Source organism: Manis pentadactyla, chromosome 7, assembly GCF_030020395.1.
Source record: "Manis pentadactyla isolate mManPen7 chromosome 7, mManPen7.hap1, whole genome shotgun sequence".
NCBI classification, from domain to species: Eukaryota; Metazoa; Chordata; class Mammalia; order Pholidota; family Manidae; genus Manis; species Manis pentadactyla.
This window is the reverse complement of record NC_080025.1, coordinates 107,097,064-107,213,235: the sequence shown is the minus strand read 5'-3', so window position 1 is coordinate 107,213,235 and position 116,172 is coordinate 107,097,064. Positions and strand designations below refer to the sequence as shown.

General features: G+C 34.9%; 1 protein-coding gene across 1 annotated transcript; it reads left to right on the top strand.

The window, feature by feature from the left end:
- The first annotated feature begins 10,444 nt into the window (after window positions 1-10,444).
- DPY19L2 (dpy-19 like 2) lies at window positions 10,445-114,983 on the top strand. The gene is given in 23 exon segments (XM_036897494.2): window positions 10,445-10,876; window positions 10,879-11,007; window positions 15,017-15,041; window positions 22,427-22,514; window positions 24,800-24,937; window positions 42,520-42,640; window positions 45,256-45,349; window positions 49,776-49,833; window positions 57,731-57,822; window positions 59,925-60,024; window positions 72,432-72,509; window positions 73,285-73,371; window positions 78,602-78,661; window positions 81,952-82,032; window positions 84,741-84,842; window positions 85,902-85,973; window positions 88,511-88,557; window positions 89,490-89,514; window positions 96,401-96,520; window positions 97,464-97,638; window positions 105,743-105,842; window positions 107,116-107,241; window positions 111,654-114,983. Coding segments are annotated over 23 exon segments (2,316 nt in total). The 5' UTR covers window positions 10,445-10,629; the 3' UTR covers window positions 111,805-114,983.
- The last annotated feature ends 1,189 nt before the right edge of the window (window positions 114,984-116,172 follow it).

The following is a 116,172-nucleotide window of genomic DNA, read 5'->3' as shown; positions in this document are numbered from 1 at the left end:
TTCTGGCCCTTCTTTCTCTGTCTCACTTTCAATTCCAAGCCCCTCCCCTGATAATAAGAAAATAAAAATATTTTGGTGAAATAATACATCTGGACAAAAAATACAACTTCTGTATTTTACTTCTGGTACCTTAAAATCCTGTATTTAGTTGTTGTTTTTTTCCCTTATTTTAGAAACTGAAAAGTCTTTTATTCCCTAAAGGATAAAATTGGATATAGCCTCTTTAGTAGACCCTATCACAGTTCTGTTGTTTGCTGTGTTCATTTGCTTAATGAATTGTGTGAGAACAGTCACTGTAATGAAGTGTGTGTGTTGGGGGGTGGGGGAAGGACATGGGAAATGTTTTATGAAAAAAGTTATAAGCCTAATACTATGAAGTAACATCTAATGACATTCTTTTTAAGTGCAATATATTTATTTCTGCTAGAAATGTATTATCAACATTATGTAATATTTGAAGCATTACATGTTATTTGTAAACAGCTTAAAATTATATATTACTCAAAACTGTACAGAAGTAGAAATGTGTACTTTCATTTCTTTCATTAAAAATGGTGTGTTTTTGATACATATACACACATTTACACCTTTCATTATCTTACACACTTTGCTTCATGATTTCTGGTACCTGTTTCCTCCCCTGAAGAAAAAGAGGATTAGGCAAAATTTTGGGTCACACTGACTACTCCAGGGATGACACAGGCCAGTGGATTACTACACAGGGTTTTGGTTTGTCTTTAATTGCATTTGAACGCCTTTTGAGAAGACAAGGCTCTCAAGTCCCCACCAGTTCCCATTTTCCTACACCCAGCCCCCTTCACTTATTTATTCTACCCGATAAACCCTTAGAATCGTGGGACTTTGCACCTCTCCGTACTGAGCGTACTGAAGACTCCATAAAGCTTAGAGAACTGCTGCCTCTCCTTCCAGTCATGAGCTCTTGGATGTACTGTAATGATATTACAAAAAGCAGGCTGACACAAAATAAGATTAGCCAAATGCAAAGTCTTAATCCTTCTTCCACATGACAGTCCTTCAAAATATTTGATGTTATCATACCTTCTGCTTTCAGAAGTCTGCTCTATTACCCTTAATTTTTTGTGCATGCCAAACACCAACCTTTTAAAAATACTTTATTTGGAATAATTCCAAGCTTAGAAAAAAGTTGCAAAAATAGTATGAATACTCTTTACCCCAAATCACCAACTGTTAGCTTTTTGCCCCGTTTGTCATTTACAATCACACTGAGTAGTGCATGAATACACACTCACATAATATATACAGATTGTTTTTTCTGAACCATTTGAGAGTAAGCTTCACATATCATGTCTTACTAACTTAAAGTAATTCAAAGTCTATTTCCTAAAACCAAAAAGATTCCATTAAATATCCACAGCAGTTACAACTTCAGGAAATTTAACAGTGGTGTGATATGGTGATCTACCACCTGTACTCCCAATTTTGTCAAATGACCCAGTAATATCCTTTGTAGCATATTTTTCTTTCATAAAGATCCAGTTCAAGGTCACATATTGCATTTAATTATGTTTGCTTTTCTAAGTCTCCTTTAATTTGGTATAGTTCCTCAGCCTTTCTTTGCCTTTCATGACAAAAGAATTCCTATTTTTCAATGGTTTATAATTGATTACTATCCTTAGTTATCTTTATGCTGAAATCAACCCAGATTTGGTTTGTTGGGAGCCCCTTAAAGTGGCTCCTGTGTCCTTTTGACATGCTCTAATTTATTTATTTTTTAGCACCTTCTTCAATTTATTGTATAACATATGCTCCAGGATCATCTTGTACCTTTCCTGCTCCAGCCCTGAACAAGCCATTCCTACAAGAAGCCCAGATTCCTTTTGGTGGGAGAACTGTATTGGAAACAAAAGATACGGGTGCCAGATGCACTCATTGGGGTATGTTTGTTTCTAGGTCCTTTCAACTGACAAATAAACAAACAAACAAATAAATAAATAAATGTTTAGGCCCTTTCAACCGACAGGAATACATATATATTACACACACACACACTCCATACACATATATACACACACACATATTTATTCTACAATGAAAACTACAATAAATGTATATATATAGTATATATATATATATATATACACACACACGTTTATAAGCACACACATATAAATACATGTATGCATGTGTGATATAAGCTGTATTAGAAATCATAAGTGGATGATTATATTTCCAATTCCAATGCACCCCAGTATTTTCCTACTTTGTCACATTCCATCTGTATTTGCCTTCTTCCACAGTGAGAACCCTGGCTCTCAATAACATCAACAAATTTGTTTACTCAATTCTACCATACACCCCCCCCAAAACTTAATATTGCTTCACTCATAGAACTATAAAAAACAAATGTTCTATAAAGAGTTCAGGATATATATGCAGTTGTTTATCCCCCTACCTAAGGGTATATTGTCAAATGACATGTTTAGCAGTTACTTAGATTAATTCCTATTTTGTTATCCTGTATCAATACAACTGGGTTTATTTGTTCAGCTTGCTTATAGTTTTAAGAGCATTTTCCTCCCTTCTCATTCTTACTAATTTTTATAAAACCATAAAACATTCACATGTGTCCAAAAAAACCTCATAGAACTAATAAGTAATTATAGCATGGTTGTAGGATACAAAGTTTATATAAATAGGTCAATTGCTTTCCTATATACCAGCAATAAACAATTGGAATTTGAAATTAAAAACTCAACACCATTTATATCAGCACCAAAAAGGGTAAAAGAAATACTTATGCATAAATATAATAAAATATGTACTAGATCTATATGAAGAAAACTACAGAACTGATGGAAGAAATCAAAGAAGAGTTAAATAAATGAAAAGATATTCCATGTGTGTGGATTGTAGACTGAGTATTATTAAGATGTCAGTTTGTCTCCACTTGATCTATATCTATATAGATTCAACAGAATCCCAATCAAAATCCCAGGTAGCCTTGTGACTCTCAACAAACTGATTCTGAAGTTTATATGGAAAACAGAAAACTCAGCATATCCAACAATATATTGAAGAACAATGTTGGAGGATTGACAGTAGTGAACTACAAAACTTACTATAAAACTACAGCAATAAAGACAGTACAATTGGTGAAAGAATAGACAAATCAAGAAAACAGAATAAAGCCCCCAAAATAAAACCACATGAATGTAGCCAATTGATCATTGAAAAAGGAGAAAATGCAATTCAGCTGGAGAAAAAAATATTTTCAAAAAAGGCGCTGGAACAACTGAGCATCCTAAGTGAAAGAAACCAGACACAAATGACTACGTATTGTATGATTCCATTTATATGAAATTCCAGAATAGGGATATTCATAGAGACAGGAAGCAGATTAGGTATTGCCAGGGGCTGGAAGGAAGGAGGAATGGGAATTACTGCTAATGAGTATGGGGGTTTCTCTTTGGGTAAAGAAAATATGGAATTAGTGGTGATGGTTGTACAACTTTGTGAATATACTGAAGTCATTGAATCCTACACTTTAAAAGAACACATTTTATGGTACATGAATTACATCTCACTAAAGCTGTTATTTTAAAAAGTAAAACAAAAAAATAGCTATCCAGCATATCTTTTATTTTCATTCTTTAGGGCCCAACTTGTCAACTTTGAGAATCTCCAGGGGAATAAATCTTGTGTACTTGTGAGTTAATAGCAGGTGGTCTAGAATCTTCTCCCTGCCTCAAATTTTTGTTAACTATAAAAAGAAGATAATTTTGTCTATTAGATAGCATTGTGTAGCCTTAGGCTCTCAATTTATATTAGTTTATTTTTATCCCCTCCTTTTTTATCCTAGGAAGAATTGTAGCTGGTTCTTTGGACTCCCTGAAAAAGGATGATAAAAATAATTCCTTCACTATCCTGAGCCTTGACATGGTAGTAATTACTACCTTTTATAGAATATTTACTATATCTATGCACTGTGTGTACATTATCTTACTTAATCTTTGCAACAAGTCTATGAGGTTGGGAAAATTATTCCTATTTGAGGCATGAAAGAACCGAGGCTGAGAGAGTTAGTGTTCAGAGACCTACGGTGAGATGGCTGGGATTTAAATCCTGTTTGTATTCATAACTAAGATGCTGTGCTAACTCCTCAAACATACATTTCTAAGTTTTAAGAAAACTCTTCTATAAAGTCTACATTGCATTTACTGAACCCAGGTACATAGCCTCAATTAAGAAACATAAAAGCTACCTAACTCAACAAGTTTCATCTGGATGGTCTATATAGTCACTGGCATCTCAAGAAGAGTCTCAGATTGCAGCAAAGACCAGAAAGGAATTTTAAATTCCATATTTATCTTTTGGAGTTGGGTCAGATATCTCTGTGAAAGCAGGCATCTACAGCCCAAAGTGAGAGTCTGGTAGTCTTAATGTAAAAACTTCTATTTATTTAGGGACATTCTTCCGACTTATATTCTAGTTGCCATTTAGGGCTGCTAGAGGATAGAAGTAATTAGAAAACAGGAACAATGAAGCTGAAGCCCACTGCACTTAGAGACTGGACAGCAAGTGGTCAGAGAGCAACCTAAAGAGCAGATCAGGGACTGAGGGGAGGCCAGGCTTGGGCTAGGTTGAGTAAACTGGAGAGAGGTGGACTTAGGCTCATTTGGGTTGGCAGTGAGAGGTGGAGCAAGAGGAAGACAGGGTGAGGGGTGAAGGTGGGGTGGATCGTAGAGTGAGGCCCTCAGGGGAATCAGAACACATAGCTGGAGACAGATGAGGAAAGGAGGGAAGCACTGGTAAGATGGGAGCTGGGAATAGGGCAGTGGATCCCTCAACAGGTGTTATCTTTCCAACTACCCAAATACATGTACAGATACTCATTAGAATCAAATCAGTTTAAAAGACTTTAATAAGGCCATGTGGCCCCAAGTCTTCATTTCAGAGTTGAGTAAATCAGAGATAAAGAAGTAAATTGCCCAAAACATACTGGGTCCAGTCCAATGATGTTTCTAGACCACTGTGTCATAATCAAATATGAAATCATCCTAAAATATTATGTGATATAAAACATAGTATATAGATGCCTTATGTATCATTGCTGGTTTTGCAATGTTTTGCACTTAATCTACCCATACATATTCCACAATTTATTCATTAGTACTTCTGGCACTTTTGCTTATCAATATTGAAGGTAGTAATTTTTGTATTAGTTACTTTGGTGGTAAATAGAAATAATCTCAATATGTTGGAGTTTGTGCATGGAACTAACATGGGTTCATGGAAAAATTGATTTTGGGGTGTGGTATATGTATGTATGTATGTAGTTGTGTATACATTGGTTAAGTCATTTTACAATGGTTACTGAGTTCCCCTCTGCTCAAATCAGTGTGCATATACTATGCAATTGGGCAGTCTCCCTATTTGGAGAGAGAGAGAGAGAGAGAGAGAGAGAGAGAGTGTGTGTGTGTGTGAAGGAATATTCCCAACTAATTCATGGATTATCTCCCTTTCTTTGAATGAAATATGCCTATACAAGGGTGTTTAAGGTCAAGAGGGTCTCATTCCATTCTGATATAGGTAGGCCTAAGGAACTAAAATGACCAGATAATGGGTGGCCGAGACAGCTCCAGTTTTAAAAGGAGCACAAGGCCCTCATGGACACATAAAGTAGACTAGAACTCCTAGAAATTCTAACTTCTCAAAGATACCTTTTCTCCTTGGCCAAAAAGGTGGTGTTATGCAAAGCAATAGATACAGATGCATCTATATTCAAGCTGCATGCTTCATTGCAACTTAGTTATTTTTCATTTTCTCCCATGAAGAAGCACCTGCATACAGCTAGAATGTAAACAGCATGTCTAAAGTAATTTAATAGCAGCAAATGTACTATTTAAAAATGAATGAATCCAAGATATGTAATAATTTTAGACTGAAGCAGTTGTTTTATAAAATACACACGTGCAAAGACATTTATTTTAGTAGAGGCTACTTGGCGAAGAAGAATCTGAAAGGACCTTTTAACATAAAAACAGACCAATTAGAAAATAAACAGTTGCCAAGAAGCACATACCTATAATTATCCTAATTTTTGAGACAAAATTAGAGATACATGTTTAAACAGAAATATTTTTTCACCTATGTGAATTTATAGGAAGTCTTACAAAAGAATAAAAAAATGAAACCCATTTGGTTCACCTTTTTTAAAACTTCTTAACTGAATAAAATTACCAAGTCAAATTGGTCTGAAGAATCTTGGATATGTGGTTCAATTATAGTTAACATGAATATGAGATCCTAAGAATTTTGCTTCCATCTTTGGGGCTAATGATGGTAGACTAGAGATAAAATACTTTGATGCCAATTCCACCTCCCTGCACTATAAAAGTGAAAAAAATAGTGTATAAGCAACTGAAACAGTATGAATAAAACCCCACATTTATACAGCAGAGTATCAATTAAAGTGACATTAGTATTTTGAATTATCAAGTTATAAGTAGAAAATTTAATATTTTTTAAATGATATTCACTGAATGTTATCTTTCCTGGTCCATAAAACCAGGTGATAGATGTAATTTATCTACTTACTTTGTATCTATATATCTGTGTAAAGTTAAAACATTTAAATTTGATTTAAAAAATCTGACTCAATTAAAGCAAAGTCATTATTTGGAAAACCAAACATTGGCTTGATGAATGTCTTAATTATTTTGATATATGAAACAGGCAATGTAATTATTTGTATGCAGGGTTACACTTGGAATTTCCTTACATTTCATATTTAGTAAACTGATTTATTACAAGAACACTAATTTTTTTCTTTTTAAAAATGAATTTTAAAACTACCTAAATTTTTAAAATTCTGATTTACAAGTCATCATTGCCATCTGCTGGTTACAGAGTTTCATTGCATTTTTTGTTTTGGTAAAAACAGACAAAACAGAGGCAAGTTTTAGATATAGATGACTGGATTAGAAATCTCTATGTAAGAGAAATAATTTTCTAAATCACAAGATATCTTGATTTTAAAGAGAATAAGATAATATAAGAATAGTTATATTAAATTACAATCTTTCAGTTTTTCATAGAATAAGTATCAGGCATACTGGTTTAAGTTAATTGCAATTAATAAGTTTAAGTTAATTGTAATTAATAAACAACTCTTCAAAATAACTAGATCAAAATAAGTGACAACTGTCAGAGAAGATATAAAAAGATCAAAACATGCCATGATTCTATTCAACTGAATAAACTAAGTGCCATCTTTTCTCTCACATCCACAAATCTATTCCTCTCCTTAGTAAGAAAATGCACAATTATTTAGGCAACTATCTCTCAGTTTTCTAAGTTAATTAATGAGAACTGAAACTCACATTACTATTTAATAGTCAAATAAGCATATAACTGAATAACAAAAAATCCAGGTGGGCAAAATATTAATTGGAAGTAAAACTTGCCAGTATACTCTGAATATGAATGTAGAGAAAGATATAGGAACATTTTTTAAATTAAGTGCATACTATACATTTTCAAGTGTTTTACATTGTTTTAGGTGCTTTAGCATTTTTCAGATGAGGAAAAAATATTTTTTAGAGTGGCTAACTTACTAGCTCAAGGTCACACACTGGTAATCTTCCATATATCGGTCCTCTGTGTTAAAGATTTACAATGGAGCTTGGCACATAGTTAATACCATGTGCTTAGTATTTCTCTGAATCATATATATTCTGCTTCTTATACCTTTAACACTATATCATGAGTATTTTCCTATATCGTTAAGTACTGATTCAAAATGCTTCACTGTATGTGTTCTATGATTTATTTTTTCACATTGAGGTTATTTCTGATTTTCATTGATATAAATAATAGTACAATGAACATACTTATAAAAATTATTTTTTAAATGATAAAGATGACCAGATTTTACTTTCAAGGGCTAGACTAAGGGTAAGAATATGCTTTATTCTGTTAGGACATTGAGTGATTCAAAAGGCTATTGGAAACTACAGGAAACAAACCAACAAATAGATCAAAAAGGGAAACATGGGAAATAGGCCGAAAAGATTGAACGGAGGGAAGCCAAAATTAGAAAGTTCAGTCCAGAGCTGTATAAGAAAATGTCACTGAAAATAACATCTGGGCAACATTCTAGTAGCAGCTACTCCTTGTTTCCCACAAAAATATATATTCCTCAGGAAAAAAAAGACATAAAACTTACAAAATTATTTAAATGAATAATCAGTAACAAGGACCCTCAGATTATCTTTTAAAATATTCAACTATAGCTTAAAATAAACACATCTATTAAAATTAGAGAGTTGGAGGATAAACAGATTCATTGAGTAAATGTTAATTTTAAAAAAGCATAGATGGTCATATTAACTTCAGGTGTAGTAGGGTGTATAATACGGGCCACTCAAAATGTCTATGGGAAAATATAAATTTCCCAAATTGACACCAGAAGTAGACCATGTATATAGATCAATAATAATGAAGGAAAGTGAAATATTAAAGAAAAAAAAAAGGCTCCCAAACCAGATGTTCTAATATAGACAAAAAGGTACAAATTCACCCAATTTGTTTTATGAATATAACTCTAATAAAAGAAGGAAGCAAAATCAGAGCACTCCACTTACTGCTCCAAAAGCATTATTAAAATATTTATATGAAAAAATAAGGTACTTTATTTTGAGTGTGCATATTCATTCAGTAACATCTTTATCAACCACCCATAAATATCTTGTTTTTAAGACTCAGTATTAGATAATTCAATAGCTGTTAAAATTGGGCAAATTAATACATCCTTGATCCTTATTTTCCTACCTTGTACAAAATTATTTTATGAATTAAATGAGAAAACATTTTAAGCACCAAACATGGTGCCAGGAAGGTAGAGAGGTGCTCCTTGAAAAACCTTACAAAACAGCACATTAGTAACAGCACTTAGTGAATTTAAATAAGTGGCAAGATGAATAGATAGTACTGTCAGTAGTTACTTTAGACTTTCAGAGAAGGGGAAATTAATCAGGGCTAGAGAAATGGGCTGGAGCTTGGGGGAGATAGACTTCAGATGGGCAGGGAGAAACAGATGAAAAGCTACAGGGTGGCTTTTTGGTAGGAGTAAAGGGGTAATTACACTACAGACCTCACTCCAAATGAATGGAATGAAAGATCTGTGTCCAGGGAAGTGGAAAGTTGAAAGGCAAATTGAGGCAGATGATTGAAGGCACTGATGAGCAAGCTAAGGAATTTAGATTCTGTTTGTGGGCTAGTGACAGCCACAGACATTTTTGAGTAGTGTTGAATCAGGAAAATTACTCTGGTCACAGTGAGCCACAGGTTAGACAGGGGAGAAGGATATTAGGGAGTTCAGTCTTACCCATCATAAAATAGATGGGAGGTGAAGCATTGTGGGCCCCAACAGTATGGTCTGTGACGGAAGACATGGAAAATTCCATCTTTGCCCACCACTGCGACATCATGTATGACTATGTACTGACTGGGGAGCTAAGAGTTCCCTTCTCAAATGGTCCCGGGTGGTGCCTGACTTAGAAAGGTGAGAGTGCTAAGCACAGTGGTTCTAGGGCTGAGGAATTGTGAGTAACCTTGTTGGGACACAATTCTTGTGAAAATAAACGGAAAACTCATATTAAATGGAGCAGGGAGGCCAGAAGGGGGAGCATTTACACCATACGACTTGAGGTCAATTATAGACCCCAACAGAAAAGAATCATTAATTACAGATTCCAACAGGGAAAGATGTACATTGCGTCTCTTACAAGAAATTGACTTACCCCAGCCAATGAGAACCCATCAACCTGAACTCTTGCTTTTCTCTAACAGACTTTCAAAACATGACCTCCAAACATCCTCCTTTTCCATAAAACAATGCTTTTCTTCTTTGTTTGTTGGACTTGCCTATGGCTTTGCAATAGCTTACATGTCCTAAATTACAATGCTCTGCTATTTCCAAATGAACTCAATTTTACTGGTAAAATAACCTTTTATTTTCAAGGTCAACATGCTTTAAGAATGGATTAGTAAATGCTGTCTTCAAAAGGATAACCTCAGTGTTACTGAACTGTCAACTTGGGGCTCGGGGTTAGACTCACTGAGATCACAGGCTTTGCCACATGTTGCGTCCCCGGAGCTGACGGGACACTGAATGCCCAGTGCTACCTGTTTCTAGGTGAGGAGAGATGCTCCTAAAGGGCCCGGGACACCACAGGCGCTTACTTCCGTTGGTTATTTTCTTCAGCTAAGAGCTTCTGCTTTAACATCCTCCAGACATGCAAACTTTTGGTAAAAAGAACAAAACTGAACTGCAAGAAAGGAACGCAAGCGCGGGGAGCTCGGGCTTGGCTGCCCTCAGCATTGGCTGCAGACGCGGCGAACAGGCTAGGGGCGGCGCCCCGGGGAGGACGCGCACGTGGGCTGCGCGCGGTGGCGGCGCGCGAGCCGGGGGGCCGCGTCCTTACGCCCCCCTTCCGGGTTTCGCGGTCTCCTTGACGACCCGGCGGCCCGCAACGGCGGCGGGGACCAGTCGTTGAGCCTGTGAGCTGAGCCGGGCCTCTAAGGACCTCGCCCAACTGGGCCTGGCCAGCGCCGGAGAGACTCGGCTCCGTACGCGCAGGGACTATGAGAAAATGGTCGGGAAAAAAAGGAAAAAGCCCAAAAGAGGCGACTCCAGAGCCGTTACACTCTCTCCGCTCCATGCAGTCTGGGCGCCGGCGCAAGGCCACCGGAGCCCGGGAGCCCGAGACGGAGGAGAAGCCGCAGGGGAAGGTGGAAAAGCCCAAGAAAACTTCGCCCGTAGGCAGGGGCAGCCTGCCCCGGGGCGCCCGGCAGTGCCCTCCGCAGAGGTCCCAAAACCTGAAGGCGCAGAATGTGCGACTGAAGTGGTCACGAGGACCCTGCTCGGCCGCTTCCACTTCGTCAGCAGTTTACTGTATCACCTCCGCGACAAGGTGCATCTATTAAGACATCAGTTCTTGAGCAGGACCTACTTCGCCATAGGTGAGCGGAATAGGCCGGGAGAGTCCCTGCCAAGGCCGGATGCCCATCTGCCAGGTCCCCTGGGGTCTATGGTTGGACCCACGGGCCAGATGAGCCTCGGGTTTGAAGTGGTTTTGGTGAGTCAGTTCTGAAGATCATTTTGACAAGTTAGTCTAGCAGCAATGACAAGGTCCAAGCTCTGGAAAATCGCTGACAAGAATTCCCAGCTCCCTTTGTTCTTGTTTTAAAACATTTTCCAGGGTTTTCAGGCACAGTGATAACCCCCCTGGCACCAATGAAATGTCATTTTATAATCAGGGCAGCCATTTGTTACAGGTTGTAAAATGATAGGCTGGCTCTTGGGGAGCAGATCTTATGTTCCTCTGGATTTAAATTTTTAAAAAGTGCTGGTTTTTAAAATTGCTTGAAACCTTTAGTAGTGGAAATAGGAATAGGATCAAATTACACAATTTAATTGCTCCATGTTGGTACTCATTTGCTTTCATCCTGCTGTGGAGCTTCAATGCCCTAATTTGGGGAATTTTCTTTTTCTACAAGAGGAAAGATTTTTCTTTACATTCATTATTTTCTATAGCTTAAGAGGTAACTTAAATCTTGCTGTTTCAATAAAATAAATTTGAGCCCAGTTCTTGGTCAGACTGATTACGGATTTAAGTTGAAACACAGATAAATGTTCCCTATCATAAGTTGTGATTTCTTTTCTACCATAAATTGACTGCTGATGTTGAAAGTAGAATGGCCTCCATATTTGGGGTGTTCACAATACTTAAGGGATAATAGATGAGACTTCATAGAGCTTATGTATAATTATGGCAATAGATATATCCCACATCCAGAATCAACTTCGTCTGGGTTTGCTGCCCCAAACAAGCTCCTGTGCACCCATGGCTGAGACACTGAAAGAATTCGAATTGGATGAAATAATGGTTGAATATATTATGTGCTTTAAGAGTTGGGAAGAGTGAGCTAATTCTGTTGGGACCAGCCACGGAGAGTCTAGATCAAGACTAGGTTTAAGGCATTTGAACTGAATTCTTTGGGAGGACACTGACTGATTCTTTTACTTTAAGAAAGGAAACATTTAGTGAGGTGAAATGCACATAACAAAATTAAGCATTTTAAAGGGAACAATTCTGTGGCATTTAGTCTATTCACAATGTTGGCAATGAATGATTTTTAAATAGAAGGTGACATGACTAAGTGTGCTTCAGAGGTATTAATTTGACAGCAGTGTGTAAAATGGACTGGAGATGAACTGAGAAAAGAAGCTGAAAAAATAATTGAAATACCAGAATCCAGGCAGTGGTGGTCTTGGGGAGGGAAGTAACAGCAGGAATGGAAAAGAGAGGATGGAAGTAACAGTCAATGGAAGCACGGAGAACACTGGGCAGAGGGGGCAGAGGGAGAGAGAAAGTTCAAGAATAAGGAATATAGATTTGAGAATACCCATGTAGGAGTGAGCTGAAGCTTTAAGATTGAGATTAAGTGAGATTGCCATGTAAGAAAAGAGGGCCAAGCACAGTGAGTTGGGAAACCCCTTATACTTAGTTTCAAAGATGAGAGGAAAAGGAAAAGGCAGATAAGCATATAAAAACAGAGTGGTCAGAAAAGTAGAAGAACTGGGAGAGTTGGTGTGAGGGACAATAACAGGAAGAAATCTAAGAATCTGGACAAATGCTACAGAAAGGCTGAAAAGCATAAGAATTGAAGGAGGCCACGGATATTGATAACTAAGAGTTGCAGGAATTCAGAAGCAAGAAGTTGGCCAAGAATCTTCCCAGTGATTAGGGGTAGAAGTGGGGGGGAGAACATTTCATAGTGTGAAAGGCTGTGAGAACAAGAAGGGAAGTGTTTTAAGGCCTAGGAGAATTGAAGACTGAAGGGAAGGATCAAGGGAGAGAGTATGAGATGGTGATTCTAAGAGAGGGAATAGCCAATGGAACAAAGTCTTGGAATGTATTTGCCAAGGGTGAAATTAAAGGCACACATCTAAGCAGCTAACGATGGAAGACAGTAGAGATAGTCATCTTCTGAGATGATAGGGTTCTTGCTTCTGAGAAGCAAGGATTGCTATGTAGAGAAACATTAAGTACGTTAAGTGGATATAAGAGAAGTTGGAATGCTTATGTCAGATAATCTTTGTTTCAGTAAAGTATAAGGCTGGATCACTTTAAGAGGTGAGATTGATGGACACAGAATATAGGGGCCCAGGAGACATTATTGCAACGTTGGAAGGAACTGTGATAAACACTTCATGCATTTTAGAATATTGGCATAATTACACCTTAATCATTTTATCAAGTGTGGAATGTGGGGTGAGAGGAACACAAGTGAGAAACACAAGAATATTCTGAGGATTTTTGGAAAAGTAGATGGATTTAGTAGGCTATTTGATCTTTTCCTTTTCCTTAAGTATCATTGTTAAGAGCTTTTGCTAGTGTATGTAATTGGAGAATAAGAAAGAGGATACAAATATAGTTGAATAGGGCAGTCTCTGTACCTCAGAAAGTTAATGAGGCCTTATCAGAGGGGTATCAGTGTCAAGAAGAGATAGAAAGAATAGGTTTAATTTCACAGTAGTTCAGAGTATATGATATATTAGATAGAATTAACATGTGTAGCAAATATATCCCTTTTTTAAAAGAGCCAGGTAGTAAATATTTTAAGCTTCATAGGCCATGTACTGTCTCCCTTGTCTGTTCTTCCTCACTTTCCTTTTAAAAAAGTAAAATCATGTTTAGCTTGTGGACTGTACAAAAAAACAGACCACTACCCATAGTTTGCTGATCATGGTATAAAACTAGTAAATCTGAGAGGTATTGAAGAGTGGTAGGAATGAGCCCAGGATGTTAGGAATATAGGAAAAAAAGCTGGGGAAGCATGATTGGGAGTTTTCAACATTGCAGTTTTTTTCAAATTAATTTTTTATGGATTAATTTGCATTTATTTGATAGCCAGGTTAAGTTTATGAATTTTCAGGAGGTTGATTTTGGTGGGTTGTAAATTGACTTGCCAAGTATATTTGGGACAACCATGAGAAATAACATTATAAAATGTGGGAAGGGAGGCAGGACATTAGGAATAGCTAGTAAATTCACACCGTTGACAGTAGCAAAAATCCTTGGAAAATGATGAGTTTTCTAAAACTTTGGAAATTCACCAAAGGTTAACAACTTAAAGAGCATTTATTGAAGAAAAACTATAGTACTGAAGCTGTAAGAACAGCATGGTTGTTGCATTTTCACTTGGCCTCCTCACATTCCCTCTCCCCAGCTACATGATGCCCTTGAAAACAAGCAGTGTCCCAGCCACCAAAAGGGACAGGAAGTGTTTGGAGCTTCTCAAAGAGCTCCAGACCCACAGCAGTGGCGCTGTTTCACATGTCTGGCAGCCCCCATAAAGCCTCATTCACAGGGCAACCCTGGCGCTCCAGATGAGTCTCCCAGGCTAGTAGTGTTGGAGCTCTCACAGCTCTATAAAGGTTTGAATTACCCACAGGGATATTCAGATGTGCTGCTGAGGAAGTAACTTCCTACATTGAACCACCTTCTGATGAGCATGAGGGCAATGGTCTAAAGTGGCTCCTGTTGCCTACAGTCACTTCTGAGAGGATGGAACTGAAAATAGTGTATATATGTGCTTCTTTTAAAAATACTTTATAAAAGAGAATAGGAAAGTTAAGAGTGAATAATACTGAAAATCATAAAAAAGGTCTAAGTCACTGACAATTTCTTCACTCTTCTGTAAATGGCATAAATGAGACATAGAGTCTTCCATGTCGCTCCCTTTGCTCCTCAAATCCCCTCTACAACAGTACCTACTATACACAATTTGTTGTATGTCCTTTTGGAATTTTCCTTCTGCTATATAGACAGAATTAGGTAGCTATTCTGCTTGTATGTGCTCTCTCTCTAGACATAGAAGGAAATGCACTTGAAATAATTGCTTTAAAGGAATATCATCATAAAGCAACTCTTAATGACATTTTCTTTTTTTTTCTTTTTTCCAGCTGCCTTTTGGGGAATTTTGCACTGGTAAGATTAGCTTCAGTTTGAAATTTTAAAAAATGTGGATTAGAAATTGCCATTGCTGTTTGCAAACAACTAGAATAATAGCTTGCTACGTGAATAGAATATCTGTACGTGTACAGTTTACATATAATATGTGACTACTTAAAAAACCCTTATATTTGAAGCAGCACATATAAAATAGTTACATTAAGGGAATAGTAACCAATGAATTAAAACATTTTTATCAAAGGATTCTTAAATTCTTAAAACTATATTTCTTAAATATCTAGCTTTTCTAGTGTGCTTTGCATATTTATTTCACCTTCAATGTTCCCTTATGTTATAATTGTGTGTTGTTTGTGACATAAACTTGGAGATCAAGTTTTAATAACACCTGTCAATTGGAAATCAGATAGAGAAGAATATAACGGCTGCAGTGGTAATGCAGAATATAATGAACCTTCCAGTGTGCACACATTTGCACCTGATTTTACACAAGTGATCTATTTGTGAAAATCATATGTAAAGCAATAATACTTTTCCTCTGATGTATTTTCATTTCTACCTGGGCTCAGGGATTTCTACTCTTGGGAAGAACAGGATCTGCCTCACTTCCTGTTGGGACAGTGCTGTTCTGGCTGTTTAGTCTGCAGGGAGATTTTTTTTTTTTGGTATCATTAATCTACAGTTACATGAAGAACATTACGTTTACTAGGCTCCCGCCTTCACCAAGTGCCCCCCACATACCCCTTCACAGTCACTGTCCATCAGCATAGTAAGATGCTGTAAAATTCTACTTGTCTTCTCTGTGTTGTAGAGCCTGCCCCGTACCCCCCCCACATTATACATGCTAATTGTAATGCTACCTATCTTTCTCCTGCCCTTATCCCTCCCTTCCCACCCATCCTCCCCAGTTCCTTTCCCTTTGGTAACTGTTAGTCCATTTCTGGGTTCTGTGATTCTGCTGCTGTTTTGTTCCTTCAGTTTTTCTTTGCTCTTATACTCCACATATGAGTGAAATCATTTGGTACTTCTCTCTCTCCACCTGGCTTATTTCACTGAGCATAATACCCTCTAGCTCCATCCATGTTGTTGCAAATGGTAGGATTTGTTTTCTTCTTATGGCTGAATAATATTCCATTGTGTATATGTACCACATCTTCTTTATCCATTCATCTACTGATGGACACATAGGTTGCTTCCATTTCTTGGCTATTGTAAATAGTGCTGTGATAAACATAGGGGTGCATCTGTCTTTTTCAAACTGGGCTGCTGCATTCTTAGGGTAAATTCCTAGAAGTGGGATTCCTGGGTCAAATGGTATTTCTATTTTGAGCTTTTTGAGGAACCTCCATACTGCTTTCCACAATGGTTGAACTAATTTACATTCCCACCAACAGTGTAGGAGGGTTCCCCTTTCTCCACAACCTTGCCAACATTTGTTGTTGTTTTCTTTTGGATGGTGCCGATCCTTACTGGTGTGAGGTGATATCTCATTGTGGTTTTAATTTGCATTTCTCTGATGACAAGTGATGTGGAGCATCTTTTCATGTGTCTGTTGACCATCTGAATTTCTTCTTTAGAGAACTGTCTATTCAGCTCCTCTGCCCATTTTTTAATTGGATTATTTGTTTGTTTGTTGAGGTGTGTGAGCTCTTTATATATTTTGGATGTCAACCCTTTATCGAATCTGTCATTTATGAATATATTCTCCCATACTGTAGGATACCTTTTAGTTCTATTGATGGTGTCCTTTGCTGTACAGAAGCTTTTCAGCTTGATATAGTCCCACCTGTTCATTTTTGCTTTTGTTTCCCGTGTGCGGGGAGATATGTTCATGAAGAAGTCACTCATGTTTATGTCCAAGATGTTTTTTCCTACGTTTTTTTCTAAGAGTTTTATGGTTTCATGACTTACATTCAGGTCTTTGATCCATTTCGAATTTACTTTTGTGTATGGGGTTAGACAGTGATCCAGTTACATTCTCTTACATGTAGCTGTCCAGTTTAACCAGCACCATCTGTTGAAGAGACTGTCATTTCCCCGTTGTATGTCCATGGCTCCTTTATCGTATATTAATTGACCATATATGTTTGGGTTAATTTTTGGAGTCTCTATTCTGTTGCACTGATCTGTGGCTCTGTTCTTGTGTCAGTACCAAATTGTCTTGATTACTGTGGCTTTGTAGAAGAGCTTGAAGTTGGGGAGTGAGATCCCCCCCACTTTATTCTTCCTTCTCAGGATTGCTTTGGCTATTCAGAGTCTTTGGTGTTTCCATATGAATTTTTGAACTATCTGTTCCAGTTCATTGAAGAATGCTGTTGGTAATTTGATAGGGATTGCATCGAATCTGTATATTGCTTTGGGCAGGATGGCCATTTTGACGATATTAATTCTTCCTAGCCAAGAGCATGGGATGAGTTTCCATTTGTTAGTGACCTCTTTAATTTCTATTAAGAGTGTCTTGTAGTTTTCAGGGTATAAGTCTTTCACTTCCTTGGTTAGGTTTATTCCTAGGTATTTTATTCTTTTTGATGCTATTATGAATGGAATTGTTTTCCTGATTTCTCTTTCTATTAGTTCATTGTTAGTGTATAGGAAAATCACAGATTTCTGTGTGTTAATTTTGTATCCTGCAACTTTGCTGAATTCCAATATTAGTTCTAGTAATTTTGGAGTGGAGTCTTTAGGGTTTTTTATGTACAATATCGTGTCATCTGCAAATAGTGACAGTTTGACTTCTTCCTCACCAATCTGGATTCCTTGTATTTCTTTGTTTTGTCTAATTGCCATGGCTAGGACCTCTGGTACTATGTTGAATAACAGTGGGGAGAGTGGGCATCCCTGTCTTGTTCCCAATGTCAGAGGAAAAGCTTTCAGCCTCTCACTGTTCAGTATGATGTTAGCTATGGGTTTATCATATATGGCCTTTATTATGTTGAGGTACTTTCCCTCTATGCCCATTTTGTTGAGAGTTTTTATCATGAATGGATGCTGAATTTTGTCAAATGCTTTTTCAGCATCTATGGAGATGATGATCATGTGGTTTTTGTCCTTCTTTTTTGTTGATGTGGTGAATGATGTTGATGGATTTTCGAATGTTGTACCATCCTTGCATCCCTGGGATGAATCCCACTTGGTCATGGTGTATGATCCTTTTGATGTATTTTTGAATCCGGTTTGCTAATATTTTGTTGAGTATTTTTGCATCTACGTTCATCAGGGATATTGGCCTGTAGTTTTCTTTTTTTTGTGTGGGGTCTTTGCCTGGTTTTGGTATTAGGGTGATGTTGGCTTCATAGAATTGGTTTGGGAGTACTCCCTCCTCTTCTATTTTTTGGAAAACTTTAAGGAGAATGAGTATTATGTCTTCTCTGTATGTCTGATAAAATTCTGAGGTAAATCCATCTGGCCCGGGGGTTTTATTCTTTGGTAGTTTTTTGATTACCGCTTCAATTTCGTTGCTGGTAATTGGTCTGTTTAGATTTTCTGTTTCTTGCTGGGTCAGTCTTGGAAGGTTGTATTTTTCTAGGAAGTTGTCCATTTCTCCTAGGTTTTCCAGCTTGTTAGCATATAGGTTTTCATAGTAGTCTCTAATAATTCTTTGTATTTCTGTGGGGTCCGTCGTGATGTTTCCTTTCTTGTTTCTGATTCTGTTGATGTGTGTTGATTCTCTTTTTCTCTTAATAAGTCTGGCTAGAGGCTTGTCTATTTTGTTTATTTTCTTGAAGAACCTGCTCTTGGTTTCATTGATTTTTTCCTATTGTTTTATTCTTCTCAATTTCATTTATTTCTTCTCTGATCTTTATTATGTCCCTCCTTCTGCTGACCTTAGGCCTCATTTGTTCTTCTTTTTCCAATTTCGATAATTATGACATTAGACTATTCATTTGAGATTGTTTTTCCTTCTTTAAATATGCCTGGACTGCTATATACTTACCTCTTAAGACTGCTTTCGCTCCATCCCACAGAAGTTGGGGCTTTGTGTTGTTGTTGTCATTTGTTTCCATATATTGCTGGATCTCCATTTTAATTTGGTCGTTGATCCAATGATTATTTAGGAGCATGTTGTGAATCCTCCATGTGTTTGTGAGCCTTTTTGATTTCTTTGTGCAATTTATTTCTAGTTTTATACTTTGGTGGTCTGAAAAGTTGGTTGGTAGGATTTCAATCTTTTGGAATTTACTGAGGCTCTTTTTGTGGCCTAGTATGTGGTCTATTCTCAATAATGTCCAATGTGCACCTGAGAAAAATGTGTATCCTGTTGCTTTTGGATGTAGAGTTCTATAGGTGTCTGTTAGGTCTATCTGTTCTAGTGTGTTGTTCAGTGCCTCTGTGTCCTTACTTATTTTCTGTCTGGTGGATCTATCCTTTGGAGTGAGTGGTGTGTTGAAGTCTCCCAAAATGAATGCATTGCATTCTATTTCCTCCTTTAATTCTGTTAGTATTTGTTTCACATATGCTGGTGCTCCTGTATTGCGTGCATATATGTTTATAATGGTTATATCCTCTTGTTGGACTGAGCCCTTTATCATTATGTTATGTCCTTCTTTATCTCTTGTTACTTTCTTTGTTTTGAAGTCTATTTTGTCTGATACAAGTACTGCAACACCTGATTTTTTCTCTCTGTTGTTTGCATTAAATATCCTTTTCCATCCCTTTACTTTTAATCTGTACATGTCTTTGCGTTTGAGGTGAGTCTCTTGTAAGCAGCATATAGATTGGTCTTGCTTTTTTATCCATTCTATTACTCTGTGTCTTTTGATTGGTGCATTCAGTCCATTTACATTTAGGGTGATTATTGAAAGATATGTACTTATTGCCATTGCAGGCTTTAAGTTTGTGGTTACCAAAGGTTCAAGGTTAGCTTCTCTACTACCTTACTGTTTAACTTAACTTGCTTATTGAGCTATTATAAACACAGTGTGATGATTCTTTATTTCTCTCCCTTCTTATTCCTCCTCCTCCATTCTTCATATGTTGGGTGTTTTGTTCTGTGCTCTTTTTAGGAGTGCTCCCATCTAGAGCAGTCCCTCTAAAATACCCTGTAGAGGTGGTTTGTGGGAGGCAAATTCCCTCAACTTTTGCTTGTCTTGGAATTGTTTAATCCCTCATTCATATTTAAATAATAATCGTGCTGGATACAGTATCCTTGGTTCAAGGCCCTTCTGTTTCATTGCATTAAATATATCATGCCATTCTCTTCTGGCCTGTAAGGTTTCTTTTGAGAAGTCTGATGATAGCCTGATGGGTTTTCCTTTGTAGGTGACCTTTTTTCTCTCTCTGGCTGCCTTTAATACTCTGTCCTTGTCCTTGATCTTTGTCATTTTAATTATTATGTGTCTTGGTGTTGTCCTCTTTGGGTCCCTTCTGTTGGGAGTTCTGTGTGCTTCCATGGTCTGAGCAACTATTTCCTCCCCCAGTTTGGGGAAGTTCTCGGCAATTATTTCTTCAAAGACACTTTCTATCCCTTTTTCTCTCTCTTCTTCTGGTTCCCCTATAATGCAAATATTGTTCCTTTTGGATTGGTCACAAAATTCTCTTAATATTGTTTCATTTCTGGAGATCCTTTTATCTCTCTCTGCATCAGCTTCTCTGCATTCCTGTTCTCTGGTTTCTAGTCCATTAATGACCTCTTTCATCCCATCCGTTCTGCTTTTAAGTCCTTCCAGAGATTGTTTTATTTCTGTAGTCTCCCTCTGTACTTGCTCCTTTAGCTCTTGCATATTTTTCTGCAGATCCATCAGCATGTTTATGATTTTTATTTTGAATTCTTTTTCAGGGAGACTGGTTAGGTCTGTCTCTGCAGATTATCTCTCATGGGTTGTCTGAACTATTTTGGGCTGGACTATATTTTTCTGCCTTTTCATGGTGATAGCAGTGGCTATAGGCAGGTTGCGGGTGTGTCAGCTGGGAGAAGAAAGTCCTTTCCTGCTTGCTGGATGCCTCGCCCTTCTCTGCTGCCTGTGTCCGTTACCCGCACTCCTGGAGCAGCCACTGGGTTAATCCCCTTAGATGTTGTGGGCGGGGTCTCCGTCAGAGCAGCGCAGAGCCCTGAGGGCAGTGGCAGGCATGCCAGGTGCCCTCGTCTGTGATAGCAGCACCCCTGCCAGGCAGCTGTGTGCTGGCAGCTGCCTTTGTGTCTGTCCGGGTGGCTGTGCATCAGGCTGGCATTCCATTTGGCTGCTGGGAGCGTGGCTGCTCCCTCTGGCACTGCTGCAGGTGCACGCAGGCCTCTCCTGTGCCCCTCTGGTGCTGCCACTGCTGGCACGTGCAGGCCACTCAGTCACTGCCGCCGCGGGCTTGTGTGGACCTCTCCCGGGCCTCTCTGGCACCGCCTGCACATGCGGGCCGCTCCTGGTCCCCTCTGGTGCTGCCGCCCCTGGCACACGGTGCCACTATCCCAGTACTGGGCCAGTGTGTCGGGGTCCACACCAGTTGGGGGAACGACTGGCAGGCTGCTTAGTGCTGTGAGGGGCTTCAGAGCTGCCCTGCTGCCCAGGGGGTTAGGGCACCTAAAGTTCCCCGGGATTCCCAGCTGCTGGCTAAGTGTGTCGGGACGACTTCGTCCAGCTGTGGGGTCCCTGTCTGTTTAAGATTTGCAAAAAGCACACGCTTTTCTTTTGTCTCCAGGGCATCTGTTGCAGGGACCTGCCCACAGGTTTTGCTTTTCCATTTCTCTAATATCCAGCACCCCATGCACCTTGTGTCTACGCTCCAGGTGTGGATTTCTAGAGCTGGTTGTTTAGCAGTCCTGGGCTTTCACTCCCTCCCTGTTCCAACTCCTTTCTTCCCACCAGTTTCTGGGGTGGGGGAGCATTCAGGTCCCGCCTCGCTGCGGCTCGTATCTTACCACTTCGTGTGATGTTGAGTTTTCTCAGATGTATATGTATCCTGGCTGTTGTACTGTGTCCACTGGTGTCTCTTTTAGGAATAGTTGTATTTATTGTATTTTTATAAATATATATGTTTTGGGGAGGAGATTTCTACTGAAGTATTCACGCTGCCATCTTGGCTTCACCCCCGTGCAGGGAGATTTTGATGTTAGAACTAGGGCTGTAATAGTAAGGAACATTTCCTACAGCTACTGATACCCTGGCATATGTCCTTTATGTAAATGAAGGTGAGTTGAAGATGGAGTTGACATATAGAATTTTGTTCTATTTTCTACTTCATTGGAAAGTATCTACTATGCAAATTAAGGATGGTATAGCTGTTGAATTAAGGAATTTCAGCTGTTTATATGTGCCTAAAAATATATTGCTAAACAATTATAAAATTATCTCAATATTTGTTACATTTATTTTTTGTCCTTTTTTGGTTTTTGTACTTTATAACTTAGTTATTTTAGCACTGGATTTGAAATATGTTCTTATTCTTACAGTATGGTACTTCCATTTTTTTTCTAGGAAACATTTAATTACACTTTGTGAAAAAGATCGTCATTTTTCTCACCTCTCATCTTTGGAACGGGAGATGACGTTTCGCTCTGAAATGGTTAGGTTCTTCTTTCAATTAATTTGTAGTTTAAGAACAATAAGAGTATAACGTGGAAATTTGTTAGGAACTGAAAGGAATTTTGGTGGGCTGCACTGTTTCTCAAGCTATAACCTAGTTTCATTATTTAAGTAGAAAATGTTTAAGTATTCTTTTTCTTCTACTTATCTTGTTATCTCTTTTCCTTTCCTGATGTAGTCTCCTTTCTAAGATAATAAAGATTAATTATATAGCTGAGAAAGAAGGAGAGCAAAGACAACATTTAAGAAGTGATATAGGGGCATCAAATTGTCAGAAATTGCTCTTTGGCTAGTGTGGGGAGACCTCAAGTTTTACCTGGCTCTTTTTTTCCTAAGCTCTCTAGATTTCAAAGTAATCTCTTTCTAAGAGACAATTTTTGATATGGTTTCTTTAATAATTTTTATGTTCTTTTGATATCTAATATATAAAATGGAGATAATGCCATCTGCCATACATATTTCACATAATTATTATGAGGATTAAATGGGTAATGATTGCCAGAATCAATCCATGCAGCATTTTACAGTTGAGACCAGGATTGTCCTCCAGGTCAGCTAGTTGGAGAACTGAAAATTGCTCTCCTGACTCTGTAGCCACTGATTTTTTGGGTTGTTTTTAATTGTGGCTAAATTAAAATCAAACATTTAAATTTAAAAAAGCAAAGTTTACCATTTCAGCTAAAGTGTACCATCCTTTGGCATTTACTACACTCATATTGTTGTATAGCCATTGCCATGACTTTTCATCCAGAATTTTTCATTACCCCAGACAGAAACTGCACCCATTAAACACTAATTCCCTACTCTTCTCTCCCTTTGCCTCTCCTAACCTCTGTTTTATTTTTTGTCTCCATCAATCTGTCCATTCTAGGTACCTCAGCCACTGCTTTTGAGATCTTACTCTTCTAGCCCCCTTAAAGCTTTGAAGAATCGGATACTTTAGCATTTGTATGGTACTTGTATTTTTAATAGTTTATAGTTTATTTTTCCTAAGAAAAGATGAAATACTGTTAAATAAAATGTAGTTATGGTAAAGTCTGAGCTCTAATGACAGATCACTGGATTCAGATAGCAGTTCTGTGCTTCATTGTATGACGGCTAGTCAGTTAACCTCTCTGATTCTCAATAATCTCATCTGTTAACTAGAAACAGTGCCAGTCTTACAGGGTTTTACTGAAAATGAAAAGAGATAATGAAGGAAGCATTAGCACAGTACCCCACACAAAAAAATAAGTTGTTATTAATAAAAACTTATTTATATAATTTCTATTTATCTAAATACAGACTTATGCATATTAGACATCCTTTCATTGTAGTATTGCCTCATCGCCCTCATAAGCAGAAAGGAAAAATTCTTATATATGCTCATATTTTACCAATCAAAACTATGAATAAATGCTCTTTCAGACATCAGCTAAAACAGATCTTCAATTTAGTAGCCAGTAGTGTTGCTTAACATATCAAAAATAAAGTAGTTGTATAAGGCATGTATGAGTGTTGAGTTGAAGATAATTTTTAATGTTTGTTGAGAGTGTGTTACAGTGTCTCCCTTTATTTGCTTTTATATTTTAGGAAGGAAAGCAGGATTTGATGAAGGAAGTAATGTGAAGCAATGTGCTTTTGTTAATCTTTGAATTATAACTAAACAGTGCTTTTACTAGCCTAATAAATCATTACTTTTCACATGCTGGAATAATTCATTAAGATAATCTCCTTTTCAGGACACTTCATTAGTGTCACGAACAATAGTCATTTCACATTTGGTTAGCTTTCACTTTGTGCAGAGCTGTTAGATGGAGCTGGAAAGTAAGTTGAAAGTATTAAGTTTTGTGTCGTGATACTTACAATCATTGTGTTATTTCTTAAGAGCTGTAAAGAAAAGAATTAATTTCCTATGAATTCTTTACACCCGAATTCATCAGATCTCAACCTCTAGGCATCTCATAATTTGGGGGTAAAATTAGACTTGGTAAAATTTAAAATGTATACATATTGTAATGTGTGGCTAGAAAAACTCCTTAACACTTGGCTATCCCTCCCAACTCCTTTTCAAACCTACAAAAAATATGAAAGAATACTTTGGTGATAATGTATGCTGCAAATGTTTGTTTTTTTGAACCCAAGAAAGCAGTAGTAAGGAGAAATAAGGAAGTCTTGTAATTGATGATTTCCTTTTTTTTCCAGAAGAAATTGTTGTAAAAGGCATTATAAAAATAGACATTTTCAAATTTTACTTACACCAACAATTTGTGCCTTTTTTTAAAGGGACTTTATTATTCCCATTTCAAGACCATTATTGAAGCACCTTCATTTTTGGAAGGACTGTGGATGATTATGCATGACAGGCTCACAGAATATCCCCTTGTAATTAATACAGTGAAACGCTTCCATCTTTATCCAGAGGTGAGTAATATTTGAGGCAACTATTTGCAGAGTGATTCTTTTTAATGAAATTAAAAACAGTAAACAAAATGATGTTACAAAAAGGAGGGGATCTTTAAGGTTTATTGATTGTATGTGTCCTCATAGTTGAACAGAGTATCAAAAGTGCCTCTCGTCAATTTAAAGACCCCAGAAACTAAGCTCACATGAACTCAAAGAATAGAATTTCAGTATGTAAGTGATGACTAGCATAGTACGCAAGCCAAATGGGAAGGCTCCAGGAAGGATTCTCAATGGGGATGGTCTTTTGGCTTTGGAGACCAAATGGATTGGGCATATATACTGATCACATGAAGGAACGGTGAAAGTGGTAAGTACATCAGTGACCTTGGAGTTACATTAATAATGCAAGTCATATAGCCAGAAGTTTATGAATATCTTCCAATGCTTAGTCTAAATGTAAATTTTATGTAGTCTGCAAATTCTAGAAACAAGAAGAAAAAACTGGTGAAATCAATTTGTGATCTCTCAAAACAAATGCTAATTTCATGTCATAGTAGCACTATTTTCTAGTTTATCAGAATGCAGATTAATTAAAAATTATTGCTTTGTAGTCCTTCATACTTTATAGTCTTTAAAAACATTATTTTGACTTCTTTAAAAATATTATTTTGAAATGTTTTAAATTACAGAAACAGTGAAAATATGCAAATATATGATCAAACACCTATAATAAATAAATGCTAACCTTTTGTTTTTTTCTATTCCCCATTTATGTTTATTGTTTCCAGTTTTTAAATTACAAGCAGTTCTAAAATGTGTATTTTTTTCTTTCTTTTTTTATTTTGTTATCATTAATCTACAATTACATGCAGAACATTATATTAACTAGGCTGCCCCCTTCACCAAGTCCCCCCCCAAACCCTATTACAGTCACTGTCCATCAGCATAGTAAGATGCTGTAGAATCACTACTTATCTTCTCTGTGTTGTACAGCCCTCCCCATGCCAATCATAATGCCCACATTATACATGCCAATCATAATGCCCCCTTCTTTTTTCCTGCCCTTATCCCTCCCTTCCCACCCATCCTCCCCAGTCCCTTTCCCTTTGGTAACTGTTAGTCCATTCTTGAGTTCTGTGATTCTGCTGCTATTTTGTTCCTTCAATTTTTCTTTGTTCTTATACTCCACATATGATTGAATTCATTTGGTGCTTGTCTTTCTCTGCCTAGCTAATTTCACTGAGCATAATACCCTCTAGCTCCATCCATGTTGTTGCAAATGGTAGGATTTGTTTTCTTCTTATGGCTGAATAATATTCCATTGTGTGTATGTACCACATCTTCTTTATCCATTCATCTACTGATGGACACATAGGTTGCCTCCATTTCTTGGCTATTGTAAATAGTGCTGTGATAAACATAGGGGTGCATCTGTCTTTTTCAAACTGGGCTGCTGCATTCTTAGGGTAAATTCCTAGAAGTGGAATTCCTGGGTCAAATGGTATTTCTATTTTGAGCTTTTTGAAGAACCTCCATACTGCTTTCCACAATTGAACTAATTTACATTCCCACCAGCAGTGTAGGAGGGTTCCCCTTTCTCCACAACCTCGCCAACATTGGTTGTTGTTTGTCTTTTGGATGGTGGCGATGCTTACTGGTGTGAGGTGATATGTCATTGTGGTTTTAATTTGCATTTATCTGATGACCAGTGTGGAGCATCTTTTCGTATGTCTGTTGGCCATCTGAATTTCTTCTTTGGAGAAGTATCTGTTCAGCTCCTCTGCCCATTTTTTGATTGGATTATTTGCTTTTTGTTTGTTGAGGTGTGTAAGCTCTTTATATATTTTGGATGTCTACCTTATATTGGATCTGTCATTTATGAATATATTCTCCCATGCTGTAGGATACCTTTTTGTTCTATTGATGGTATCCTTTGCTGTACAGAAGCTTTTCAGCTTGATATAGTCCCACTTGTTCATTTTTGCTTTTGTTTCCCTTGCCCGGAGAGATATGTTCATGAAGAAGTCACTCTTTTTATGTCCAAGAGATTTTTGCCTATGTTTTTTTCTAAGAGTTTTATGGTTTCATGACTTACATTCAGGTCTTTGATTCATTTGAATTTACTTTTGTGTATGGGGTAGACAGTGATCCAGTTTCATTCTCTTACATGTAGCTGTCCAGTTTAACCAGCACCATCTGTTGAAGAGACTGTCATTTCCCCATTGTATGTCCATGGCTCCTTTATCGTATATTAATTGACCATATATGTTTGGGTTAATGTTTGGAGTCTCTATTCTGTTGCCCTGGTCTGTGGCTCTGTTCTTGTGCCAATACCAAATTGTCTTGATTACTGTGGCTTTGTAGTAGAGCTTGAAGTTGGGGAGTGAGATCCCCCCCACTTTATTCTTCCTTCTCAGGATTGCTTTGGCTATTCGGGGTCTTTGGTGTTTCCATAAGCTGTTGGTAATTTGATAGGGATTGCGTCAAATCTGTATATTGCTTTGGGCAGGATGGTCATTTTTACGACATTAATTCTTCCTAGCCAAGAGCAGGGAATGAGTTTCCATTTGTTAGTGTCCTCTTTAATTTCTCTTAAGAGTGTCTTATAGATTTCAGGGTATAGGTCTTTCACTTCCTTGGTTAGGTTTATTCCTAGGTATTTTATTCTTTTTGATGCAATTGTGAATGGAATTATTTTCCTGATTTCTCTTTCTATTAGTTCATTGTTAGTGTATAGGAAAGCCACAGATTTCTGTGTGTTAATTTTATATCCTACAACTTTGCTGTATTCCAGTATCAGTTCTAGTAGTTTTGGAGTGGAGTCTTTAGGGTTTTTTATGTACAATATCATGTCATCTGCAAATAGTGACAGTTTAACTTCTTCTTTACCAATCTGGATTCCTTGTATTTCTTTGTTTTGTCTAATTGCCATGGCTAGGACCTCCAGTACTATGTTGAATAACAGTGGGGAGAGTGGGCATCCCTGTCTTGTTCCCAGTCTCAGAGGAAAAGCTTTCAGCTTCTCGCTGTTCAGTATGATGTTGGCTGTGGGTTTATCATATATGGCCTTTATTATGTTGAGGTACTTGCCCTCTATACCCTTTTGCTGAGAGTTTTTATCGTGAATGGATGTTGAATTTTATCAAATGCTTCTTCAGCATCTATGGAGATGATCATGTGGTTTTGTCCTTCTTTTTGTTTATGTGGTGGATGATGTTGATGGATTTTCAAATGTTGTACCATCCTTGCATCTCTGGAATGAATCCCACTTGGTCATGATGTATAGTCCTTTTGATGTATTTTTGAATTCTGTTTGCTAATTTTTGTTGAGCATCTTTGCATTTACGTTCATCAGGGATATTGGTCTGTAATTTTCTTTTTTGGTGGGGTCTTTGCCTTGTTTTGGTATTAGGGTGATGTTGGCTTTATAGAATAGAACGTATTCCCTCCTCTTCTATTTTTTGGAAAACTTTAAGGAGAATAGGTATTATGTCTTCTCTGTATGTCTGATAAAATTCTAAGGTAAATCCTTCTGGCCCAGGGGTTTTGTTCCTGGGTAATATTTTGATTACTGCTTCAATTTCTTTGTTGGTAATTGGTCTGTTTAGATTTTCTGTTTCTTTCTGGGTCTGTCTTGGAAGGTTGTATTTTTCTAGGAAGTTGTCCATTTCTTCTAGGTTTTCCAGATTATTAGCATATAGGTTTTCATAGTATTCTCTAACAATTCATTGTATTTCTGTGGGATCCGTTGTGATTTTTCCTTTCTTGTTTCTGATTCTGTTGATGTGTGTTGATTCTCATTTTCTCTTAATAAGTCTGGCTGGAGGCTTATCTATTTTGTTTATTTTCTCGAAGAACCAGCTCTTGGTTTCATTGATTTTTGCTATTGTTTTATTCTTCTCAATTTCATTTATTTCTTCTCTGATCTTTATTATGTCCCTCCTTCTACTGCCTTTAGGCCTTATTTGTTCTTCTTTTTCCAATTTCCATAATTGTTACGTTAGACTATTCTTTTGGGATTGTTCTTCCTTCTTTAAATATGCCTGGATTGCTATATACTTTCCTCTTAAGACTGCTTTCACTGCATCCCACAGAAGTTGGGGCTTTGTGTTGTTGTTGTCATTTGTTTCCATATATTGCTTGATCTCTATTTTGATTTGGTCATTGATCAATTGATTATTTAGGAGCATGTTGTTAAGCCTCCATGTGTTTGTGGGCCTTTTTCCTTTCCTTGTACAATTTACTTCTAGTTTTATACCTTTGTGGTCTGAAAAGTTGGTTGGTAGGATTTCAATCTTTTGGAATTTACTTAGGCTCTTTTTGTGGCCTAGTATGTGGTCTATTCTGGAGAATGTTCCATGTGCACTTGAGAAGAATGTGTATCCTGTTGCTTTTGGATGTAGAGTTCTATAGGTGTCTGTTAGGTCCATCTGTTCTAGTGTGTTGTTCAGTGCCTCTGTGTCCTTACTTATTTTCTGTCTGGTGGATCTATCCTTTGGAGTGAGTGGTGTGTTGAAGTCTCCCAAAATGAATGCATTGCATTCTATTTCCTCCTTTAGTTCTGTTAGTATTTGTTTCACATATGCTGGTGCTCCTGTATTGCGTGCATATATATTTATAATGGTTATATCCTCTTGTTGGACTGAGCCCTTTACATTATGTAATGTCCTTCTTTATCTCTTGTTACTTTCTTTGTTTTGAAGTCTATTTTGTCTGATACAAGTACTGCAACACCTGCTTTTTTCTCTCTGTTGTTTGCATGATATATCTTTTTCCATCCCTTGACTTTTAGTCTGTGCATGTCTTTGGGTTTGAGGTGAGTCTCTTGTAAGCAGCATATAGATTGGTCTTGCTTTTTTATCCATTCTATTACTCTGTGTCTTTTGATTGGTGCATTCAGTCTATTTACATTTAGGGTGATTATTGAAAGATATGTACTTATTGTCATTGCAGGCTTTAGATTTGTGGTTACCGAAGTTTCATGGTTAGCTTCTTTAGTATCTTACTGTCTAATTTAACTCGCTTATTGAACTATTAAGTACACTGTATGGTGATTCTTTATTTCTCGCCCTTCTTATTCCCCCTCCTCCATTCTTTATATGTTGGGTGTTTTATTCTGTGCTCTTTTGTCTTTTCTTTAACTGCTTTTGTGGGTAGTTGGTTTTATTTTTTGCCTTTAGTTAGTGTTTGGTTGGTCTGCTTTCTTTGCTGTGATTTTATTTTCTCTGGTGACGTCTGTTGGGTCTTAGGAGTACTCCCATCTAGAGCAGTCCCTCTGAAATACCCTGTAGAGGTGGTTTGTGGGAGGCAAATTCCCTCAAGTTTTGCTTGTCTGGGAATTGTTTAATCCCTCCTTCATATTTAAATGATAATTGTGCTGGATATAGTATTCTTGGTTCAAGGCCCTTCTGTTTCATTGCATTAAATATATCATGCCATTCTCTTCTGGCCTGAAGGTTTCTGTTGGGAAGTCTGATGAAAGCCTGATGGGTTTTCCTTTGTAGGTGACCTTTTTCCTCTATCTAGCTGCCTTTAAAACTCTGTCCTTGTCCTTGATCTTTGCCATTTTATTTATTGTGTGTCTTGGTGTTGTCCTCCTTGGGTCCCTTGTGTTGGGAGTTCTGTGTACTTCCGTGGTCTGAGCAATTATTTCCTCCTCCAGTTTGGGGAAGTTTTCAGCAATTATTTCTTCAAATACACTTTCTACCCCTTTTTATCTTCTTCTTCTGGTACCCCTCTAATGCAGATATTGTTCCTTTTGGATTGGTCACACAGTTCTCTTAGTATTGTTTCATTCCTGGAGATCCTTTTATCTCTCTCTGCATCAGCTTCTATGCATTCCTGTTCTCTGGTTTCTGTTCCATCAGTGGCCTCTTGCATCTCATCCATTATGCTTTTAAATCCTTCCAGAGATTGTTTTATTTCTGTAGTCTCCCTCCCTACTTTGTCCATTAGGTCTTGTATTTTTCTCTGCAGCTCCATCAGCATGATTGTGACCTTTATTTTGAATTCTTTTTCAGGTAGATTGGTTAGGCCTATCCCTCCAAGCTCTTTATCAGAGGTTGTCTCTGTGATTTTGGTCTGGATCAAATTCTTCTGCCTTTTCAGGGCGATAGAGGTAGTTGTGGGGAGCTGGCGTGTGTGTCGGCTGGGAGAACGTCCCTTCTTGTGGCCTTTCTCTCCTGGGAAAACAGCGACCCCTAGTGGCTCATGCTGGGCAGCTGCGTGCAGACTGGGTCTCTGATTCTTGCCCAGCCTCTGTGAAAGAAGCTCTGTCCTGTTGCTGTGGGTGTGGCCGGCCTTAGGCTGCTGCTCTGCTATGGTGGAGCCGTGCCAGAGGGGAAATGGGTGGGTGGAGGCTGTGTATCGCTGTGAGGGTCCTCAGAGCTGCACTGCCACCCAGGGGGTTAGGGTGCCCAGAATTACCCGGGATTCCCAGCTTGTGGGCTGAGTGTGCAGGGGCTCTTCCATCCAGCTGTGGGGTGTTTGTACCTTTAAGACTTTCAAAGGGCACTCACTTTTCTTTTGTCCCAGGGGTGCCGGCTGTGGGGACCCGCTCACAGATTTTACTGTTCCATTTCCCTAGTGTCCTGCACCCCATGCAGTGTGTGTCTGCGCTCCCAGTGCGGATGGCTTGGGCTGGGTGTTTACCAGTCCTGGGCTCCCTCTCCCTCCCCGCTCCACCTCCTCTCCTCCCGCTGGGAGCTGGGGTAAGGAGTGCGCCCCAGGCCGCGGCTTGTATCTGACCCCCTTTGCGAGGTGCTAGGTTCTCGCAGGTGTAGATGTAGTCTGGCTGTTGTCCTGTGTTTTCTGGTCTGTCTTTTAGGAATAGTTGTATTTGTTGTATTTTCGAAAATATACATGGTTTTGGGAGGAGATTTCCGCTGCTCTACTCATGCCGCCATCTTGGCTCCTCCTAATTTAAATTTAATGTTGCCAAAGAACATGTTTTTTAAAATTTCAGTTCTTTTAAACTTACTCAGGTTTGTTTTATGACCCCCTTTATGATCTATCTTGGTGAATACTCTATGTGAATCTGAAAAAAATGCATTCTGCTGTACGTGATAGAGCATTTTGGAGATATCAGGTCAAGTTAGTTGATAGAATTGTTTAAATATTTGTCGTGATTTACTAATATATCAATTAATGAAAGAAGAATCTTGAAATTTCTATTTATAATTGTATTTATATGTTTCTCTTTTTGTCTTTGCCAGTTTTTCTTCTTGTATTATGAAGCCTTGTTATTGATGTGTGCACATAGAGGATTGTATTTCTTCTTGATGGATTGGTCATTGTATTATTATGATCTGGTCCCTTTTGTCCCTGGTAATATTCCTTGTCTTAAAGTTATCTGGTTTTAATATAGCCACTCTGACTTTCTTATGACTATTGTTTGCATAGTAGATGTTTTCAATCCTTTTATTCCATCATTATCTTTTTATTAAAAGTATATTTCTTATAAATAGCATATAGTTGGTTATCGCTTTTTTATCTAGGCTGATAGCCTCTCCATTTTAATTGTAATGTTTGGACAATTTATGATTATTGATATAGTTAGGCTGAAATATTTTAGGGGTATTCATTCAAACTGTAGTGCAAATGATCGAAATCATCAGCCTTTCGTTGTCAGTCAATGAGTAGAGGATTGTAGCATTGTAGCTCTCCTGGAGAACTTGAAATCACAAGTTGATCCCACCAGCAGATAAGGCTGGACCTGCCTGTCTTCTTTGATTCTACATAACCAGTTATGGTCTACTTGAGCATGGGACAGGGGTAGGAATCTAGTCACCCATCTATCTGATAAATTTTGTATCTGTTATTTAATCTTAATGACCATCTTGAAAACTAGGTATTACGTCCCACTGGTTTGATTGCAAAGAAAGAATGACTCCATAGTACCCTCTTGAGGCCCAAATGTATGAATGCTATTTATTTTCTACCTTGAAGCTTCACTATCGTAGTAAAGGCTGGGAATGTGCTCTGGGTCAGTGAGCATATAGGATCAGAGCTGTCATACTCATTGGGTAGGTTGTACCCTGCATAAGAGCCACAGACCAAAGAGCAAATAGGAACAGAAAGCCAGGCAGTTTCATTGACAAGCCCTATGCCCTGACTTGGGAGATATGTTGGTACAGAGGAAGCGATGTGTTTTTGTTATTCATCCAGATAATAAAGGAAACTGGTTTGTAATTTGTTCACACAAAGGGATTACCTTTTAAACTTTATGTAAAAGAATTTGTATAAGGGAATTCTATGTACGTGATGTGCCCCATTTATGTTAATCTTCTTCATAGTTTCTCAAGAAACCAATATTGATAATAAAGTGAACTTGGGAAGAATTGAGTAAGGAAGTGATGAATGCATCCTTAATCAACTGGGGGGAAAATTATACATGAAGAGCTGTGAAACTGAGCACTCTTTATGCCTTAGAATTACAGAAGGCTCCATGACTCTTACATCTATAATTCCTTGACGAATCTAGCTCATGTAACAGTAATAAGAGCATTTGAGCACTTACTTTGTTTCCAATTCTGTACTTTGCATGTGTTACCTAAATTATCACAGCAGCCTATGAGATAAATACTAATACCTTTCCCACTTTAGAAATAACAAATATGAGGCATAGGAAAATTGAGTAACTTAGAAATCTAAAAAGTGGCAGAGCCATGATTCAGACCCAGTAGTTTGACCCCTGGATCCCTGCTACTAGTAAGTGCCTTTATCAACCACTACGCTGTTGTCTCTCTCATAGTATGCTTTAGGCCTCTGACAAATTCAAATTCAAAACTTTCCCTCTTCAAAACTCATCATTAAGGAAATGAAAAGAGAAGCAATACACCAGGAGAAAATACTTGCAAGTCATTTATCTGATAAAAGACTTGAATCCAGAATAGATAAGGAACTCTGAAAGTTCAACAATAAGAAACAATTCAGTTTTCCAAAATTAGTGACAGATAATAAACCACAGATCCACGAATGTCAGAGAACACCAAGCAGGGTAAGTATCAGACAAACACACACACATGAATGAATAAATGAAAAATACATATACCTAGAGATTAATATAAACAGACAAAGGAGAATATGAGACAGAGACTGTGTGAGTCTTGCAAAGCCTAAAGTGTTTACTGGCTGCCTCTTTATAGTAAAAGCTTGCTGACCTCTGATCACAATGCAGAATTAATTAGGGGCATAAAGTGGGTCTCCTGGGTAGCACTGAGGGCTTCGTCTGAAGTCACTGGTCTTGAAACTGGAACAAGACCAGCCAGTAGTATTTCTCCAGATATGATCAGTTTCCCAAGTATGAACCCTGAGAAGGTGGAGTGCTGGATTTAATCACATTGGGTCAGCTTTCCCTTGGATGTAGAAAGCCAGAAAGACCATTGCCGGCAGCCTACGAGCAACAACAGCAGAAGCAGGACAGTCTGCAAAGTCACAACTTTTCCTGAAGCCATCAGAGAGCTGAGGTTTCAGGACAGTCAGCTAACCCAAAATCAAGGCAAAGAAGGGATCTGCAAGGAGAACAGGAACATGAGTATTTGCTTACATTAGTCAGATGCCACTTGACACTAGATAAAGAATTCAGCTCAAATTGTTCACCAGGTGGTAAATGCCTAGTGTGGCTCAGCAAGAAAATGCATAACCTCTAGGACTGCAGATATAAGGAAATTTGTCTTCACTTGCAGGCTTTTTCCTTGTATTTCCTTGGCGCTGATTATCAAGATTATCAAGAGTCCTGAGAAGTGTCCCTCATGGCAAAGCCTGGGAGAATAGCAGCAGCCTCTTAGGGAAAGGCATGACTTTCCACCTACATCCTTCTCCCTTGTCCTCCTTACATGAAGAACTTCTTTACAGAGTCCTTCAAGTATTCTCTGTCTGAAAAAATATTTCTCCTTCACTTTTTTTTTTTTGTTCATGGCAACTTTATTCATAATAGCCAAAAATTAAAAACAAACCAGATGGCCTTCCACAAGTGAATGACTAACCAAACTATGATACATCCATACCATGGAACACCACTCAGCAATAAAAAGGAACAAACTAATTACATTTGCAATGACTTGGATGAATCTCCAGGAAATTATATTGTGTGAAAAAAGTCACTCCATCCAAAATTATATATTGCATGATTCCATTATATAAAATTATTGAAATGACAAAATATTGGAAATGGAGAAAACAATTAGAGGTTGCCAGAGGCTGGGGGGGGGGGGGGAAGAGAGAGGTGAATGTGGTTACAGAAAGGCAAAAGAGTTCTGTGTGCTGATGGGACTATTCTGTGTCTTGACTGTGTCAGTGTTAGTATCCTGGTTGTGATATTATACCATACTTTTATGAAGGGTTATCATTGGGGAGAATTGGATAAAGGGAACTCTGTATTACTTCTTACAACTGTATGTGAATCTAAAATGATCTCAAAATAAAAAGTTTAATTGAACAATGCTGCATATGAATGTTTATAGTAGATTTATTCATAATCATCAGAAACTGGAAACAACCCAAATGTCCATCAACTGTCAAATAAATAAATAAATGGTGGTACACTTAACAATGTACTACTACTCAGAAATGAAAAAGAATAAACTATTCACAGGCAACCACATGAATGAATCTCAAAAGCATTATGCTCAGTGAAGGAAACCAGATTTAAGACTACATGTTGTATGATTCAGTTTATGTGAAATCATAGAAAGGTAAAAAACCATAGTAATAAAAATCAGATGTATGGTTGCCAGAGGCCACAGGGTGAGGGTGTAGAACAAGTGTAATTCAATACCATAATTGTGGTGGTGGATATATGACAGTATGCTTTGGTTAAAACTCATCTAATTATGCACTTAATTTGGTGAATTATATTGCATTTAAATTATACCTCAATAACATTGACTATGGGGCTAAAAATCTAGACTAATTTGTAATTTGCTTTTTTCACTTAATTACACATTATGGACTTCTAGCTTTTCCTCCTTCACTTTTAAAGGATGATTTCACAATGCAGAATTCTTAAGTTGGCTTTTCTCTCTCAACACTTTAAATATTTCACCCCACTTCTTGCTTGAACATTCCTGAGAAGTCAGATGTAATTCTTATCTTTACTCTTTTATTAATAAGTTGTTATTTTTCCCTCCAGCTTCCTTCAGGATTTGTCTTTATCTTGATTTTTTTGTGGTTTGAATAAAGAAACATCTAGGTGTGGTTTTTGGCATTCATCATGCTTGGTGTTCTCTGAGCTTCCTGGATCTGTAGTAGTTTGGTGTCTGACATGAATTTGAGGAAATTCTGAGTCATTGTTTCAGGTATCTCTTCTGCTCCATTCTCTCTTCTCCTTCTGGTATTCCCGGTATGTATATGATACAACTTTTGTTGTTATCCTACAATTCTTGGATATTGTGTTTTGTTTTGTTTTGTTTGTCCTTTTTATTTTTGCATCTTAGTTTTTTTGATGGTTTCTATTGAGATATAATCAAGCACAGGGATTTTTTTCCTCAGCTATGTCCACCCAGTCTACTAATAAGCCCATCAAAGGCATTCATGATTTCTGTCACAGTTTTTGATCTCAAGCAATTCTTTTTGGTTCTTTCTTTGAATTTCTCTCTGCTTACCTTGCCTGTCTGTTCTTGCATGCTATTTACTTCATCCTTCAGAGCCTTTAGCATATTAATCATAGTTGTTCTAAATTCCTGATCTGACAATTTCAACCATATCTAATCTGGTTCTGATGATTACTCTGTTTCTTCAGACTGTGTTTTTGGATTTTAGCATGCCTTGCAATTTTTTCTTAATAGCACAACATATATTGGGTAAAAAAACTGCTGTAAATAGGCCTTCAGTAGCGTGGTGGTAAGGTATCTGGGTAGGGGAAGCATTCCATAATCCTGTGAGTGGTTCGCAGTCTTTTATTAACCTGTGGCTCTGGACTATGAACTTCACAAGTGCTTCTCAGTCTTTTTCTTACCACTTAGGTGTAACAGGATGGGTAGAGGGGGCTGGAGTTGTTAATTCCTTTCCCTCACATGAAGGGCTAGAGGGGACTAGAGTTGGCTATTTCCCTGCATCTCTGTAGGTAAGGCTCTCAAAAAACCCTAGCAGGTTTAAGCTCTAGTAGAATGCTTCTCCCGAGAGTAGGCCTTGTAAAGAACAGAGTGCTCTGGTGTATTTCAAAATAGTTGCTTTTCCACTCCCCCTACCAAAAGCAGGAGAATGTTTTTCTTTGATATCCTCTGTAAGAATCTGGTGCATTCCTATCCTAGAGATAAAACTCATAAACCCCTGCCCCATGCCTGGGTCTCCCTGAAGTTTTTGACTCTGAGACTTGCCTGTGTTGCACTTCCTGTAATTGAATTAGAAAAGTTTAGGTTTTTCTACTCTCCACAGCTAGTTCCCATGGAGAGTTTTTTTTCATGGGTTTACACCCCAGTTAGTTGTGATTCTCTGTTTGCCTGTCAATCTCTCCAATTTGGGGAGCAGCAGTTTTCCCTGTGACCTTACTTCTGTTATGGATCTAAGAAGAGTTGTTGATTTTTCAGTTTGTTCAGCTTTTTACTTATCAGGTTGGAGTGATAACTTATGAGCTTCTTATATGCTGTACTTGGAAACCTGGTGTTTCATTTTTATTTAATTTATGTGTATTTTTAATTGAGACATCCTATTTGATCCACGTTTTTATTTTTAAGTGAGTTTTTTAGTTTCCAATTTTTTGGAGTTTTTTATCTTTCTATGGTTAGTTTGTAGCTTAAATTCATTGTGCTTAGAGAACACACTTTGTATCATTTTAATTCTTTTAAATTTCTTGAGGATTGTTTTTATGGTCCAGAATATGGCCCATCTTGAAACATATTCTGTGGGCATTTGAGAAGAATGTGTATTATGCTGTTATTGGGTGAAGTATTTTATAAATGTTGAGTAGATCCTGTTGCATAATGGTAGTGGTGATATTTTCTTAATGTTCGCTGATTTTCTTTTTAGTTCATGAATTAATTGTTAAGAGAGAGAAGCTGAAGTCTCTAACTATAACTGTGGATTTGATCACTTCTCCTTTTAGGTCTATCATGTTTTCTTCACATATTTCATAGCTGTGTGTTTAGTACATTTGCATCTAGGATTGCTATGTTTTCCTGTTGAATATTTATATTACTTAATAACTCTCCCCCCTTCACTTGTGGTTTTATTTGCTCTGAAGCCTGTTTTCTAATATTAACAAAATTACTTTTCTCTTTTTGATTGTTTACATGATACATCTTTTCTATTATACTTTCAGTTCTTCTTTATCGTTATATTTGAAGTGAGTTTTTTGCAGACAGTTGAGTCATGTTTTTTACTCCAATCTGTCAATCTCTATTGTCTAATTGGTGCATTTACCACTTATATTTAATGTAATTATTAATATATTGGGGCTTAAGTCTTATTTTTTGTTTTCAGCTTATTCTTGGTTTTTCTTTATTTTCTTTGTCCTATCTTCCTGTGGATTAGTTGAACATTTTTATAGAACTCTATTTTGATTTATCAGTCATCTTGGAATATACTCTTTATGTAGCTTTTTTAGTGATTGTTGTACATATTACATTATAGATATAACTTATTACACTCTACTGCTATTATCATTTTACTAGTGCAAATGAGATATGGAAACTTTACCTTTTTCTATATCCTTCTACCCATCCCCTTATAGCATAACCATCTTAAATATTTACTCTAAATCCATTTAAAAACCATGTCAGGCTGTGCTATGATGTTTATTTCAGCCATCAAACTTGTTTTTAAAAAACTCAAGGAAAGTATATTTTATACATTTAAAAAAATGTCTTCCTTCCTGATGTTCCAAGATGCCTTCTTTCATCATTTCATTTCTGATGAGAGAATTTTTTTTAGTCATTCTTTTAGAGTAGGTCTGCTAGCAATATGTTCTCTGAGTTTGTCTTCATCCTTCATATTGAATTCCCTTTACTTCCTGAAGGCTGTTTTTGCTCAATATAGGATTCTTTGGTTGACACATTTTTCTTTCAGCATTTGACCCATGTGCTACTTTTCTGATGTGAATTCATTATTTCTGATGAGAAATCTACTGTTAGTTGAATTTTTTTTTCTTTTCGGTGTTTTTTTTTTTCCTTTGTTGCTTTTAATATTTTTCTTTTTTAGTTTTCATAAGTATTCGAAAGTATGATGTTAAAAGATTTCAAATGTGTGATGTATCTCTGTATGGATTTCTTTTGCCATGCTCAGCTTAGCTTTCCCGTTTCTCCTCTCCTTTCAGGACTCTGATGACACAAATGCTAAATCTTTTGTTTCAGTCGCAGAGGTCCCTAGGGAACTCATTTATTTCAGTTTGTCTCCTCTCTGTTGCTCAGATTGAGTAATTTTTATTGTTCCATCTGTCAGTTCACTTATTGTTTTCCTCTATCCCTTTCATTCTGCTATTAAGCTCATCCATTGAGTTCTTATTTTGCTTATTGTTTTTTTAGTTCTGAAATTTTTATTTCTTTCTTCCATATATCTTGTATTTCTTTCCTAAGATTTTGTGTGTTTTTTTCATTTGTTTTAAGCATATTCATAATTGTTCATTGGAGCAATAATTCTAATTATTGTTGGTATCTGTTGTTTTTTTTTAATTGAGTTTGAGATCTTTATGGTTCTTTATATGATGAATGATTTCCAGTTGAAATCTGGACATTGAAACATCATTTTATGCAGCTGAATCTTATTTAAATATTTGTTTTAGCTGGCTTCCTCTGGCACCACTCCAGCAAAGGAATGAGAGGGTGTCTGCCATCTTGTCACTGTCAGATGTGTGTAGAAGTCCAGGTTTCCTTTTTGGCCTCAGTTGACCCCAAGGTAATGGTGCTTCTCATTACTGCTGGATAGAATGAGAGTTCACACTTACCACGTAGTCTCTGCTGACACCACAGTGGGGATGGCCTAGTTACCAGTGGATGTTGATGAAAGTCCTGTCTCTTTTCTAGACCTCTTCCGGTATTATCACACTAGGAAAGGAAGAGATGACTCACTGCTGGTTTGGGTTGAAGTCTAGGCTCCCCTGTGGTCTCTACTGACACCTTGTGGGTAGAGGGCTCCCTACTTGGCCTTTTCTTACACCATCCCAGTGGGTGGGTTGAGGTGACTCATTAAAGCCTAGAGAAGGTTGAAGTCTAAGTTCCCCATCTGTCCCTTGTTGGTGGGGGTGGAAACACAGTACTTTTTTCTGTGGTGTTTGGTTCATGCAGAGGCATTATTGTGTATAAGTTCTCTGTATTATTAGGTTGCCCCTGGTCCTTTGGTTAGAGAAAGCAGGCTTTTGTTGGTCCTTTTTGTGTCTGCACCTGTTAGTGTTTCTGGTTGCCAGGGTCTTTAGCCCAAATTTGAGAAAATTATCAAAAGGAAAGTCCAGGAACTCATCACCATGTCATTCCTTGGGTATAAGAGCTCTAGCTAGTTTGCCTTCTTCTACCATTCAGGGACTTGTGTTTTATTTATATAATTCCCAGGAGGTTTAGTTGCACTTGGAGAAATGGGAAAAGTACATCTACTCCAACTTCACAGAAGCAGAAATTTGCTTTACTTAAATATTTACATATTGCTTTTTCACTTTCATTCAGTTCAAAGTATTTTTTGATTTCCCATGTGATTTCTTCTTTGACTCTTTGGTTATTTAATATTATGTTATTTGATTTCTAAGGACTTGAGGGTTTTTGAGATTTGTTTTTTTGATTTCTATAAGTACTTCTCAGTGTAATTTATAAGTAACGGTTGTATAATAGAGACCTGCTTAAGATCTAAGAAGAAGCAGTTTTCTGTATCAAAATTCTTTATATTCCAGCTTACTCTTTAGAGGCACTCTTCTGTTCTCATTTTCTCTGAAGGTTATCTCTGTAACTCAAATGTAAATGCAAAAACCAAGACGAAAAAGATCCTATTTCTTAAATCTTCAGGTTTAATGTTGACTTACTCATGTATGTAAGATGAGGATTTAGCTTAATACACTAGTCGCATGTGTTACAATGTTTTATAATTATTATAAATACTTTTTTTGTTATTTTAGAATTTTATGTAGACTTCCTTGTTTCATTTCTAATAGTATGGTCTCAGACATTAGCTAATTTTTTTCTTTTTACTTATTCAAAAATATTTATTGAATAATTAGCACAGTTTTTAGTTTCCTTGATGTTATGAAAAAGTAATCATTATAATGTAATTCAATTGTTTTTAAAACTTGATTGCATTATAGAGCACAAGGCAACAAGGAAACAGCCTATTTTCACATTGCATAGATGTAACAAGGAGAAGATCTAGATTTGCTTGTAACCTGATGTAGCACTTCATCGTTGACATGAATGTCCATACTTTTTTCTCTTCAAGATTAATTTCTCATCTAAAGCTAAAACTTTAACTTTGGAACAATATGTTTTAAAGGCAAAAGCATTTAATGTTTACTGTCTGCCAGCATTTTTATATGTATATAAGCTCTAAACTCCTAGCACTCTTGAAAGGTGGTTGTTATTAACCTCATTTTAGAGATGAGGTGGCTGAGGTTGAAGGATTACTTCATGTTATGGAAAACAGAACCTGCAGAGTCATAATTTGAGTTCAGTTCTGACTTCAAAGCCATGCTTTCCTACTGTATCAAGCTACATCCCAGAAAGGAGTCTAAGTCTAGATTGAGCACATATGTTTAAGGTGGTAATTTTATTACTTGTATGATAAATACACAAGAATATAAATTATGTTTTTTAAAAGAATGTTAGGTTTGTAAAATTAAGTGATAAAATAGTAAATTTATACTCTTTGGATATGAAAAGATGCTTATGATGTTTAGCGATATATATTACAATACATCTCATAATACATAATATTATATAATAATGAGTAACTCTAACTACATGTCTTCATATGCCTAGGGAAGGATGATCACCAATATTTTAAAAGTAGTTAGCTCTAAGTGATTTTTAGTTTTACTTCAAATTCTTTTTTTTTATTTAAATTTTTTTCCTAATGATCTTGCATTATTTTTCTGCAATCTATAAAATTATTTTTTTTAAATCTCCCAGGCATAAGCATTTTGTTTATAATTTTATTTGTTCTTTTTTTCCCCTTTAAATTTTATAAAGTGGATTGCAGATTGGGAAGAATTGGTTAATTAAATCTGCTTCGTCAAAGTTTTAATGGGCATGAGAGCTATTATTCCACATAAAGCTGGTTTTGCATTTTTTAGGCTATGAGGAAAATAAATTCAAGGACCTAAGTAAAATGTTATGAAATATTTCTAGAAGTCTGTATTTGCTATTAATCACCATACTTAAATTATATACTATTATACTTGATTTTACAGCTACTTTTATTTATATTGCAGAGTTGATTACAAGAGTACAGAGATGTTGAGCACAACATAAATTTTTGTAGATGTGCATTACTCAGTAATACACAACTTTATAGTATTTGTGTATGCTTATAAGTGTAAAATGACTATTCCCCATGTAAAATTATTTAAATAAATTTGTCAAAGTTTGTAATATTAATGGCAATCATCATAAGTGGTGTTTTGGAACAATTATTGCTATTATGATAATGTATCTTCCTCCATTCTCTCTCTCTGTTTTTTTCTTTTGTAGGTGATTATAGCCTTCTGGTATCGTGCATTTGTGGGAATAATGGATTTACTTGGTCTAGAAACTAAAACGTGCTGGAATGTCACCAGAGTAGAACCTCTAAATGAAATTCAAAGCTGTGAAGGCAAGTTTCTTCCTAAATGCTGCTGTGCTGTCATTTATGTTTACATAAACATTTTAAGAACTATTGTAAACTACTGTGATTACTTTTTCTTTAAAACACTCTGGAACTGATTCATCTAAAAGAGTATTGACCTTCTAAAATTATTTTCTGAGGGGGCTATGTTTACTAATATGTGTATTAATTTGGAATTTGAGTATTAATATACCTCAATGTAAGGCAATTCTGAACAGAAGTCATTTTTCCACTTCAGAATAAGAATATAAAAAAAGAAGGCTTGGGGTACCTTGAGTTATAGATTACACAAAGATCTACCTGTAATAGTTAACATAAAATTTAGTTATATATACATATTTAAAAATCAGATATATAATAATAGATTGATTTAGATAGAGGCTTTTTTGTACTCTCCCAGTCCATGAATAGTTCCAATCGTACTCTTCATATAGATCTTCTACATTGGTACCTGTCAAAGACCCCCTTTTGGAATCATCTAACAGTTTCCCAGGATCTGTGACTATCTCTTCTGTTTAAGATGTTTGCAATTTAGCAGTTTATAATCTGAAGATAATTCTGTCCCTTAGAACTCTTGTTTGAAGTCATATATATATACTTGCATAACATTCACACAGTTGTTTTTTTATTTCTTCATATTCTCCACATGACTACTTACTATATTTTAAAATATGTTTTTATAGACTTTTTTATAATAACATGAACTCTCAGAATATATACCAGATCTGTATTCCTGTATTTCCCTATCTTCCATGATTGCCTCAGGTGCTCTTTTATAACATCGAAATAGCATTGATAGAGGTTATTTGAGGGGCAGTTAGACTGTTTTTTGTTTTTTTTTTTTTTGTACAAAGCAAAGGAATTGAGAAAATGTCTCATAAAATGAGAGACTGTAATGACAGTTGGCTTAGAAGGCATAACCTATTCTGAGGGATGAAAAAAAATCACCTATATATGTCCTATATATGTACATATATGGCATTTCTTAAGTTGCCGCTAAGTGATAGGTCAGTGTTGGCGCATGGGACCCCAGAATGAACCAGGTGGGCATAGTGGGCCTTACCCTCGTAGAATTTACATATTAAAGGAATGTTAGCGGTTACAACTGTGATGGATATTACAAACAAGGAAATCAGGTTGCTGAGATTGGGAGTAAGGAAAAATTGTTTCAAGAATAGGGACCACAATATTCAAAGTCCTGAGGCAGTAGAGAAAGAAGGGCAGACCTGGAGCAGAAAGAGAGAGAAGATTAAAAATGTTGTGAAGTGATGTTGGGAATGTAAGTAAGCATCAGATAATGAAGGGCCACTTACTGGCTAAGGACTTTGTGCTTTATTTATTGAAGCATTTTAACAGATTTGTATTTTAAAAACATTATTTTTGCAGTTATATGGAAAAGATAGTAAAGGAAAAAGTGAGTTCAGTGAGACTACGGTGCTCTCAGCAAGTGATTGCAGGAAAGATAACTGGGTAATGCATGGATTTGGGAGATGTTTCGGTAGCAGAATTGACAAGATTTGGTAGTTGTTTTATGGGATCGGGGAAAGAAAGTGAAGTCCTATAACACTGTTTGATTTCTGGCTTAAGTGACAGTCACTTTGAATGGTAAAAGACATTTTTAAAGTAGCAGACTTGAATAGCTACATTAGTTTGATGAACCTGAGAGACCTCAAAGTGGAGATGTCAAGCAGCTACCTACATGTATACATACAAGAATAAGAAGAAAATTATGGTCTCAGTGTTGACTTGGAGTCATCTGTACATAAATGGTAATTGGAGCCATGGAAGTAGAAGCATTTCCTCAAGCAGTAAATGCAGACTGGGAAAAGAGGGCATGTAACAGAGCCTAAGGTGGTCCATCATTAAAGTGGGGAGGGTAAAAAGGAAGAGAACTTATTAGGACAGGCTGAAAACGAATGGTCAGAGAAGAAGAAAGAATCAGAAAGGCCATCCTTCAGATCTTGTCTCCACAAGTTACAGATAAATAACTTGGCAACTTAAGCTTTCTGTGTTCTGTGTTCATAAAAAAAAAGTATTTTCATGCCAACTGACCTCACAGATTTGATCTAAGAATTATGTGAATGATTGTAAACGACCTAGTAGACTCATGTTAATATATTACACATATGCACACATAGGCACACATGGTCTTATAAATGGGTGTCAAGGTTCTGGCTATACATAATAATGGGTGAAATAACCAGATTATCTCATAAAGACTAAAATGTTGCCCCTTGAGGTCAGAGGCCATATCTTACTCATCCTAGAGCTTAGCAAAAGACAAAAGTAATGCCATGGATTTTCTCCTGTAATTCATCAGTGACTCTACAGATAGTTCTAGATACTGAACAGATATGGGTATCACCTAAATAAAGTGAAGTACCAACTATAATCATCACAGTATAATAATATACCTCATTAGGGGCAAGTATAAATGTAACTGATAATACCTCAGGTAAGGGGAAAGTATACTAAAATAACTGAAAAGCAAATGCTTTCTGCAAATTCTTGACCTCTTGATTACAAAGCACTGAGATAATTATGCCCAATTGTTGTATCATCATTTATTCACTAAATACTGAATAATTTGTGTCTTTTAAAAGGATTGGGAGACCCTGCTTGTTTTTATGTTGATGTGGTTTTTATTTTAAATGGAGCAATGATGGGATTGTTCTTCATCTATGGTGCATACCTGAGGTAAGACTACTATATTAAAAGAACTTTCAGTGGACTTCCAAGGACTCGCTAACATTTGTTGATTAAATTAAAAAGGATAATGAGATTAGTAGTAGGAAACTGATTAGTAGTAAGAAAGTTTGTAGCTTTATTTTTTCAGAAGCTTAGCCACTATCATGCAGCCAAAAACTAAAGCTGTCACTAAAATAGTATCTTAACCTCACTTATCCTTATGGGGATCTTGTTTTTTATCTGATTAAGAGTCCTTAAAGACTTTAATGAACACATCTCTAGATCTTGTTAACAATGTAAAATTAACAATGTTAGAGGAGATCTTTGGTATTATTAGAAGAAGATTATTTCTAATTTGCTCTGTATATATGAAATAAGAAATCAATAAAAGAAAATGTATGTCACTTGTGGCAGACACGTATTTGACAGCCTATCTTTTTCTCGTAAGGGTACCACAATTTTGTTAGGGATAGCAGTGTGCCCAGTCTCAGGTGATAGGTTGAAATTAACTACAACAATCATGTTTTGTTTCCCACTCTCCATTGCACCTTAGGATAGCCATTAAACTGGCTTTTCCAGTGAAAAATAAGGTGAAATAAGCCTTGGTTATACCTAGGAAAGCATTTGTCTTTCTCACAAAGGGATAGATTCAACTGCCCCCTCTCTATTTCTTTTTACGTTTACTTAGATGTGATGCCTGGAGCTGCTGCAGTCATCTTGCAACCATGAGGGAAAGTACATAAACATATCACATATGTCTGCCCTAACATCCTTGTGTTGCTGAACCAATGCTAATAGACAATATCTTTCATTTTTTTGTTGAACGATATAATAAACATCCATATTATTAGCCACTTTTGTGAGGTATTTGTTTTTTTACAGCAGGATACATGCCTAACTGAACCACCAGCTTTCATTAGTATAATTCTTGAATGCACAACATTTAAACACCAGATCTAATCTTTCAAAGATACTGAGTTTTCATAGGGTCTATGTCTATACAGAGACCAATGTGTGTGTGTGTGTGTGTGTATATGTATATATATACAGGAAGTTTTTGTTTTGGAAGGTTTTCAGCATAAAACACTATCAGAATTAATGAAAAATTAGGACACATTCAACATTGTACCAGTTGTCTTATCCCATAATCAAGAAAAAGTAGTAGCAAATATAAGGATTGGAAAAATTGAAAAAAAGAACCAAGTGTACTTAGAAGCAGATCTCATGATTTTAAGTAGAAAATTTGAAAAATCTATTGGTAAAGTATTAATAAGAAAATTAAAATGCTACTGGATACAAAAATTAATACACATTATAAATCTATATGTTAACATCAAACAAAAAATGAAATTTTAAAAGGATGCCATTTAGAATACCATTGAAAACATGAAATTCTTAAGAATAAGCCTCACAAGAAATAAATATGACCTCTATGGGAAAATTGGAGAACTTTAGTGAGAGACATTTAGGAAGACCTAAATAAATGGAGTACAGTACCATGTTCATGAATTGGAAGACTCAATAATAAAAAGATGAGCGTTATCCTTACTGATTTATAGACTCAGTGTACTACCAATTTTGTTGGCCTTGATAAGCTGATTTTAAAATTATTCAGAAGTGAAAAGGGCCTAAAATAGTCAAGACATTCTTGAAGAAGGTAGGACTTGCTTGTTAAATATTTTTGTATTATAAGGCTAATATAAATATGACAATGATTTTGACATGGCAATAAACAAATAGATCATTGAAATAAAGTAGATGCAGAAGCAGAAATGTACATCTAAAGACTATTGGTATATGACAGAGCAGATACTGTAAATCAATGGGTAATGATAAGCTTGTCAATAAATGGTGCTGGAATAATTAGGAGATCAGATGGAACAAAAGCTGGAACTATATGAAAAACAAATCCCAATTGGGTTAAAAACTCAAGTATGGAAGACAATTATTTATAGGAGAATATCATTAGTTACTTGGGATAAAAAAGGATTTCTTAAACTGCAGAAGTCCAGCCATGAAGAAAAAAGATGATAAATTTGGTGAAAATTTAAATTTCTCAAGACATTATAGAATGAAATAATAATCCAAAAACTGGGAAAAGTTATTGTGAAGCATATAACTAACATAGTAACCAAGCATATATTCATTAATTTGACAAATACTGATTGAATGCCTCCTGTGACCCAGAGCTAACAAAACGATCTCTCATGGAATTGATATTCTAGGAGGTAGACAGAAACAGACAAACAACCCAGTAGAAAAATGCACAAAATATTAATGAATAAGTAATTCCCAGAAGAATTCCAAGTTACCAATAAACATATGTAAAGTGTTTATTTTGGTGAACTACTATCATGAGTTATCAAGAAAATAAGCCACAATGAATACTATTTCACATTCACTAGATTGGCAAAAGGAATTTTTTTCCATGGCAGGTGGACATATAAATTAGTACAACTATTTTGGAAAACCATCATAAATTGTCTAGTAGTTGAAGATGTAGATACTTTATGATTCAGCAATTCCAGTTTAAAAGTATGTACACTTATGAAACTCTTGTACAAATATACCAGGAAGTGTATACTAGAGTATAGCAGTATTTTTTGTAATAGCTCTAAAGTGGAAATAACTCAGATGTCTATCAACAGAGAAATGTACACATGATAGTTTATTAATTTGGAGGAATACTATACAATGAGAATGAATGAGCTATAGCTACACACAACATGGATAGATCTTACAAATGTAATGTTGAATGAATAAAGACAGGCACAAAATGAAAAACGTACTGCTTACCTCCATTTGTATAAAGTCTAAAAATGTAAAATGCTAGTATTATATATATATATATATATATATATATATATATATATATATAGGAGTGGTTATATTGATAATCACAAAAGTCAGGATAGTGGCTATTTCAAGGGGTGGTGGGTGGGAACAAAAGTTGTGATCAATTTTCTGTGTCAATAGCATGGTGGTAACAAGGATATTCACTTTATAATTGTTCTATAAATATCTAGAAAATTTTACACACTTTTCTACATGTATGCCATATAGAAAAAATATATAAGCTTATCAGAATATTTTGAGGGAAAAGGATCACTTCAAGATTATGTTGGCAGGCTTTTAACATGTTCTGTTTTTCAAAGTAGTTTGTATTTCTTATGCCTTTTTTAGTATGGAAAACATTACAAGAGACTAACGCTTCTTAAGATTAATATTTTCCACTGGGAGAACTACCCAAGAGGTGATGGTCTTCTCTGAATTGGTTATGCAGTTCTGGAACAATACAGGATTAGGCTCCAGTTTTTAAGAAGGATAAGTAGCTACAACAAATGTTGGCTCTAAATGTGTCACAAAAACCGAGGAGACTGGAAACGGTGGCATATGGAAAGCAAAGGAAATTGGATTTGGGGCGAAATTTTGTAATTTTTACCCTGGCCACCCTCCCCCACTGGTGCTTAACAAAATGTTAAACATATATAACTTGGTCCAGTCTAAAATTAATTGGTATTACTCCTCTTTTGCTAATCAATACAAGAAATTTTAGAACACTTTGCTTCAAACAGCTCCCTCATCTTAACAGTGATCACTGTGGTTTAGTGCCCATATTACCCCTCGCCAGAAGTCATTACTGTTTATGTTGCCAAATCTTGCTTAGCCTGATCTTCATGTTCCTAGTTTCTATATGCAGCATTTGTTCTTGCTTCTCACACCTTTCAATTTCTTCTTTTTCCAAAGTGAATCCTTTGGATTCCCTTTAGTGAAATCTGTTAATAGTAAATCACTTTCTGTTAACTTTCCTCTTCCTTTGTTTTTGAACTCATTCCTTCCTTCAGTCATTCAAGCAATATTTATTGTCTTTCATATCTGAAGCTGTGGATACAGTAATGAGCACCATACAAAGAAAAAGGCAACTTTATGAAATGGTTCTTAATCTTTGATCATTGGCCATTCTTGATCTGATTTTTGTATTCTACATTGTTTCTTTGGGAGCCAACAAAAGAATATTTATAGTAGCTTAGACAGTTCAAAATCACTGCTAAATGAAAATGCTGGACTCCTGCCTTCATCTCTCAGTCACTGAAATCCAATTTCAAAAGACAAAAAATGCCTCCATTTAGAATATTCAAAGAATTCAGTACACACTCTGAAGTGCTAGCCTGCTTATTAAAAATTATTTTATGTTTATGTTACATATTTTATTTAGAAAATATTTTAAATATAAATATGTTATAAAATTCAGATTATTTTCTATGCTTGCCCATTCAAGACTGAAATACCAATTACATGAGGGTATTTTTGAAATTTTTTACTATTCAATATAGTTTAGTACTATTATACTTTAAATCTGATTATAAATTTTAGGAGATAATTTTGTGAAAAATTCACTGTAATGGAATTAATTATGATTGTATGTTTTTTACAGTGGGACTCAACTTGGAGGTCTAATTACAGTAGTTTGCTACTTTTTCAACCATGGAGAGGTTTGTTTTCTAGAAAACAATTTTTAAGGCATAAAAGGGATGTATAGGAACAAGGAAATATATTCAACAAAACAATATATAATTGCATATTACTTAGGACTTCTCAATATTTTAAAGAACCTTATGTTGTAAGCTGATATTTTAATCCATGTTGATCTATATTTTAACATAATTGGAATTTATGACATGAAATATCTTGCCTGGTTTTTCATACCTATATGTACATTATACATATAATTTGTAGGAAAAGGAAATGATGTACTTGTTTACTTCAGGTATTTTATATATGTTTTACTTCTACCAAACTTTATTGGGAGATGGTTGTTTTCCTCACAATAGAAGACACGAAATTGAAATTTGGAGATTTTATTATTTATCCAAGATTCCACATTCACCACATGATGAAGCTGGGTTTCCCAATCTACCTCTGTCTGGTTCTAAAACCTTGCTTCATGCTGCCTTTTCAAGTACACAAAATGCTAAGTTCAAAATAGAAATTAACTCACTAATTCAGCCAAAAAGGATATGATCCAGACCACCTAAAAGCAGCTCATAAAAAAGTTATTTAGAATATGCTAGATTCTTTCAACAAAAATATTGTGTATAGCATGTGCCAGACTCCATCTTAGATGCTGAGGATATGGCAATGGAAAGAGAGAACCTTACTGCCAGCTTTTGGAAGCAAAATATGTATGTAAAGTTTTTGTTCATGTCTATTGGGAAAGGCAGATAATTGGATAATTTTTAAAAATCAGCTAGACAAAGAAATCATAAAAATTATACAAAGATACCTCAAATATTTTAACTTAAAGCAAAAAATGCCCTATCAGTCACCAATATATTAATGTAAGTGCAAGACCTTTTCTTGGAGAATGTGAGACAGTTGGGTCTGAGCTGACTTTCTTATGCATACTATAATTCATTTTCCAAGGTTTATAATTCTGGTGTATTGGAAGAGGAGCAATAACTTTTAGGACTCTTGGCAAGGTTATGAGTTTAGGTTCTTTCTAGAATTTAAAATTCTGGATATAAAACTTTTATAATAATCTCAGTTATATGTCTTAGAAATAGTTTTAAGCTATACAAAAATTAATACTTTCATTACTTGCATCACATTAGTGATTTCCAAATACTTCTAGCTCTTAGAAATTTACAATCGCCTCTTTTTTTTATTAAGGTATTATTGATACACTCTTATGAAGGTTTCACATGAAAAACAGTCTGCTTACTACATTCACCCATATTATCGAGTCCCCCACATACCTCATTGCAGTCACTGTCCATCAGCGTAGTAAGATGCCACAGAGTTACTACTTGTCTTTTTGCTACACTGTCTTCCGCCTAATCCCCCCCGGACCATGTGTATTAATCATAATACCCCTCAATCCCCTTCTCCCTCCCTTCCTAACCACCTCCCTCACCCCTCCCTTTGGTAACCACTAGTCCCTTCTTGAAGTTAGTTGGTCTGCTGCTGTTTTGTTCCTTCAGTTTTGCTTTGTTTTTATACTCCACAAATGAGGGAGATCATTTGGTACTTGTCTTTCTCTGCCTGGCTTATTTCACTGAGCATAATACCCTCCTGCTCTGTCCATGTTGTTGCAAATGATAGGATTTGTTTCTTTCTTATGGCTGAATAGTATTCCACTGTGTATATGTATCCCCTCTTCTTTATCCATTCATCTACTGATGGACACTTAGGTTGCTTCCATATCTTGGCTATTGTAAATAGTGCTGCAGTAAACATAGGGATGCATATGTCTTTTTGAATCTGAGAACTTGTATTCTTTGGGTAAATTTTTAGGAGTGGAATTCCCAGGTCAAATGGTATTTCTATTTTTCGTTTTTTGAGGAACCTCCATATTGCTTTCCACAATGGTTGAACTCGTGTACATTCCCACCAACAGTGTAGGAGGGTTCCCCTTTCTCTGCATCCTCGCTAGCATTTGTTGTTCTTAGTTTTCAATGCTGGCCATCCTAACTGGTAATATCTCATTGCGGTTTTAATTTGCATTTCCCTGATAATTAGCGATGTGGAACATCTTTTCATGTGCCTGTTGGCTATCTGAATTTCTTCTTTGGAGAATTGTCTGTTCATATCTTCCACCCATTTTTTAATTGGGTTATTTGCTTTTTGGTTGTTGAGGCATGTGAGTTCTTTATGTATTTGGGATGTTAACCCCTTGTCAGATATGTTGTTTATAAATATATTCTCTCATACTGTAAGATGCCTTTTTGTTCTGTTGATGGTGTCCTTTGCTGTACAGAAGCTTTTTAGCTTGATGTAGTCCCATGTGTTCATTTATGCTTTTATTTCCCATGCCTGAGGAGATGCGCTCAGGAAACAGTTGCTCATGTTTATATTCAGGAGATTTTTGCCTATGTTGTTTTCTAAGAGTTTTATGGTTTCATGCCTTACATTCAAGTCTTTGATCCATTTCAAGTTTACTTTTGTGTATGGGGTTAAACAGTAATCCAGTTTCATTCTCTTACATGTAGTTGTCCAGTTTTGTCAACACCATTTGTTGAAGAGGCTGTTATTTCCCCATTGTATATCCATGGCTCCTTTGCCTTATATTAATTGACCATATGTGCTTCGGTTTGTATCTGGGCTCTCTAGTCTGTTCCACTGGTCTCTGGGTTTGTTCTTGTGCCAGTACTAAATTGTCTTGATTAACAACTGTGGCTTTGTAGTAGAGTTTGAATTCGGGAGTGTAATCCCCTCAACTTTAGCTTTGGCTATTTAATATCTTTTCTGGTTCCATATGAATTTTAGAACTATTTGCTCAGTTCGTTAAAGAATGCTGTTGGTATTTTGATAGGGATTGCATTGAATTTGTAGGTTGCTTTAGGCAGGATGGCTATTTTGACAATATTAATTCTTCCTATCACTGAGCACAGTATTTATTTTCATTTATTCTTATCTTCTTTAATTTCTCTCATTAGTGTCTTGTACTTTTCAGGGTATAGATCTTTCACTTCCTTTGTTAGATTTCCCAGGTATTTTATTCTTTTTGATGGAATTGTTTTCCTGATTTCTCTTTCTGTTAGTTCATCATTACTGTAAAGGAATGCAACAGATTTCTGTGTATTAATTTTGTATCCTGCAACTTTGCTGAATTCAGATATTAGATCTAGTAGCTTTGGAGTGGATTCTTTGGGGTTTTTTATACAATATCAAGTCATCTGCAGACAGTGACAGTTTAACTTCTTTCTTACCAATCTGGATGCCTTTTATTTCTTGTATTGTCTGACTGCCATGGCTAGGACCTCCAGAACAATATTGAATAAAAGTGGGGAGAGTGGGCATCCTTGTCTTGTTCCTGATCTTAAAGGAAAAGCTTTCAGCTTCTCGCTGTTAAGTATGATCTTGGCTGTGGGTTTGTCATGTATAGCCTTTATTATTTTGAGGTACTTGCCTTCTATACCCATTTTGTTTAGAGTTTTTATCATGAATGATTTTGATTTTGTTGATGATTTTTCAGCATATCTGGAGGTGATCATGTGGTTTTTTTTGTCCTTCTTTTTCTTGATGTGGTGGATCATGTTGATGGATTTTCAAATATTGCACCATCCTTGCATCCCTGGAATAAATCCCACTTGATCATGATGGATGATCTTTTTGATGTATTTTTGAATTTGGTTTGCTAATATTTTGTTGAGTATTTTTGCATCTATGTTCATGAGGGATATTGGTCTGTAATTTTCTTTTTTGTGTTGTCTTTGCCTGGTTTTGGTATTAGGGTGATGTTGGCCTCATAGAATGAGTTTGGAAGTATTCCTTACTCTTCTATTTTTTGGAAAACTTAAAGGAGGATGGGTATTAGGTCTTCACTAAATGTTTGATAAAATTCAGCGGTGAATCTATCTGTTCCAGGAATTTTGTTTTTAGTTAGTTTTTTTATTACTGCTTCAATTTCATTGCTGGTAATTGGTCTATTCAGATTTTCTGTTTCTTCCTGGGTCACGTTGGAAGGTTGTATTCTTCTAGAAAGTTGTGCATTTCTTCTAGGTCATCAAGTTTGTTAGCATATAATTTTTCATAGTATTCTCTCATAATTCTTTGTATTTCTGTGGTGTCCGTAGTAAATTTTCTGTTCTCATTTCTGATTCTGTTTATGTGTGTAGACTCTCTTTTTTTCTTGATAAGTCTGGCTAGGGGTTTATTTGTATTGTTTATTTTCTCGAAGAAACAGCTCCTACTTTCATTGATTCTTTCTATTGTTTTTTCTTCTACATTTTATTTATTGCTGCTCTAATCTTTATTATGTCCCTCCTTCTACTGACTTTGGGCCTCATTTGTTCTTTTTTCTAGTTTTGTTAATTATGAGTTTAGCCATTCATATGGGATTGTGAGTTTAGCCATTCATATGAGATTATTCTTCTTTCCTGAGGTAGGCCTGTATTGCAATATACTTCTCTCTTAGCATGGCCTTTGCTACATCCCACAGATTTTGCAGTGTTGAATTATTGTTGTCTTTGTCTCCATATAGTGCTAGATCTTTGTTTTTATTTGGTCATTGATCCACTGGTTGTTTACAAGCATGTTGTTAAGCCTCCATGTGTTTGTGGGCTTTTTTGTTTTCTTTATGTAATTTCTAGTTTCATATCTTTGTGATCTGAGAAGCTGGTTGGTATAATTTCAATCTTTTTAAATTTACTGAGGCTCTTTTTATGGCCTATTAAATGATCTGTTCTTGAAAATGTTCCATGTGCACTTCAGAAGAATGTGTACCCTGCTGCTTTTGGGTAGAGATTTCTTTAGATGTCTGTTAGGTCCATCTATTCTAATGTGTTGTTCAGTGCCTCTGTCTGATTTATTTTCTGTCTGGTTGATCTGTCTTTTGGAGTGAGTGGAGTGTTGAAGTTTCCTAAAATGAGTGCATTGCATTCTATTTCCCCCTTCAATTCTGTTAGTATTTGTTTCACATACGTAGGTGCTCCTGTGTTGGGTGCATAGATAATTATAATGCTTATATCCTCTTGTTGGATTGACCCCTTTATCATTATGTAATGTCCTTCTATGTCTGTTGTGACTTTCTTTGTTTTAAAGTCTATTTTGTTTGATACAAGTACTGCAACACCTACTTTTTTTTCCCTATTAGTTGCATGAAATATCTTTTTCCATCCCTTCACTTTTAGTCTATGTATGTCTTTGGGTTTGAAGTGAGTCTCTTGTAGGCAGCATATAGACGGGGTCTTATTTTTTTATCCATTCAGTGACTCTGTGTCTTTCGATTGGTGCATTCAGACCATTTACATTTAGGGTGATTATCAATAGGTATGTACTTATTGCCATTGCAAGCTTTAGATTCTTGGTTACCAAAGGTTCAAGGGCTTTCTTACTATCTAAGAGTCTAACTTAGTTAGTATGCTATTACAAACACAATCTGAAGGGTTTTTTTCCTCCTTTTTCTTCTTCCTCCATTCTTTATATATTAGGTATTGTATTCTATACTCTTTGTCTATCCCTTGGATGACTTTGGGAGTAGTTGATTTAATTTTGCATCTGCTCAGTAATTAATTGTTCTACTTTCTTTACTGTGCTTTTATTTCCTCTGGTGACAGCTATTTAGCCTTGAGAACACTTCCATCTATAGCAGTCCCTCCAAAATACACTGTAGAGATGGTTTGTGGGAGGTAAATGCTCTCAGCTTTTGCTTATCTGGAAATTTTAAAATCCCTCCTTCAAATTTAAATGATAATCTTGCCAGATGTATTCTTGGTCTGAGGCCCATCTGCTTCATTGCATTAAATGTATCATGCCATTCCCTTCTGGCCTGTGTGGTTATTATTGAGAAGTCTGATGATAGCCTGATGGGTTTTCCTTTGTATGTGATCTTTTTTCTCTCTCTGGCTGTTTTTAATAGTCTGTCCTTATCCTTGCTCTTTGCCATTTTAATTATTATATGTTTTGGTGTTGTCCTCCTTGGGTCCCTTGTGTTGGGAGAACTGTGCACCTCCATGGCTTGAGAGACTGTCTCCTTCTCCAAATTAGGGACGTTTTCAGCATTTATCTCCTCAAAGACGATTTCTGTCCCTTGTTTCTCTCTTCTTTTTCTGGTACTGCTATAATACGAATATTGTTCTGTTTGGTTGGTTACACAGTTCTCTCAATATTCTTTCATTCTTAGAGATCCTTTTTTCTCTCTGAGCCTCAGCTTCTTTGTATTCCTCTTCTCTAGTTTGTATTCTATTTACCATCTCCTCCACTATATCTAATCTGCTTTTAAATCCCTCATTGTGTGTTTCATTCAGATACTGTATTCCATAATGATTGAATCTCCAGAATTCTTCTCTGAGTTCTTGAATATTCTTCTATACCTTCATGAGCATGTTAATGATTTTTATTTTGAAATGTCTTTCAGGACAATTAATGAGTTTAGTTTCACTTGATCCTTTTTCTGTGGTTTGTGGGATTTTGGTTTGAACCAGATTCCTTTGACCTTTCATATTTGTATGTGGTGCCCTCTAGTGCCCAGAAGCTCTACTCTCTGGAGCAGCTCGGCTCCTGGTGCAATGTCAAGGGTCGCAGAGGAGCAGTGCTGGTGCCTGGGGGGAAGAAAGAGATGTTTCCTGCTTCCTGGCTGCTGTGCCTGTCTCTGCTACCAGAACAAGTGGGCCAAGCACACAGGTGTAAGCCTCTGTGCTTTGCATTTGTAGCTGCTGTAGTCAGGGCTTCGCTCTGGCTGGCCTGATGCCAGGACAGAGGCTGCCAGGTTCGAGCCAGGTTCACGCTGGCTGGGAGGAAGATGCAGCAGGCTGTGTATCATGGTGGGGGCCTTGGAGCTGTGTAGCCAGCCAGCGGGATGGAGTGCCTGAAGCTCCTGAAAGTTCCCAACCTGCTTGGCACAGTGTGCCTGGACAATTTTTTCCACCTGTCCTTTCACCTTAGCAGTAAGCTCTATGCAATCCTTCCCTCTTTAGCAGCCCTCTCGCTGTTAGGAAGTCTCTCAAATGGCCCACCTTTCTTTTGTCCTGGAGCCGCTGGATGTGGATCCCTGTTTTCCATAAGTGGCTGGAATCTCAGTTTCTCCAGGTATTCCACCTGACTTAGCTTTCCAACCCCACTAATCTCCAGTGCTCCATGCAATGTAGGTTCGTGCTCCCATAGCAGATCTCCAGGGCTGGGTGTTCAGCAGTCCTAGGCCTCCACTCCCTCCCTGCTCCTTTTTTCTTCCTCCTGCCAGTGAGCTGGGGTGGGGGAAGGGCTTGGGTCCCACCAGGTCACAGCTTTGGTATGTTACCCTGTTCCATGAGGTCTGTTCTTTTCTCCAGGTGTATGCAGTCTGGCGCAGCCTTCTTTCTTTGCTCTTTCAGGATTAGTTGTATTAATTATATTTTCATATTATATGTGGCTTTGGAAAGAAGCCTCTGTCTCACCTCTCATGTTGCCATCTTTACTACAATCACCTCTTTTAAAGGTTCTGTTTCACAAATTATGAGATACTCTTAATTACTTATAATGTATGTCTATACTCATTAAACTTGTTATGCATAAACCTTGATGTTTTTGAATGCCCTGGGTAACATTGGTTTACCTACCTTTTAGAGCATGTATACATCCCAGAGTCCTGGGATGCCAGAGCTAGAATGTGAAACTAGATTTTCATTCCCAGAATCCCCACTGCTTCTATACCTACCATATTGTTGTTTTTTGGGTTTCCTTATGCTTGGCTTCATACATCTTTCACTTGTTACTGGACTTGCTGGTTAATGCTCTCTACCTAATGGCTATGTACCCATTAGAAGAGCTCCAAAAACTGAGAAGCTACACCAGAAATTCAGAAATGAATGAGCCTAGTATTAAAATAATTAAATCAACCCACCCATGATTTTTAGATTAATAATGTTTATTGGAATGGAACATAAAGTGAAGTTAACATTTTATTGATTTCAGGCTACTCGTGTGATGTGGACACCACTTCTCCGGGAAAGTTTTTCATATCCATTTCTTGTAATTCAGATGTATGTTTTAACTTTGATTCTCAGGTAATTTTTATTTATAAAATAAATCTAAGTAAATTTTAAGTTAAATTTCTTAAAATATACCTCAACCTACTGAGTTATAGTTACCAAATTAGTTACTTTAAAAATATAGTATCCAGTTAAAAAAAATAATCTAAAATTTCTATGTGAAAATTGCTTTCCACTGAAGAGTCTAGGCTACAGGTTTTAGATATCAGATACCAGAATGTATATGTCCATATATATTTAGTAAAGATTCAAAGGTTTTTGAGAAACTATTACTATTTTTCCCTTCAAAACTAGTGCACTCTCTTTGTTTTTCAATCTGTGGTTTTGATGGGGCATTAATGTATGTTCCATTAAAGAAGTGTTCTATGCACAAATTAATTTGGGAAATCCTCTGTTAGATAAATAAGGAGTATATATATATATATATATATTCATATATTAATGCAAATTTCTGAACTACTGATGTTTCTAGCAGTTCAACGAGAGTTTCATCTCAACTGTTTTTCTTAGTTTTTTCTTAGATGAACTTTTTTTTGCTGGGATTAATTTTATAAGCATTTCAGAAATTAAACAAGTATTAAAAATAGCAACAAAAACCTAAATAACAGAATACTATAAGTAATTTTATCATAGAAATACATTTCATAGAATGGTAGTGAGATCTCTGACTGAATGAAATGGTGATTATTATCTCCTCCAAACACCCAGGGACCCTAGTACTTCATTTACTGGTACCTATCAGGTTCTGCCTATAGTAAAATCATTTGTGTACATGTTTTCTTTCTTCATTAAAACTTTAAATTTGTTAATCAAGCACATGTATACAAATGCCTGCATACACACTTAATGTATTAAAATACCACTGGAAGGAGGGGCCACGCCATATTTATCTTTTTAACCGTGGATCACTTAGCATGTTGCTATGCAGATACTTAAGGCTCTTGTATGTCAGTTTAAAGAAGGTAAATAGTGGCATACTGGGGTGGCCAAGAATCTCCTGATTTATTACCTACATGACAAGCTTTTCTTTGGACTGAATTTGGATTCAGGAATCTGCTTCCCACTCAGATTTCTATGTCTTTGGTCTGTACATTACCTCTCTCAGAGATTATGGTAGAGGAAGCTGCCCGTTTATCCCCACTCTTTCCCCATTAAATTACTAAAATTATGGTTTATTTTCCATTTTTTTTTATTTTTTGAAGTGATATTAGTTTCATGGAATGGTTTCATGAAATGAAATATGTTAATTAGAACATTTAGGATTATATCCTTGATACTTTGTACCTTAGCAAAAGTAGTTCTTCTTTGGTAAATATAAAGTGACTGAGTACTAATGAAGATATTTTGTGATAATATTACTGAACAGTATGTACATTTAAAATTTTGTTTCTGAAAATTTATATACCATAGTACAAATAATTTATCAAAATACAATACAAATTTTATTTTAAAAGTGAGTTTTATTATTTACACAAAATGTTTGCATGTCTTTTTTCATATGGTAAAAAATTCCAAAGCTTTTTGGGTAAAAGGTGTTGTTTATTGATATATATTATACTTTTAGAATGGATAATTTAAACTTTAATTTGCAGTAATTTAACTGTATTCCAAAGTTATCTTTTTAAATCATCATTTTAATTTTTTTGTCTTTAAATTGTTCTCATAGTTGTTAACTTATTACTTCAGTGCTTACACTCTTCTTTGTTGCTTTGTGGAACATAAAAGTGGTGGTATATAAAATCTATTGCTGCTCATATAGGGTAAATACCTTAATGTATGCACAAATCAGTTTCACATTCTATTTTCTTTCCTTGTTGAAATATTAATTTCTAATATCACGCACAGTAAGAGGAGAATAATCTTTTGTGTTTAAAATACTTTACTGATAAACTAGATACAATATTTTGTTTAAAGCTTTCATTCTGATTGTTTCATGCTAAGCATTTTTATAATCCAAATATTTTAAGTTCTTTTTAATGAGCTTTTAAAAGTTACCTGTATTTTGTTGTTTCTTATATTTCTAAGGTAAGGAATCACTAGATTTTTATCATTTGCAAGTAGTCTTTCTGTTTCGTAATAGGCTACTAAACTTACTGGTATTAATTCTCTCCATTAAGGACTTCAGACAATAGTAGAAGGCCTTTCATAGCCCTCTGTATTTCCAATGTTGCTTTTATGCTTCCCTGGCAATTTGCTCAGTTTATACTTTTTACACAGGTAAGATAATTTTAAATTAATTTAATAGTTGAATGCAAGATGTACTTGATTGTTTCTGTAGAAGTTTTAAAATGTGATTATACTTATGCTGTAATAGATTTTCAAAATATGGAGTAATTATAAAGCTTATATACATGTGTAATCTTTTGAAAAATCATGTACTTCAGCATTCTGTTAAAGTACTGATTAGTTAGGCAGATATTAATGATCAACATGAAAAATACTTTTTCCTGTTATTTTAGTTCACAATTTTTCTCATTGGTATTTGAGATAATCTCTAGAAATCTGTCTGTAGATTTTCCTTTTGCCTTAGGAGTTCATTTTAGGTGCCATGCTACACACATTATAAAGGCCAATACTGCTTTTCATGGAGAGGTTTCTACTTCAGTCCAGCTAAATGTTGGCTGTTCGGTCTGAAGAGCAGAATATTACTGGGCACTGTTTCTCAGAGCATTAGTAATGATATTAGTTGAGTGAACTGAGACCACATTCTTTCACTCCAAACAACTAAGTACCTAATGGCAAGAAACTGAGCTGGGGAAGCAGAAAGTAAAAAGTCAGTTTTGATGAAATTTCATGATACTTAAATTTTCCATTAGAGCTCCTCTCTACCTAATAATAAACAGTGATAATAATAATATTCTTTGTTGTCAGTGAGAAATTTCTGCCAAGAAGCCTGTGCTACCAGTTATCTACAAAGAATGAAATTATAACCTCTACTTAATTGGTGCTGCATTTTAAAAGCATAAGCATATTTAAAATATTCTCTCTGCTTTCTTATAGTTGTCCCTTTCAGATTATATAATGGAAATTCTATCATTTTCATTATTTGTGCATTTCAACATCGTAGAATAGATTTCTAATGTGCATTACTTTCTTGCAAGCAAATTTATTAATCCAGTGGTGCTGATGAAACTATTTAAGTGGCTCTTTGGGTGATTTTGATATTGTCTTAAAAGATTTTCAGTCTGCTCAAAAGATGCACTAGGCTTTTAGTTTTTTTTAGTTGAGATATAATTGACATTTTATAAATTTAAGGTATACAATGTGTTGATTTGGTACATTATTGTATTGCAAAATTACTACCCCATAGTGTTAGCTAACACCTCTATCAAGTCACATAATTATTATTTCTTTTCTGTGGTGAGAACATTTAAGATTTAGTCTATTAGCAACTTTGAAGTATATGATACAGTATTGAATATAATCACTATGCGGTGCATTAGAACTCCAGAACCTATGCATCTTCTAGTTGCAAGTTTACCCTTTTCCAACATCTCTTATTTCTGCACCCCCAATACCTGGTAACCACAATTCAATTCTCTGTTTCTACAAGTTTGGCCTTTTTCGATTCCATATATAAGTGACAGCATACAGTGTTTGTCTTTTCTCTGTCTGACTTATTTCACTTAGCATAATTGCTTCAAAGTTATCTATTTTGTCACAAATGGCAGGATTTCCTACATTCTCATGGCTGAATAATATTCCATTGTGTATGTGTGTGTATATACATATATACATGTTCATTGTGTGTGTATATACGTATGTATACATGTGCTCCACATGTATCTTCTTATCCATATGTCCATTGACAGACACTTAGGTTGTTTCTGCATCTTAGCTATTGTGACTTAATGCTGCCGTAAACATGGAAGTGCAGTACCTCTTTGATGTTCTGTTTTGATTTCCTTTGGATATATATGCAGGGGTGGAACTTCTAAATCATATAGTAGTTCTCTTTTCAAGTTTTTTGAGAAACCTCCATATACTTTTTTCCATAGTGGCTGCACCAATTTACATTCTTACCAAAGTGGCCTGAGGGTTCCGTTTTCCTACATCCTCATCAACACTTGTTATTTCTTGTCTCTCTGATAATAGCCATTCTGACTAGTGTGAGGTGATACCTCTTTGTGAATTTCACTTCCATTTCCCTGATAATTAGTGATGTGGAGAATCTTTTCATATGCCTGTTGGCCATATGCATGTTTTCTTTGAAAAAATGACTATTCAGATCCTCTACTCCTTTTTTAATTAGGTTTTTTTAATTAAGTTCCTTTACGTCTTTGTATATTTTGGATATTAATATCTGCTATATGGTCTGCAAATATTTTCTCTCATTCCATAGTTCCTTTTCATTTTGTTGATTATTTCTTCTGCTGTGCCAAATCTTTTTAGTTTGATTTAGCTCTACTTACTGAGTTTTCTGTTCTTGTTGTGCTTTTGGTGTTTAATGGCTCACAAGCTTCTTGGGTGCTTCCCAGGTCTAATCTGAAACTGGCCTTCATACATGGAGGTCAGGGAAAGACTGAAGAAAGAGGTGGGCCACTCGAGACTGGTGTCAGGTTTAATAAGTAAGGGAATTTACAAGGATTATCAGGCAGTGACAAGATGAGTAGATCTCACTGCTCATCTGCCAAACCAGGTTTAGTCATGTATTCCATCCAGTTGGTCTCAATGCACAATCACTATTTTAAGTCTGTGTCGTTGGGACAGCTTCTGGGAGTGGGAAAGGCAAGCACAACTGACATTCCAAGGACAGGGTTGGGGGGTGGGGTGAGAAGTCCCAGATTGTCCAGCTTATGGCTCAACTGGTGGTCATATCTTTTTGATGACCTTCCCCAACTGTGTCACAATCCAAAAAATCATTACCAAGAGCAGTGTTAGGGAACTTATTCCCTATGTTTTCTTCTAGGAGTTCTACAGTATCAGGTCTTGTGTTTAAGTCTCTAATCCATTTTGAGTTAATTTTTTGTGAGTGGTGTAAGGAGTTCAGTTTCATATGAATATCTAGTTTTCCTAACCCATTTACTGAAGAGACTATCCTTTCTCTACCGAGTATTTTTGGTTTCCTTGTGAAATATTAGTTGACCATATATGCATACATTTATTTCTGGGCACTTGATTCTTTTTTGTTACATGAGTTAGTCTTTATGCCAGTCCATACTGTTTTGATTACTATAGCTGGTAGCCTAATAGGGGTTCCTTATAGGTTATAATCTTTTTTCTCTTCCTGCGTTTAGTATTCTCCCTGTCTTTGATTTTTGACAATTTCCCTATAGAATGTGTTAAAAAGGTTGTTTTCAATTGCAATAGTGGGGTGATATTATTAGTTTTGTGAACTTGGATGTCCAATTCTCTCCCCAGGTTTGGGAAGTTCTCATATTACATCTTTAAGTAACTTTTCTGCCTCCTGCCTCTCTTCTCCTAGAACTCCAGTGATTTGTTATTTGATCATTTGTTGGCATTATATAGATCAGGTAGGCTTCTCTCACTCATTTTCATTGTTTTTGTTTGTTCTCCTCTGACAGGTTATTTCAGAGTTCCTATCCTCTAACTCACCTTTCTGTCTTCTGTTTGATATGTTTGAATGTTGATATTCTCTATTGCATTTTTCATTTCACTGATTGAATTCTTAAGGTCCAAAATTTCTATTTTTCTTTTTAATGATTTCTCTCTTTGTTAAGCTTCTGATTTTGTTCATGTATTATTATCCTGATTTCATTGAATTGCCCTTCTGATTTTTCTTGTATCTTGTTGACTTTCCTCAAAACAGCACTTTTGTCTATTGGATGACTCATATGATTCTGTGTCTTTTAGTTCAGTTAGTAGAGGATTATTGAGGTTTTTTTTAATGTCATGTTTTCTTGTTTCTTCCTATTCCTTAGAGTTTTGTGTCGCTGGTTTTTGCACTAGAGATAACAGTCATGTCCTCCAGTCTTTAGTAATTGCCTTCGGGTGGGAGGTATTCTTTGTTGGTTCTGCTTATATCTGGGGCTTTCTCTGACCTTGTATGGATACACCTATTCCATGCTTCTTGCTCCCTCTTTGTGGCAAAACTAATTGAGCGTGTATGCCTTCTAGACTTTACAACTCACTTGGCTGCCTGCTGGAGATCTTCTGTTTTCCAGAAGGTGGTGCTACACCTCCAGTTTGTGGTTTCTCCCTTGCCCACAGACCCTGGCCTGTTTTCTGTGTGAACAGCTTATCTGCTAGAGCTTGTTCACCAGGCTACCTAAAGGAGCATGCACAAAGAGCTGGCTGCAAGGTTGGGGAGATGTGGGTTTAATTAATGCTCGGGGGGTTATCAGGGGGCCTGTGGGCCAGGTGGGGATCCTTGAGTGAGTTTTTCCCAGCAATTGTTGGACTGGTTCCTGCTGGAGTCCTTGAACAGTCGGAAGGAACCACATCCTCTTAATGCTCTCTGATGTTTGTCTCTCTTTTTCAATTTTTTCCTTCCCCCAAGTCATGGAGATCTCACCTCACTACTCTGGGTGCTATAGGAGAGAAATGTTTTTACCCAAAAGTGTTCTGAACATTTGTGGAAAACAAGCCCTCACTCACCATTCTCCCTTTCTCCTGTGGGAGAGGTTGCTTTGGCCAGTTCAGCCTCTCACTGTGCCACATCTGGAGAGGGGTAGTGCTGGCAAAGTTCCTCTTATTTTCTCCAGGGCATCCAGACTTATGTATATATATATTTGCTTCAGTGGAGTGCTGGAGCATCTCCTTGGGAAGCCTAGATTTCTACAAAGGCTCTGTCTTCTGTGGGTGTCTGCCTGAGTCACCACTCTCCAGGTGTTCCCCAGCCCAGGCCTAGAGAGGGTCTGGGGCCAGTTCACTCGCTCCTACTGGTTTCACAGCCTGTACTAAGGTCTGTCTGCTCTCACCCAATGCATAGTTGGGCAGGACAACTCCTAGGACCCTTGGCATATGATGGTGAATCTCACAACTCCCACAGAGGCACTTTTGTCTGTACATGGATACCAAATTTTAGTTATTAAAAATAGGGGTGAAAAGGAGACATCTTATGCAGCCATGATGCTGACATCACTCCTGGCTTTTAGTTTTCTTAACTAATGTATAGTTTTGTATGTGTATTTGTTTTTTCATGCTAACAGAAGGATAATTTATCCTGCAATTCAAATAACAACATTTCAGCAACTAAGTCGAATTTTCACCCATGAAGTGTTTTTCTTATTCAAAGCTTCATTGTGATATTTAGGGAAGATGGTCTAGATTTACATATCTTAATTATATTTGTCTATGGGAGAAAGGAAAGGAAGATTAACATACACCAAACTTCAGGAGTCAGGTCAGATGGGTATTATTACTTTACTCTTAATGATAAGACACTGAGGCTCAAAGATTAAGTTAAAATCAAGTCTCCCCAACTACAATTTCCAGTTTATTTTGTTTCATCTCTAGTATCTTTGAATACTTCTCTGTTGAAGATTTGTCTATATTATCTTATTTCCTTGCTAAAATGCCTTCAGCTTTCATGCAGCATTAATAAAAGAAATATGCATTTGAAGATTACTTCTGTACCCTTTGTAAAACTATAATTAATTGAGTTTATTACCTAATTGCTTTCCTATGCATTTTTCATAATTAATGTTAGGATTAATTTTTCTCACAAGGAGAATTTATGAAGTTTCTTTTAACAACTGTAACTATTTTATTAAATGAACTGGTCTGAATAGGAGACAAGCAGAAAGCAGCTATTTTCTTTCTCCTACTGCCTCTTAAAAACCTGTGTTCCAGGCTTATTCCCTCCCAAATACAGATGAAATCTCAAGAGGTCCTATATGTATTCCTTTCCTTTTCAGTTTGAAGCATGATTTCAGTAAATTAAAAATTTTTGAGTTCTTTAAAATATTATATCTTCTGGCCAAAGAACATGATATATAGCCACTTATTTTGTTCTTATTTAATTTTCTAAATAATATATAGATTTTGAGAGATCTTACAAATCTTTCATTAGATTTGTTCCTAGGTATTTTCTATTTCTGATGCATTTTTAAAGTTTGAGTATTTATATTTGTTAGGTATAAAGTTCTACATATGTTGGCTAGGCCAAGCTTATAATTGTGTTACTCAAATCTTTTAGCTCTTTCCTATTTTTGTGTGCTTGTTTTAGTTACTAGAGGAGGACTGTGTTAAATTCTTCCACTATAACAAGACACTTGTCTATATCTGCTTATAGTTCTGTGAATTCATATTTTTAAACATTTTGAGGCAATACTATGTACATTTTACATAGTAGTTGTTATATATCCTTTTATTTTATGTGAAGTACCTTTAAAAAATGTAAATGCATTTTTATGTGTGTGGTAAGAACACAACATGAAATATAACCTTTTCACACATTTTTATGTGTGCAAAACAGTATTGTTATCTATAGGCACATTAGCACAATAGTTGTATAGCACGTCTCTAGAACATACTGATCTTGCATAACTCAATTTTTAAAATTAGGATATCAATGATACACAATCTTATCAAGGTTTTACATAACTCAAATTTTATAATTGTTCATTACCAACTTCCCATTTCTTCCTCCTCACAACCCCTAACAATCACTATTCTATTCTTTGCATCTATGAGTTTGACTATTCTAGATACCTTACATAAGCGAAATCATGCAGTATTTGTTTTTCTCTGACTGGCTTATTTCACTTAGCATAATGTCCTCATCCATATTGTTGAATATTACAAAGCTTCCTCTTTTTTTAAGGCTAATAATATGCCTTTGTATGTGTTTAACACATTTTAAGAATCTGTTTATCCATTGATTGTCATTTAGGTTATTACCATATCTTGGATATTATGACTAGCGCTGCAGTAAATATTAGAATGTTAATATCTCTTCAAGATCCTGTTTTCAGTTGTTTTGGAGAACTATCTAGATGTAAGGATGCTAAATTATATAATAGTTCTACTTGCAGTTTTTTTTGAGGAACCTTTATATTACTTTCCATAGCAGCTACACAGTTTTGCATTCTCAACAGTGTAAAAGGGGTCCCTTTGTTCTGCATCCTAATACTTGTCTTTTGTTTTTTGATAATAGCCATCTTAACAGGTGTGAGGTAATGTATCATTGTGGTTTTGATATTCACTTCACTGATGATTACTGACACTGAGTTATTTTTTTCACATGTCTAATGACCACTTGTGTATCTTCTTTGGATAAATATCCAAGTTTAAATCGTTCAGGTCCTTTGCCCATATTTTAATTGAGTCACTCATTTTTTGTTAGAGAATTGTAAGTTGTTTACATGTTTTGAATATTAACCTCTTGTCAAATATATGGTCTGAAAGTGTTTTCTCCCATTCTATAGGTTGCCTTTTACTCTACTGATTGTTTCCTACTGTGCAGAAGGTTTTTAGTTTGGTGTGATCTTACTTGTTTATATGTCTGATAAGGAATTAATATTGTCACAAAGACAAGAGATAAATGTTAGCAAGGTTATAGAGAAAAGGGAATCCTTGTGCACTGTTGGTGGGAATTTAAATTGGCTTAGCCACTATGGAAAACAATATGGAGGTTTCTCAAAAAATTTAAAATAGAACTACTATATAGCCTAGCAGTTCCACCTCTGGTTATATAGTCAAAGGAAATGAAAGCAGAATATTAAAGAGATATCTGCACTTCCATGTTTATTACAGCATTATTCACAATACCTAAGATAATGGAAATAACCTAAGTGTCTATCAGTGGATGAATGGTAAGAAGGTATGATATTGATATATATATATAATATAAAGTGATATATATATATCACTTTCCACTAGAAAGAAGAAAATCCTGCCATTTATGACATATAGATGACTTTGAGGCCATTATGCTAAATGAAATGAACAGAGAAAAACAAATATTGTATGCTGTCACTTATATGCAGTATGTATAAAAGCCAAACTGGTAGAAACAGAGAGTTCAGTGGAGGTTACCAAGACCTGGTGGATAAGGAAATAGTGAGTTATTGTTCAGAGTACAAACCTGCAACTAGCAGATGACTAAGTTCTGGAGATCTAATGCACAGTGAAGTGATTATTAACAATAATAACAACAGTTAACAATATTGTTTTATATACTTAAAATTGCTGGTGGGAATTTAAGTTGTTGTAACTGCTGTGGAAAGCAGTATGGAGGTTCCTCAAAAAACTAAAAATAGAAATACCATTTGATCCAGTAATTCCACTTCTAGAAACTTACCCAAAGAAAACAAAATCCCTGACTTGAAAAGATATATGCACCCCTATGTTTATAACTGCAGTATTTGCAATAACTAAAATGTGGGAGCAACCTAAATGTCCATCAATAGATGAATGGATAAAGAAGATGTGGTACATATATACAATGGAATATTATTCAGCCGTAAAAAAAGAAATCCTGCCATTTGCAACAACATGGATGGATCTCAAGGGTATTATGCTCAGTGAAATAAGCCAGATGGAGGAAGACAGTACTATATAATTTCACTTTTGTGGAGTATGAAAACAAAGAAAAACAGAAGGGACAAAACAGCACTAGACTTATAGACACTGAGAAATGAACAGTGATTACAAAGGGGGAGGGGTTGTGGGGAGAGTGATAGGGAGATAAAGGGGCACAATAATTTGCAATTACAATATAAGTTGGTTTGGGGGAGAGTAGTACAGCATGAAGAAAATAGTGATTCTGTAACATCTTTCTATGTGAATAGATGGTAACTTCACTAGAAGACGGTGAGAATTTAATGATATGGATAACTGTTGAACCACTGTGTTGTACCTTTGAAACCAGCATAAGATTATGTATCAATGATAATTCAGTAAAAAAAGATAAATTGCTAAGAGAGTAGATTTTAAATGTTCTCACCACAAAAATGAAGTGGGAATTGTGTGACATGATGGAAGTGTTAGGTAGTGCTGGGATGGTAATCATATTTAATATATAAATGTATCAAATCAACATCTTTATAAATCTTAAACTTACACAATAATGAAAGTCAGTTATATGTCAATAAAGCTAAATGTATCAAATCAACATCTTTGTACATCTTAAACTTACACAATAGTAGAAGTCAGTTATATGTCAATAAAGCTGGAAAAATAGGGTTGTCCTTCGTAGAGATTCTAGACTTAATAAAAAGGATAAACTGCTTAAATGTAGTAAAGTTCTGATTACCCATTAGCTAGAACACTAAGTTGAAACCACTCTATATCTGCTCCATCCATTTTTAGTGAGGAGACAGGTTGTGAGGTATTTATGCTAGAATAAAAAGAAATAACAAGGGTTTGAGAGTAAGATATTAGTACAAAACTCCCAAATTCTGAATAATTAACCGATAAGATGAACTGGTAACAATTAATGTGCTTTGACTCTGAGATTCTCCCGTGCTTGCTTCATGAGGCTCTTGATGATGTGCTGAAAAGGTTTGCTGAGCATTTTGTGTCCTTGCTTTTTGTTCCACACAACCAGCATGTAAATTCCTTTAGGGCAGAGATAACATTTGCTATCTAGTGTCTATGAATGGACCTGAATTTATAGCATTGTTTCTAAGAAAACTGTATTTTAAGCTCCAAACAACAAAGTTATAAGCAAAAGTTTTGGGAATAAAATATTCAGGTAAATGGGTCATTACTTGAAGGTATTACCATTGTCAACAGATATCTCTTTAAATCTCTTTTGGATTTTTGAATTAATTATCCAATGTTATTGTACTTATGAATTTTTAAAAATTGTAGAATAAACTCATAACCTGGTTACTCCTGAATATTAAATTGCATGGGACTTATATTTCAAAGGCCCAAACAAAAGAATTCTTGGGCCTAGTCATAATAATTATTATGAATACAATCCTCTATAATATAAGAAATATTAATGCTGTAATTCATAGTAGAGCTCTGCATTTTTTTAATGTAATAAAATACAACCAAAATACAATGTTGCATAGTTGGAATCATGGAGCAAACCACTTTTTCAGACTGGCTTCTTTCTTATTAGTAATATGCATTTGAGGTTCCTTCATATCTTTTTATGACTTGACAGCTCACATTTTCATTGCTGAATAATATTCCATTGTATGAATGGGTGACAGTTTATCCATTCACCTCTTGAAGGACATCATAGTTGTTTCCAGTCTTTGGTGATTCTATAAACATTTGTTTGCAGGTTTTGAGTGGACATAAGATTTTATCTCAATTGGGTAAACCCAGGAGTGTAATTGGTGGATTGTATGGCAAGACTGTTTAGTTTTGTGAGAAATTGCCAATTTTACTAGGTTTTTGGATTTTAGTTATTCTAATACATGTGAGCAGTATTTTTTTTAAATTTACAATTCTCTAATGGAGTATTATGGTTAGCATCTTTCCATGTGCTTATGGACTCATCTGTATATCTACTTTGGTAACACATTTGTTCAAATTTTTTGCCCATTTTAAAATTGGTTTATTTGTTTTTTTTATTTCTGAGCTTTAAGAGTTCTTAGTATATTTTGCATACCAGACCTTATCAGATATAGGTTTTTCAAAGATTTTCTCACAGTCTTTGGCTTATCTTTTAATTTTTTAAATAGTATTTTGCAGAGCTGAGGTATTTAATTTTAAGGAAGCCCAATTTATCAATTTTTTCATTCATGGATCATGCTTTTGATGTATCTAAAAACTCATCCCTTAGCAAGGTCACCTAGTTTTTTTCCTATTTTATCTTTGGTAGCACATTTGTTCAAATTTTTTGCCCATTTTAAAATTGGTTTATTTGTTTTTTTTATTTCTGAGCTTTAAGAGTTCTTAGTATATTTTGCATACCAGACCTTATCAGATATAGGTTTTTCAAAGATTTTCTCACAGTCTTTGGCTTATCTTTTAATTTTTTAAATAGTATTTTGCAGAGCTGAGGTATTTAATTTTAAGGAAGCCCAATTTATCAATTTTTTCATTCATGGATCATGCTTTTTATGTATATAAAAACTCATCCCTTAGCAAGGTCACCTAGTTTTTCTCCTATTTTATCTTTCAGAAGGTTTATAGTTTACGTTTATATATTTTGGTCTAAGATCCATTTTGAGTTTTTTTTTTTTTTGAAGAGTGTAAGGTATAGGCATATCCATTTTTTTGTGCGGGTATTTCCAAGTCTTCTAGCACCATTTGTTGAGAAGACTCATTTGTCTATTGAATAACCTTTGATCCTTTGTCAAAGTTCAGTTGCCTATAATTACATGGATCTATTTCTGGGCTTCCCATTTTATTTCATTCATTTTTCTTTGCCTTTTGTTTTAAACAGTTTTTAGTATGATATATGTAAGTGGGGTCAGGTTTTGTTTATTTTAATTTATCTCTTGTTGGGGGTTTATAATACTTAGCAATCAGTGCTTGATTACTTCTATAAATTTTGGGAACTTCTGAGATATAATCTCTTAAATACAGCTTTAATTATTTCCTTAATCCCTTTCTGAGATGTAAAGTATGATATATTAGATCTTTACACTTTATGCTCTACATCTTGTATATTCCGTCTATATTTTTCATCCCTTTGTTGTTTTATGCTTTTCTAGATGTTTTCTTCTTCGCTATCTTTCAGTTTCTTTGTTTGACTGTGTTTAAACTGCTTTTAAAACCCATCTTTGACCTCTTGTTTTTGATTGCTGTACATTCTAGCTGCACATTCTCAATTTTTTTATGGCTCCCAGTACTCTCCTGGAATTTTCAATCCTATCTATTATTTCCTTGCATGTATCAAACTTAGTCTGTGTCTGATGATGCCAAATGTGTTTTGGTTTGCGAGCTAAGAGTTGTTTTATTCATTCTTAAAGTGTTGTTTAAAAAAACACTAGGAAAAGAAAAATACATAATAGAGACTGTATGTGGCTCACATAAGTGTAACATATTTACTCTCTGTATTTTTATATTAAAAGTTTGCTGACCTTTGAACTAGCTTCTTTATGGATCTCTTTCTGTTGTCTTAGTGGTAATGTCTTATCTCCTATATCTGGTTAGTTTTAATGTGGTGTTGGGACTTTGAGCAAGTATAATGTTAATTTGAGGCCAGATGGATATTAACTTCTTCCAGGGAAGAGTAAATTGCTTCTAGAAGGCAAATAAAGGCTCTAACATTCTTGAATCACTCTGATGCAGTTGGAGAATAAGATAATTAAAGGTGAACTTAGTCTTTCTGAAGACTGCTTGATTTCTGGTTATCTTACAGTACAGCCCTTTGAAGCTCCAAGCCAAAGCCTGGTGATTGAGCAGGGATCCCAGTCTTGGTGTGCCCTGACTGCTGAGTCTGTAGAAATCTTTCAGCTTTCTCTTAACTGACCAGCATATACTTCTGGAATTGGCAGATGCCTCTGGGAGAAAAGTAACCCAAAATACCATGCTCATCACTATAGATTTCCATCTTTTCTCTGATCTTAACTTACTAATTCTTTTTTTTTGCCCTGTTAGTAGTCTGTGTCTTTTCATACAGGTATTTTTAAAATGTTTTTCCTAGCTATTGTAGTTCTCACTGAGAAGGTTGGTTTATTAGAAAGTTTGACTATCATTATTGAAAATACAACTCGTCATGTGTATTTTTTGCTTTGCTTATAAATAGTAAAGTGTGTTTTTTCTACATTATTTTTCACTTTTACATTTTTGTATTTTTATTTCAGATAGCCTCACTGTTTCCCATGTATGTTGTGGGGTACATTGAGCCAAACAAATTTCAGAAGATCATCTATGTGAATATGGTAACATTTTTAATATTTATAAGTCAAATGTTAAAATAAGACTCAGGGTTTTTAAAACAGAACTGATTCTGTTTATGGATATCCTCTCTCAAGTAATATTTAATATACATGATGTTGATAATATTCAGAAGGAAAGATTATATATATCTATATCTATAATATTCAGATAGACTATACTCTATCAACTATAGATACTGTGTACTTTGAAATGTTAAAAAAAGTTTTGTTTTATTATTATCACTATTGAAGCTATCTTTTCTCCCTGAGACCTGAAATTTTTAACACTTTGCATGAATATGATACAATGAAAGTTTCATGTTCTTGTATTTTTGCTTTAATATTAGTTTCCAAACACTTCTCCCTTAAGAACATAAAAATAAGTGTTTTTTACATAAGAAATTAAAGCTTCATTATTGATGGAAATTCTCGAGTAATTTGACAAAAATAAGATTAGAAAAGTAATACTTACAACCAAGTTTTCTTTATTATATCACTCCATTATTAAATTAATAGAAATAAGAGGTTTTTTTTCCTGTTTTCTTTGTACCAAGTAGCACTAGGAAAAAAAACTAATTCTGCTGTATAGAATTTATGGTGTTGAAAATACTTAGAACCTATCAGTATGTTGAAATTATATTATCATTAGCCAAGATCTACTTATTAATCTTCTTTATGCAAATAGTTTGCAATAAAAATGGCTCTATGCTTATAGACAAAGTATGCATTATGCTATATAGATAATAACTATAAAATATGTGTTTCTTTGATTTTTCAGATATCAGTTCTCCTTTGTTTTGTGTTGATGTTTGGAAATCCAATGTATCTGTCTTCTTACTATTCTTCATCTTTGTTAATGACATGGGTAAGTGTTAAGCTTATGAAGATTTCTTTTTAACCTATCAAATATAGCAGATTTACCCATCTAATACATGTTTAGGAGAGTAAATAGGGCCCTTTCCTGATTAATATTCACATGAAAAGGTTTTCTCCAAAATAACACCGTTTCTCTACCTGATCCTTGAAAAGTAATATAGTACAAAGTTTGCCTTTTTAGGGCAATGCCCAGGTAAATATTTTAAAAATAATAAGATTTACTTTTAAAATATTCCATAATTTATTATGAAAACTAGTTTCCTTCTCAGTCATTTCAGTAGGGTAAATACTTATTGCAATGACATTGTCATTGTCCAAAATATTTTTGGAACTCCTTTGAATTGCCTTCACAGGTTGTAGCACATTCTTCTGAATATCCTCAATGGTGGCAAATCTTTGTCTTTCAAGGCTGGATTTGATTTTTTGGAAATGACCCAAGTCTTGTGAATAAGGTGGGTCATTGGGCTGGGTAACATAGATCTTGATCAAAATATGTGTGACAATAAAGTGATAAGACCAATTTGCTTGCATCCATAATAAAATTATCTCTGAAGGCTGTTTAGAAAGAGGAGTTCCAAACCATTTTGAGCTATGACAACATAATTAGAATAAGTATAGAATTTCCTCATGTGACTTACTTGCATGGAATAACATTCATTTATATATGAATTTGGAATGCTGGTTCAGTAAATCAGTTTTACTACTTTATAGTCACACTTCTGATATGCATAAGCCAGAATCTGGAATGTTCTTCTCCACTTGAATATTCCTGGAATGTTCCCTTTCCATAGTGAACATAAAGGTTACCAATCACAGGAATACCAGAATACAACACTTTTTCATGTGTGATGCAATGATGGAATCTTTTGGGATTGCCTTTGTGTTTTAACATTTTTGCTCCCCATGTCTTTTTTGCCTCACAGTAAGTGATCCACCCTCTTTTTCTCTCCCCCAAAGCATAGGCTCTTTCTTTCCAACATTTTGTCAAACTTTGTCAGCATTAATAGTGTGTTCATCCACCTTTATGAAATATGAAAACTTGTATAAATTCTATGAAAACTATTTTGAAATACAGCACAGATACAGAAAACTATAAAACAAATGACTTATTACTGATAAGTACTGATTAGTGAACTGTTGTTCGACAAACATCCTCAAAGTACTATCAAGTCAAAATCAGAACTTTTCCAACCATTCTAGAAGCCCTCCATGTGACCTGCCTCAATTATAATTCCCTTGCACTGCTCTAAAACATTAATGACTATCTTGACTATGGTAATCACTCTTGACATTCCTTTTTAGTTTTATCACTTAAGTTTCTATTTTTATCTATATGTTTCCAATATATATCCCTGTTTTTCATCAGGAAATTTATTTGTTTAATCAGTTTAAGGGTCACTAAACATGTGGATGGTTCTATGATCTAGATATTGCTCTTGGACTCCTCACAGTGCAGCTTTCTATCATCTACTGTCTCTTTATTTATAACATGTTAATAATTGTATCTAAAACTTAGGTTCAGGTTTGATTCCTTTGGCCCATCTATAGTACTCTTCTTTCATCAGGAGGTACACAATGTCTGGTGCCTCTCTTTTTATTCTAGCAGACGTAACACTTAGTACCAGAACCATTAATTCAGTAGGGATTGCAAAATGGTAATATTCCATGCTCCATTTACAGTTAATATAGGCAAAGTAAAATCCATGTCTAAATGAGGGAAGTTGGGAGGAGGTAGAAAAAATTATGTGAAGAAATAATGGCCAACATTTTTCCATCAAATTTGATGAAAATTACAAACTCAGAGATGAAGAATTTTTATGAATTTCAAGTACAAGAAACATAAAGAAAGCTATAGTATGGCACATTATAATCAAATAGCTGAAAATCAGTGATAAAGAGAAAATCATAACAATAGCCAAAGAAATACGATGTGTTAAATATAGAAGAACAGAGTGAAGGATGTCAGCAGATTTTTCATAAGAAAAAAATGCAATAACACTACAGTCAATAAAAATCTTTAAAGTATTTAAAGAAAAAGTACTGTCAATCTATAATTTCAAACCCAGCAAACATACCTTTAAAAATGAAGGCAAAATAAAGACTTTAGGTTTACACTAAAAGAAATGTTAAAAGAGGTCCTTCAGATGGAAGGAATATTAGATATCAGCCTGGCTCTACACAAATGAAATGGAAATGGCAGCTCAAAGTAAATATAAAAGATTTTCCTAAAATTGGTGCCACCATGGCTAGACATTGAGGGCATTATGCTACAAGAAATAAGTCAGACAGAGAAAGACAAATACTGTATTTCCATTTGTATCTTTAATGTTTTTCAGCAATGTTTTGTAGTTTTCAGTGTATAAGTCTTTTACATCTTTGGTTAAATTTATTCTTAATACTTATTCTTTGTGAGGCTATTATAAATAGAATTCTTAATTTCCTTTTCAAATATTTCATTGTTAATATATAGCAGTGCAACGTATTTTTGTATGTCAATTTTCTATCCTGCTATTTTGCATAATTTGTTGATTTTAATTGTGTGTGTTTGTGCACACGTAACCTTTAGTATTTTCTACATATAAGTCTTCATCTACAAACAGATATAATTTTACACCTTCCTTTCCAATTTTTATGCCTTTTATTTCTTTTTCTTGCTTAATTACTCTAGCTTAATGGTGAAACTTGGCATCCTGCCTTGCTCTTGATCTTAAAGGGAAAGCGTTGAGTTTTTCACCATTAAATATGATGTTAACTGTAGAATTTTCAAATATGGCCTTTATAATGTTGAGATAATTTCCCTCTATTCATATTTTGTTGAGAGTTTTTATCATGAAATGGTGTTGAATGTTATCAAATGCTCTTCTGCATCTGTTGAGGGGATCAAGTGATTTTTATCCCTCAATTTGTTAATGTAGTATGTCACATTAATTGATTTGTCGATGTTGAATCACCCTGTCATTGCAAGATAAATCTCATTGGATCATACTGTGGGATCCTTTTAAGGTGCAGTTAGAATTGGTTTTTTAGGATTCTGTTGAGGATTTTTGTATCCATGTTCATCAGGGATATTGGTGTGTAGTTTAGTTTTCTTGCAGTATCTTTGTCTGGCTTTGGTATCAGTGTCATGCTGGCTTCATGAGATAATGTTTGGAAGTGTTCCCTCTTATATTTTGTGTAAAAGTTTGAGAAGTATTGACATTAATTTTTTTCTAAATGGTAGCATTCACCACTGAAGCCATCTGGTTCTGGTTTCTCTTTGTTGGGAGGTTTTTCATTACTGGTTCAATCTTATTACTAGTTATGGATGTGTTCAGAGTTTCTGTTTCTTCATGAGTTTGTCTTGGTAGATTGTATGCTTCTAGAAATGTATCCATTTCGTCTATGTTTTCCAATTTGTTGGCATCTAATTGTTCATAATAGTCTCATAATTGCTTTTGCTTGAGTTTAGTTGTTTCAGATGGGAAAGTAAATGTGGTTGCTGTTATACCAACTTGACCAAAGCAGAAATTCCATCCTGGTTGATTTTAATTACTTGATTTATTTTTTGGGTGCAATATTACCAGGTTTCTAAGAATAAGAAATATACAAAAAGTTATACTCAGAAAATGTCACAACCCCTCATTCCTTCCACCCCATTCTCTCCACCTTTCTCTAGGTAGATTTGGTCCTACCTATTTATTCTAAGATATCTCATTGGTTTTCTGTTTTACCCATTTAGTTGTTTTTTTCTTTTTTATACTAATAAATCTTACAATACATTTTGTTATATCTCCTCTTAATTACATCAAAGGTAGCATACTATAGATAGTCTTTTGCACTTTGATTTGTCAACCTATTCTGGATATCACTTAATGACCTATCCTGCGTATCGCTCCATATCAACTCCTAGAGATCTTGCTCATTCTCCACTGTCCATGCATGTACTACTGTCTTGTCTGAACATAGAGGTTGTTTCCTATATTTTGCATTTGTGTACAGTGTTGCAATGAATAATCCATACATTTGTGTTTTCCTGTTGTTGGATGTTTACAAATACTGGCTCACTTTGGGCTAACTAAATGATACAGAATCCTACTCCACATCTAAATAATACACAAGCCTATGATTTCAGTTTCTGAGGAGAAGCTTTTTTTTCATCCCAAACTTGAGAATAAACGTACCTTATCAATTTGTAGAGATGACAGAAGTATGCCTGGTCAGTGAGTGTCTTTGTCAGTTGACACTGATATAACAAAAATAATGCAGACTGGGTAGCTTACAAAAAAATTAATCATGGTTCTAGAGGCTGGGAAGTCCAAGATCAAGGTTCCAGCCAATTTGGTTCTTGGTGAGGGCTTTCTTCTTGGTTTTATGGACAAATGCTTTCACCAAATTCTCACGTGGTGGAAAGACAGATGATCTCTTTGATGTCTTTCTTATAAGGGCACTGATCCCATTCATGAGGTCTCTACCCTTATGATCAAATTATCTTCCAAAGGCTCCACCTCCAAAGACATCACATTGGGGATGAGGGTTTTAACATATGAATTTGGTGTGGTACTTGACCATTCAGTTGATAGCACTGAGGATTTGGTATTTTGGACCCCAGCTTTATGTATGAGTTTGAATTCCAGTTTCTTACCTTTCATAGTTCCAAACCCTCTTCTGCTACCTTTCTTTTTAATGCAAACCGATAGTTGTAACCTCATTCCACAGCCCTCCTTAAAGACTGCCATAAGTTAATTAATTAACTTTATCTGTTTAATTATCTCTTAATCACTTAGTCTTTAAAAATTTCCTTCTTTGGCACATGGAAATTTTCTTTTCTGTCTTATAAGTTAGGCATATTTTACACATTTCGAAATTTTTATTTGGGAATTTGGAGAAGCATTTTCATGTTAATTTAGGCCACTAATTTTTCTGGGTAATTTACATATATACTTGCATGGGCATATCTCCTGCACCATCTACCTCCTCAGAATTTTTCTGAGTAAAATTCCCAAGTAACTCAGTGAGAAATTAATTTTATTCTAGAGGTAACTTTTTGGTGCACAAAACATTTATTTAGCTCTTCCTTCAAGGAAATTTGCCATGTCCAAATTTTGAAAGATCAACAATTAAGAAGGAATGTGGCTGGAGCTAGCTAAGGTGGAAGGGGAAGGGTGGTTATGTAATTTTTGAAATGTATCATTCATGTAAAATGCAAATGTTAATTTAATTTTATTTTACATGCATTTTAGGTGATACTTCTAGAGAGATATAAAATTCAAAGATTGAGACTATCTGAACTGAACTTTTGGGTAAGTTTCAACATTTTCAACACAGTTTCTTCAAACTCTTATTTCCATGACTTGAACGCAAATAATGTACTTAAAAAATTTAATGACTTATAGTTAATACATCTTCTACATAGCTACGTACATCAGGTGAGAAATAGTCCTTAGCAACATCTGCAAGTCATTATCAAGAACTTAATTTATTTCAGCACTATCCTCAGGATTTCTTTACTTTTCATTCTGCTATACCATTACTACCTTGATTTTTAAATCTCTATTTGCCTTGAGTTTATCTCTTTAAATTTACTAACCTTTCATTCAAAATAATTCAGCATGTAGTTCTGACCCATTTTCCTTTTTTCTTTTCTCTACGTCTATCCATCCATCATCTATCTTTCCTTCTGCTTCCAACTTCAAACTGTTATTTTTGCCCCTGTAACATTTCCTAGTCTCCCACTCCTTTTTTTATTTCAACTTACTCACTACCTAACCTTTGTTTGACTTCTTCCCAAATATAACATGGTGGCTCATGACATCTTGTTCAGTGTTTTGTTCCCAAGTAAAATATATTTTATTAAGTAGGCACTGAAACAGCTAATTCTTGTACTATCAAACAGATGACATTCATTCTTCTTCTCTGGGTCTTGGATGTACTCCTATTAAAAAAGTAAAACCTGCCATATTGAATAACTATGTGATTACATAGAATATATTGATGGAGTAAAATTGGAAAAGTTATGGTAAGAAAAGAACATAATTTTCTACTCTGAATACAAAAAAACAAGATAGAATGAGCTGCCGTTTCTCATTGCTAGAGGCATTCTCCCATCCCTTATGATGAAACTGTAGAAATATCTGTGCATTTAAGTGATTGCACTTAATAGGTTTCTTCAATATGAGCAAATTGTGCTTAATGGGAGACTCCTATTTTTGGTTGCAAGGTAATTACTGAACAGAGCTCATGACGAAATTTACTCAGAAACACTAAGGGGCACTCTGTGTGTTTCATAAGAGATTGAGAATTCCTACAAGAAAGGAAACAGAACTCACTGGTAAACTATAGCTTGATACTAAGACCAGGCAAGGACATTATATTCTTACTCATGAACATAGATTTTAATTTTCACCTAGATAAAAATACTCAATGGATAAAAATACAAAAGAAAAAGAAAATAACAAGAACAGCCCTATCTATCTCTTATATATAAAAGAGAATCCATTCTGATTAAATTGGGTTCATCCCAGGAATACAAAGATGTTTCCTCAATTATTGCCAGTTTAAAACTGTTTTCTATAATCTTTATACCTGACAGATTTGCTGGATATAAAGTCCTTGGTTCCCACTTTCTTGAATTTTTAAAAAATGCTCTACTCTTGTCTTGCTTTCATTTTTATATGTTTTAAGTCTGATACTAGCTAAATTCTCTTGGCCTAATAAGTTATGTGACCTTTGTGCCTGAAGGTGTTGAGGAATTTTTCTTCATTTTTAATTGTTTTACTAGGATGTGTCTTGATGTAGTTTGTCTTACCAGGCCAATTTTCTCAGTACCTAATGGATGCTTTCCAAATGTAGATTCAGATCCTCTTTTATTTCTAAAAGTTTCCTTGAATTATAGTTTAAATGCTAGTTTTAAACCATTGTTTGGTTTTTCTTTTTCAGGGACTCAAATGTTGTTACCTGTCTTCCATTTCTATGTAGCCCTTTGTTCTTTTTTACTTCCTTAATCTCTTTTTTTTACTGCCTTTACTTCAGTTCCCTTATTAAATTTTTATTTGAATCTCTTCTCCTTTCATTATCTTGAGAATGTCTTTACTTTTTGATGATTTTCTCCTTTTCTTCCATTTCTGTTCTATGTTTAATCAACTCTCTTTTTACTTCTGTGTTTTTTCTTAGTTTTTGAAATTTTTATTTAAGGCATTTTTGTATTTATGAATGTTTATTTAAGGATACTTAATTCATCTTTTAATTCTACACTGTAGTTTTCTGCTTTGTGAGATTTTTGTTGAACACACTGGGGTGGGGATCATCAGCTAAAATGTTTGAACCTCATTTTTGTCATTTTTGTCATATTTTGTATAAATAATATAGGCATGTCTAATCTAATTATTTTGTGGACAGAGCTGGCAGTTTTTAGTCCCAGTGCAGCCTCTTTTTTGTCACTGTAACAAAATGTGCTTTTATCTATTTCTTTTTCTTCCTTCCTTCCTTCCTTTCTTCCCTCCCTCCCTCCTTCCCTCCCTTCTTTCTTTCTTTCTTCCTTCCTTCCTTTCTTCCCTCCCTCCCTTCTCTTTCTTTCTTTCTCTCTCTCTCTCTCTCCCTCCCTCCCTCCTTACTTTCTTTCTTTTCTTTCTTCCTTCCTTTCTTCCTCTTTTCCTTTTTTCTTCCTTTCCATAAGTAATGCCTTTCAGACATCAGTACTTGTTTTATCCTACAACCTTCTAAGTCCCTGCTCTGTATTCATTTCCAATCTACTGGGGCTCTTTTCACACACTTAAGGTGGGCTTTCTCTTTCTGAGGTTATTTTAGTTCAATTTTAGGCCCCTCACTTCCCACTTCCCTCTTCCACATAGTTTGGAAACTGCCCTCATTCTCTGCAAAGGCTTAGATCAAGACCTTGAGCTATAACTTTGCTGTATTTCTATTTAAAGTTAATTTGAATTTGTCTGTCATCTTTTTTCTGTATGTGTGGTTGTATTGTTCTACTTGTGTGGAGAGATTTGGATTTAGGCTGCTATAATTTTGCTCAGGCTACCCGGAAGTCCACATCAGCGCTCTTTCTAATCAAGGCTAGCCAAGAAATAAAGAACAAACAGAAACACTCATGTAATTTTTAGTTCATATTTCTGTCTTTAAAATGAAAACATAAGTTTTCACATTTCAAATTTTCCTTTCTTGTAGAGGGTCTGATATAACTATTTCCAAAAGAGTGGTAGAAGAATTTCTAATAATTTAATCCTACTTTCGTAAAAGGATTTTCAGCTAGGAAACAATCCTGTTTTTAAAAAACGGTTTTCAGTTTGTAAACAAACATATAACCCCTTTCTTAGCAGAAATTGAAAATAAATTACTTTAAAAAATCCCTTTAGATTTAGGGTATGTAGAACTCTTGTGTTGTTACATGTTTTATAGCAGTGCCGTCAGTTTTCTTTCCCTTTAAATGAAATTTTCTAAAGAAACATCCTTTTTTAGACCTTATCGCTAATACCTCATGTGATTAAAATTTTCCTATGCCACTTATGATGTAATTGAATATTTTAATGGGTAATTTATCATTTTTAATAGCTGACTTCTATCTCTTTTATTTATTTTCTAGTTGATTCAAGGCTCTGCTTGGCTGTGTGGAACAATCATTTTGAAATTTCTGACATCTAAAATGTTAGGTGTTTCAGACAATGTAAGTACTTTCTAGTAAAAACATCAAAAATTCCTATAAATATGTAACTGGATGAAAACTTTGAAACAATCTATTTTAACCTCTTTATTTACAGAGGTTTAGTGCCTTCTTCAAGGTCCTCAACCTAGTTAGTTATTGGCAGAGTCAGTACTGAAACCCTGCATGCAGTTCAAAGAGCTTTTCAACTCTCTAAGAAAAAATTATAACAGTGAATGCTAACTTAGACTTCTAGGAAAAAAATTAATTGTATCTTAATATTTCTTATCTTTTATATCTTAATATAAAAGATATCTTCTTTTATATTATATATCTTATCTTCATATTTATATTATATATCTTCTTATCTTAATAATTATATATTTGTATTTCAGTTAAAATACAAATAATCATTTGTTTAAAAAATTCATTTATTGCAAAGTTAACATGTGAGCAATCTGTGCTCAGCTTTGAAATATAGAACTTTTAACATCTCAATATAGTTTATAATTATGGACTAAAATTAAGAGTGATTTGATATTTTTAAAGCTTTCCTTTTAATGTAAAAAGAGAATGTTAAAAGTTTTCTATATTTCCTTCTTCTAGAAATTATATATCCCTCCTGTGTTGTGTTTCTGTTTGTTTTAAGGCTAATGTGTTAAATAATGGTCTTTTTCAAAGTCCCTACCTAAATTAGGGAATAGAAAACAATGCGTGTATTTGATTTTGATTTTTTAGTATTTTCTGTTTGGATAGGAGCATACATGAGTGTGTCATACAATAATCTACTCTGAAATTTACCTTGTCTAATGCTATCCATTTATGACCCTGTGTAATGCTGAGTACTTCAATTTAACAAGGGATTACAGTACTTATTTTCTAAAAGATCAAGAGCTATCACTATCCAATAGAATTTGAGCTTGCATACCTGCTCGTGTTAAATACATTTTCAAAATGTAAGAGTTTATTTGCCTTTTATTGCTAGCTCTGCATAGTGGTTTATGAGGTTTTATTTGTTGCTGTTTTTCTCTGGTATGTCTGACAAATTTTCTTTTTGTCTGTCACTTTTTATTGTTCTGAACTTTTTATTCTTTAGGGGTATGTATTTCATCATAAACTTTATTTAGGCCTCTTAAGCTATTTATTTACTAAGTTGGTTTGTGATTTTCTTTCTTGCCTTGCTCCATGTTGTCACCCAACTCTTTACAAATCTTAAACACACATATGCATGTCCTTGGTACTCTTAAGTGACTTTCTCTGTATAACAGTTGTGAGAAAGACGTGAAACTGAAGTGAATTGGTTGAATTATTATTGGTCACCAGGCCTACTCTAAATTAGAAAAGTAAAGTCAACTCTAAATTATCCTTGGTACTGGAAGAAAAGGGGAACTACAAATAAATAAAAATCACAGGTAATCATCAAATAATATAAAATAATTTGAATTAACGTTTACATAACAAATATTTTCCTTTTTCTGGCCTTCTGGGAATATAGTGAAAAAATAATTGTCTCACTGACAGCAGGTAATAATCAGTAAAACAGGATGTCTGCCTTGGGCTTGGTTGGTGGTGTTTATTTTAAAGGCCTTGGAGATCAAGTAACTAAATCAAAGTAGTATATATAGTTGTAATTCTTTCTGAAATATAGCTCTCATATTTGAAAGCTTGAATGTATGTGTTGCTCCGGGAGGAGGGGGTCCCAGGCCCAGGGCAAGTTCTCTGTGAATTTGGTGAGACTGAATAAAGGCAAGAGTAAGAAGTTGGGGCTTTAAAGGGGGTTTTATTCTCATGGCAGTAGGTCTCAAGTCTCTTTTCTGCTCTGGCTTCCCTCTGACAGCCTCCATTCTGTCCTAGTTCTCCTGCCAGGCTTTCCTCCTTTGATCAAGCTCCCTACTCCCATGCTTGAGCTTAATCCTCCAGGAGAACCAAGGCTCCAGGTTCTCTCTAGGCTCTCCTGGTGACCCTCCCCTTCCCCACCCCTAGGACCCAGAAGAACTCTGTGGGCAGATCCCCGGGGACTGGCAGATGCCTGACCAATTACATACCAGGAGCACAGGGCAAGGAGAGGAGAGAATGGGTGTTCCCTCTCCACCCCTCCCCAGGGCCAGTACTCCAGTGACTGACTAGCAGCTCTGTTGCATGCAGGTAAACAACCTGCTGCTCTCGTATGCATGCAAAGCAGGCTTTTACATATACATAGACGGTGCTATCAAGACCAGGCAGGAATCCTGGTCAGAAATTTCCATTTTCTCCACAGTAAATCTGAAAAAATTTAATGAGCACTAGAAATTATAATCAGTATGTCAAGTTTTGTGAAAATGACAGTGCATAGAAAATTTGGTCATGATTTACAATGTGTGGTGAAAGGAATTAATGTGAAATTGTGGGTTTTTTTGATAAATATTCTCATTATAAAATCTCATGATTAACTGCATGGTGATTTCTGCCCAGAAAATGTTTTTACCTCACTCTTTACATTAATATCTTCTCTGCTTATTTTTTCTGACCTCTCTACTTTTTACTTCGCTTGATATTTCTCTTTGTTTTCAGATTTTTTTATAATCAGTGCCTAGCACATATGGTTTACTATATTTTTTTGTTCTCTTTGAGGAGCAGTCTGTGTACTTTAGGTTTATGCACTCTGTAGACATTATTACTGTTATATCAAATCAGTTATTATTGACTATAATTATTTGTGCAAATTCAATTTGTTTTACTTTATTTTTTTCCAGATTCGCATGATTGACCTTATAACAGCCAAAATCTTAAAATATACAGATTTTGATACCTTAATTTATACCTGTGCTCCTGAATTTGACTTCATGGAAAAAGCGGTATGAATGTTTCTTTGTTTCAAATTCCTCTACAGGTATGATAGCTTTTGCTTATAAGTTTTCCTTTTAATCTGAAGCTCAAAATTTTTATTCAGAACACCTAACTTACTGTATCATTTCTTCACTATAACTTTTGCTAAGCATATAGACTTCCTCATCTCTTGTCTTATATGTAAAATCACTTAACAGTAGCCCCTATCTTAAAGAATTATTGATGATGGTCAAATGAAAAAATCCAGAAAGAGTACTGAACATACAATATGATCCATAGTGAAGTATTACTATTACATTTCAATTAATTTTAATAATCTAAGTCACTTGGCATCGTAGGACTACTCAGGAAATATAAATCCAGATTCTTACATTTGTTTTTAAAATAATCAGTTTTTCTTAGTTTAATGCTCCAAATATTACAAAAATTTTTTAACCAGAAATTGCAAGAAAGGTATACTACTAATTTTACATTATTCTCTTAACCATCCAACCAGTTCTACATTCACTCAGAAACTATTATTGACCTCTGATTACATACGAGGGACTTTGCTATAGGACTACAAAGTGGAAAATGACTCAGTTCCTGACTTAAGGAAGTCTACAGTTTAGTTACATGGTGAATCACTCCCTTTTACAATAATAGGTTATGAAAATTATTTAGCTGCTGATATTATTTCAGCACTTACTCATATTTGCAGTAATTATTTAGGCTAACTTTATTCCTTATTAGTTTTAGTTTTATGAATGAAAATAATAGAACTTTGCACCTGAGGAAATAATATAGGGCCAAGGGATCAGTAAATACATATTTTAAAACTATGTATTATGTACATTAAGGAAAGATAAACCAAAAGTAGGAATAAACACAGCTAATTTTTTAATAGTTTTATTAAAATTTTTGAAATTTTTTATAATTTTGATTCTTATATTAGAACAGGCTGACAAATACATGTTAATGAAAAGATATTTTTACCTTTAAGAAATTTCATTATGAGACTCAATTTGACATAGATGTTTTAATGTAAAATTTAATAAGTGACTTTTGCATTGTTTGCTTTATTTCAGACTCCACTTAGATATACAAAGACATTATTGCTTCCAGTTGTCATGGTGATTACTTCTTTTATCTTTAAAGAGGTATTTTAAAAAATTTTGTAACTTGCTTTTGGGTTCAAGATCACAATTCTAATAGATTAATGCTAATAGCTCAGAATTTCATCTAATTTTTAGGGTGAACTTTTCCTCTCCCTAAAAAATTTTTTTCATTCAGATCTTTCCTTTATCTAGTATTACATGGGTTTTTTAGAGAGCCATATTAGAAAATATATTTATTCTTTCAAAAGAAATTTATCATTTGGCCAGTGTTTACCAAGAACTATGTCAACACTGTAGGCACACTGAGACTAGAAAGACAGACCCACTCCTCTCTTGGACATTACCATCTGTTGGGGTGGGTGGGAGGGATGGTAAGTTAAGAGTCATGACTAGTAAATGACTAAACAATTACAATTGCTATAGGTTCTGTGAAAGATAAGTATGATGACAACTTTAGGATCTTTCAAATAAAAAGCACATGCAAAAGTAGTCTTGATCCTTTTTGAGATATGTTCAGGAGAAATTTGTATAGAACTTTAGGATCTTTCAAATAAAAAGCACATGCAAAAGTAGTCTTGATCCTTTTTGAGATATGTTCAGGAGAAATTTGTATAGCCATTAAAAAAAATCATTCTCTGTATGTTCACTGTTTTCACAACAAAAGAAAATATTATCACATTAGAAGAAATACTATTTAAAATACCACTGGCAGATTTTCTTGTTCTGAGAGTTGTTCATCTGAAAGCCTGGTTTGAGGACAGTGGGTCCTTAGTTTTTAGCAATTTTCAACCATCTTTATATTGTTTCAAGTTGTCTTTAAGTCAGTATGCACTTATTTTATACTTTTAAGCAGATAGCAATAATATGATTTCTCTACCACCATACCATGTGTGGTCCTGTTGAAACTAGTTTTCCATATTTAAAGTCAAATTATGTATCTTCTCTACATAGTTCCAGTTGCCACTTATCTCATTCCTTTGTTTTCTCACAGAATATGGATACTTTATGAGTGAGAAAGGCATTTCCCTTGACATCTCTGTTATTTCACCCTTGATCCAGTTCTCTAGGGACTGCTTGTGAAGAGTCAGGATAGTGGTAATGATGATGAATGGGCAAACTATGCCCAAGTTGGCTGTTCTCCATCCCCTTGGCCCTACTGAGCTCACGTCATACATTTTCTCTACTAGCCTGTTTCTATTCCATCATGGCAAATGGTGATATTTTTACAAGGCTTCACTTGGAGGGGCTAATGCCAGGAATTAACTACTCAGAGGGGAGATATCCAGCATTAGAGAAAATAATAGCTTGATCTACTATTACTATTTTTAAAAAAATTAAGATCCCAGACTCATAAACACAATACTAGCCCCCAAATGCACCACAGCTCAAACCATGCATGTACACTGGCAGGTACACACACACACATAAGCCCATCCCAGCAATCATTGATGCTTAACTCCTTTCTGCTTTCATAAACCCCTCAGGCTCTCTTGGTCCTATTGTGACTAATTTTTCACCTCGAGGATACTTCTAATGTTCATTTAAATTTACACTTGTGTGAAATCACTTCTGGGAAGGCAAGAAGGAAGGCATATATAGTATGATTTTCCTGTGGCACTGTTGAATCTTATACTCTTATAAACGCATATATCCTATATCCTACTAACTGTATCCTCGAATAGCCTTTTGCTTGCCTACATAATTAGAATATCACTTATGTCACTTGAAACATATTTCTTGCAGGATGTTCTCAAATCAATGAAAAGTTAAAAATTCTAAACATACATTTCAAATTAGAGTTCAAATTTCACTATGTATTTCTTAAACATTTATCTGTGAGTTGCAAAACACATATCATATGGAGTACAAAATTTTAAGTTTCCCATAAATTATTTATCTTACTGTTTAAATTTCATATAATTGCAGCTAAAGTCTCTTTGGCCAAATTTAGCCTCCACATTCCCCTTCAGTTCTCCCTCTCTCCCACCTTTACCACCATCTGGCACATTTTGATACGTGCTTTTAAGCTTTTTCAGCAGTCTCTTCAGGCTGACATAGATTGGGGAAGCAGGTATGCCAAAGCTAATCTGTTAATAATCAGAGAGGAATACAGACTGTGTAGGTAGGTAGATAGATTGGAGGGAGGGAGAGAAGAAGGCAGAGAAGTAGGTACTCCTAATTTGCTTGGGAGGGTAAGATAAAATGCTCTCTGAAAGTACCTGGGGGAAGCTGACTCCTTTGGGGAAACCAATCCCTTACTTTTCAGCTTACCCCCCACCCAATCAAATATAAACTTAAACTGTAGTAGGGAGTTACCTACATATAAAAGCTTAGAATTTTAAAGCTGAAATGGTCCCTCGAGATTTACTCCAAACATCTGTTTTTTTTTTAATTGAAGAGGAAATTATAACTTCAAGAAATTATGTGCCTGGACCAGAGCTGGGACTGAACTGCTCCTGAGAACTCACGTTAACAATAAAATATGTCTTTCTAGTGGGGGCATTTATGTTAATGAATCAGGACATTGTAAATGTCACGTAATTCCTTAAAAAGTTTCATTGATTTGATTCTATTTACAGACTTTTCATGATATTTTATGTGTCTTATCTGCAAATACTTATCAAAGGTAATTATATCATAGTTGTTTTAATTATTAAATTACTTATTGTAATACAGTTTTTCAAATGAATGTACATTAAACTTCAGTGTTATGGTTAAGAAAGGAGACCTGAGCCAAACTTAGATATTTTCTTTTAAAAAAAGACTGAATGTTTTATTATTATGGATCTCTTATGTATTTGGACTTAACTTCTCTCTCAAACCCCAAATCCATATTAGAAGGCCTCTGCATCCTGCATAAAGTTTTTATAAAACTGAAATACCCAGTCTTTCAATGGAACAATAAAATAGTCTCATACCTCTATATGAATCTAACATAAACTCTAAGAGGATAAGAGTGTTATCTATATTATCCATGCTGTGTTCAGTGCACAGTGCCTAGAACATAGTAGGTGTGCCATAAAAATTTAGTAAATTTTTAGACATAAATATTTAGTTTGTTTGACAGTTTTCTAGAACTAAAAATATTTATATGCTTTACATGATTTATCTTTTCTTCTATAAAATTATCCTAAGGAAATACTCAGGAATGCTCACAGATGTACAAGGATGTTCATTTATAGTTATGAAAAATGAAATCACCTCAGAAGTTTGGCAGTGCTTATCTAAAGCATTGTAGGTGCTGCACATAGTTGGATATTTAATTGAAATTCTTTTTATTCGTTTATTCTTCCAGAGTATACATAATCTCCAGCAGTCAGTAAAACCTATTTTATCTTCACAAAAAAAATGTCTTTTTGGTAAATCTTAAATAGGGTGACTATAAAATATGCCTTTCAAATTTCTGTAATTTTTAGTGATATTATCTAATATTTTTATTTTTATTTAAACTAAGTAGAGAGAATCAAATTTTTTAAATCTAAGAGCAAATAAATGAAGTTTATGTAATCATAGTAAATGGACATTCAGTAAATAGAGAATGCTTTTGTTTTATTCCAGAAAACAGCTCCTTGAACATGGTGAGGTAAAGCTTTCATTTTAATCTGTGCTTGATTTGTATATTAAATTCTAGTTCAAGGATAATTCAAAAAGGTATTTCCTTGCTGCTTATGCGCCATCTAGTAGTGCTTGTGTGGTTCAGCATGAGTAATAAATTTCTCTTGATCCTTCCCACCTTTTAATTTGCTCTCAGTTTTGAACAGTACTAAGGATTTGAAAGCCACAAGACTGATGTATGACCATGGAGTATAATTAAATTGCCTTCATTTATTCAGCAATAACAAGAATTAGTTCCTAGCCTGCTGAGTTAATCACTAAAGCCCATCAGGGCAGGTACTCATGGTCTTCTGCCACACACAGACTTGGTGGTCAATCAGTTACAAGCTTAGCATAAAATATGGTATAGCAGTGTTCCTGCCTTCAAATATGTATAATTTTTCAACAGAGACAATAAGACAGCATTTTATATGGTGCTAAATTATTCTGTGGCATACAAAGGGAAAAATCAGCATGGGCTGGAAATAAGACTTCCTAAGTAACAGAACTTTGGGTCTAAAGGGAAAGGTCAAATTTACAAGAGAGGCCAACTAAATTTGAACTTAATAAGAATAGCTTATGATGATGACTAGTATTTGAATGGTTACTATGTGCCATGTACTGTGCTGTTTAATTCTCATAATAATAGTATTCCCATTTTTCAAATTAAAAAGTTATGTTAATTGGATTATACTAGCTGTTGGAAACACTAAAATTTCAATGACTTAACTCAGTAGAAGTTTAATTCTTTGCTTACATAAAGTTAAAACCAGGAATTCCTGATTAGCAGGTAGCTCTCCAATAAGTAGTGACTGAGGGACTGAAACCCCTGTCTATGGCTCTGCCATCTTCAACATGTGGCTTCCAGGGGTGGTGATACGCTTGTCTGCATCAAGCCAGCCATGGAGATGAACATGGGAGATCATGCACTGGATGTTCTGCACAGTCTAGGCCAGGAAAAGGTGTGCATCATTTCCTGCCCACAGCTAGAACTTGGGCACATGGCTACACCTGCCTGCCAGGGAGGCTGGGAAACCAAGTCTAGTGGTATGTCTAGGAAGAAGAGCAAAGGGGTGTCTGCCAAGAAATAGAAACGTAGAGAAATTCAGTAGTTTACCTGAGGTCTCACAGCTGAATTTGTAATAAAGCTTGCTTTTGAGCACTCACTAGGAGTTCATTTCCAGTGCTTGCAAGGTAACAGCACTTACTGCTTCCTGTGTGCAAGGCATTTTTGGGGAAGTGATTTACATATATTAATAATTTCATTCTCACAACAACCCATTGATTTAGGCACTATTATTACTTATATTTTACAGATGAAAAAACTGTGGCATAGAGAGGTTAGCTAACTTCTGAGGTCACAAAGCTAAAGTGACCTTAGCTTTGTGGAACCAGGGGACTATGAACCCAGGCAATGTAGCTGCAGAATTCATGCTGTTATCATTCATTTTACTGCCACCTAATGTCAACTGCTTTTATGTAAATCAGCCTTTTACTGATTAGTTTTACTGATTAGTATGTATTCTTTATATAGATATATATATATCTAAATATAAATATCATTTATATTTAATCATACTGTATTTAAATCCCACCTCTTTTTACAAACATAACATTCCTTAATTTTCTACCCTCCTTTCTCACATTATCTTGCTGCTTTTTCATTATCTTTCACTTCTCCATTTATCCTTATTTTTCCCATTTTGCTGTTTTTCTACTAATTCTGTATATTTATCAGTTCAGTCTTTATTTCGCACCTACTGTAGACCAGGTCCCTTCTTTTAGGGAATTTAACATACAGTAGAGGAAGACAAAAAATGTGAACAGATAATTATATGTGCAGTAACAAAGGTACATGCAAAAGTAATGCAGAAGAAGTGATTAAATCTGCAGAGGGGATGAGGTAGATGGGAAAAGATTTTTTTAAATAACCTTAGTGGGGGAGGTAACCAAGGTCAAAGGATGTGCATGGACAAAGAAGGCAAAAGTTGTAAGTTATGTTCAGAGCTGCAGAAAAATCAGTATTGCCGGTACATAAAAAAGTCAAGAAGTAGCAGGAAAAAAGATGGGAAAAGTAAACAGGGTTCAGACTATGGTGGCTTCTGAAGCAAAGAAGCTGGACTTTATTCTGGACGTTGTGGTTAGCAGGGATGGTATCATGAACTTTGGGTATTTTAGGTCTGTTGGGAGTAAAGAGATAGTGTTTTAAAAGGCAATTAGAAATCAAGAAGACTAATAGGAAGAGAGTGATAGGAAATATCTTTATCTTTTTAAACTACAGAGAGAATGCTGAACTCCTGAGGTTATCAGCACTTTAAAGATTTAAATTTCTAAAAACAGTAGATCTTATGGAAGGAAATAATAGACTTCTATGCAGTGCCAGCATGAAGTCCTATGTCTGGCTGGCTCCTCATCCTACTACCAATTGTGACTCACACTTGATAAATCTCTCTCATAAGTTTTGGGATACAGGGACTCTTCACTTAGGGTTTCAAAGGCACAAACCCTGGGATGAGTACGAGTGGACTCACTCTTAGTGTGATAACAAAAGCTTGTTTCAAGATTAGGTGAGAATTCCTTAGGATGATTTTATCACCAGGAGTGAGTTCTAAATTCCTTGCTTTGTGCCAAACCTCTGAATCAGGGACAACTTGCATCCCTTAGCTCACTAAATAAACCCCTGGGTTACTTCTCTACTGTCATGACATTATTAAAGTTTGTTAGATTAAAGGATTCTGTTGTGATTTTTTTCCTCATAATTTAATATATTAATGTATTCCATCAAATTGGTTTAACCAATTTTATTTTATGTGCTTAGAAATTAGTAAAGGAGTACCTAGTTTTCAGGAAATTCACAGGAAAGAAAAGAAGGGAAGAGAGTTAAGAACAATATTTATTGCCAGAATGTCATAGTACCTGTGAAGAGCTAGTGTGAGGATAGCTAGGGGGAGCTAACAGTGAGAGTGTTCACTCCTAAATATTCGTGTGGCCTGCTCATACCTCAGTTTGTCCATGATCGTCATTCTTACAACAGCCTTCATTTTTTGTCCCCTAATCCCTAGAGTTTATTCTCTCGTATAATTAGTTTATATTTGATCCTTTATATTTTAAGTCAGTTTATGTTTGTGTTTTCCATTATAAACAATGTTTTTCTGTTACTTACCTTTGAAGAGTTTTCTGTGACATACAGCTAAAGGCATTTGAACCAGTTCTAGAGGCATTCTGTTGAAAGAGTGAAGCAATACAAAATTTGGGGGAAGAAATGCAGTTGACTCTTGAACAACATGGGTTTGAACTGAGAATGTTCACTTGTACCCAGATTTTTTTCAATATGGGTTGGAAAATTTTTTGGAAATTTGCAACAATTTGAAAAAAACATTTTCTCTCCTCTAGCTTTATTGTGAGAATACAGCATATAGTACATACAACATACAAAATATGTGTTAACCAACTGTTTATATTATCAGTGAGGCTTCCTGTCAACAGAAGGCTATTAGTAGTTAAGCTTTTGAGAAGTCAAAAATTACCAAATTTTCGACTGCACAGAGGCAGTTTGTACCATGTCCAGAACAGGTGCCCCTAGCCCCTATGTTGTTCAAGGGTGAACTGTACTCCTTTTGAGAAACTGATTGTTAATATATATGCTGGGGGTTTGTACATTTCTGTGTCCACAGACTAATGCATGTATGTTGTTGAGTAAAAGACAATAGACCATTGTGTTCAATAGCTGATTGTTTGCAGAGGAAGCATAAGGTAGTGGTTAAAGAAATAGACTCTGCAGCTGGCCTGACTCAGTCCTTGTTCTGCCTCTTACTGTGTGATCTTGACTAAGTTACTTTACATCTTTTTGGGAACAATAGAAACAAGAATAATGGTGCTTATCTCATATGGTTGCTGTGGAATTAAATGAGTTATATGTAAGGCACTTATAGTCATGCCTAGTGTAACTTAATCAGTATATAAATGCCCACTTTTAGGATTTATGTGCCTCCTGGACCAAGACTTCAGGAGGCTCCAACTAATATTCTGGCCCCTGTTAACTGTGCTGGTGAGGGGCATCTCTAGCATGTTCTCAAGACATCATCACACTGTCATAGGAGATAGTTTTGACAGGAATAACCTACCATTTGGACTGGCCTTAGACACTTAGTCCTTGTGTTCTCTCTGCTTAGTAGCTGCTGTTTCATTCTTTACCCAGTTAGGCTCATTTTTTCCAAAGATGGGTAGTGATCAGTTTCCTGGGCTTCTTTTCCTTCCCTGCTCTGGCTTCTAAAAAATATTATTAGGATTTTCCTAGTAATTTTTATGAGGAAAGAAGTACTAGTATTTTGACAATAAGGTAAATACAGTAGTGAATTTTGGACTGTAACCTTTAGTCCTCCATTTGGTGGTTAAAAAGAAAGCTATTTGATAGATTAGGGGAGAAAATAGCTGTGGCAAGAGAGTTCCATGGCAAGGCAGGAGCCTGGGAGTAGAAGAATGGTTAGAGCATTTGGGTGAAAATAGAAAATAAACGTAAGTGGTGCCATTTGGAATAACTATTCTATGTCACCCAGCCACAAAAAACATCATGCAGGGAAGGTCAAAATGGTGGGGATTTCCCAAACATCCACATGAAATAGAGCCTTATCTTTCAGCCTTTAGATGATAGAGGAAAGTCAGAAAGACTTATTACTTTGGATTTAATTTTGTTCATGTGAGAATTGTTAAAGTACAAGTGATGGGAATTAGGAGAGAAAATGGTACTTTCATGTTTGTGCCTAAAAATAACCAAAGGAAGAAATATTGGGAGAAGTCAGATGTCTACTTATATTGATTAGACCTTATCTGTCATAGTCTATTTCTTAATGGCACATTTTAAGAAAAACATGGACAATTTGTACCACTTTCCAACCATGGCAACCAGAATTGTGACAACACAGAACCCAGTGATTGAAGTTTTCTGAATATTTAGCCTAAAAAAAAGAAAGCTTTCTATGGGTAAAGGTGGATATAGTGCAAATCATAATTGTAGTATGAAATAATAAAGAACAATCATAAACAGGTATAGACTAATTTTGTGCAGTTCCAGAGGTGTGAAAGTTAGAGGGAAACATTGGTTCAGTTTTAGAAAAGATTTCCTAGCATTTACAGCTATCCATCATTATAATAGGCCCTCCTATGGCAACAATAAATATATATTCATAGATATATAGAAGAGATCCCTGTTTTGAATAGAAGATTAAAGTAGATGGCCCATGTAATCTACTAATCTGTGATTTGTTGTACTAAATAAAAGGAATTGTATAGGTATGAAATATGTTGGTGACTTTTGTTCCCTCCACAACATGTTTGTGGTTTTGTCCAAAGACGAGTTTGACTAGAAAAAGAAAAGAAGAATTGATTTTGAAATAAATGTTCCATATTCCAACTTTGGATCCAAGAATTATGCAAAAACTAATTCCATTTTTAAACATCTTTACTTAAAAAAGAGAAAAAAAACAGGTTTTGGTACAGTTTTTATCATTCTGTTTTGAATATAAATAATATATTTATGATTATAAAAACAACACATTTAAAAATATTTGGAAAATGCAGAAATTCCCATTCATAAATAACCTCTTAACTTTTTAGGTATAGTTTCTTACAATCTTTTTCCTGCCATGTACATATATATATACATATAGATGATTTTCACAGAATTAATATCATTCTGTATATAGAGTTTTATACTCAGAAAACTTTTCCATGCCATTAAATGATTTTCCAATATGTAATCTTTTAATGGCTGTATATATGTGGAAATGAAGTAATTTACTTATTCTTCTTAGTATCTTAGGTTGTTCCTATTTTTGCTGCTAAAAATTCACCTCAGTGATCCTCTTTGTAGAAGCCTTTTTCTGTTTTGATTTTTCCTTTAAGTTAAATTTCTAGAATGGTAATTTAAGTCAAAGAGGTTGCCTCTTTTCTAGGATCTTGATAAATATTGCTAAATTACCAATTAATCCCTAAATGTACCAATTAATTATTTCTGTGTTTTTGGCATCCTAACACTATAGATTTAATATTTGTCAATGTATACCTTAAGAAATGAAAATTTCTTATTATCTTTAATATTTAATGTGTTGGAATTAGAATATGAATATATAGCTGCCCCTTACTTTTGGTTGGATTAATTATTTGTCCATTTTTCTAGTGAGAAGTTGGTTGATAGTTTATGAATATGGCTGTTTGAAACCTTTACTCAGTGGAACCCCATCTTAATCAAAATGGAGTATCTTACTAAGTGATACAGATATTTTTATAATTCCACTACTTTTAAGATGATCTAGATTATTTTGCTACAGTTTTTTTGCTGACTAAATGACATGCAAATTTGTGAAGGCTTCCCTCCTTTAATGTATCTGTAGTTTACTTCCTTACCTGGTGTAGGTCCTTGCACAAACACCACCTTTTCAGTGAGGGCCACCCTGATGATCCTGCTTTACAATTACAATGATCCCACCTCTGGCCCTAAACCCCACCCTGCACTTCCATCTCCCTCTCTGCTCCATTCTCTTTTCCATTGCACTTACACTTTCTAATAGGCTATATAATAGATTTACTAGCTATGTCTGTTTTCTGTCTCTCCTTACTAATGTATTGAAATAAAATGTAAGCCTCACAAGGCAGAAATTGTTCATTGTTGTTTCATTCATTGCTGTATCTAGAGCACCTGGAACAGTAACTGGCATATAGTAGGCATTCACAGTTGAATGAATGAATGAATATTATTGGATTTATACTAACTGAAAAGACCCTTGTTGTAATGAATAATAATAATTTTAATATACTTTAAATTTATTAATTAAAAAATATATGAAATGAAAATGTCATTTTGTTTTGTGTTTTTGTAGCTAATTTTTCACACTTTGCAGTTGTTAGCATTTACTGCCCTTGCCATTTTAACTATGAGGCTGAAGCTGTTTTTGACACCTCACATGTGTGTTATGGCTTCCTTGATATGTTCTCAACGGGTAAAGTATTCATTCTTGTATACTTACACTATAACTATAGCCACAGCAGTGTAGTAACTTTGCTGAGTTATCCAAAACATAAAAACGTTTAGGTGTTTTTATCCTAAATGATTTTAAATGTCAGTTCATGATTCACCATAGAATAAGAAAAGCAACATCAAATAGCTTTGGAAATTATTCCTAGATTTTAACTGGTATTTCTGTGACAAGTGATGAGGGACCGTTAGTCCCCTCTGTTAATATCCTATCCACATACAGTTTTTTGGCGTTCAGGCCTCTGTAAGAGTTTCTTAGCTCATCAAAAATATTTCAAGTACCCTTCTAATACTAGAGTAGGTACTGGGTAATTGCTTTGGTGTATTGTCCTATTTTGCTTAGACACTCCAGATGAAAAGTTGACAATTCTGGGGTTCTGTTACTGTATTTTATATATAAAAGAGCCAGACAAAATAGCTAGAATATTGGGACCAGGGTACTTCTAGAAATACCTTATTTAGTTTTGATTATGAGTCTTATCTTAGAATATCATGCTTATTTTCCTGAGAGGATTACATGTGTCAGTATTAATGGGGTTTCCCTTCTTATTCAAGATACCCATCAAAGGCAGCCAGATGTTACAAGATTTAATTCTAGAATGTTTCAAAATTGTGATCTGCTAATCTTAATAATCCCTGGTAGTAAATAGCACTAGAAGGATCAAGTGTTTCTTCCTTAATTCTTTCAAGGGAAAAGAAATTTCCATTTTTAATTGAGCCCTGTAATTTGCTGTTTTGGAACAATAAGTGATGAGTATTCTGTATATTATTAGTGTACTGATAGTCTCAAATGGTGATCCACCTTAGTTTAATACCATGGAAGGCTTAATACCATGGTAAGAATTTATTATTGACCCTATAGCACTCTTCATATAAGAATTATAAATAAATGGTTTCTTTCTTTTCAGCTCTTTGGCTGGCTTTTTTGCAGAGTCCGTTTTGAGACTGTTATCTTTGCCATTCTAACATTGATGTCAATACAAGGTTTTTCAAACCTCTATAATCAATGGAGCATAACAGGAGAATTTAATAATTTGCCTCAGGAAGAACTGCTACAATGGATCAAATACAATACCAGACCAGGTAAGTAGCTGTATCTTATGTATATATACGTTTTGAAAAATATTCACACACACATTCACACCCTCACAGATTTTGAGCATGATAATTGCAATTAAACCAAATTGAATCTTTTCAGAAAACAATTTTGTGCCTTCTTTAAATCCTTCCTAGGTAACTGTTAAAAAGAATTTTAATTAACATCAGGAGTTAACCACTGTTCACAGTTATGTGCTGTCACTCTGAAATCATTATTGTATTTTAATTCTAACAATGACAAATCAAATAAATCTTTAATAACAAAATTTCATACCTTGTGAAAGACCACTGGAGAAGATAATTTTGACCATGGAGTGGTCAACATCACTCCTATAACTTTAGTTTGTGCTTTCTGCTCCAACTCTGTAAAACCAGTCGCACACAGAAGAGTTAAAATCTTGGATATTTTGTTTTCTTCACTAAATCATTTCAAAGAGATGAGGATACATCCTACTTTAAATACTGCAAAAAAATACTATTTTTAGCCTACCTTTTTTGCTTCCTATCCTTACCCAAAACCATGTCAAGTAGATATTTCAACTATAAATACTTTTCCAGAGAATAAGCATAGTCTACAGGATATTTTGTAAGTAATCTATAATCTTGTCCAAGACTATTTTGGTATTTAGTAATTTTATCAAGCACAAGTTCTTCCCCATGGTTAATTTAAATTTATCCTACAGTGGCATGAAATATTTAATGTATTGAAACAAAAGGACCTTAAACCAAGAATACTCTATCCAGGAAGGTTATCATTCAAAATGGAAGGAGAGATTAAAAGTTTCCAGATAAACAAAATTTAAGAGTTCATCACCACTAAACCAGCCTTACAGGATATGTTAAAGGGACTTCTGTTGATGGAAATGTTCTTAAGCCTAAATGTTTTTCACCTGTGACACGAAACTCACAGTAGAGGTAATAGACCACTTACCAAGAAAGTATAAAGCTAAAAACAAAGCAAAAGTAATAAAATCAACTATACACAACACCAAAGGATACACAAAAAAATGCAGATTATGACACCTGATACATAAAGTGTGGAGAAGGAAGAAGAATAAAAAAGAAGTACTTTGAGATTGTGTTTGGAATAGAGTCACCATCAACTTAATATAGCCTTGTATATATTCAGGTAAACATGAATCTTATGGTGTCCACAAACCTAAAGCCTGTAATAGATACACAAAAATTTTTTAAAAAGATCGAATCACAACAGTAAAGGAAGCAATCAAATAACAAGAGAAGAGCATAAGAGAGGAAGAAAGGAACAGAGAGGAACTACAACAACAATCAGGAAACAATTAATAAAATGGCAGTAACTACTTACCTATCAATAACTACCTTAAATGTAAATGGACTGAATGCAGCAAACAAAAGACATAGGGTGGCAGATGGATAAAGAAACAAGACCCGTCTATATGCTGCCCACAAGAGACTCATCTCTGGTCCAAAGACATAACACAGACTAAAAGTGAAGGGATGGAAAATGTATTTCATGCAAATAATAGAAAAAAGCAGAAGTAACAGTACTTAGACAAAATAGACTTCAAAACAAAGAAAGTAACAGAAAAAGAACATAATGATAAAGGGGATCAGTCTGACAAGAGGATATAACCATTGTAAATATCTGTGCACCCAACATAGGAGCAACTAAGTATGTAAAACAAGTACTAACATAACTAAAGGGGGGAAATAGACTGCAATTCATTCATTTTAGGAAAATTTAACACACCACTCATGTGAATAGACAGATCAACCAGACAAAAAATAAATAAGGAAACAAAGGTGCTGAACACACACATTAGATCAAGATTTAACAGATATCTATAGACCATTCTAATCAAAAGCATCAGGATACACATTTTTTTCTCAAGTGTACATGGAATGTACAGATCACATACTGTGCCATAAAAAGAGCCTCAATAAATAAACAGAGATTGAAATTGTATCAAGCAACTTTTCAGACCACAAGGGTATGAAACTAGAAATAAACTAAATATAGAAAACAACAACAAAAAACCCACCAACACATGGAGGTTAAACATGCTTCTAAATAATAAATGGATCAATGAACAAAAAGACATCAAGCAATGCATGGAGACAAATGTAAACAAAAATACAACAGTTCAAGATTTGAGGGATACTGAAAAGTATGTCTGAGGGAAGTACATAGCAGTACAGGCTTACCTCAAGAAACAAGCACAATCCCAAATAAACAGTCTAAACTCAGAACTAAAGACACTAGAAAAAGAAGAACAAATGAAACCCAAAGTTAATAGAAGGAGGGACATAAAGATCAGAAATAAAATAGAAAATAAAACAATAGAAAAAAATCAATGAAATCAAGACTGGTTATTTGAGAAGATAAATAAAATAGACAAACCCCTAGCCAGACTTCTCAAGAAAAGAAAGAGTACACAAAAAAACAAAATCAGAAATAAAAGGAATAGTTATAGCTGACACCACAGAAATACAAAGAATTATTAGAGAATTCTATGAAAAACTAAATGTCAACAAATTGGACAACCCAGAAGTGGACAAGCTCCTACAAAAGGACAACCTTCTAACACTGACCCAGGAAGAAGCAGAAAATATGAACAGACCAACTACCAATAATGAAATTGAACTGGTAGTCAAAAACTCCCAACAAACAGAATTCCAGGGATAGGCGTCTTCACAGCTGAATTCTACCAAACATTAAAGAAGAGCTAATACCCATCCTTCTCAAAGCGTTCCAAAAAGTAGAGGAAAGAATATTCCCAAACTCATTCTATGAAGCAAATATCACTATAATACCAAAACCAGACAAAGATGCTACAAAAAGAAAATTACAGACCAATATCCCTGATGAACATAGATGTAAAAACCCTCAACAGAATATTAGCAAACCAAATTAAAAAATGCATCAAAAGGATTGTCCATCATGACCAAGTGGGATTTGTTCCAGGGATGCATAGATGGTACAATATTCATAAATCAGTCATCATTATATACTACATTAACAAAAAGAAGGATAAAAACCACATGATCATCTGAATAAATGCTGAAAAAACATTTGACAAAATTCAACATCCATTCATGATAGAAACTCTCAACTAAATAGGTATAGAGGGAACACACTTCAACATAATAAAGGCCATATACAACAAACCCACAGCTAATATCATACCCAATGGCAAAAAAACTGAAAGCTTTTCCTCTAAGATTAGGAGCAAGACAACGATGTCTATTCTCAGCACTTTTATTCAACATAGTACTAGAAATCCTAGCCATGGCAGTCAGGCAAGATAAAGAGATCTTTATTTTGCCTAAGATAAAAGGCATCTAAATTGTCAAGGTAGAAATAAAACTGTCACTATTTGCAGATGACATGATAATATATATAGAAAACCCTGCAGACTCCACCAAAAAACTATTAGAACTAATAACTGGATTCTGCAAAGTTTCAGAATACAAAACTAATACACAGAAATATGTTGCTTTCCTGTATACTAATAATGAATGCAGAAAGAGAAATTAGGAAAACAATTAATTTACAAATTACATCAAAAAGAATAAAATACCTAGGAATAAATCTAACTGAGGAGGTTAAAGACCTATATTCTGAAAACTATAGGACACTCATGAGAGAAATAAAGACACAAATAAATGGAAAGATATCCTGTGCTCATGCATAAAAAGAATGAATATTGTCAAAATGGCCATCATGCCCAAAGCAGTTTACAGATTCAGTGCAATCCCTATCAAAATACCAACAGCATATTTTTCAATGAGCTAGAACAAATAGTTCTAAAATTTATATGGAACCACAAAGGACCCTGAATAGCCAAAGAAATCTTGAGCAAACCTGGGGGACTACACTCCTTGACTTCAAGCTATACTACAAAGCTACAGTAATCAAAACAATATGGTACTGGCATAAGAACAGACCCATAGATTGATGGAACAGAGTAGAGAGCCCAGATGTAAACCCGTACATATACGGTCAATTAATATATGGCAAAGGAACCATGAATAAACAGTGGGGAAAAGACAACCTCTTCAATAACTGCAGTTGGGAAAACTGGAGAGCTACATGCAAGAGAATGAAACTGGATTACTATCTAACTCCATACACAAAAGTAAACTTGAAATGGATCAAAGACCTAAATGTGAAACATGAAACCATTAAACTCTTAGAAGAAAACATGTCGGCCTCCTCCCTATCTCCGACCTGCAGATTAAGGAGGCAACGTGATGAGATATCCAAGACCTGAATGGACCAGCCAGGGGACTCAAAGCATAACAGCTCAAGAGCAATGCTGAGAAGGCACTCCTCATATTTATTGAGTAAATGAATATCTGAACAATTCTGAGTAGGGGTTTCAGCACATGATCATCATCTATCTTTGAGTCCTGCCCAAGGGCGGAACACTCCTTAAGGATACCAAAACCATGTGAGGGCGGTCACGAGCTGTAGGAACTTTCTATGGCTTTAATCACTCTATCCTTGACCAAACATCAGAGGTCATAGGAGAGACAATCAAGTCACAAATCTTCTTACATTTGATTTCTATATTACTTGATTTATATATTAAGCCCATTAATCCCACAGAAACATAGGCAAAAATCTCTTGAACATAAGCATGAGTAATTTGTTCCTGGACACATCTCCTTGGTCAAGGGAAACAAAATAAAAAATGAGGAAGTAGGACTGTGTCAAACTAAAAAGTTTCTGTACAGCAAAGGACACCATCAGAATGAAATGGCATCCTACAGTATTAGAGAATATATTCATAAATGATTTATCCAATAAGGAGTTAACATCCAAAATATATAAAGAACGCATATGCCTCAACACCAAAAAAAACAAATAATCAGATTGAAAAATGGTTGGAGGACCTAAACAAACATTTCTTCAAAGAAGTACAGATGACCAACAGGCACATGAAAATATGCTGAATATCGCTAACCATCAAGGGAAATGCTCATCAAAACCACAATGAGATATCACCTCACACCAGTTAAAATGGCTACTATCCAAAAGACAAGAAATAACAAGTGTTGGCAAGGATGTAGAGAAAAGGGAACTCTTCTTGTGCACTGTTGGTGGAAATGACAATTGGTGCAGCCACTATGGAAAGCAGTATGGAGGTTCCTCAAAAAATTAAAGAAATACCATACATTCCAGTATAATACTACTACTAGGAGTTTACCCAAAGAAAACAAAATTCCTGATTTGAAAATATATATGCACTCCTGTGTTTATGACTGCATTATTTACAATAGCCAAGATATGAATGCAACCAAAGTGTCCATTGATAGATGAATGGATAAAGAAGAGGTGGTATGTCTGCACAATAGAATATTATTCAACCATAGAAAAGAAAGAAATCCTGCCATTTGCAGCACCATGGATGGGCCCAGACAGTATTATGCTAAATAAAATAGGCCATGCAGAGAATGGCAAATACCATACAATTTCACTTATTTGTGGAATCTAAAAACAAAACCAAACAAAATGAACAAAATAGCGGTAGACTCATTGATACTCAGAAGTGACTTATGGTTGCTCATGGTGGAGAGTTTGGGGTCGGTGGGTGGGTGGGGAGCATGAGGGGGATGAAGGAGCACAAAAATTCTTATATGTAAGTTTGTCACAGGGATGTTAGTACAGCATGGAGAATATAGCCAATGATTCTGTAACATCTTTCTATCTTGACAGATAGTAACTGTATTGACTCAGGTGAGGATTTAATAGCTGTTGAACCACTGTGTTGTATACTTGAAACCAATATAAGACTGTATATCAACTATACCTCAGTAAAAAAGAAAGAAATTTCTCCTATGATTCCTTGAATCAGTTTTCTCTTATCTCTTATTTGAAAGTCACTATTTTACTATTTAGCTGTCATTAAGGTAAACTTATATAAGCTTCAACTCAGATATTTGGTCTGTGACTTTCAGAGGTGACAGTGCCTCATCACTTAGAACTGCCAGGCCAGTTTAATCAAAAGGTTTTAGTTAAGCTTATACTGAATTTCTTCCTGTAGGAAAGACTACAAGGTAGGCACTCCCTTTACTCTTACTTGCCCCTCCCCGGTTACAGCTGTTTATCCCAAGCTTTAAAATCTTCTTTTGTGCCTTTCTTCATACCAGTGTTTATCTTGGATTCCTGGCAGAGATTGCCTATGTTTGGTTACTTGTCCTTCTAAGATAACTCCTACCTCATTCTTAGGCACCTCTTTGATCTAATAAATCTTTTTCATCCCTGTATTATGAGTTATCTCATGATTACCACATGTTTATTAAAAGTAGCATGAAGTTCTGTAGTATGGGTGGGCTTAATGCTTATGTTCAGGTCCACCATGTAGGATTGTTAGTTTGTGTACTGCACAAAGGTGCTCAATTGACAGGACAAGTGGGAACTGAAATCCAGCCTATGAACCACTCACCAAGTCATACATTACTGAAGCTTTGTCAACTTGGAAGGGCTGCTTTTTTCCAACACATGCAGTGGAGTGCATGTGGAGACTTCAGTAGAGATTTAGTGAAGACTTCAGTATATTTATAGGAAAATATCTTATTTTTTCCTGATGTGTTCATATTTACCTCACTGACAAGAGGAAAGAGAGTGAAGAGTATTCACCACCTCTTTTTGCCATAGATGGTTTCTCCTTAGTGGTTCCAGCTCTCTCTGGACAGGCCTACCTACTTCCTTCTTGATGACCATGGCACTGGGCTTTGGGTTTCTTAACCTTGGCAGTTTTGACATTAGGGGCTGTCCTGTGCACTACAGAATGTTGAGCGCCATACCTGCCCACTACCACCAGGTGCCAGTAGAACCTCTCCCCACAGTGTGCCAACCAAATGTCTCCAGAAGTTGACGATATCCCTAGGAATGGAAATCACTCCTGATTGAGAACCACTGCTCTAGCCTAAGAGCTCTTCATCATTTATTATCAAATCTTGCAATAATAAATATACATTTCTTCTTCAATTGACTTACATATTTTCAAATTTAAGGCATATAGAGAGATTTCATTTGGAGTTATATTTAGCATGCTTAGTTATGTTTGAGTGTAAATCTTCAAGTTATTTACAATAGTGTGGGTAAAATTGTAGTACTTCCAGAATATCTCACCTGGCTTTTAGTGCATCTGCATATCAATAGGTGTTCAGAGGTGGAAAGAAGTATGGCTTTAGTACATTTGCATCATTCTTCAGGGGAGGAGAGAAGTTCATCTCCATATCAATGGGTAATTACCTGGGCAACAGAGGGCTTATCTGTCCCTGAGAGGTGAGGGGGAAGGCCAGTTTTGCTTCTTTTGGAGCAGAGGACAGAGCCGGCCCTGGACTGCAGTTTGTGAGCAATAAACAGATTTTAAACTTTATTTCTCCCTTTGACTGATTTCAGTTTTTAGAGGTATTTTGCCCGATGATTTCCTCTCCCCGGACTTATAAGTAGATCTGAATGCTTTGTTCTTATTAGTGATTTATTGTGTTGGTTAAAAATAATGATATCCTTCATAGTTATATAATCATTTATTACACAAAAGTGCTAGAAGGTGAGCATTTGGTCTTCTTGTCTTCCAAGAAACTACAGTTTACAACCCATAGTCTCTCAGTTCCTAGCATTTTAAATTATTGGAACAAGATATGAACTTTTACAATTCTTTCTAGCCCTATGTGTCTTTGAGTACTGTCTCTTTGCACAGTGCTTAAACATGGCAAGAAGCTGTAGTGAAGTAGTTCAGAGGGTGGCTCTGGTTTTTCCTAGCTGTGTGGTCTTGGGCAAGTCACTAACTTTGCTGTGTCTCAACTTCCTCATCTACAAAATAATAACACAGAACCCACCTCATAAAGTTCTGAAAATTATATTTTTTAATCCTACTAAAAATATTTAGCACTATTCTTGTTACCAAGATAACATTTCACAGAAGTTGGCTATTTAGTATGGTAGACAGTCAGTAAACACTGAGTGAAGAAAATGAATGATGCCAATTATTATTTAAGTGTACTTCATCTTTCTTAATTTGGGTTTAAATATTATAGATAAGTAGCTTTTGGTTTTCTTTAAAATGTGATTAAGGAATATAATCTTATTTTTCAGATGCTGTTTTTGCGGGTGCTATGCCTACAATGGCAAGTATCAAGCTGTCCACTCTTCACCCTATTGTGAATCACCCACATTATGAGGATGCAGGCTTGAGGTTGGCAACTGATTCAATATTTCAACCTGACATACGTAAATTTCTACTGATTCTTAGGAATAGGGAAAAGTTTACACATGTGCACATCCAGCTCTCATCCTCATATTCATGCTGGAAGTTAAAAAAATGTAATAACCATCCAGAAATTATAGTATGTATCTGTTGACTTTAAAGCAAGCCTAATAAACTTTTCAAAACTGAGTAAAAACAAAAGCCAGTTCTTCTCAAAGTGAAAAATGTGTTACATATTTATGACTAGCCTATGTGTGTGTATATATGTATGTGTTCATTCCAGTAAAACAATAAGCAATAGTAATAGGAGGTGGGATGGATTTGGCCTATGGCCATAAGTTGCCAACCCCTGCTGTAGACCTCAGAAGTCCCTCTGTCTGATTTAAGAAACCATTGTCAGTCTTTCTGGTGGCCAGTGACTAGACTTTTATAATAGAAGAAAAAGTACATGAAATTTGTTATATTACATACTCTTATGAAAATATAGGCTGTCTCTTGCTAGCTGGTTATGAGAACTCTAGTTTCCATTGAGGTCTGAAAGTTCTGTTTTTCTAAATGACTGACTTTAAGAAATTATTTTAGTCATTCTAGTAATTGTCAGTAATTGTTTCCTTTTAATGCATATTTGACCTATCGTTAGAGGTAAAATTTTAATATTTTAAGTTTTATGTCTGGTTGTGGTGGTTGGACATTCCATTTGCTTAAAATCCTAAGAAATATCTAATGCATGAATGGTAATTTGTTCAGGATTTCATAGAACTCTGTTGTACCATATTTTAGTGAACATCTGTTTCTCAAGCTTCTTTTAAGATACCTTTTCTATTTGACTGCTACCCACTTTCTGAAGGTTCTATTTGCTACATTTCAGCTTCAACTCTTTCAGAGCTTCTATAGATGAAATTATCTACTGAAATCTGTGTTTTCACTATATTCAGCTCCTATCTGTGTTCTATGAGTGGATTATTTTATGAATTGTGCAAAGCAAATTTTACATTCTAAAGTATTATTTGGTTATCCAACTCTAAACTGGTTTGTGCACTAACAAGCAGTACATGTAGAATTCAAACTGCTGTAAGTTTTAATGCATGCAAAATATAAGTAGGTATGTGGAAACTGCTACCCCCAAAAGAATTCATGCTGGTTGGGGTCATAGATATAAATGTTCCGTCTGATTGAACATTGAGATTTTAATTTACTAGTAAAATTTCTTTTAGTCCATTCTATTATCATTAGAAATGTTTTAACTTGTTTGAATTTAAAGGGCCCGGACAAAAATAGTTTATTCCACATATAGTCGAAAATCCGCAAGAGAAGTGAGAGATAAACTGTTGGAGTTACATGTGAATTACTATGTTTTAGAAGAAGCATGGTGTGTTGTGAGAATTAGGTAAGTATGAGCCCTATGCTATATGATATGGTATTTATATAATACCATATTTTTAAGCACCAATTGTTTTACTTTATTATAGCAGTTCTGATTAAGAATTTATATTCTAAATAAATTCTGTTAAAATATTAAAATTACCCTGCTATTTTATTTGAAATTATTTCATGTAGGAAAGTAAAATTATGCTAACATTTAAGTAGAATCTCATTTCAAAAAATTATAGTGTATTTTAGTTTCCTGATTTAAATGTAGCTTTTTTCCATAATTTTTCAATTTTTTAAATAATTTCTTTAGATGTGTGAAATAAAGATATGAACTTACAGCATAGTGAGATATTAGCACTCTGCTATTACAGATGAATTATATTGGATTTTAAGAATTATGAGGAAAGTTTCACATAACTCAAAGGACATAATAAAATTAATGTTCCTAATTAAAAATTTTTAATTTCTGAATTTTAAATCTCTAAAATCATAAAATTCTAAGATGTTCACTGGATATCTTGAGACTTTTTTTTGTTAACTGATTGATTTAAGAGGTCCTTGGTTGTATTAAGTTTAACATTAAGAATTTTCAGAGTCCAGAGTGCTGACCATTACATGACAGGAAGAATTTTCATTTCTCCTGTGGATAATTAGGCTATAACACATTTTTGAAAAGTTTTGTTCAGAAATTTTAGTAACTAATTTTTATATCTGATAAATAATAGGAAGAAATGTCATCTTCAAAAGAAAAACAGGAACATCATAATGTATATGCATATCATGTTAATTTTAATCTAAAATTTAATAAGACAAAGTAGAGGACAAAACAGGGCATATTACTGCAGCTAAAGATGGACATTTTATAAAAATAAAAGGATTAATTCACGAAAAACACATAACAAGTCTAAATGTGTATATACATCTAAACAGAGCTTCAAAGTACACAAAGTAAATGTACATGCTAAAAGAAAAAACAAACAGATCTTCATAGTTGGAAATGTTAATATTCTTTTCTCTACTGAGAAAAGTAGATAAAAAGTAAGGATTTAAAAGATACGAAAAGTAAACAGTATCAAATAACCTGACCTAATGACATTTAGAGAACAGTGAAGGAAACAATATTCTTTTAAAGAGCACCTGTAATATTCATCAAGAGAGAGCATATTTTGAGCCATAAAAATGATCTCAATGTGTTTAAAAGGTTTGAAATCACACAGAATTATGTTAAGAATCAGTTTTAAATACAGATCTAGTAAATCCACACATATTTGGAATATAGGCAATAAATTTACAGATAGCTTATGAGTCACAGAAACAAATTACAAAATAAATTTTAAAAATTATATTTTTTACTTGAGTGGAAAAGGGGTCTTTTCAACAGTGTTTTTGCTATAACTGGATATCTGTATAGAAGACAAGGTGAACCATGATCCATACTACACCATCCACAAAAACTAGCCTGACATAGATTACAGAACTAACTGTAAAATCCAAAGTTGTAAAGATTTCTTAGAACACAGAATACCAACCATAAAAAACAAATCAATAAGTTGTATCCATGGGAATGTAAATTAGTTCAACCATTGTGGAAAGCAGTATGGAAGTTCCTCAAAAAACTAAAAGTAGAAATACCATTTGACCCAGGAATTCCACTCCTAGGAATTTACCCTAAGAATGCAGGAGCCTAATTTCAAAAAGACATATGGGCTCAGACTGAAAAAGAGCTGGGATTGATTAGTAATACCTGTAATGAGTTTATTAGTAAGAACCAGATACATATAAGAAAGAAACTTGAAAAAAATTTACTCTTGAAGGACTACTCTGAATTTGTGACCTTAGAGCACTTCGTAAACTACTGCTTACCCTTCAGGTGTAACAAAATCACAGTCTACTGGCCTGAGGGGACAGATGATAGAATTCTGAGTAACAAAGGATCTGGATATTTAAAGGGGACATTTTAGAAGAAGAGCCTAGTGGAAGGACTAAAACCTAAAATCTGAATATAAATTCTGCCTAAAGTCTTGGTTAGCCACTATTCTACACATATTTGTGGTAAACCCCAAGGAGCCTGAGAAAGGGGCAGGTGGAAACTGAGCAAGACATCTATCCTTGAAAGAGAACTTGTGGTGAGATTTGTGAATTTCATGTGCATTTGCCTAAGTACATTCTTCAACTTGCACATGGCCCAGGAAGTAGAAAACAGTTATCACTCAAGGTGTCATGGGGCAGAAATAAGGGATAGCAAAGCACCTTCACATTTAAGGGAAAACCCCAGAAGAAAGGGAAATACAGAGAAGATGGGGTCCTCCCCAGAAAAATGGATATTCTAGAGTTGAAAAAGTGTAATAAATGAAGGAAAATACTTTAAATATACTCAACAACAAATTTTATATGACAACAACAAAGAAATCAGTGAACTTTGAAGTTAAACCAATCCAAAGAGCAGGGATCAAAAAGATTGAAGAACAATAATAGCCAAAGCCACAGAGACCTGCGTAATATTATTAAATAATTCAACATGAGTAATATAATACTAAAAAGAATGAAAGAAAAGAATTGCAGAAAAAAATAACTGAAGAAATGTTGGCCAAAAATTTTTCATTTACTGAATGCCATTAGTCAAGGGAGTTAATAAGCTCAACAATCCAATTATGATAAACCAACAGAAATCCACACCAGGTGCTTCATAATCAACTGGTTAAAAACAGACAATCTTGAAAGAGACAATGAGATAAGCATCTTGACTTCTTACTGTGAACAATGGAAGTCAACTAACTTTGAAATAACTCAAAATATGGAAAAAAAATCAAACAAGAATTCTATATTCAACAAAATTACTCTTTTAAAATTAAAGCTAATGAATTAAAACCAATATAATCTGAGATAACTTGTTGCTAAAAGACTTACACATCAAGATGGAATGAAGTCCTGTAGACTGATGGAAATTAATACCAGATGCTGACTCAGATATATATGATATACTGAAATGCACTAGAAATGGTAACTATGTGGGTAGATTTAATTACTGTGTCCATACATTTTTTTCCCTGATATTCATTACAAGATACACGATTATTTAAAGCAAAGATACCATTGCATTTTTGAGTTTAAAATGTAAATAGATTGAATATACATGATAAGTATTAGCACAAGAAAGAGTAAATGAAAAAAATGTATGAGTTACTGGGAATAATCCAGTTTTAATGTTAAATGGTGATACATTGAAGATGCCTACTGTATTCTATAGAGCAACCACCAAGAAGAAGTGCAAAAAAATTATGCAGAAGCCAGAAGATGAATTAAGTGGTATAATAAAAGCATTTTGCTTGACATAAAACAAATCAAGAAAAAGAAACAATCAAAAAAGAGATGAAACAAATAGAAGAAAGAAAGAAAAAAGGCAAGCCTAAATCAAGTAGTATCTGTAATTGCAAAAGTGAATGGGGACTAAACATTCCAGGCAAAAGGCATTGACAGACTGAGTACAGAAACAAAACCCAGCTATGTGCTGCTATACTATAAGAGATGGATTTTAAATATAGACATATGTATAGATTGAAGGAAAAGGAATAGAGTTATTACATGTGAGTAACATATGAAAGCCACAGTAGATATAAATATTTAGAATATTCTAGAAAATGCAAAACTATAGTGCAGAAAAGAGATCAGTAGTCGCCTGGGCTAGTTTAGGGAGGGGATTAACTGCAAAAGAGTACAAGGGAACCTGTTTCCGTGATGGAAATTTTCTGTCTTATGATTATGGTGGTGCTTAAACACCTATACACATTTGCTCATATTTATCAAACTTTACACATAAAATGGTTGAATTATATTGTACACAAATTATACCTCATATGCTGTTACAAAAATAGAAATCAGTTTTGCCTGATTTCTTCCCTTTAATGACTCTCATGCAGGGTTATTCTCTAGCGAGAAATACTGTCTCAGTCCACTTGTAAAGCCACCCAGCATGGGAAAGGGTTGAGGCAAACTTGGCATAAGAGCTTCCCTTCCCTGCCTTGGACTATATGTTTTCATGCTCATCCAAGTCAATTTAAGCAGAAGTATGAAATTCATCAGGAACTAGATTAGCTTTTCCTTTGTCTTATGCTAATAAGGCACCTTCCATTTGGGTGGTGACATTACTTAGAAAATTATTTCTATTTGGATTTTTAAATGTATATTAATGTGTATTGAACCTTTATTGTTAGTAATTTGATTAAGTGGGTCATGAAAATGCAGCATGTTTAATTTCATTTTTTATTATCTCTAATTGTTGATCTTACGTTTTTTGAAGTGATGCTTTAAATTTTTTAATTTATTAAATAAATTTGTCTCTAAAAACCTAAAAGTTATTTTACAATTTACATATTTCTTCTAGATATGAGTGCATTTTTAATGTGGATATGCATGTGCCTTTTTTCCCAGGCCTGGTTGTAGTATGCTTGAAATCTGGGATGCGGAAGATCCTTCCAACACAGCCCAGCCTCCGTTATGCAGCATCTTGCTCAAGGATGCCAGGCCTTACTTCACCAAAGTATTTCAGAATAGTATATACAGAGTATTAAAAGTTAACTGAGAACGAGACTGTCCATTACACTGTGATGCAAAGAAGTGAGTTAAAAACAATCATTTTGGCTTATTTTCATTAATAAAAATCACAAACTTTAATAAGGGAGCCCTAAAAGGAGATAATAAAAATGATTTACTTTTTCTCATTACTAAAAGGTAAATTATTTCATTCTTTTCTATTGAATGTCAGCTTTATTAAGCTTGTTATTTAAATGGTTAAATGATTTCATACTGCATAAACAAATGTTCATCTTAGAATTTTAAAGAAAAATATATGTAAAAGAACAATGAAATTTAATAAATCAAGGATATGTGAGTCCTTTTGTTTCCAACTAAGTGAATTGTTTTAGATTTTCTCTGGTACCAGGATATATCAGCTCAAACTCTTTAAAGCACTTAGAATAGACTAATGCAGTTTCTGAAATGACACTTCCTTAAGATCCTGAAACTGACCACAACTTCTTTACCTCTGTGAGGAAATTTGTTTGTAACCATGTGTCTATTAAGGTTGTTTCTGCTTTTTTTGTTTTTTATGGAAAGATCTTTAATAGCTTTTAATAACTTTTTTCTTTTATTATTTCAAGTTAAGTATTTTTAAAAACAGCTTATTTTGTAATGTTTTAAATCTCTTGAAATTTATTTACCCAACCAGGTAAGTATTTTCCACTGGTTAGTTCTCAACCGAAGTTCAACAAGTTGTTAATCTGTCTTTGTAGTCCAGTGGTTTCTCTGTAAATATCCAGGTAAAATAAAATTGCTGTGGCATGCAACCAAATTTGAGAGTTAAACATTATCAGAAAAGAAGTTCCAGTTAAGTTTATCAAATGAGATTCTAAGGTTCTATATCTTGAATGATGCAAAGGCATTTTCATCTTGATAACCCTGTAGCTTATTGAACTAGTCTTTCTTCCCTATCACCATCTTTTGTAATAATACATTTTTAAGTCCTCATTAATTTTTGGTTTTTGATGAGGAAGGTGATGTTTAATAAATCTCACTCAATATAAAACCTACCCAACAATAATACTTTGAAAAGTGGTAGTTATCTTGAAGGTACAATTGCCAAATGCAAAGATAAACACTCTCTTTGTCTACCTGATAGACATTAAATATGTCACATCTCTAATATTTAATTTTGCATCAACTTTAATCATATTGAGAGTCTTTATAATTCCTTTATGTTCTTGTCCTCTACATTTGAGATAACAAAATTACTTAATTCCATAAATTAGTTCACATATAGTACATAGGAGATTATACACAGGATTATAATTATTTTTCAACTTTTATGTTTGTAAAATATTTTAATACAAGATACAAAACAGCTGAGAAAGCATGCCACATTTCATTTATATCTGCATTTTCAAATAATTTATTTGGTGAAGGTACAGGGAAAGAAGGAAAGGAAACAACAACTAACATTCATAAAAATTAAAATATATTTTGGATGATGTTTCATAGAAAATATTTTAAAGAAGTTGATAGAATTTTTTTTAAAAAGAAGAGCTGTATTAGTTAATAAAATATTCAATACAAATACATTTATAGGGATTTATATAAACCAATAAAATTATTTTCAACTTTTGTAGTTGTAAAATATTTTAATACAGGAAGGATACAAAGCATCTAAGAAAGCATGGCACATTTTAATTATTTTAGCACTTTCAAATAATTTGTTTTGGTGTGTAGGGAAAAGGAAGAAAAGAGATAACACCTAACATTCACAAAAGCAGAGTAACACATTTTGGAGGTGTTTTCATAAGAAAAATTTTTTGAAGAAGTTGGCAGAGTTCAACAACAAAAAAAGAAGAGTCGTATTAATGAATAAAATGTTCCACAAATATAATGTTTTAATGTGGATTTATGTTATTTCCATGTGCTATGGATGCTGAAAAATTAAAGAAGCTCTTGAAGATGCTCTGTGTGTTTTTTATCTTCCCTCATCCTTTATCAAACATACATTTTGAAATTGAATCAGTTCTTATATGAAGGTAGAAATCATAGGTTCTTGGATTTATTAACCATGTTTACATTGGCAATAACCTTTCTTAGCCATTTTAAAACAATTATGCTAATCTCACACAGAAGGCACTGTACAGTGATGGAAAAAGCATGGGCTTTGTAACCAGATGGATCTAAATTTAAATTCTGGCACTTCCATTTACCATGCATTCAAAAGATATTCATTGAGCACTTATATGCTAGGCACTGTGTTAAGCTTGGTTGTGTTACTTGACTCCCATGAACTTCAGTTTCTTCACTTGTAAATCAGAACTCACACTACCTCCTTGTAGGGTCATTATGAGGATTAGTAAAATAGTGAGTAAAAACACTTAGCACATATAGGCAGGCACTCAGCAAATGTTAGTTCCATTTGCTCCCTCTCTCCAGCCCACTTAATAACCAGTTCAGTAATATCACGTTACATGGTAGGTTATCTCACCTCAGAATTCCAAATAGTCTACCTTTTTTGTGTGTCAATAGAAAGCTGGACTACAGCTTTCTTGTATGCAAATAATGCTATTGGCTTCTTGCTTGCATATATTGTATTGTTTTTTCTTTTGAAATGTGAAGACTATGCATGAGCACTGTGAGTTGAGTGATGGGCAGATTTTTCCCAAGTGCAATGAAGTGTTCTCCTTAGTTTCCTCTGATCATTTTTTTGCACATTTGTTTGAAACCATGACTAGAAGTGAGTCTCACACAGGCTACAATCCGCTTCATCATCCAGTTGTCAGAAGCTAATGTACTGTTTCAGTGAATAATGTGTGTGTCCACCTTTGCTGCTAATAGACACCACATCAGAAAACATTGAGTACTTTTCATGTTAATTTTAATTATAAAATTGTTTACATTTTATAAGTTTCTACTATAAAAGCAATACAAATTCATTCTAGAAATTTAGTTTTGAAAAAAACAGGAAATTAGAAAAATTTTCAACAGGCACTATTTATGTGTCATTGTTTTCTTCCAACCTTTAGTCATAAATATTTTTCTTGTTTTCTTCTTTTAACATAGATTAAACAGTTTTATACTTTGTTCTTTATATAGTAAATCTGAAAGTATTACAAATCGACTATTTTTAATGGCTACCTATCTTTATTTTGTACATTATATATGTACATTTAGGCACATAGGTATCTGTGTATATAAAGATATATCTTAACCATTGTTGAGCTATTTCCATTTTTGCAACTGTATTTCCATTGCAACTTATGTATGTTGGCAATGTTCAGTTCATGAAGCTTCCATTAACATTGGTTAGCCTTATTAAAATTTTATTTTGCTAATTTCCAAATTATAATTTCCATTATTATTTTAATTTGCATTCCATGGTTTGTGAGATTGGGTACCTATTCATGTTTGTTAAATGGTTGTTAAATGGTTGCATTTGCTCATGTGTATTGCCTCTTCATATTCATCCACATTTATGTGTGTCCAGCCCAGCATTAAGATTGTCTGTGTTAAAGATACTCACTGTTGGTGAGTCTGTCTTGTCTTTCAGTGTTCAGTAAAGTTGATGAAGATGTCATGTGAGTTTGTATACTCTTACTACTCTACAGGCTGAAGATTATGCTTTAGGTTTTCTAAAATAGTTTATAATTTGTACTGTATTCAATATGTCATATTTAATATTAAATATCAAGTTTAAACATCTCAATGGTTCAGCTATTTAAATAAGGGATTCAGTTATCATAATTTTATGGTTGAACACTATCAACCTTCTCAGTCATGTTAATGTATGAAATTTCTTAAGCCATTATTATTATCTAATCTGGACTGCTTTTTATAGGCTATAGAAAGCAATGTAATTAAATTTTCAATAGTTTTTGGCCTCATATGAACTAGTGGAGCTTTATGTTTATAATTGTCCAGTAAAAACTTAATATATTCTTATTTAGAAAGTACATTCTTTGAAGCTCTGTTCATATCCTTTGATAAATCCATTGAGTTTCCTCAAAAAAGATAGGGTTGCAAGCCATACATAAGATTTGTGCATTTTATTGTATGTACCTCAATAAAAAAAGAAATGGGAGTTAGAGGTAAGGAAGAAGATGAGTATCTTTGAAGATTATTTTTTAACCATGAAAAATGAAAGTTTGAAAAGAACAATTAGGTATATAACTTCATGTTCAAAGATCAAGTTTAGATGGGTCAAAGACTTAAATGAAAGGCAGAAATTTAAAACTTAGAAGAAAATAGGGAAATGCAAATTAAAACCAATGTGCAATTCTGATAATAATAATTGGTGAGAACCAGGAGCAACAAGAACTCTCATGAAATTGAAGTAGGAATATAAATTGATATGGTCACCTTGGAAAATAATTTGTTATCCCTGGTAAACTTGAAAGTATTCAGTCTGTGCAACCAACAA